This window comes from Microtus pennsylvanicus, chromosome 2 (assembly GCF_037038515.1).
Source record: "Microtus pennsylvanicus isolate mMicPen1 chromosome 2, mMicPen1.hap1, whole genome shotgun sequence".
Lineage (NCBI taxonomy): Eukaryota > Metazoa > Chordata > Mammalia > Rodentia > Cricetidae > Microtus > Microtus pennsylvanicus.
The window spans coordinates 105,590,778-105,733,499 of record NC_134580.1 but is presented as its reverse complement, the minus strand read 5'-3'; the positions used below and the strand labels follow the sequence as shown (position 1 = coordinate 105,733,499).

General features: G+C 47.7%; 4 protein-coding genes and 1 pseudogene across 4 annotated transcripts in view; 3 read left to right on the top strand and 2 right to left on the bottom strand.

Annotated features, from left to right (window-relative positions):
* The window catches only part of LOC142843945 (MAL-like protein), a 26,318-nt gene extending 21,264 nt beyond the window's left edge, over positions 1-5,054 (top strand). The window contains exons 2-4 of the mRNA XM_075962098.1: positions 1-141; positions 1,321-1,443; positions 3,426-5,054. The exon at positions 1-141 is cut by the window's left edge and continues 27 nt beyond it. Coding sequence (XP_075818213.1) covers positions 1-141; positions 1,321-1,443; positions 3,426-3,488 — 327 coding nt within the window. The 3' untranslated portion in view covers positions 3,489-5,054. The remainder of the gene's footprint in view (positions 142-1,320; positions 1,444-3,425) is intronic.
* A 38,586-nt stretch (positions 5,055-43,640) lies between these two features.
* Positions 43,641-68,387, top strand: Mal (mal, T cell differentiation protein (MAL blood group)). Its single transcript, XM_075962097.1, has 4 exons — positions 43,641-43,996; positions 60,942-61,109; positions 62,533-62,658; positions 66,554-68,387. The coding sequence occupies exons 1-4, from the start codon at positions 43,904-43,906 to the stop codon at positions 66,626-66,628; spliced, it is 462 nt and encodes a 153-aa protein (XP_075818212.1). The 5' UTR covers positions 43,641-43,903; the 3' UTR covers positions 66,629-68,387.
* Positions 68,388-91,449: 23,062 nt separating this feature from the next.
* Mrps5 (mitochondrial ribosomal protein S5) lies at positions 91,450-109,403 on the bottom strand. The gene is made up of 12 exons (XM_075962096.1): positions 109,095-109,403; positions 105,032-105,115; positions 104,084-104,221; positions 101,437-101,562; positions 100,081-100,314; positions 99,151-99,185; positions 97,623-97,713; positions 95,096-95,142; positions 94,297-94,354; positions 93,980-94,042; positions 92,827-92,963; positions 91,450-91,828 (listed from the first exon to the last, which is right to left on the bottom strand). Exons 1-12 carry the CDS (start codon positions 109,150-109,152, stop codon positions 91,604-91,606), a joined length of 1,296 nt encoding a protein of 431 aa, XP_075818211.1. The 5' UTR covers positions 109,153-109,403; the 3' UTR covers positions 91,450-91,603.
* On the bottom strand, positions 102,907-103,809 carry LOC142843941 (small ribosomal subunit protein eS6-like; annotated as a pseudogene).
* Positions 109,404-112,636: 3,233 nt separating the features above from the next.
* On the top strand, positions 112,637-137,631 carry Znf2 (zinc finger protein 2). Its single transcript, XM_075962687.1, has 11 exons — positions 112,637-112,717; positions 113,602-113,723; positions 114,250-114,320; positions 114,709-114,835; positions 117,744-117,866; positions 118,348-119,504; positions 122,556-122,872; positions 125,442-125,523; positions 131,602-131,728; positions 134,421-134,543; positions 135,025-137,631. Exons 3-11 carry the CDS (start codon positions 114,288-114,290, stop codon positions 136,014-136,016), a joined length of 3,081 nt encoding a protein of 1,026 aa, XP_075818802.1. The 5' UTR covers positions 112,637-112,717; positions 113,602-113,723; positions 114,250-114,287; the 3' UTR covers positions 136,017-137,631.
* The last annotated feature ends 5,091 nt before the right edge of the window (positions 137,632-142,722 follow it).

Genomic DNA, 142,722 nt, shown 5'->3' with positions numbered 1-142,722 from the left:
GTGGCTGCCACGCATGTATCGAGACCCTTGCTGCATGGATGGGTGCTGTACGTGTCACTCACCTCGTTCCTCATCTCCCTGATGTTCCTGTTGTCCTACCTGTTGGGGTTTTACAAGCGATTTGCGTCCTGGAGAGTCCTGGTAAGAACCAGGGGACAGCACCTCTTGGGCTGGTGTCCTGAGTGCTAAAGGACAATGTGCTTCTCCGGGCGGGGGAGGCAGAGTGAAAGGCCTGAGATGAGAAGACCCCACTGGGATGAGATCCCTAGGAAACCAAGGCTGCTGATTTTAGTGTGTTGATTACTAATCCAAAGTGAATACGTATTTGTACATCTTTCCTTGTATTTCCCTCCGCTGCTCTCCTTGTTAGGATTGTACACACCTTCCCGAAGTTAAAAATAGTACCTGGAGAGAGAGCTCAGCAGTAAAGAGTACTTGTTGCTCTTGCAGAGGACCCAGGTTTAGCTCCCAGCACCCACATGGAGGCTCACAACCATCTGTAACTCTAGGTCTAGGGAGATCTGACACCCTTTTTCTGAACTCCATGGACACTGTATGCATGTGGTGCACAGAAATATGTATAGGCAGATACATATGTAGACAAAACACTCATACACTTCAACTAAAAGGCAGCATATACCTAGAGTCTCCCAGTAACTCAGAAAGCCTAGGCAGGAGGCTGTATTGAACCTAGGTGTTCAAGGCTAGTCTGGGCAACACAAAAAGGTCCTGTTTCTTAAAAATAATTCTGGGCTGGGAGATGACTTGGTGGGTAAAGTGTAAGCATGAGGACCTGCGTTTGAATCTCTACAAAGCCCTGTGCAGTGGGGCACATCTGTTGCCCTGATGCTCCCACGGTGAGATGTGCACTGGGGACAGAATTTCTGACATGGCATGTGTGACCTACACTTCCTTAGAGGTTGCAAAATGCAGATTAACCAAGGTGCATTCCCTCAAGAGCTAGTGAGCATTTTAGTTGCTGCAGGACATTCCTGTTGTGTTGACAGCATAGCATAGGGCATCAAAACTAAAATCAGGGGCTAAGGAGATAGCTCAGGCAAAGGCCTGCTGCCAAGCCTGGCAACCTGTGTTCAATCCCTGGAACTCACATGGTGGAAGGAGAGCACCAACTCCTATAAGTTATCCTCTGCCCTCCCAACACACACACATACACACACACTGGGAGGGGGGAGGAACTTGGCAAAGAAAGGGCAGTAGGGATTGGGTTTACTTTTCTCTCCCCTTCTTCCCTGCTGTGTAGAAAAAGGGAAGGTGTTCACTTGAACAACATCGACCCCTGCCTCTGCTCTGCATTTCCAGGACAGTCTGTACCATGGAACCACAGGCATCCTGTACATGAGTGCTGCCGTCCTGCAAGCACACGCCACTATCATGTCTGAACACTATAGCATAAATGAGTACTACATCAACACTGCAGCTTCGGTGAGTAGCGGCGCAGCTACTAGGCAGCGGCATAGACGTGCACACATGGAGGGCATTTATTACGTGCAGTTCAGCGCTGTCCTGCATGTTTTGGACAACTGTGTCAAACTGCAGGAGCCTGGCGGAGGGGGAAGTGCATGTGTGCGCATGCACCCAAACTTCAGGGACCCCCTCTTGTCTTGCATTTGTCCCACTCAGCCTTGCTCCCCACAGTCTTCAGAGTTTTATTCTTTCCCCCCAAACAAACGGAACCACATTTCTCTTTTCTTACTGACATCTGCTGAGAGGTCCAGCGGCCTTGCTTGAGTCTGAGTTGCTGGGCACCGTCAGCTATTCTTAGTCCTTTGTTTCAATGACAGAAGTCCACAGAAATGGCATTGCTAAGTAATGGAAGCCAAGGCAAGGTGGGCACAGTAAATTGTGGAAAAAGCCTGATGCCCAGGTGGTGGCACCCAAGAGGCGGGCTTCTGAGCCCACCTGTCTCTTTCTCTACTATGAAATGATACCCTCTTGTGACAGAAAGTCAACTCCACTTTGAGTGTGAGAAGACATGACCCATGTCACCCTTCGGCTTCCACAGGCTCCCACGCCATGCCAGAGGCCAAGGCTGCACTGGGGGGGGGCACTGTCTCCAGAGTAAGAACAGGGTACCAAACTAACGCTGTGGGCCTCTGGGAAGGCCACAGCATTTCCCAGCTGCCTTCCAGCCTCCCTGATCCCTTTCCTCTTTGTCCAGGCTCTTGGATTTCATTAAACTCATAGTCCCATACTCTCCCTGTCTTACCCCATCTGCCTATTGTAGAGGACCTGCTCTACCCAGCATCCCCTTTGCTCTCTCTTCCCATACTCTCCCTGTCTTATCCCCATCTGACTATTGTAGAGGACCTGCTCTACCCAGCATCCCCTTTGCTCTCTCCGCCCATACTCTCCCTACCTTATCCCCATCTGACTATTGTAGAGAACCTTCTCACCTGGCTTCTTGCTGAAAAATGCAGCCTCCATGAGGCAGACATTATTTATTTACTCATTTTCATATTTGTGACAGTGTCTCACCTGTGTAGCCAGGCTGGCCTCAAACTTGTCATTCTCTTGACTTAGTCACCTGGGTGCAGCATTAAAGGCATGTGTCACCACGTATGTCTTAGGGCAAGAACTTTTTCATGTCTTGCTCACTTGGTAGCAATAGATATTCTTGAAGCAGGCGATTCAAAGCCATTTGTTGTTGGATGGATGGATGGATGGATGGATGGATGGATGGATGGATGGGTGAGTGGGTTGGTGGGTGGATGGATGGACAATGAGTCTGGAGTGGCCTCCACCTAAGGAAAGCCACTGTGTCATTTTAAGCTCAATTTCAGGCATGGTCATGTTTCTCTGCTGGAACAGAACAGAGAAGGCAGAGTAGACAGGAGATGAACTGAGGACCTGAGAAGTCCTAGTGAGGGATGATGGAGGCCGACACAAAGGAGGTTGGGTTGTACCAAGAGCCAGTCAGATAGCAGACTGTGAGGCTGGCTTTGGCCATAACAGTTAGATGGAAGGAGTGAGAGGGAGCTCAGTTTTCTCACTGGTAGCTGGAGAGGATGGAGGTCTTTAGGCTGACTGAACCTAGTGGCTTTAGGAGAGTAGAGTGAATCACTAAGAGCTTGAGGAGAACCCGAGACAGTTGCAGGCAGGTGTTCCGAGCGGAGTTCAGGGCCAGTGAGCATCGCTGTGGGAGCGGCATGAGCACAGAGGCTCGGGGAGACACAGGTCCCGGGGAAGGGAGGGAGGTACGGACAGGTGAAGATGCCCAGGTTGCAGCTGGAGGAGGTTCCGGGGTAGAACAGATGGAAAATGCAGGCCCTAGCAATATGCAAAGAGGGATCCCAGAGGATGGAGTGGCTGCCCAGTGTTCACTCCTCTCAGCTGTGCAGGGAACACAATGCCGGGTGGGGGTGGGCCCTGTGCTGGCCTCTCTAATGCTCCCTGTCTTTCTCCAGTTCTTCGCCTTCCTCACCACCCTGCTCTATATTCTGCATGCCTTCAGCATCTATTACCACTGAAGGGCCAAGGAACCAAAGCCAGTGAGACTCACTTTTTGGAAGCCGTGTGCGACTGTCCCCAAAGCAGGTCTTGCCATTTGCCATCTGGGTGATAAACACAAGTCCAGCAAACCACCCACCAGACCGTCTTTCTGGAATGTGTGCGGAGGCCCACTTCGGCATTTTTCTCTCTGGACATTCTTACTCCTCACGGTGACTATGAGGAAACTGTTCCACCACCAATGATGACTGGCCCCTACCCTGAAAATCCACCCCGCCCTCCACCCTTCGCCTTGAAGATGACTGCCTCTTGAAGTTACTTACCGTGAATTCAGCTCTTCTAGAAAAACAACTTTGAACCCCTCACCAGTCAAAATACCAGCTCTGCCATCACTCCTGTTTAGGATCTCTTGTCTCGGCAATGGTGCTCCCCACGATAGGTTTAGGAATAGTCAATCTTAGTTCCTAAGATCAGCAAGGCTCCATGAAGGCCTGTAGGTCTAACATAGCACCCTTGTGCAGACCTCCCTTGTAGCTACTGCTGCTACCCTGGAGCGGCTGTCCCCCTCTGCCTTCTTCCTCCCGTCCCACCCCTGCTTCCTCCGCATTAAAGATCCAAAGAAAATGTACATAAAACCAACTCAGAGGGTGTATTTATGGAAGAAACAAGTGGTTGGGCCTGGGGAGTCAGAATGGGAATGGCATAGCCAGTTAATGCCTAAACCAGGTCCTTCAGAAACTTCTGGGCTCAGTGTACCTGCACGGAGCTTCAAAGACCAACCTAAGGACCAGAAGTTTCCTCATCCTTCAGGAAAGACTTCAGAGAAGGAGATGGGAACATGGCAACCATGGATTTACCTTCCAGCTCCTCCTGGGAACAGCAGGAAGAAGCAGTTGCTGTACTGGAGCGGGGGCTGTGAAAGGACCCATTTGGAGGTCTGTGCTCACTTCCACGTACCCCCAGCTCTTCCTGGAGACCCTCTGAGTGGGGCCAGTCTGCAGGATTCATCATGGAAGGGCGTCTGTGTTTGGGGGCCATTTTTCTAAGAACACACCTTGTGAGAAGAAAAAGTATGAGGTCAAGTGAAAACCCCAGAATCCGCGGGGCTCCCTGTCGCGTCATCACGTGGGAGGGTCTCTCAGCCCCTTGCCAAAGGCTCCTGCATGGCTGGGTTTCCTCACCCAACAGGCCAACAGGACACAGCCCCATGACTGCCTAAATAAATAATAACCAACAGGGAATTAACTGAATCTAACTTTTCTCCATTTGGGTGTGTTGGGAGGGGGTGGGGTGCAACCTGGCTTCACTATTGTTTACCAATCACTTACATTGCCCTGATTTCTTGAAAAGTCAACACTTCTCTCTTGTTTTGTAGCCTGGCAGCTGTCTGTGATGTTCACTATTGAATATTTACTGAATGGCAGTGTACAAATAAAAGATGTTTGTATACTGGGAAGTATGGAGTCTTTCACCTTTATATGACATTGCTGGAAGCTGGCCCAGCCATCTTTTTTTTTTTTTTAAGTCCTCCGCACAGTGTCATCAAAACCACCCCTGGGTAGTAAAGAATTACAAAATAAAAAAAACCACCCCTGAGGTTGTTTTAATCCTTCATAGCTAAGTCCCTGTCATGGTGTTCTGTTGCTGCGAAGAGACATCATGACTAAGGGAACTTATAAAAGGAAGCATCTAATCGGGGGCTTGCTTACAGTTTCAGAGGGTGAGCCCATGGTCACCCTGGCAGAGAGTGTGGTGGGAGCAGGCACTGTGCTAAAGAAGTAGCTGAGAATTCACATCTCATCTGCAAGTTGCAGAGAGAGAGAGAGAGAGAGAGACAGAGACAGAGAGACAGAAAGACAGAGAGAGAGAGAGACACAGAGAGAGAGACAGAGAAAGAGAGAGAGAGAGAAAGTACCTGAGCCTGACAGGGGCCTTTGAAACCCTCAAGCCCACTGCTAGAAGCACACCTCTTCCAATAAAGTCACACACCTAATCCCTACCTAGCTGTTTCACTGAGGACCAAGCTTTCAAATACATGAGCCTATGGGGCTCATTCTTATTCAGACCACCACAGTTCCCAAGGGCAGAAACACAGCCATTCTGTCTTACTTGTCAGGAAAGGGAGATTCTGTCTCCAGGGCTCTGGGTTGTGGTGTCACCATCACTGGGGAGCAATTAGACACAGTTGGTATCCCACCAGCCAGAGCTGGGTTTTTGTGGGGCTCCCTGCCTCATCTCCCACTCTTTCTTCTCTCCCCCTATAGCACAAGTCTTATTCAACTCTCTAGACACACCCACCCTGCTCACAGCACATGCTCTACCCTGGCCTGGCTACCCTTAGCTTACCCGCAGCTGCTGCAGCATTGACTCCTCTCTGCTCAGTCTGGAGTCTCCCCAAACCCCTGGAGGGAAGTCCTAAGGCCCTCAGACACCTCAGAGGGCCTCACCTCCTGGAGATCAAAGGGTGGCAGGATTTGTTGCACCCCTTCCTTTCCCGCTTGGCTTCCTAGGGTTACACACTCAGGCCCCATCTCGCAGTCAGCTTTGGAGGAAATGTAGAATAACTCCCTGACACTGTCCCCAAGAGAATCTCATGGGTTTCCTGAGCCTTAGGGACATAGGGTTTTGTTAAGTCACACCCAGGTACCCTGTACTGAGTAAGTAATAGAGCCACGGGCTCTATTCTGGGAAAGAACATACATTCTTTTTAAAAGGCAGGGACGGAGGAAACAAAATGTTAAAATCTGAAAAGAAAGTCTAATCTCTGGGGCTAGCAGTGGAACTAGAAGGTGACTGAGCTGTTAGGGTGTTGCTCCCCATCCCCCAGTCTGACACTGACCATCCACTGGGAATCTGAGGCAAAGCACATCTCAGGACAGACTGGGCCCTGCACATGGAGGGCCACATGCGGGCTCTTCTTCAATGGGAATCACTGTGAACATCACCAACTTCTCCCCAGAGTGCACAGCTCAGGAACCAAGGTGTGCATTAGAGTCTTGTTTAGTCACCCCTGGCCTTCCTGGAGCATCAGTGTGGCCCAGTTCCTCTACTTCTCTGTGCCTCTATCTCTTCAGTCTCTGACGCACCTGCCCACCGCTTCCCAGTAGTAGTTCACAAAGGGGAAGGAAGCACCTTGGGAAAGACAGTTGAATCCTGTTCCGTTCGGAGCAGTTTTGTGTACCTGCGCAGATGACTGAACACACAGAAACCTTGCTGTGTCTTGCCCAACTCACACTACACCCCTGCAGCCTAGCTTGCCTCCTGTTAGCCACAACCTGAAGCTCCACTGAGAAGCTGCCATCTCTCTTCTTCCTGCACCGTGGACATTGAAGCTACCCCAGTGCCCCAGCTGGCCCTGGCTAGCTGATTATAAAGAAATCAGGCCTGCTGAGGAAGCTGGGCCCTTCCCACCTCCCAACCCAGACCCCTGTTCTGGGAGCATCACATAGCAGGGCTCGTACAAACATACTGCATGATGGTAGCTCCATGTGGGCCCGTGGAGGGACCTGCCTAAAGCGTGTTTCCCAACCTGTTGGTCTCGGCCCCCCACTGGGGTCACATATCAGATATTTATATCACAATTCACTCATAACAGAAAAATTACAGTTATGAAGTAGCAGCAAAATAATTTTATGGTTGAGGGGTCACCGTAACATGAAAAACTGTATTAAAGGGTTGCAGCATCAGAAAGGTTGAGAACCTCTGGTCTAAATGATGACTCCAAGAACAGACAAATTCAAGAGGCAGGTAGTTGGGGGAGCCCCATGTCAAGACAACCGTCTGTAGCATGAATTCTTTTTATTTTTTTAAATTTATTTATTTATTAAAGATTTCTGTCTCTTCCCCACCACCGCCTCCCATTTCCCTCCCCCTCCCCGAATTAAGTCCCCCCCCACTCAGCCCGAAAAGCAATCAGGGTTCCCTGTCCTGTGGGAAGTCCAAGGAACCCCACCTCCATCCAGGTCTAGCAAGTTGAGCATCCAAACTGCCTAGGCTCCCACAAAGCCAGTGCGTGCAGTAGGATCAGAAACCCATTGCCATTGTTCTTGAGTTCTCAGTAGTCCTCATTGTCCGCTATGTTCAGAGAGTCCGGTTTTATCCCAGGCTTTTCCAGACCCAGGCCAGCTGGCCTTGGTGAGTTCCCGATAGAACATCCCCATTGTCTCAGTGTGTGGGTGCACCCCTTGCGGTCCTGAGTTCCTTGCTCATGCTCTCTCTCCTTCTGCTCCTGATTTGGACCTTGAGATTTATGTCCGGTGCTCCAATGGTCTTAATAAACAAAACCCTGAGTCAAATGTTAGGGGGCGAAAGCTAAAGGATTGGAGAAGCAGTGCGGCCAGCCACCAAAGAGACCTTTTACCTCTACCAATGCTCAGTGCGAAGGGGCGATCCTGTCCTCAGACTGACTGCCGGGACAATCCTCAGACTGCCTCTGAGCTCCTGTCTCCTTCTGCTTTGTATTCTTCTCTCTACCCAGCCACATCACTCCTGTCTCCACCTCCCTAATGATGGGATTAAAGACATGTTATCCCAAGTGCTGTGGGATCACCTTTGTATAAATTCTGTTTCTCTTTGAGACAGATTCAATCTTGTGTAGCCCAGGGTGGCCTTGAAGTATCAGAGATCCCTCTGCCTCTGGCGTGTGCAACCCACCACCCCGGCCTCTAGTTCTGCTCTGTGATCTTCAGGCAAGCTTTATTTGTTAGAACACAAAATCTCACTACAAGTGTCCTCTTAAGGAGCGCAGATGAGGCTGGACCGTGGTGGCTCACACCGTTAATACCAATACTCGGAAGGCAGGGGAAGGCAGATCTCTATGAGTTCAAGGCCAGCCTGGTCTACAAGAGCTAGCTCCAGGACAGGTTCCAAAACTACAGCGAAACCCTGTTTCCAAAAACCAAAACCAAACAAATAAAAAAAACTCGGAAGAGAGACACAAAGAAGCTGTGGGGAGCTTGAGACGGGAACTGGATGGAGTCCTGCAGTCAAAACTCCAGCAATGCCTGGAACACACAGAGGTTGGAAATGGCAAAGGGCGGGTTCTCCTGCAAGCCTGTCAGGGGAAATACAGTCCTGACAGCAGATCTGTGGCCTCTACATGATGAAAGAACCCTACCAGGTTCGTGGTAATTTGTAACAGTAGCCACAGGCACAGAAAGAATCAACTCTACTGTCTACAGCTGCTCCCAAATGTCCTGACTTTCATCGTCCCCTCTGTTTCTTCACTCTGTTTACAGTGGAGCAAAGGAACCCTCACATAGCCAACCCTCCTTTCACCTCCTCTCCCCTCCTCTCCTCTTTTCCCCTCCCTCCCTCTCCTTCTCCCTTCCCTGACCCACTCCCTCCAGGCACATTACAGTACTCTGATGAGTGGGTTGCAGTTAAAGGATGATTTATCTAGAGATTATTAATAGGAATTTAATGGGAATTCTTGAGCTGAAAATTTTAACTAAAGCGAACGATTCCCTAGAATAATTCAACAGAAATGAGTAAAAAGAAAAAAATAAGCAAAGCAATTAGCTGTATCAATTGAGAGTATTCAATCTGATTAATGGTTTGTTACCTCATATCTTGCTTCTTGGGTGGCTACATGGCATCTACCTGACTCTGCCTACTCTCTATATCTCTGTTCAGATTTCCTGCCTGGCTTTAGTCTGCTAAGCCATCAGCCAAAACCGCTTTATTCATCAACCAATAAAAGCAACACATATACAGAAGGACATCCTATATACATCACCACATTGACACACTTTACCTCCTAATAGTGCCATTTCCTATGGCCAAACATTCAAACACATCAGTCTATGGGGCCACGCCTATTCAAACCACTGCACCATTTAATACTACATTTTATGGGGTTTGCTTATTTTTGTAAGGACTCCTCAATAGAGACCTTGTCCTCCCTGTAACCCCCAGAACCACCCATGTACTTACTGTTGGTGTTTCGTGACGCACACAACCACTATGGGCTCTGGAAGCATCCGGGGTGTGTGTGTGTGTGTATGTGTGTGTATGTGTGTGTGTGTGTGTATGTGTGTGTATGTGTGTGTGTGTATGTGTGTGTGTGTATGTGTGTGTGTATGTGTGTGTGTATGTGTGTGTGTATGTGTGTGTGTGTATGTGTGTGTGTGTATGTGTGTGTGTATGTGTGTGTGTGTATGTGTGTGTGTATGTGTGTGTGTGTGTGTGTGTGTGTGTATGTGTGTGTGTGTATGTGTGTGTATGTGTGTGTATGTGTGTGTGTGTGTGTGTATGTGTGTGTGTGTATGTGTGTGTGTGTGTGTTGCATATGCAAATCTGCACCACATGAAAAGGCTGTCTGACTCGGCGGGTGTGAGAGGGTAAAACGAGTCAGAGACTCTTCCTGCAGACCATCATGCTTTGTCTGCCTAGTAAGTCGGGGCCAAGGAGCCTTCCACAGCTGCTCCCAACTCCTTTATTTACAACCATAAGGAACATGCTTGGCATCCACAGTAAGTTCCCTCCCAGCCTTGAGAACAAACAGAGTCTCTCTCGGGTGCCTGAAGAGGATGCTGAGTTCTCTGCAAGTTCAAGAGAACTTTAATGTAAAACAGTGATCGTATAGCACAGAACAACGTATTGTAGACTTGGAAGTGGCTGGTACAGATTTTATTTGTGTTTTCAGAGATGGGGTAACCAGTCAGTGATGAAGTGGAGGAGACATGTAAACACCCTGGGAAATGCTCATGACCCAGGGTGGAACTCTAGCCATCAAGTGTACTGAGAACCACAGGCAAGGGGAGATCAGTCATCTAAATTAGATGTATTCTGGTCAGAGACAGAATTGTGTTTTTCTACAGTGACGGGAAGGCAGGAAGAGCCTCAGAAAGTCACATTTGCATACATGGACCAGCCTAAGGTCAGAAGCTCAGTGGGTGAAGAGTCAGGACATCCTCCTGAACTGGGGTAATCTTCACTGGGATGAAGAGTTCTTCATCGAGTCGGGACATCCTCCTGAACTGGGGTAATCTTCACTGAGGTGAAGATTCCTTCATCGAGTCTGGACATCCTCCTGAACTGGGGTAATCTTCACTGGGGTGCAGATTTCCTCATCGAGTCAGGACATCCTCCTGAACTGGGGTAATCTTCACTGGGGTACAGATTTCCTCATTGAGTTGGGACATCCTCCTGAACTGGGGTAAACTTCACTGGAGTTCAGATTTCCTCATCGAGTCGGGACATCCTCCTGAGCTGGGGTAATCTTCACTGGAGTTCAGATTTCCTCATCGAGTCGGGACATCCTCCTGAACTGGAGTGCAGATTTCCTCATCAAGTCAGGACATCCTCCTGAACTGGGCTTAGCACACCTGTAATCAAGCATTGGGCTTTCACCTGCAAAGCCAAACACAACTGGTCACAATTTCCTGTGTACTCTGAAGTGGCAATTAAAAAAATACCAATCTACCCAAGTGACGGCCCTCCCCCCAAACCCTGCAGCATCAGTATCTTTTTCTCCCAGAATCCATCCCCTCAGTAGTTTGCAGTCCTGGCTGCTCACATGCGTTGTTCCTCAGAGCCCCCTGTCTGCACAAGCTGGGACAACTTGAACAGTGTGCCTTAGGAGGATTGCTGGCAGCAGCCAAACACATCAGCTTGAATTCTTGAGGCTCTCCAAGGGAAGGCCCATCTCTCCTCTCTTCCGCCGCCTACAGTAGTTTCCCTCTTCAGCCTTCTCTTTAGAGACCCAGGTGACATCTGCTCTGCATCCCTCCCTGGCTCACTCGGCACTGGGCTGTGGGTCCTTTACGTTCTGCACTCAGAGATCTTTCCTCAGAGTTCCGAGGGATGATGCTGCCCACACTGTCCAACATGTTCCTCACCCTTCAGCATGACTGCTGACTCTACAGAGTCTAGCACTTTGTGTGGGTACATACCAAGCCTTTACTTATTTCCAGTTCTACCACTAAAGAGGTGTTCAGAACGCACTTTCTAGCCCAGGCTGCCTTCAAATTTGTGGAAAGCCTCCAACTTCAGAGTCCCAAGGGCTGGGTTTACAGGCCTGAGCCACCATTCCTGCTAGAAGGAAATACTTACTACATTAAAGCGATTGGTTCAACTCCAGGGACTCTGAAAAGTGGCAAAAGACTAAGTCACCACACTCAAGGTGACCATGTCCTACTGTCCGGTCTTCCTTCTGTGGAAGGATTGACACAGAATCACACACAGCCTGGGTGCCTTTTCTGAGAGTCACAGGAGGCCAACGGGGAAGAAATAGTCTCAGTGGGTGAAATTTTGCATTCCTTCCCCAATGTCATGCACAGCACCCCACAATGTTTTGTCCCTCAATGCTGGCTCTGCTGAACTCTAGAAAATTGAAGCAGAGATTATGGGGCACAACCACATGGTGAAGGCCTTCTCCCGTGGTGGATAAGTGGGAAAATACCTGAGCCAACGAGACCACATCTCCCCAAAAGAAATCATTTGGCAGCCCTGGGAGAGAAATGCGAAGTCACCAAGGATTAGCCTCAGCTTCAGGTTAGGAGCAGCTCCCCATCCTGATAGCACCAGAAAGGGGACATGTGAAGTCTCTTCTCTAGCCACAACTGAGTGGGAGCTGCCACAGTAGACTGGAGTGTCAGCTTGAGGGGACAAAGAGTCATTTCTGGGTGTGACCTCGAGGGGTTTCTAAGGAAACAGGTGCCTATGCACAGACTGAGTGGGCAAGGTCTATTCTCAATATGGTGGACACCCTTCACCCAGTGGGAGCCTAACAGGAAGGAAAGGCCCGTAAAGGGGAGCTCTTCCTGTCTCTGTCCTGGAACTGGTGCACACTTTCTATGCCCTCCGGCATCAGAACTCCAGGTCTCCTGACCTTTGGACTCCAGGATGTGGGTTCTCAGACCTCAGACTGAGTTGCACAGTCAGTGTTCTCGAGTCTCCATCTTGCAGAACAAAGGCTGTTGCTGGGCCCTGCTCAATCTTTAGACTCCTCTAGACCAATCGCCCTGATAGCTATGAGAGGGACACAAGGCCTCCAGGAAACCCAGCTCTTAACAAATGACCACACCTTCCAGTGAGCTAAATGGTGTATGAGCTCAAAAGCCCCGGGAGTTCTATGTAGGGTTGGATCAGTAACTGAAGAGAGAGCAGCTGGAGAAACTGAGAAAGTCAGGGAGGTCAGAAATGGAGAGACTCTAGACAGAAGGCAAACGTTAACAAAGCTCTTGGTAGGAGCGTCTAGGGAACGCTCCCCAGAACACAGAGAAGGTCAGAGAGAACAGTGGAGTAACTGGAGGACCTCCGAGCCCAGACCTCCGTCCCTTCTTCCTTTCACGTATTTGAAGAAGAATTTTCCACAAAAGCTGACTACTTGTTTTTAATGACTGCTACTTGAAAGTCAATTTCTGCTCTCACTAATTTAATCTAGTAAGATTTCCTTATTATTTCAACCCATGGCTATTTTCTTGATCGCCAGTTGTTAAGTAAAAAAGATCAATGCTTTTAGATAAATTGAGTTATTCCCTCCCATACACAGTATTTGCACCTGACTAATCAGTTCCTTCAAGATTTGGGGCACTTCCAGGGCCAGCACAGTTCCGCAGCCTGCCTCTCATTTCTCTCGCTTGGTCTGATCCACATGGCGGCATTAGGCTCTCAAAGCTGCTTCTTCAAAAAGCCAACTTGTTATCAGTGTTTCAAATCTCCACAGAAGTCTTAAAAGTTGAGGATCTGAAAATTGACTTGGCTTAACATAAGCTAAAGGTCATATTTTTCGAGAACATAAGACAGCAGGATGTAGAACAGTACTGCACAAGGCTCTGTAGCCAGAGTGAGTACTCAATGGAGGCAAAAGATATGAGAACATCAGCAAGCAGATACACACTTCCTGTGTCGCTCAGTGCGCCGGGTTGCAGGAACCTGTCCACCAGGGCTGACTTACCTTGCTGTTGTGTCCCACAGTCTGTGACACCTGTGTGGCTGACCCAGAAGTGGTGGGGATTATAGCTATAAAAGGCTTTTCCAAAACACAAAGCAGGGTTGACTGAGCTGCTGGTGTCTGGGTCCCAGGCGGGAGCTTGTGTGGTTGGCACAAATGACACAGGACTACATTTTCACACAGCTTTTCTGGGTGAGGAGCCAGGGGGGACTTACCTGACCTTGTGTGTCTGAGCCAGAGGTCCCAGGGACGCACCACACAGATCTTCCACGTGGCCAGCTAGTGGTGGCTTAGCTGCCGTGTTGTCTGTGTAGCAGGTTTCAGCCTGGGTGGCTGACACTAACGCGGTAGGGGCATCTTCCAGAGGCTGGGCGGGTGTGTTGTCGGTGTGACGGGTTTCATCCTGTACGATTAATCCCCATGCTGCAGGGATCTCCTCAAGAGGAGTTATCGGGGGCCAGGGGCCCAGGTGGGTGCCTGGGATCTATGTTCCCAGAACTCTCTGGAAAGTTACTGTCAGTTTTTCCAGCTCTTTTCTCAGCAAATTCCTCCATGTTTTTTCCTACAGAGAGAGAAACACTTAGGGTAACATCTCAGAAGGAAAAGCACAGAGGTGGCCAACATGTCATCCTATTTGGGTCTTATTTCCCAACCCAGTAGTCTTGCTTTCCCTGATACTCCTAAAGCCATGGAGGATAGCCACACCCACCCCCTACTGAGCTGCCTTCAGAGACAACTAAAGCCCGGGTCTACTTGGTACCCTGCTGCATTTTATTCTTTGTATGTTTTTCTGTGTGCACGTATGTCTGTGTATGTGTGTTTACTTATGTGTATGTATATGAATATTCATACATGAGAGGGTGTATTGCAATGTGTATACATGTGTGTCGAGCTTAGAAGCCCATTTCTGGGGTCAGTCTTAGAATGAGGTCCATTTTATCTCTTTCCGGGGAGACAAGGTTTCTGGAACTCACACATTTGGTCATCTGACTGGCCTACAAGTCCCAGGGGTCAACCTGCCTCTCACTCCCCAGATCTGGGATAACAAGCAGGTACCACCATCCTGGCTTTTGATACTGTTCTTTTTATACGGATTTAAAGGCTAGAACTCAAGTCCTTTTGTTTGCCAAGCAAACAGTTAATGGACTGGATTACCTCTCCAACCCTGCCCTGTATTCTTTACCAAAACCTTGACACACTTTTTCTGTCCTCCATTACTTGACACCTATGGGTGTCATCCTGCGTCTATGCCAATATGGTTGTTCTGGATCCCAAACGGGCTAAATGACAAGTTCAAGTCCAGAATAATTACACCTGCTGTCTCAGGGGCGCTGGTGAACTTGAACTGAGAAATGAAACCACCAAAACTTTTCTGATGATTGCATCAACTCAGGGACCTTTAAAATACCAGGTCATAAACTCCTTTCCGTCACCTAGGTACCTAAGAAATGGACAGCTCCGAGCTGCTTAGCCCTCTTGCTGACTGTCAACACCAGCGTGTGAAGCGGCCCAGAGGACCCCAGAGGACGCAGCAACACAACAGCCTGTGGGTGCCTGCTGTGCGTGTTCCTCCCAGCACGGGAGCCCTGCAGAGCCCTGGCTGCTCGCCACAAGCTTCAACTAACTCTTCCAGACTTGACTCAATGGGGACTGCCAGAAAGATCAAATATCACAAACAAACAGCTTTAAGTAGAACCACATGTCAATCAAACTTCCCAGTCATGAGCTCAGGAATGTCAGGTTCTGGTGAGGATTTTCATGGCGGTAAGGCTTCTTGCTCTGGCTATCGCAGAAAACAAGAGATTTCTGCCCCTCTTGGACTAGCAGGCTAAATCTGGTTATGCCTCTACTTCACCATTGCTAGTCTATCTTTTTTTAAGTCACTGACTTTTGCCCCTCTGGTAAACTAGCACATTAAAACCACAGAGTATTGCTACCACCCCAGGACACAGCCTGAGAAATAAAGTCACTGCCCCGATTTCTGTGCCATTATTGCTGGCTCTGTAGGAAGTGTACATTGTAACCGCTGGCGTGTTTTGTCCAAGCGTCCAGAATGAGTAGCTCAGCTCTAGGAAATGGCTGTGTTCTTTAAACTCTGCCATTTGAAACGAAATTCACTTGAGGGAGAGAGAATTGAGCCGGGAGTGGCAGCAACATCTCACACACTGTCTCAGCCTGACCCTGTCATCCCCTCTGGACTGCACTGCAGAGACAGCCCCAGCGCTTCTCCTCCACTGCTGCTCAGAATCTCTGTGGCTCACATCCCAGACGTTTCTGATGCCTGAAGCTTTTAGATGGGCCATAGTGACACTGAAGACCCACCTTCAAGGTGCGTTTCCCCCTTAGGGGTGACATAGAGGGCTCATAGAGATGGTCCTTGGACAGTTTTCCAATGAAGAGGTTGATGAAAGAAACGAAAATGATTAGGCTTCACAGAGAACGTCTACATCTCCCTGAGATGCTGTAATTGTGGTCCCTGCATGAAGATGCTGGAAATAAGAGGCGTGCCCTGAAAAGCCTTGCTCCCCTTCTCCATTCCCAGAGAGAAAGGCCTGTGCCCTAGTCCACAACCAATCACATGACAGCAAACACCACATCTGAGAGGACAGCAAGCAGGACACACTGTGGTGCGCACCTGTCTTCCCAGCACTCAGGAAGCCGACGATGGCATTGAGGAAACAGACCGTACTTCCAACCTTTAGAAAAAGAAACTAGGGACACTGGTCTCTTTCGCCACTCTCAGATCACAATATGGATCCTACTGTTTCTTCAGTACAGGACAATACTGCTCCTCAGAGAATTTTATGTCTGAGACACTGATGGCTCTCAGAGCAAGGGGAGGAGTGATTCACCTTGTAGGTAGAAACCGGGGATCTGTTGTCCTCCGACAACACTGTCCGTCCCAGAAACAAGCATCCACTACTATAGTCAAAAACCCTGAAAGGAGTACATGTTCAAAAACTCAATGTGACCCACCATGACATGAGTGTAACTGTCTGTGGTAGAACGCACGAGGAACTGATAAATGTGCGTACCTTTGGGGGGTAAGAATAGATGGATTTCCTGTTTAGCCAAATATGCTCTTTTGTCTTCTCGATTCTATCAAATGTGGGTGTCATCCCTTCAAAATACAACAATGCAAATAACCAAAGGCTAAGATGGCTCATGATCACAATCTCAAAAGAAGTCTTTAAGCTGCAGAGTGCTGCTAAATGGGAAATTAAAGGAACCTGTGCAGGATAGGAGCTCTGAAGCAGTGCTTGCAAGACCTGGGATGCGCCACTGCAAACTCAAGAATACGAGCTGGCCACTGAGCCCTGAGCTTGCTCCCTCCTCTGGAGAACAGGAAGGTGGTGTCCTACTCAGTAGACACAGCTCTGCAGAGACCGACGAGATCATGCCGGGGAAATCCCTGCAGTCACACGCAGCTCTTTAGGACCTAGTATACTAACGATGAGGCCAGACATGACTGACAAGACCTTTGCCATCACTCTCTTCCTCGACCACACTGCTCTTGTCACTGTGGATTTAGGGGCTGTTCTCAGGTGAGTCCTGGAAGCTTCTGTTTATGCTGCCTACCTGAAAAATGATGAAGCACTCAGGAAAAGGTCTAACTGTGGGGGGCCATGCAGAGCGCATGATCCACAGGCATCTGGTGGGTTGCATGGTTATAGCAAGGTTAAAAAGAAAACCCCCTTTCCCTTATCACATAATCTGCTACCAAATGAGTGGAGGCGAGGAACTCGGGCTCTGCTAGAGACTACCAATAACTGAGTTGCCAACTGCTTTAGTAGAGAAAGAAATAACAGTAAAAACTCTCATCAACACACAACACATCCTACTTAGCTATCAACCCTTCTAACATCTGGGCCATGTGGGCACAGGCAGTGGCATTGCCGCCTTCGGTCCTCGTGACTTTGAATGAAAGGACAAGCCCTGTGTAGGAGCTGCCAGGAAACACGATTAATCCCAATGACATCGTAAAGTTCCCTACTTCTAACAACTGAAAGAAGAACAAAGATGCGTGGGGTGCCAGTCACAGGAAGCAGTAGCTTCAGGCATCTTGTGTGAGGTGTTTGCCATTCAAGGTGAAACCCTCTTCTACGTGGTCTTCTTTGCAGTTGGTCAATGCCCTGGAGATGATGTTGTTTCCCGGGAGCAACAAGATGGAAAGTCAAGGTTGAATTGGATTGTATATCCAAGCTAGCTTGGAACCAGTACCACTATTGTGGCAGGAGAATCGTGTCTCGATGATCAAGTGTGTGGACCAGCTCCTTTTGCAACAGAGAAAACAAAGTACATCAAAACAGGGCCCCGTCATCCCAACAGTCCGGCACACGCTGTGTGCACGTCACAAGCCTCTACCCTATGAAGAAATTAGATAAAATACTATATGCTTTGATCCATATCAAATACATTCTCTTCAATATCAAGAAAACCTAAACCAGCTGGGGAGTGATGGCTCATCCTTTTTAAGCTCAGCACTTGGGAGGCAGAGGAGGGAGGATCTCTGAGAGTTCAAGGCCAGCCTGGTCTACAGAGTGAGTTCCAAGACAGGCTCCAAACCTACAGAGAAACCCTGTCATGAAAAAAAAAAGAAAAAGAAAAGAGAGAGAGAGAGAGAGAGAGGTGATGGGAGGGAGAGAGGGAGGAAGGAAGGAAGGAAGGGAGGGAGGGAGGGAGGGAAGGAAGGAAATCCAAAACCATGGTGCTAGGATTGGCAGGCTCTAAAACCAGCCTTTGCCCCGCAATTCAGTGTTACAAACAATGTAGCAATAATCACCATTCAAGTCAGCCATTCTCTGTTATTAGGGAGGCTTCCTGGAGCACTGTGAGATTTGGAGGCTCTTCTAGTCCATTATTTCTGAGCCCCTACTTCCATTTACCCCATGCCTGTACCCAGTGCACCTCCGTGAGGATTGCTAGGCTGTTTCTTTTGTTTTAACCTAAAAATTAAGTGATAGTTTCTGTGATTTTTTTTTCAGACTTGAGCAAAAGTTAAAGGGGATCATGTTGGATAAATACTCCTGTGTTCACTATTTGATACGGTTCCTACCACTCATCATCAGAGCAAGGTATTCACAGCTCAAGAACACCCATCCACTCCACTAACTGAGCAAAGTTGAATAACGAGGCGATAGTTACCTCAGCTGGACAGAGGGGCTTCACTTTACACCCATTGCATTCCCAACTCCAATCACTGAACAGCCTTCCTGGGGAGTGGCAACTGCAAGAAGAAAAAGTTAGATGACATCCAGACGATGGATGAGAGCTGCCCAAGCCCTGCAGGACGGAGAGCTGGGAAGGCAGACCCTGTAGCACAGGCAGGCCCCCCTTTTTCTGAGCTCTTATATTAGGGAGATCATCTCAGTGTTTCTTAGACGTGTTCATTAACACAGTCATTTAGCCAAGGCATGTGATCTCGCATGTTCTAATAGATAAAAGGAATGTCAGTGCCTATTGGCAGAGGAGAGACCTCGGGGAACAACGGAAGTCTGTCTGGGAACATTTCAGTTCGTCTGACTGGAGAGCTCACGGCAGATTTCAAAGATGGAAGGATAGGACCACAGAGCAGGTACAGGTGACTGAGTACACCTTAGATGGTCCAAGTCTTTTCTTGTACATCTCTTGTTTCTCCTTGAATTCTCTCTTCCTTGGGATGGGTTGTAGCAGGTCTGAGGACTTACATCTCTCCTCTGCCCTCACTTGTCATTGTGACTGCAAGTTTTTCTTCTCCCGGACACCGTGGCAATTCTTCTGACCATACTTTGCTTCTTTCTGCTCCAGGGGCTGAGCAGACATCCCTCTACTTTGATCTCACATACAAGGAAAACATTAAGTACTTTCGCCTCTCCTTTCTTTTTCTTTTCTTTTCTTTTTCTTTTCTTTTCTTTTCTTTTTTTTTTTTTTGAGACAGGGCTTCACTCTGTAGCCCAGTCTGAACTGTAACTCACTACACAGCCCAAGCAACCATCAAACCTATGGCCAATCTTCCTACCTCAGCCTCTCAAGCGCTAGGATCAGAGGTGTGAGCCACCATGCTCACAGCTGCTTTCTTCTTTCCAATGTGAGTGAAACCGGTGTGGCAGTTGCAGTGGTTTAGCGGCCCCAGCAAACAGTCAGTAGAGAATCTTGGGCCTCGAGCATTCTCTGCCTTGCTTGGAGTTCAAAGGTGTCAAACTGGAGGAGGAGATAGGACAGGAAGCCAGTAGGGAAGCATAGGGGTATGTAGGTTCAGGGGAAAGAGATTCTTGAAGCGCTCAGGTTTTGTTGTTGCTGTTTTCTGTGAGATGTGTGTCAACACTTCTGAGGTGCTAGAGCTTGAAGCCTGGGCCTGGTGCTCATTAGGCAAGTGTTTGTTTTGTATTTTCAAAACTGATGATTCAGTGTTTTCTGAAACATGCCCAGAAACTGCTATGAATTCTGCACAGTGAAGAGAAAAATCTTAAAAGTTTTCTCATTTTATTCTATGTTTCAATTCTTATGTCACTCATGTCTATAGACCACAGGTAATTCTTTTTGGTAGAAATAGAGAATATTTTATTGAGAAAGAGAAAGGTACTCCAAGATTAGGATTCATATTTAGCTGTCTACCAAGGTGATAACAAATAATGTTTAGTTTTATTTTTTTAAATATATTAAATAGTTTTTTGATTGCTTAATTAGGAGTTTAAAAAAAGTTCAAACATAACCAACTTTGAGGAAACAGTACTATGTCAGACCATGTGATCAACTTTAATCGGAAACTGCCAATTATATTTCTTTACTTTTTAATTTTTAAATTTTATTATTTTAATGTGAGTATTTTGTCTGCATGCCACATATGTACAGTGCCCTCAGAGGTCAGAAGTGGATGTCAGACCTCCTAGAACTGAAGTTACTTGTGGGTGCTGGGAACTGAACCTGGGTCTTTCTGGAAGAGCAGGCACTGCTTTCAATGGCTGAGCCATCTCTCCTGTCCCCTTTATTTCTTTTCTTAAAAACACCAACAATCAATCCTGTTATCTATGTCCCTAAATGCTTTTTCTGGGGAGCTGGAGCCAGTTAACAAGCCTGAGCTGTTGGCCGATCATTTGTAAGTAATCTTAAGTCTCCATGTTGGTTATTTGGGAGTTGGTGGTCAGGACAGGAAAACTCCACGTACAGGACATGGATTCCATTCCTGAGACACAGCCACACTCTCAAGAGAAAAGGAGCTCAGTTGTCTGTCAACTTACAATGAGGCGGTATTCCCTAATAAACCCATTCTGGCTAAGAACACGGCATGTAGAAAATGTACTTCTGTAAATCTAACATCCCAGGTTAACAGAGCCACCCTGCAACGTGCTCAGAGCACTTACACCAGCCTGCTACACCGCACAATCTACAGAATCCTCCAACGTAAACCCTGCTTTACAGTGAACCATTGAGCATCTCCTGGAACTTATTTATACTGTGCCCTGAAGGGTCCTGGCTGTTCAGTACCCTGCACGGTAGAGTGTTGGCTGTTCACCCCAACAATGCCATGGCTGACTGTCTCACATTGTTCCATATGTTACTGTCGCAAAAGATTTTTTAAATTTAAGTATGATTTCTGATTTCTACTGAATGCATGTTACTTTCCGCCGTCGTGAAGTTAATGAGTGTGATCATAAGTCAAGCCATGCTGTGCCCAGAGCCATCTATACAGGGAATGACTCTAAAGGCCAGTCACTGAGGGCCTGGAATATTGGGGGTCACAGAAGAAAGGGAGGAGAGTGGAACGGACTCTTTCTGCCTCTCTCTAGCCCTTCCAGCTTGAACAAACCATGATACAGTTACAAGGCTTGATTTTCTGTCTCTAAACTGGATGCATCATCTTTGTGTCAAGATGCTGAATTGAGATGTATGGTGAAAAGATGCACGTCAAAGTGAACCCCACAGAGATGTAGGTACCGAAGGGGATGGCTATACAAAAGTGCTTGGCCAGGCGGTGGCACAGGCCTTTAATCCCAGCTCTCGGGAGGCAGAGGCAGGCAGATCTCTGTGAGTTCGAGGCCAACCTGGTCTACAGAGCTAGTTCCAGGACAGGCTCCAAAGCTACAGAGAAACCCTGTCTCAAAAAACAAAAACAAAACAAAAACGAAAAGGTGCTTATAGGGTAAAACATAGTTTCCCCAGGATGTAGTTATGTTAAGGTGGGTATGGAGGACTGGACTCTATACCCTCCTCTTAAATCCACAGATGGAAGCCTCAACTCCCAGTGTGACTATATTTGGAAACAGAGGTTAAGGAAGTAAGTAATGCTTAATGAGGCCATAAAAGTGGGGCCTGATTCAGTAGGTGCCCTTACAAGAGAAAGAAGGGGCGCCCAGAACGACATGAAGACCCCTCAAGAAGGCAACGGTCTGCAAGTAGAAAGTAGAAAGCCCTATTTTGTCCTTGTGACGGTCAGCCTTTACTGTCAGCTCCACCAGCTTCAGAAGCACCTAGGAAGCACACCTCTGGCTACTTAAGTAAGAGTTCTTCCAGAGAGAGTTAACCGAATGTGGGTGGGACTGTCTCATGGGCTGGGGGACCCCCTAAATAAAAATGAGCAGAGCAGAAGCATTCTCTCTCTGCTTCCCGACGGTGAATTCGATGTGACCAGCAACCTCATGCACCTGCTGCGTGCCTTCCCTGCCATGATGAACGGAGTCCCTAAAACCTGTGAGACAAAATAAACCCTTTCTTCCTTGACTGGCTCCTGTCGAGGATTTCACCACAGCAATGAGAAAAACAGCCACTACCATCTCCGATGCTCAGCCTCCATGTGTCTCCCCGATGTGGTGTTTGGCTGTGTGCAAACAAAAAAGTGGGGTGTCACCACAATGTCCCTGTCAGGTATTGGCAGAATCATGTCTGTGGGAGGTTTGAAAGCCTAATGGAAGAGGCAGTTGTGGTGGTGCACGCTTGTGACCTCAGCACGACGAAGGTGGAGGGAGGAGGGTCCAGAATCCAAGGTCATTCTCAAATACACCGTGAATTCAAGGTCAACCTAGGCTAGAGGAGACGCCCCCCTGCCACACACAAAAGGATAGGAAGAAAAGAGAGCCTATAAACTAATAGCATTACTAATTTGCTGTTGTGGAATATTATTTTAAGATATGTTGCATCTTTTTATGCTGTGGAATATTTGTTTAAGGATGCAAAGATGTGTTGCATTTGTTTAACTCTGTAAAGCTGTGTCACTTTGCCTGCCTAAAAAGCCTGATTAGTCTAATAAAGAGCTGAATTACCAATAGCGAGGCAGGAGAAAGGATAGGCAGGGCTACCAGGTAGAGAGAATAAACAGGAGGAGAAATCTGGGAAGGGAAACTGGGGAACAAGAAAAGGAGGAGAGGATGGTGTGAGGACCCAGCCACCCAGCTACACAGCCCAGCCACAGAATAAGAAGTAAAGAAAGTAAAATCCCAGAGACAAAAGGGAGATGGGATAATTTAAGAAAAGCTGTCTAGAAATAAGCTAAGCTAAGGCCGGGCATAAGCCTCTGTGTATATATTTGGGAGCTGGATGGCAGGCCCCCAAAGAGCAAAAGAGTAAGAGGCACCAAAAAAATCCACCTTGAATCATTGAAGCAGGCAAAAACCCCACAGGGGGATGCCCCTACAGCCATGCTCAGGTTTTAAGACTCTTCTGAAGTTTGACATAATTCAGTAGCCCCAGGGGAGCAAGAAAAGCAGGTCCTTAGAGTTCAGGTCAGTTACTGGACATTTCCACTAGGTGGCGGGCAGGCTCCACTAGGACACTGAAAAGCACGGTCTGTTCCAGGCACTACCCAGTTCGTCAGAGCTGGAAAGCTGGGTACCCCGCCAGAGCTCAGGGGATCTTGCCAGCCAACGCCACCTCTGACACAGGAGCTCACCCAGAAGTGATTCCCTCCCTTGACACTTTGCCTCCTGCCTCACATATAGGGAAACTGAGGTCAGGGAAAGTTTTGGCAAAGGTGGCAGGTTGGATCAGGGCTGAAGGAAGGGAGATGGGTGTCACATGGAGTGCCCCGCCCCTTGTCACTGTGGGCTGATGGTAGCTAAAGCCCTACCATAGGGAAATGGCCAGCTCCACATGGAAGCCTGTGGCTTCAGGCAGAGGTCCCTTCCAGATCACTTACGCTCTTTTGCGCTCAGTCTCCCCCACAAGGGGTATGAAATCTGGACTCAGGTCCTTAAACAGGACAGAAGGGCATGCTGGGGGTTCCAGGGAAAGCTGAGCAATGAGTAGGGGTGAGTATGAAGTAAGAACCACAGATAAACACGTATAGTTAAAACCCAACCTGTTCCCTCAATTAGCCCAGGTTTCCAGAAACTTCCAGGGGCATCCTGGCCTGCCTCAGCTCCACTCCCTAGCTCTGCAGTGCCCCTGCCTCAGCTCCACTCCCTAGCTCTGCAGTGCCCCACACAGACGTGTTAATACGTACAGCTGTGTTACATGGTCCCACCCATGGCAGAAATTGTGCCCCTGAATCTGAGGAGGGGCCACCACAAGGCACACTGTCGTCACAGGCCATGTCTCAGGAATGGAATCCATGTCCTGTATGCGGAGTTTTCCTGTCCTGACCACCTACTCCCAAATAACCAACATGGAGACTTAAGATAAATGATCAGCCGATAGCTCAGGCTTATTGAGTGGCTCTTACACCTTAACCCATTTTATTAATCTATGTGCTGCCCCGAGGCTCGTGGTTTTTACCTCTATCCCGTTTTGTGTGTCTGACTCATTCTCTGGCTGTTTGGCGACTACTCTGACTCCATCCTTCTTCATCCCTGCATCCTCCTAGTCTGGTTTTCCCACCTAACCTCCTCCTGCCTAGCCATAGGCCAGTGAGTTCTTTATTAGCCAATGAGAGTAATCCATTGCTCATCCTAAGAGGACCAGCAGATAGTGAGGGGAGGTGACCAGAGCCTCTTGGAGGATCGAGTACTCCTCAAGATCTTGCACACGTTGACTTCTTTAAGAGTTAAAAGCTGCCCTTCTGAATGTTTTATTGCTATTAAAATTGAACCCAGTGCATATGGCAGGTGTTTGCTATGTAGCTGAGCTGCACTTCAGCCCCGCCTCTCTCAGTTAGGGAATGACTATGGGAGCTGTCATACCTTGGAAGGAACTAATAAGCCCCCGTCTGAGCCCTTTCTCCCCTGGCATTGGGATCTCTACTTGGGAAATCCGGGTAGTGCAAAGTGGCACTCCCAGTGTCTCCCAGGGAGAAAGTGAAAAGGGATTCTGGATGAAGGGCTTCCGCCATCCCAATGTCCTGCTGACCCAATGATCTCAAGGGCCCTCGGGATCCTGCCTGATGACCTGGGCTTGGGTCAGGCCCAGCTTGGCCAGCCGTGGGGAAAGGCTCAAGACGTCATCTTTCCTTCACTGTAAGACCCACACCTTTGCACAGAGCTTGGAAGGCCTTGGTGTGGGAGGCTGCTTCAGTGTGAGATAGTTCAACAGCTGAACCTGAGACTCATCTCAGACACTAGACAGACAGCTTCCCGGCACTTGCTCTGTACGAGGCTGGGCCCTTGAGCCTGAATACCAGAATGAAGAAGAAATGACCTCTGCCCTTGAAGAGATTGCAGATACCAGATAAGACAGGTCAGGAGGTGATGCTAGGAAGAGGGCCAGCAAGGTTGTGTGAGGGTGAAATCCGGATGCCACCATGGGCTAGCCTAAACTGAGTCCCATCTTCATCTTAGCTCGCTCTCCTCATTTGTTCACTGGGCTGGTTTGCTTTGAGCTAGCGGTCTAACGGCTGAGAATATGGCATTTCCTGGTGCCAGGGAAACTCCCAGGAATCCACAAAGATGACCTCAGCTAAGACTCCTAGCAGTAGTGGAGAGGGTTCCTGAACTGGTCATTTCCTTAATCAGATTGGTGACTTCCCTAATTGTCATCATAGAACCTTTATCCAGTAACTGATGGAAGCAGATGCAGAGATCCACAGCTCCGGGAGAGCAGTTGAAATGAGAGAGGAGGGGTTATATGTGTGGAAGGTGGGGAATCAAGATCACGATGGGGAAACCCACAGAGACAGCTGACCTGAGCCTGTGGGAGCTCATGGACTCCTGACCAACAGCTAGGGAGCCTGCATGGGACTGACCTCGGCACATGGGTGACAGTTGTGCAGCTTGGTCTGTTTTGTGGGGCCCCTAGCAGTGGGACCAGGATCTGTCCCTGGAGCATGAGTTGGCTTCCTGGAACCTATTCCCTATGGTGAGGCACCTTGCTCAGCCTTGATGCATGGGAAGGGAGCTTGCTCCTGCCTCAATGTGATATTGCCAGATTTGTTGACTCCCATGGGAGGCTTTATCCTTTCTGAGGAGCAGATGGGAGGTAGAAAGAGGTGGGGAAGGGAACAGAAAGAGAGAGGGGAGGGGAAGTTGTAGTTGGTGTGTAAAATAAATTCTAAAAATGTAATAAAAATGAATAAATTGAAGAAAATACAGAGTTTCTCAGAAGAGCCTAGGGTTGCAGGGTGGAAAGTTTTTGTCAGGGACGATCTGTGGCGTCATAACATGGAATTCTACTGTGAAGCAACTGGACATTTCTTTCACGTCATAAATTTACAAATCAGGAAAAGTCACATTTCTGTAATCGGAGGTTTCTCTTTCACCTGCCAGTTCCCAAATAGCCACTCACAAAAGCTTGACCAATAGCTCAGGCTTATTATTAACTAGTTCTTACGGTAAAGTTAATCCATATTTCTTATTTATGTTTTGCTACATGGTTTGTGACTTGTTACCTTATATTTTACATGTCTTGTTTCCTCGGCAGCTGGTTGGCATCTCCCAGACTCTGTCCTTCTCCTGTTATCTCTGCTTGGATTTCCTGCCTGTCTCTCTCCTGCCTTGCCATAGGCCAAAGCAGCTTTATTTCTCAACCAATGAGAACAGCACATATTCATGACGTACAGAAAGACCATCCCACAGCACATTTATTTTGGGCAATGGCAACCTGTCAAGCATGTGTATAAGCAAACCTGGCTGGGCAAGTGTGCACACAGCCAGGTGGGTACACACTGGGTGTCTGGGGTGCTGCTAGGTCCAGCCTAGAACAGTCCCCTGCGGTCTGTACTTTTGATAAGGCTCAGAAACACAGGACAGCTGGGACTACTAATATTGGCCAGTGAGAAATGGAGCTAATAACACCCGTGCTGATTTGAAAGCGAATGACTCCCATAGACTCATATATTTGAATGCTTAGTCACCAAGGAGTGGAACTCTTTGAGGATTAGAATGTGTGACCTTGTTGGAATGAGGTGTGTTCCTGCGGTGGGGTGGGCTTGGAGGTTTCAAAAGCACAAGCCAGGCCCATTCTCTCTCTCTCTCTCTCTCTCTCTCTCTCTCTCTCTCTCTCTGCCTACTGCCTGTGGATCAGAATCTAAAGCTGTCAGCTATAGCTCTAGTGCCACGCTTGCCATGCCTGCCACCATGCTCCCTGCCGACTCTAAACCTCTGAAACTATAGGCAAGCCCCTAATTCAGTGCTTTCCTTTATAAGAGTTGCCGTGGTCATGGCGTCTCTTCACAGCAATCGAACAGCATGTCAGAGGAAAGCAGGTACGGTCGTCACTTTCTGATGCTGAGACGAAATAGCTAACAAGACCCACTTAAGGTTGGATTTGCGTTGACTCACAGGGTATGGCCCTCTGGCTGGGTGGCTGGAGCCCGAGGCAGCTCATTGTATTCAGTTAGAAAGCAGGGATAGGTGCCAAATCTCAGCTTGCTTTCCCCTCTTTATTCAGTCCAGGACCCCAATCTACGGAATGATGTCGCCTCAGTTAGGACAGGTCTGCCCATCTCAGTTAACCCAGTCTAGGAACTCTCTCACAGGCAGGCCCAGGGATTTGTCTCCTGGATGACTGTAGCCACCTTCAGGTTGGCAATCACCATTAGCCTTCATGGCGGGGGGTGGGGGGGTGGGTGTGTGAGGATCACCCTGAATAGGTTTGCAAAGCTCTGGATTTCCCAGGGAGCCCCTCACCCCCTACTCCTCAAACTCACAAAACAGGTGGAGCCTTGACTCAAGGTCATTTCTAAGCCTGAGTCAGGCCAAAGTATCCTGCAACCTCATGAATTATTCATTAGACTAAAGCCTGCTTACTTAACCCACAGTCATGGCTTAACCTAAGCACTTGGTTTTGTTGCAGAGGAGAATTGAAATCATGTTCGTGGAGTAGGCGTGCACTAGAGTGTGAATGGTATACTTGGATCTTTTTATTGATTTTTATTGAGCTCTACATTTTTCTCTGCTCCCCTCCCCTTCAACCCTCTCCCAAGATCCCCATGTTCCCAGTTTTATCTGGACATCTTTTCCTTTGTCCAGTGGCTCCAGGGAGCCAACTCCATGGAGGCCAAAGACCCTGTCCTAGGCAATTATTGCCCTTCTAATATGAAGACTAGATGAGAAAATGTGAATCAAGAGCTCAGCACAGGCTGGGCATGGTGGCACACACCTATAATCCCAGTACTCGAGAGGCTGAAGCGGAATTGCGTATTGTAAACCAACCTGAGCTGCATCGCAAGACTCTGTCTCAAACAAAAGCAAAACAACAAAAAGGAGGCACACAGGGAAGGTCCTTGTATCTTCCCTACCTTGGACACACCGTGAATTGTGTTGTGGACGTTATAGTGTTCTGCACACTGGGTTGGGTGGGGGTGACTATATGGAGAACAGTGGAGAAGTTCTTTATATTATCTATCTATTTAATGAGGATAAAATCAAAAATTACAAGAGAGGCATCAAATGAAAAAAAAATAACATCAAGCAGTCTTTTTCAAAACTTAATGAGAAACTTAGATTTGCTTCTGTGCTCATACTGCTTCAAGTAAGCTTGTTTGCTTGAACTGACTATAATCACGGACTGAGGCTGCCAGGACATTTCTTGTGGGCATCACCCACAAGGACTGGCAGGTAGCTGGCCTTGATGGTGCACACCTGTAATCCCAGCATTTGGGAGGCTGAGCAAGGGGGATTGCAAGTTTAGAGAGAGGAAGGGAGGGAGGGAGGGAAAAAGAAAGAGAGGGAGAGAGGAGGGAAGGGAGGGAAGAAGAGAGAGTTACTAAGGGCTGGGGAGATGGCTCTGCAGTTAATATGCTCTTGCACAGGATCCAGGTTCACTTTCCAGCACCCACACTGGGCGTCTTATAATGGCCTGTAACTCCAGCCCCAGGGGATCTAATTTCTTTTTCTGGCCTATTAGGGAGACATATATTCACAAAGAAACACATAAATAACAATAAAAAGTAAATCTAAAAATAACTCAGGGAAAGATAGATTAAAAGAAATCTGTTGATGTTGGGGACAGCAAAGTGCCCCCTGCCAATCGCAGGGTTATGTACAAGATCGGAAATGTTTGGGAATCAGTAATTTTTAAAGGCAAAGTCTCACACAGCCCCAGCTGGTCTTGACCTTACACAGCAGTTGTGGCTGACCTTGAATGATTGACACCCACCTCCATTTCCCTGGTTCTGGGATTACAGGCCTGCACCACCACGTTCAGTCTTGGCAGGTGCTGAAGACCTAATGGCTCATACAAGCTAGGTGGGCATTAAAATGTTGCACCAACTGTCATAGTTAGCTTCAGCTGTCAAATTTACACAGCCTAGAATCATCTCGGGATGTCAACAGAGGGATTGCCCGGGTCAGGTTAGCCTGTGGCCATGCCAGGGAGAGAGCATCTTGATTGGTGATTGAGGCGGGAGGGCCCAGCTCACGAGGCAGGTGGGCCTACTGTTTAAGAATGTTAGCCGAGTGTGAGCCAGCATGAGAGCCAATAGGGGCCCCCTCCATGGTTTCTGCTCCCTGAACTCCTGACCTTTCTCAGTGATGGACCTGTACCTGGAATTGTGGGATGAAAGAAGCAGCTTCTTTCCTGCACTCGCTGCTTTTGGTCCTGGTGTTTGTTTATAACAAGAGAAAAGCAATCTGGGACACCCACTCAGACAAATCCCTAGTCTCAGAGTTTGGAACTGTAGGCGGGTGTGACGGCTGAGAGTGACTGTCAGCTGAGCAGCGTTTAGAATCACCCAGGAAACAAACCACTGAGAGTGTCCGCATGTAAGGGCTTTGCCGGGGACTGCTGGAGGAGAGGGGGAAACCCACCCTGCTTGTGAGCAGTGTCATTCCATGTCCTGGGGTCCAGGACTGAACACAAAGAAAAGGGCAAGCTGAGCCTCAGCCTTCACTTCTCTCTGCTTGCTGACTGAGGACGCCGTGTGAACAGCCACCTCACACTCCTGCCCTTGGGCCTTCCCCACCAGGATGGAAGAAACTCAAACCAAAATCAACTCATCTTTCCATAAGCTGCTTGTGTCGGGTGTTTGGCCACAGCAACAGGGAAGGTGCTGTTGTGTTGGAGACCTGGGGACAGACCATCATACAAGCCTGGGGCTGTCTGTCTTGGGCCATCTACCTACAGGGATAGCATAGTCCCAATCCATGGCAAAAACAAATGCTGAGCCAACAGAGTTGGCTGAGTTAGAGCATGTAACAGAACCCAAAGAGAGGGGAGGTTTTCATAATTCTTTGCCTCTTGGCCCAAGGAAGAGTGTGTCCCCTGGAAAATGCTTCTGTCAGCCCACAGGAGGTCAGAGACCTCTGTAATATGTTGAAACGCAGAGTCATCTGAGAATTTTGGCTCAAATCTGAATTCTTCCAGCCCTGTGTTCATTCCTTAGCTGACCCTAAGACCATAAAAGCCTGCTAGCATTCTAGAAAGTCCCGTGCAGGATTTTGGGTAGAGAGGAGCTTGGGAATTGCATCCCAAGTGCGATGAGAGAAGGAAGTAAAAAGATGGAAGTCCAGGCAATAAATAAAGGGAGACTCAGAATTCTCTCTGCAGAGGTTGCAGGCCATGGGGCGAAGACCTTAACAAAATTCCCCCAAATTCCTGAGAGACTACATCAGAGCTAAGAGGCTAGGATGAAGTTCACACTAGGTCATTGTTATCTCTAAGAAAGAAAAAAGTTGAGCCTAAAGAATTTCAGGTAATTTTCTTTCCAAACTGTTATACCTCAAACTGCCATCAGGAGGCCACAGCTCCCCTTTGTTCAAGGCAGTACTAGGGCCTCAACGTGTTCTACAAGAAAACCTAACGGCCCAAGTGGCTCCTGTGCATCTGCACACAGGGCTCAGATCTTCTGCACCATCCATGTTTGCTGCTGTACTATTCATGGCTGCAAGAGAGTGGAACGAGCCGCAATGTCCTTCGACGGAAGGATGGATGATGAAAATCAGTCATATATAAAAACCAACTTTACTCGGCAGTCAAGAAAAACGGAACTACAAAATTTGCAGGAAAGTGGTTGGAACTGGAAAGAACTAGATTGCCAGGTGACCCTCAAATGGACAAGCCCTTGGTTCTCTCTCCTATGCGAAGCCTGACTTTCAATGTGTGTACGCATGTAATAGGAGATGGAAGAGTAGGTGTGGACCATGTGAATGGTTAGGAGACTGCGAGAGGCGAATGATGGGTGCTGGGGGGAGGCAAAGGTCCCATGTGACAGAGAGGAGAAAGGGGGCTACTGATACATGGGAGGCGTGGAAAGGCAGGGAGGATGGGAAGAAGTGGGAGAAGAAACGATATAACAAATTTTGTTTGAAAGTGCAGCAATGAAACCTATCTCTTTGTAAGCTAATGAGCAAGTTTTTAACCAAAAAAATAAAACCAAGTGTTTTCCCTCTGTGTTTGGGACTTCAATAGATTTGATTCTTGAGATGCACCCTGCAGGGATTTCTGCTCTTGAGGAGCTGGGTTTCCCATGTGACAGACACATCTCCAGGGAAAGCCTCTAGAGAAGCCTCTGAGGGTGGCTCTCATCTGCCCACTAGATACGGCTATAGAAGCAGAGCTAGGATTATAGCTACACAGTTTTGAGACCCTGAAAATGGACTCTGAGTCTTCCTCCCTCTTCTTTTTCTTTGTAGTGTGGGGGATTGAACCCATGGCCTCATGAATGCTGGGCAAGCACTCTCTCACTAAGCTATACCACTACGCTCCTTTATGAGACATGGTCTTGCTACGTTTCCCAGGAAGGCCTTGAACCCATGATCCTTTTGCTTAGTCCCCTGAGCATCTGGGATTATAGGATCGAGCTACCAACTGCCAGCTTGCTGGCATCTTGACCCTGGATATACCCTCCATATATGGTCCTGCCTGACAGCTTGCTTTCATTTGGAACTTAAAGTAACAAAGGATTCTAGCTGGGCAGTGATGGCACATGCACGCCTTTAATCCCAGTACTCAGGAAGCAGAGGCAGGCGGATCTCTGTGAGTTCGAGGCCAGACTAGTCTACAAGAGCTAGTTCCAGAACAGGCTCCAAAGCTACAGAGAAACCCTGTCTTGAAAAACTGAAAAACCAAAAAGGGGTGGGGGGCTCTGCCTCTTGTCTCAACGGATGCTTTACACTTTACAAAACAATTGGCACTGTGAGAAGGATGGTGTGGTCGTGTCAACTGACTTGCACGATGCCATCAGGGACTGCTCTTGGCTCCTAACTGGGTCCAGACCGCTGTGAAGGAGCTGGAGAAAGAGTCCAGCAAGACCATGTGGTATAGTGGTGTAGCTTAGTGATAGAGTGCTTGCCTAATATTCATGAGGCCATGGGTTCAATTCCCCACACTGCAAAGAAAAAGAAGAGGGAGGACGACGCAGCCCATTTTCAGGGTCTCAAAACTGTGTAGCTATAATCCTAGCTCTGCTTCCATAGCCATATCTGGTGGGCAGATGAGAGCCACCCTCAGAGGCTTCTCTAGAGGCTTTCCCTAGGAATATGTCTGTCACTGAGTTTGTTTGCCAGCTGCTGGCTTGGTCAATGATTTCTGAGTCTTTCCTCATACACATTTCACCAGCATGGGACTATCCAAAGTGAGCAGCACTGATTGGTTAAACCTAAGACCATTGCGGGGTTGGGCACCTCAGGCCCATTCTCAAGGCTGTAGTAATAGGAGCAGCGGGGCTGCGTCCCCAACACCCCAGCCGCCTGCTCAGCTAGCTTTTGCCCCAAAATAACAACACACAAACTGTATTCATTTAATCACTGCTTGGCACATTTCTATCTAGGCTAATTCTCACATATTAATTTAGCCCATTTCTAATCATCTGTGTAGCGCCCCTAGGTGCGCTTACCGGGAAGATTCCAGCCTCTGTCCATCCTGGGTCGGAGCTTCATAGTGTGCGTCTGCCTGGGAGCTGGGAGCATCGCGTCTCTCTCTGAGGTGTCTGCTCCCGAGAGGAGAGCTGTCGAGTCTGAGCTCACTTCCTCTTCCTCCCAGCGTTCTGTTCTGTATACTCCACCTACCTATGTCCTAACCAATAAAATGGGCCAAGGCAGTTCCTTTATTAGCCAATGACCTTCCTCCATCACAAGGCGCTTTCTGAGCCAGGCAGGTATTCAGGTATGCTTCTAAGGTCGTGCTTCTGCGACTACCTGGAGCAGAACCCTGGGTGCTCCTTCCAGGGCTCTCCCCAGAAGAAGACATTGTTATCCTGGAGGGCAACAAAATGGTACCTGATCCTCTTGTCCTTGTTGTTATGCATGGGAGCTGGCAGCCTGCTGTGACCTTCCTTTCTGTTCCCAGGCATGGCGTGACTGTCCTGCAGAGAACAGAACAAGTACTTCCATTAGTCAGAAGGAGAAAGAACAGAAATGGCTTCAGGCCCGGGGGTACCTCCTAAAATGAGCTGGGGAGCAGGTGTGTGGGAGAGGCCAGGATGTTCTGTAACAGAGGCTTTGTCCATGCAGGGGGTATATTTCTCCCCTGAGATAAAGAGCACAAACTACATAAGGGCAATATGAGCCCCAGGGTGCTATAAGCCCTGTTAATGCCAACATCATTGTCCACATCTTTATTTTTTATATGTGTATGTGTGTATATACATGGTATGTAGGTGTGGAATGTATGTGTGCACGCATGTGTATAAGTATGCGCCCAAGTATGCACATACAGAGGCCCAAAAATTCAACCCCCGGTGTCTTTTTCTATTGTTCTCTCAGCCTCATTTTTTTGAGACAGGGTCTCTCACTGAATGTGGAACTCACCATTTCAGGTAGACTGGCTGGCAAGGAAACCCCTAGGAGTCACATGTCTCTGCCCGCCCCCAACATTAGGGTTACTGTGCACGCTGCCACTTTGACAGGAGTGCTTGGGACACACACTTCCTCAGCAAGCACTTTACCCCCTGACCCATGTCCCCACAGCCTGAAGTTTACTTGTGCCAGGCACAAAGGGTACTCAACACATTTAATCTTGTTAACCCACAAATGGCATATGGGAGAGGAATTACTGTCAGATAAAGAAGCTGAGACATCAAGTAATTTGTGTAAGTAGTACCGTGAATTAATAACCATCAGAGACTTGAGTTCACCTAGTAGCCTGAGGGGGCTTGAGGGTCTCTATGAATATCTGTTTTGAACTCATCATGGTGCAGAGAAAGGGCAGTAGCTCTGAGAAAACACAGGGATGGTCTGCTTGGTGCCTAAAAAGACAATTACTGCTTGTGGGGAGAAAGTCTAAGACAAGAGGCTCATAACCATGTACGGCCTAAAGGAATCCAAGAAACCAAAGAGCAAGGTGTGCTTGCCTGGTGGGGCCTCTGGGACCTAGGAGTGCCTGCCTCCAGCTCCACCCCACCTCAGGTTTACAGCCAGTTCTGTTAACCATGTCTCCTGTGCCACAGAGGTCAGGACTGTGGGGGATGGGAAAAAGATATTATCTCTACAGCAAGGTCTGCTTCTCACATCCACCCAGTCCTGCAGCAGGCAAGAACTCTCGTGCAAGATGAAGGGACCACCAAGGTCAGCAGGCTGCAACTGGGAAATGCCTTCCTCTGAATGTTATAACTGAGAGAGAGAGGAACAGACAGACAAGCAGAGATAGGAAATACACATGGGGGCTGCAGAGATGGCAAGGGCAGGTACCTGTTTTCACGAAGGAGCTGAGTTCTAGTCCCGGTATCTTGGGCAAGCTGCTCACAATCACCTGCACCCATAGCTCCAGAGGACAGGACCCGCTCTTCTAGTCTCCTTGGCCACCTGCATTCAAGTCACTCATTTGTCTTCTTTCTTTCTTTTGTTTTTTTGAAAGAAAGTCTTTCTCTGTAGGCTAGGTTGGCCTTGAACTCTTGATTCTCCTGCCTCAGTCTCCCAAATGCTGGGACTGTACCAGGTTCAGCTCAATATAATGGATTATGCTTTATGTTGAGGTGTACAACTAAATTCTTCTTTTCACTTCCCAAAGATGTACTCCTGGGGCCCGTCAGATAAAGCTGTTTACAGGCAAGCCTAAAGACCTGAGTTCGATTCCCAGGACCCACGTGGTAGAAAGAGAGAAACAACTACAAACACACAAGTGAGGGGGGGATACACATGCACAGGCATACACATGCATGAACACACAGTAAATAAAAATGTAACATTCTTCTTTGGCAGGGAGTAGGAGGGACTCGTGAGCTCCCACCCCTAACCGAAGACGGTTTTCTTTAAGCATATGGCTGGGTCTTGGTAGACCAGACACTGTCCAGTGGGTGATCCCATGCCTCAGAGTATCTGAGCAGCACACATGGGAGTTAATAGGTTGTTTTAAAGAGCAAAAAGCTGAAAGGGGCAGGAAGTGGAGACGAATCTGAAGGGAATTAGGTAGGGGAGTTGTGGGTAAACATGACCAAAATATATTGTATAAAATCCTAAAACAAGTATTTTCAAAAATTTTCAAGATTTGCTTCTTTTGAAAAAAGGCTTTCCTATATCCCACTGAACTGCCTCAAGGATGCTCACTGCCTTCTTCCATTTTCAGCATGGTGGTCCCAGTCTGGGCACAGACTTCCTATATCTCGTGACTGTTCTATATTGATAGATTGGACCCACGGTCTACATAAGAAGCAAATGATTGTGTAGGATGAGGGGGGCAGGAGAAGGGGGAGCTGATATGTCTCAGGGAACCTGGTAAGGCCAGGATCCTAGACTCTGTTTGGCTTTGTTTTTTGAGGAGTTTTGGGAGAGGTGGTTATTTGGGAAGGTGCTGGGTTCTAGGGTGTTGATAGAGGAGGGAACGGGTCTAAGTCACCCCTGTGACACACTAACCAGGTCTTCACGCAGGCAAGCTCCCCAGACAAGTTGGGCTGGTCAGCTGAAGGGCTACTGCCACCTTCCTGGGCTGGGTTTGTTTCTTACACACCCCTAAGGAGCAGCACCTCGCTCTGGGAGCCTTCCCTACCATCCAGGTAGGGCGGTGGCGAGGTCCTTCCCTTCCTTTCAGGGATCAGCTACTCTGAATCATAGGCCAACACCCTGGGGCAGACAAAAACTGTTCCTTCCTCTTAGTCAGCCCTACACAGGACCAAGCATACAACATTTTGTGTCAAAGGTGGTAGGTTCAGGGATCTAACAGAGCTCAGCTGTGAGCCTGGGCATTCCCTGGGCTTGCCCCAAAGCTGGGGATTTTCTCCCTACTTGCCCTTCTGTCAGGGTTCCCTGGTTTTGAGTAAGCGCCCATTTCTGAAACCTTGGGCTAGGTCCCCAGTCAAGCATCCACATTCCATGCTCTCTGCAGCAGGCTGCCAGCTTGGCTTGCCTGAGGCTTCACTGTGCTTTCTGATCTCAGGGCGTTCCTGGGACCTCTACTGGAACCATCTGTTTCTCCATCCCTTCCATGCTTCTTTTTCTTTTTTCTTTTCCTTCTTCCTTTACCCCCTCATTCCCATTCCTTCTTTCCTTTACTTAAGAAAAAGCCTCAGATAGGCCAAATTGACCTCAAACTCAATATGTCTGTGAATGATATAGGATGACCTTGAACTCCTGATCCTCCAGCCTCTGCCTTCAGAGTGCTGGGATTAAAGGCATGTGTTATTGTACTTAGTTTATACAGTGTTGGGGATTGAACCCAGGCTTTTGTGCACGCTAGCTAAGCATCCTCCTGAGTTGCTGAGCTACATCCAGTGTGGGGTGCGGGGGTCCTGGGAAATGAACTCAGGACTTCGTGCATGCTAGCCAAATGCCCGACCACCTGAGCTACATCTCCAGCACCCCCACTACCCTCCCAGTGTCTTTAGTTCTATTCCAAGTACCTCAGCATTGACCAGCCATTTCAGGGGCTGAAGAAGCACTGACACTCAACCCCTCTCTGCTCCCTCAGAGGAGCCCACATTGGCCTTGGTAAGGACCTCAAAACTTACCCATATGGAAGGCGTAACATGTGACCTCACCATCGTCACCACCCCATTTCCCACAGGCACCTCCCTACCCAACCTGGCTCTCTGGGTTACGATAGCCTGAATATGGCACTTGAGGAATTTGAGGCTGTTAGAATGGGCACATCACTCCATGGGTTTAAAAGGTCAGAGAAGTACTTGCATTCACCTCTGCATGAGCTAAAGAAAACAATCTATAGAAATAAGAATAGTTGCTCCCATTTGAAAGAATCAGGGGATGTTGGTCAAATGCTCTTTTTCTATTTCTCTAAGTGAAGATCTGTTTCTTTCTCACAGGGAAGCTAAGAAGAATCCACGGCTGGGGAGTGTCCTCTGCCCGTCAGTGGCAGGATATCCAGAGGGTTCTCCTTTCTTCCCAGTCCTTCATGAAGGAATCAGTCCCTGTGTGTGCCCCACTACCCCAAACCCTGGGATGGAGTAGCAGTTGGAGGTAGCCTCAAGCAGAAATGTGAGTTTGAGAAAAAAATAAAATCCAAGGTCATTCCAGATGAACCTGCTAAATTTTAACATTTACCCAGAAAGAGTCTCAAACTCGGAGAACGTGCTAAGCCACAAAAGTGATCTGAGGGCTGTGGCAAATGTTCCCTCAGCAAAAGGGGCCCCGACACCAAGAAGATCAAGCTCAGCCCGTCCAGCCCCAGACCTGCTTTGGCCTGCATTCCTAGGACCAACAGGCCCAGACTTGGTGTGAGACTCTTGAGGTGCTGACCAACTTTGGCTGCCCAGCAGAGAGGATGGGCTGAGGGGATGGGCTCTGTCTAGGCGAGGAGGAAGTGAAGCCGCTTCTCTTGCGGCTGAATAGATAGTGGAGATGCTCATGCACGCATCTGACCTCTCCTCCCAGCCCTGGTGCTTTCCTGCTCTGCCCTAAAGTCTCCTGCTGCCAACAGGATTAAAGTCTTTCTACCTCCACATTCTCTAGGTACCACGCCCTGTCCTTTCTCCTTCTCCAGGGCTCACCCGATTCAGTAAGTCCTCACGGGCTCACCCCCTCTGGCAGCATCCGTTTTCCAGAACTTAGGGCTTCTCCCTGATCCGTGAAGCCTGGGATTCCGGTGGCTGGATGTGTTCTGCCTACTCCCTCCCAATGTCACCCCATCTCCTCTCATGAGCTTTGTGCCCTGTAATATAAGGTATGGCACTGTTCCATCCACAAGAGATGGCCAGAGGCCTATGGCATTTGGCTCCCATGTGAAGAAGGAGGTCTTTCCCCTATTTGGTAAGCTATCGCCTACCAACTAAAGGGTACTTCCTTCCTAGGCCCTGCTAGGCCCTGCTAATGGATACTCTTGGGGCTCCCTGCTCTCTGAACCCCACACTAAATACTTCTACACTGTGTGTGTCTGACTGATAACTTGTCCTGCACCCTATAAAGAACTTAAAAAGGCATAGGTCTACCTTGTTCCATGGACTCTCATTGGGCAGCATCAATAGATTTTGAACTGAAGAGATATTGAGGGTGGGGCCAGTATTAGTTTGTTCTTCTACCTTCAGGGAAGGCCCAGAGATTCCTTCACAGAGTATTCAAAAACAAGGCTCTCCCTGTGCAGGCTACCCTCAACTCAACCTTATGTTTGAAGGACTGGTTGGGGTGCTACCTGTGCCATCTGCTATGATCTGAGTGCTTATCCCCCCCTCCCTTCATGTACATGTTGAAGCTTAATCCCCAATTTGATAGTAACAGGAGGTGAGGCCCGAACTAATTCGGACACCACCCTTCATGGTTTACTCTATAGTGACCAGGAAGTGCTCTGTGCTGACCCAACCCAAAGAAGGACGCAGTCGGGTATCTGTCAGCTTGCATGGCAGGGTATCTATCAGCTTGTATGGCATGTCCCTTTTGAATGCTCTTCTTCAAGAGAGCAGGGACTTTTCTCCACTCACTCTCCACCCTCCCTGCTGATTCTGAGTCACCCAGACAACGCCAGCCGCTGCCTTAGGAGCCTGCTCATGGTCTCCTCGGTGTTGGAGGACCATCTCTCTCTGGCGCTAGAAAAACATGGGTACAGAAGAAGATAGACAAAGGAAAAACGCCAACGCCAACTGTGCTGAAGCCCTTTGTCCTTGGGGGCTGTAGAGCATTCAGCACCCCCCGAATCCCTCCAAGGAAAACCTTCTAAGAACCAGCCACCACTTCCAGTCTTCAAATTGTGGATCTAGTGCAGCAGCCATAGTCACAGAGCCTTCCAGATGCAAGAAGCCAAGTGTCCCACCGTGTAGTCTGGGCATCTTATCACACTCTCTGAGCCTTGGTGCTAGGGTGATGCCAAACAAAATGGCTCTGGATATCATGAAACATCATCTCGGCTAAGTGTCTACTGACCACAGCGTTTCGTAATATCAGCTCCCCTAACCTGCAAAGCTCAGGTCGTTGTGATAGCCTTCATGCTATGCAGGGACACCTGTAGCTGTGAGCAACTGGTGAGAAATAAAATCCCTTGGAGTGAGGGCCTACCCAAGGTAGCTATCTACTCTCAGGCCAGCAAACAGCTTCTCTCTCCATAGTGGGCATGTTGACCTACCAACTTCCATGAGCTCCTAGATGGAAAATAAAAGGTCCATAGCCCCATTGATGAGCTGGGATGCCTCAGGGAACAAGTGCCCAGGGTCATGTCTGAGATAACCAAGACTGAATTTGGGAGGCCGGGATGGTCTTTGGGGAGTATTGATGAGGTCTTAATCAAGTACCTAAAACTCTACAGGCGAGTGAGTATCAGTCAGATCCACAGCTACCACTCAGCGTGGAAGCAAACAGCTAGCTGCCTAACCTTCTAAGCCTATGACGCCATCAGTAAACTGGAACTTACCTTTCTCGAAACCCCGAAACCAAACTGTAGCTGCTATTGTTTGTTGGTAGTTTCTGCTGCCCGGATATTTCCCTGAACATGGCCCTCTCCCCAAACCTGTTTTCTCCTGACCTCTACACAAGCAGGAGGTGACCTCCTTCTGACTCATGCTACATAACCATCTAACGTCTCGGTTTCTGCTTTGGAGAATTCTGTCCTAGGCCACGACGTAGTTAGACAAAAGCCCCAAACCACTCTAGATATGAGATGCTTGTTGTGCCGCTCAGAAGGCTTGAGGGTACTGCAGCCAATTGTTGATTAGAGCTAATTTTCCGTATCTTTCCAGAACCCTAGCAATGGCCCTGGGTTTTTATAAATAGGAAGTACCTGGATCATCAGCAAGTAGCCAAGTGCAGCCTAGAAAACCTCTGCTCTGGTGAATACAAGTCCAGCCTCGCTCGGGGAACTGGGCACCCGTACCCCCTCTCATGCTCACCTCCTTCACACTGTAACCTCATTGTCTTCCTCCTCACGGTTATCACCAGGGACTCTAAGTTTTCAGACTACAGGACGGGTTATTCAGCACAGATCTTGAAGGGTCCAAGGATAAGAATATAAAAATGCAGATTCCAAAAATAAGAATGTAGAAATAAAGAAATGGAAAGTTGTAAGCCTAAGAGAATGAGAGCAGACTGTCAACAGCTTTCTCAGCAGCTTGAGGATTAACTATTAACAGTGGGTTACTCCACTTTACAACCCATAGCTCTATTTACAAGGCCAAAGCATCTTTCTGCAAACTGAGAGCTAGCCTACGGATATGAGCTGAGTCAACTGTACGGATATGAGCTGAGTCAACTTTTAGGAGATGGATATATGACCTCTGGGTCATGCATTATCCCTGCTATGTGAAACTGGCAGCATCGAAGAGGAGAGCACAGGGCTCCAGTAAACACCACCTAAAAATACCAGGGAAGAGAATAGATTAAGTGCAAACACTAATTTAACTGAAAAACTCCCTTAATGGAGATTGTAAAGTAAGGCAATCTGCATCTGAGTTTTACCTTGAGATTGTAAAAATTCCTTTGTTCAGACCTAATGCTTGGTGCCCCTACTATAAAAAGGTGGGTTCAGAAACCGGCCTTGGCCACAAGCTTAACAAAATCCATCTCTGGCTGTGGTCTCAGCTAACTGATAAGCTTTTTGTGCCCCATGGAGATTTTATTTATTTATTTATTTATTTATTTATTTATTTATTTATTTATTTATTTATTTTACCTTTTCCTAGATTCTGGTTTCTGGAATAAAGTTTGCTTCTGGTTTATTAGACTTTGGTGGTCTGTTCCGATCTTTACACGACCCCCTCCCCCAACCCAACAGATCTAATTTGTGATCTCTTTCCTTTTTGTATTCTTAGCTTTAACACATAGCAAGCACACACCTCCATCTCATCCCCCCCCCCCCGTTTCCAACTTTTCATGTCATTTCAGAGGACAGTGTTGAGGAATGTCTCCACATGCCTTTTTCATGTAATTCTCCCATCCAAGAACTAACCAGGCCCGACTCTGCTTAGCTTCTGCCATCAGACAATAAATATGGGGCACATTCAGGGTGATATGGCTATAGACAACTTCTTGTAATTTCTCCCTTACATGGGTCAGTTCTTTCTGGGTACAGACAGCTCAGCTTCAGTCCGACAGCCTCACTCACAGTACAACAAAGCAACTTCTACAGGTCCCTTACAATCCCATTCCCTGTTCATCACTTTCAGAAACTGAAATCTACTCTTGGGTTCCATACTCCATTCTCGGCATGTCCCTGTTTTCCTTTGGTGGACCACATTCATGAAGGAGGCACACCACACCATAAGAGAAAGGAAGATGGCCCCAACTGACGTTCCCTCTGAGAAGACAACTCAGCCCCAGCTGTAAGTCTTACCACCTTAGCGAGGACCCTGCCACTCAGAGCTTAGGGAGGGATTCCAATTACGCAGCTATGGGGAAAACACTATCTATGCAAGTGTGGGACATTTTGGTGATATGGAACTTTTGGGGTTACTCACTCACTCTCCCCACTGGTTCACCAAATTATCCTTGTGCGGGATTGTTATGCTGTCTGTTATTGGTACCCTATCTGGCGTGAGTAAAAGTTCGTGTCTTCCCTAGGAAAGGTGAGTGGTTCTCACACTTGCCCACAGTGGTTCGACGGCAGCGCAGGAATCAAGGTCTTGCACGAAGGACCTGCTGCACTCTGCCTTCTGCTCGATCAGTGCTGTCCTCACGTCCTTTCCTGCACTTCTGTACCCCCGTCTGTCTTCCCTGGCCAGCCAGGGCTCTGCAATCTTGGGATTCTCCAAGCTCTGTAAGATCTCTGATCTGCCCCAATCCTGGCCAAGTCCCAACAGGATAGCATAGAAACTCTAGATAAAGATGAAATCATCTTTTTCTTATATTATTTTTCTAAACTGCCTTTTTCCTGCCCATGACTAGACAGCGTTTTCACACAGCTGGGGAGGAACAAATTCAAAAAGACATTCTCGAATTCCTGGTTTCCAAAAGAGCCCTCTAAGCCTTGCAAACGTAAAATGAGCATTTCAAAGTGAAGACTTCCCTTTCCACACTGCCAGCGGGCTTTCTATTCAAATGAGCCATTCTAGTGCTTACTCTGTGAGTGGGCTCAGACAGAACTGAGGCTTCGGGCTTACTTGTTTTCAATTATTGGGCCACTGTTGGGCTAAAGGTTTGGGCAGGCTGCTCTAGGGAAAGTGGATCTGGGAAGAGTCTGGTCTGGACGTCAAGAATCAGCAAAAGGCATCAAGTGAGAAGAGAGGTCACCAAGATGGAGGCAATTTTTTTTTACCTTGGCCAAGACGATCTCCTCCTAATCCTCCCTCTGGACTCTTTCAGAGAACTTCCCCTTTATCCTACAGGAGACAGAGTTGGAACTGCTGAGTCTTCCTAAGCATACCAAGACTTTCCCCCTAGATCATTAGCTCAAGTGTGAAGAACTTAGCAACAAAGGTTTGAAATAAACCAAACCAGAGGCCCTCAATGCCAGGGTGCAGTCAACAGCGCCTTTGTGGGTATTTATGGTCAGGACACACCCCTTAGAAATTGCCAACCAGCTTCAACTGGATTTGCTAGTGGGCCATCTTATAGCCAGGTGGTGGCTTTCTTTGGCCAGCTTGCTTGGGCTTGTCTCCACTATAATCTCCTTAGGAGAAAGAGACATTCTCTCAGGAGCCAGTGGGACTAAAAGGTTGCCCAGATGGAAGACATAGTCCCCTATTGTCAGGTGTCCTGACAGTTTCCCAGCCCATCATGTCTAGAGGTCTTGACCTGGGGTCCTGAGGACCTGGGGACTTGGTAGAGGCACTCACTCACAAGTCACCAAAGCTGACCGTCTGGAGAGGCTCACACTAGAGCAGAAGATCTTCCTACTCCAGTCCTTTCCCATAAGCAGTTGCTCTGATCTGCTGATTGATGGGCATAGTCTTGCTTTTGAAAAATACAGCCAGAAATGTACTTCTTGTAGGATTTGAATGGGAAAAGGGCTGTGTGAAGAGAAAGTGGGATGGATCTCACACACACACACGACCCTGCACAGAAGTGGCAACTGGGGGTGAAGCTGGGACTTGGAGGGTGTCAAGTTCAGAATCTGAGCTGGAGGTTAAGAGGTCGTTAAATGTAACTCGAAGGCAAGTACTAGTGTGATAGAAATGGCGGCTAACAAGGTATGATACTTGCTTAAAAATAAAGGCAAAAATAAAACGTAAAATTGTGGTACAGGAGGAGGAAACCCCACAAACAACTTGGCAGTCAAAAGAATCAAAGGACACAGAATGGGGGAGGTCTACCCCATCCCTCGATTGCGGGCATCTCCCCTGGCCATGTCTGTACCATGGATGCAACCGCAACTTGTTCCCTCACCAACACGGTCAGCCAGCCCCCAGGCTCAATCCCCAAGAGCTACCCCCTTTCCTCCTCTGGCAAGTAGATCTCCTGCCAAGTCTCCCAGTTGCCCCTACAACCCCCAGCCTTCAGCTGAGATCGAAACTGGGAATGTGCCCTCCGAAACTGGACGTGAAGGTTGCACACATTAATGCACCCAGGGAAGACTGGAGACCCAATTGGAGTTAAAGAGATGGGGTGCCTAATGGGTTGGGGGTTCGGATGGGTTATTGATGGATAGTGATCACCTGCCTGAAGTGCGACACAAGGAAGTGCCGCCCCAAAGCCTCTCCACCCGCTCCCTGCAGGCAGGTGGCACCGGGGTTTTACAGTGGAGTCCAGACACCCACTCCAGCCCCGCAGATCCTCAGAGAGCACCCCGTTGGGTTTCAGGGCGGTGCCCGCCGCTATTCAGCCCTGTCCCCTGAAGCAGTGGACCTGGGCGGGGCGGGTGGCCGGAGCTCCGCCCTCCTCTGACCCAGGCGCTTCAGTTCTTAACCCGCGCGCGAGGGTGCCGCGGCCACTGGGCTCTGCGGAGCGAGCGGGTGGTCAGCAGTGAGCCGGAGGTGCGCGTGTCCCGTCCCAAGGCCGACGCCAGCTCGCAGGCATGGCCCCGGCAGCGGCTTCGGGTGGCAGCTCCCTGCCCAGTGGCTTCTCGGTCTTCGTCACCTTCCCTGACTTGCTCTTCATCTTTGAGTTTGTGAGTGGTAGCGCTCCCTGCGCTGGGAAAGGGATGGGGTGGATTATGCTGCTTGCTCCCTCGAGGGCTCGGCCACACTAGCAGCACCGAGGGGGTCAAACCAGTTCCTTTCTCAAATAGCGGATCGATCTGCAGGCAGGTGCAAAGAAACTTCTTCCCTGAGCTCTGGTCCTATGAGAGTGCAGCTTCCTTACAAGGTGCCCAGCTTTTTCCACCCTGAGTCTAAGTAAACAAAGGTAACCAAAGACTCCCTCCGTGCGGTAGACAGAGAGATTTGGAACAGACAGACTCTTTCAGCCTTTTGAAGTTTTTGGGAAGAGTTTGTTTCTGCGGCAAACTTGATCAAGGAGTAAGAAAAATAGTAGCCGGCATTTGCCTGGCTGCAGTCCTTGTGCCCTGTGTGAGGGCAGGGAGGAGAGAGGCGAATTCTGTGGCTTCCCTTGACTGACCTTGAGCTGACTCTGCACCTAGGCTGGGTTCTTCTAGCTTCACATTCTAGAACAACCCCCCGCCCCCCCCCCAGTAGCTTGGAGAAAGTTTCCTAGTGTGGACTTCTGGTTTACAAGGCTTCAGACCTCCTTTGGTTTCAAGTCTCCAGGGGCTTCTAGCTCTTACCTGGGCAGGAGGGTGTTTGTTTACTCTGTGGATGTGAAGACAGCGTCTTCTGTGCTCCCACCACCACACAGAATCCTTTGTGTGGAACATTGACTTGGAAAAGAAAATGTAGAAGGTGATTTTAACAACGGGATCCCGGCTTCTAACAGCATGATTGGGAAGGGAGGATGTGGCTGCCAAAGACATTAATAGGTTCCCTCAACCAGGAGTGTCACTGAATTGAGATTAGTGTTGAGTTGACCCAAACCTGGGTGTTTCTGAAGTGACTTCACACCCCAGGCGTATACCACGGCCAAGGTTATGCAGTAACGTGTGTAAGTCTCCCTGCACAACACCGAGCCAAGCTCCACAACTTACAAATAGGAAGGAGCACCTAGGTAGGCCCAAGGTCATCCAGGGCTTTGGCAAGCCTTCCAGCTTCCTTGAGTTCCTCCTATGTTCAGGGTTGCCAGACAAGCCCTGGAACAAGGCCAACTGGATGTATTTGACACAGGAACCTGGTCATACGGGAAAGAGCCCCCTGGGTGTCCTGGGAGTGCCTGTCTGGTCTGTCATCTCTTAGCCTATGTTTGCCCAATGTTGGGACCTGGGAATAAATAACGGATGAGTCTTGGGAATTCTACAAAGAGGAACCACAGAGACCTGACAAGAGAGTGTGTCTCAACCTGAGAGATGAAGGGGCAGGGAGGGTTTTAAGCAAAAATATCATAGCCTTTAGTAACTGCTGTTGGAGAACGGCATGCCAAGAATCTTTAGAGAAGACAGCAGTGGGGCTTTATTGTTCTTTGCAGACTCCGGTTGTAGCCTCCTCTCTCTCTCTCTCTCTCTCTCTCTCTCTCTCTCTCTCTCTCTCTTTCATATATGCACGCGCGCGCGCATACACACACACACACACACACACACACGGTGGGGGGGGGCGCTTTGGTAGTGGCGGGTCCACAAGAGCACACTCTGCTTGTTAATTACTCCGTATGACAGAAAGACTGGTCTGAGGGTAGCAACAGCCCAGCCAGGCAGGATAAGCAAAGCCACAGAGAGGACCGGAGGACCCAACATCCTTGTAAAGAGAGTGGTGAGCATGGAAAATCTCAGCACTGCTTGTTTGGTGAAAATGCACCCCCACTGATGTGCGCTCCCTTCCTCTGTGTGGCAGCAGGGATTGCCAGAGATCCCCCTTGACCAGAATCCTCCTCTTTTGCTTGTCTCTTCCATCTTAGCCATCGCTCTGTGTCTGCCCACCCTTCCACGCCTGTCACTGTCTCGAGAAACCTTCGGTGTCTCACTTGCTATCGCTGAATCTTTCTTCCTCTATAGATGAGGGCTGGGGTGCCCTGGGAGAGAAGGAAGACAGCAGACACCATCCCTTACGTGCTCCCAAGCACAGACCGTACACATGAAGCAAGGTGTCTTGATGGAGGGCTGGAAAACTAAAAGGCTGGAAGAGGCACTGACCATGTCAGTGGTGTTTTCTTCAACTGTAGGATACTCTAAGTCAACACCCACAACACGATGATAAAATGGGCAATGGCTTGGACCGACATTTCTCCATTCTGTATGATTCCATGTACATAAAGTACCCACAGATTGTAAAACCATGGGAGACCGAATGCAGACTGGTGATTTGTCCGAGACTAAAGGGAACAGGGATTGGAGAGCAACCTCAGTGGGTGTGGGGTTTCCTTTTCGGCTGGTGAAATGTTTTTTAATTAGATAGAGGCGGTGGTTGTAGAATACCATGAATGTGCAGAACGCCACTGACCTTATCCGTTTTAGATGTTTGTGATACATGATTTTCTTTTTTTTTTCTTTTTTCTTTTTCTTTTTTTTTTTTTTGATTCCATACAATCTTGACTCTGACTGTTCTGGAATTCTCTCTGTAGACCAGGCTGGCCTCGAAATTCATAGAGATCCCTGCCCCTGCCTCCCGAGTTCTGGGATTACAGGTGTGCACCACCACCCACGCAGCTCACCTCAGTTTTTAAAAAGCAAAGATATCAGGAAATTTTCAAATCGAATAGAAAGGTATACATAACACTTTATCAAGCATCCGTATAATGACTGCCCATCTTTCTCAGTTCTTTTCTCTTACTCACTTCTTGGTTTTAAGGCTCCACAACGATCTGCTATGTTGTCTCTCCGCCCCTTGTGCTCTCTCCATTCTCCATCCTCAGGAAAAGCCAAGGCTGAAAATGTTCATCACTCCAGTGCTCTTCAGACTCCATCGTGTGTACGACTATAAGCACAGTGCTGTTTTATGGTTTTACACTTGTGACAATCGTATCACACTGGGTGTGCCCTTCTGCAGTCCCAGCATGCTCTGAGATTTGTACCTGTTGCTGTTTTTCTTTAATCCATTCTTCCATTGTTGGATATTCTGGCTGCTTCCAGTTTGTTACTTTTAGCTGCTGCGGATGACATTGGCAGGAACGTACTTGGAAGTCTTGCTGGGAATTTCTCCCCGAATGCGTGGGAATTTTGCTGAAGGGTCACGGGGCATGGACGTCTCCGTTTCTCATTTGTCACCACCATGCTGTCCCAGAGGGTCATTCTAATTGACACATCCCACCAGTAGATTTCCCAGGAAACTCATCAGACACTGACACCCACTCAGCTGTCTTCCAGGATCCTGCCACACTAAGAGGACCCCTGCAATGTGTACACATGTTTCAGGCGAAGCCTGGACCCCCCCTCTACTCTCACCAAGGGTGAAAGTCTCCATTGTTCCCCGTCCTTGTCACTCTTGGTAGCATCAGCCTTTGTGGCATTCTGCTCATCCTGTGGGCGTAAAATGCCTGATTATTCTTCAGTTCTGAAGCTCAAGCAGATGGTGACGCGGGGTTCGGTTTCCCATGCCTAAACTCTCGATAACCTGGGAGACGCAGATGTTCAGGGCCTATGGGCTGGATATGCCCCACTCCCCAGACAAGGGAGGACAGAAAAGGATTGTGACTCCCAGTGAGGCTGGCATACCCTGCCTCAGTGCCCCTACCCTGGAACTCTGTAAGATCCTCCAGGGTAGTAAAAAGCAGGCCCAGTTCAGCAGGGGATCACATCTTTCTGGGAATCCCTAGAGCACAGGCAGTGAGGAGAGAGATGCAACCCCATCTAGGCCCAGGGGTGAAGTGTCCAATAATCCTCCCTTCAACTCCTCAACCTAGGACATTGCTTCTGGTCACATCTGCAGAAAAGTCTCTGTCCAGTAAGGGACTTTTCCTTTTGTAGCCCATATCTGTTTTTTTCCTCTTTCTCTCTTCCTTCTCCCTTTCTCTCTTCCTCCTGGTCCTCTCCCTCCTCCTTCCCTCCCTTCTAAGCCAGATGCGTCATGACACTCAGGCCACCATTCCTGAGGGGAAAAACGTCAACACAAATGTTTTCGATACGTAGACATGCCAGGCCTTATAGTGACAATTTCTTCTACAAAGTGCTGGGAGAGAACCCCACCACTGCTGCCCTTATAAAACGGTGACAGACATGCCAGAAATACCATCAGCACCCCATAATCCCCTCACCAAGTGATAGGTTGACATCATGAATGGCTGTAAGTTGATGGACAAACTTCCAAAGAAGAGCATGCTCAGAGCCTGGTGTGACGGTTCATTCATACCTGTGATCTTATCAGTCAGGACATGAATTAGGAGCCAGTCTGGGCTACAGAGTAATACTATGTCTTTTTTAAAAGGGTACTAGGAGTTCCAGTGGTGGCTGTTTATAACCCTGTGCACCTCAGAAGTGTGGAGAAGGAAGCAGGGTCAGTCCCTGATGACAATCGGTACTTGGAGGGGGTGGGGGGTGGAGGCAGGATGACGAGCTACCTGGAACTGGTTTTCCATATTGACTCCTTCACTGAACTAAACCTGTTAATTATTAAAATGATGGCTTTTCTGCGTCTCAGGGAAAAAAGGGAACTTTTTATTGTCTGAAAGTGACTAGGCAGGTCATAGTTTTTCACATGGGTGAGAAACAGCCAGCCCAACACAGAGCCTTGACGGGATGATAAGCAGTTTTCTAGCTGCGTCAGGAAGACAGCCTGCCAGAGCACAGAGGATGTAGGATCACAGACACTGAATCTGCAGGTCCAGGTAGAAACTGAGCCTCAGAGAGGGAGCCTCTTGCCCAGGTTGCCGGGTCCACAGGGCTCTGGGGACATTTCCCACATTCTCTCAGGAGAACGGTTGTCTTACACCTAAGGTGTTCAGGGGTGGGTAGTTCTGCCCACTTGGCAGCTCTGGGAAGGCTTGGGTCCCCTCATCCCCATCAGGGACTGAAGAGATAGCTCAGAGTCACTGGGTAGCTGGTGGCGACACCACCCACCACCACTACACAGAAATATACTCTGTGGGTTCTTAGTCCCTATGTCCAAGAATGATAAACCCTACACAGACCGCTGATTCAGTGGGTGTGGCCATATGTAATCCGGCTCAGTCACCCTTCCAGACCTTCTTATGGGTGGATAGAATAATGGACATTTGTCAGTGAGTGGCAGGGTGGGGTTCTCGGGTGTCTTGAGGTTCTCAGAGGTTCATGGCATGGACACTCTCCAAAAACAATTCCCCGATGTCCCTAGAGAGTGGAACTAGCTGTACTTGATCAGCACCTAACAAAGGAGCTGGGGCTGCTTCAGACTGTGTGGTGGTGTTTGCCCTGGTCATGGGGGTCCTCTCTGAGCTGTTGAGAGGGGAGCACTTCCAAATTCTGCCCCCAGCATTCGACTCCCCTCCTTTCTTTTAAAGACCCAATTATGGAGGTCTAGGGAGAGATGTTCTTGGCTGTGAGAAGTGACTTTTCCAGTTTTTCAAGGGCCAGTGGCCTGCTTTGATCAGGAGTCCATAACTAGGAGCCGGGCGGGGTCATCAAGCTGGGCCATCACGAGGGAGCCACAGTGTGTAAACCTTGTCTTGGGGCAAAGACACCTTCCCTGCCTGAGAGCCTCCATGAAATGAAATGCCAGTTGGGGAGAGAAAGGTCTGCTCTCAGCTGGCTGTTTGGACCTGTCCCTACTGGACGAGCGGAGAGAGCCTGGTGCTGCTCACCAGAGAATGCCCACACTTTGCTTTGGCAGCAGGACTCATCATTGAGAGAAAGGGCTGGGATGGGCACCGGCCAGGGGCCAGGGTCCTGAGCTAGACAGAGCCAGAGGTTGACTCTTGGTCAATTAAACACTTTCTGGCAGGAGTCTGTGGTTAAGATTGCCCCAGCACAGCCACGGATCACATTATCTGTCCCTGGGTCTGTCATGATCTGAGACCCGCAATCACCAATCTAGGGGAGGTGCTGGTAGACTACCCCAGTAGCTGTCTCTTATGGGGTCAGTGATTTCGAAGTCAGTGGCAAAGGCGCCCTCATTCCTGACGCAAAGCACCATGGGGGCATGTGTCCAACCCCTTCCTGTGGGTTTAGATTAATCCCAAGAGTGAGAAGCATACAGCATTTCCCTGACAGTCTCGAAACTATAAAGCTTGGGTTCTTTTGCATGCTGGTCTTTCTGCGTGCTGGTAGGCAGGCTTAGTTCCCCGTTAGCTTCTGGCTGGGCTCCAGCACTGGCATTTCCCAGGGTCATTAATCCACTCCCACCTCATAGCCTCAGGCTCTGTGTGATTACTACCTCACAAGTGGGTAGTTTTCTACTCTTATCTGGGCAAAACAACCCCAGAGTGGATCACAGGGACACGCCAAGGTCCTTGGGCCTGTGGAATGACAGGAAAGCCTTGTTATGAGTTGTGACAGATCAATACACTTGCACAGAGGAGAGGACCACAGCCAAGAGTAGGGCAGGAAGCAGGACAGATCCCTGGGAAAGTCTTGGCTCAACTTCCAAGGAGGCCCCCGAAGGCCAAGGCACAGGTTTCAGGGAGTGGGCACTTCAGAGAAGGGCCAAAGACGACATCTTCTACCCAACAGAGAGGACAGGGTGGATCAGGCTTGTGCCCATAAAAGAAGGCATGCTGTCCCTGGATGCTGGTCCTTCCTTTGTTCTACGCTCTTAAATATGGACCTTGTTATTCTTTTCTGGGTAGGAACAGGGTTATTGCCACCCATTGTCTCAGTGTTGGGAGGAGCAGGCATGAGTTGCCTCCCAGGCCATCTCGTCTGCCACTCCCTTCCTGTCAAGAGCCTAACCCAGTTGAGAGTCAATAAGGACCAAGTGACTACTCCCCTCTCCCTTGATACTAATAGCCCCATGGCCATGTCCAAAGCCAATTCCAGCAACGGGGTTGATTTCATAGTAAATTTAGGGAGAATCTGGCTAAATACCAGGCTTACCTTTGCTGTTGTAATAAAGCACCCCAACCAGAAGGAACGTAGTGAAGAAAGAGGCTTCTTCCAGATCTCAGTCCCAGTCACGTTTCATCACTGTGGGAAACTCCAAGCAGGAACTTCAAATTCTCTTGTCTGCTTATATGCACAGCCAAGAGCAGAGAGAAACGGACGCACACATACTCGCTTGCCTGCTTATGCTCAGACTCAAATACCCGCCGCCTAGGGTACGGTGCTGCCCGTAGTGGGCTAGGTCTCTCTCACATAGGTTAACTTAGTTAAAACAACCCCCACAGACATGCTCACAGGCCAACGCGATTCCCCCTTGACACTTTCTTCCCAGGTGACGCTGGGTTGTGTCAGGTTGAAAAAGCTAACCTTTTATTGCAGCATCCTTAGGCAAGTTTAATGTTGTCTAAAGACCACAGCGTGTACTTCCACAAACTAAGACAGTCATGGCATCGCCAGGCTGTAAAATCTTATAGAACTACTCATGTGCATGCCTGTCGTTGACCGCATGTCACTGTGCACTGCAGAATGTATACACATATTTTTTAAAATAACATGATTTAATTAAAACTCAATAGCTGTTTGGAACAGTTAGTGCTAACTGGCTAATAATTCAACCCCTGCTCTGAGATCAGCTGGTTACCCTGTGCCCATAGAGGACAGCCGTGGAGGGGTCTAGCCAACCTTCACCATCTTCTCTGTTTTAAGACCTGGCAGGGAGGGACGACGCTTGAGGATGGGCGGGGCTGTGAAGAACACTGATGGGCGTCCCAGTTGCCGTGTCCTGCGTGGGTGCTTTCAGTGGCTCCTTTTCCATCAGGATTCAACAGCGAAGCAGCAACTCCCTCCAGCCTGCTTGATGGGGCAGCTAAGGGGAAGTGGGTGTGGTGGCAGGCAACACTCTCCTTCCCTTTGTCCTGGAGACTGGGTGCTGGCCCAGCTGCTCTTGGCGCCGCTCAGTCAGCCTTTGCCAGATCGGGTGGGGAGAGCTTCTTTGGGGATACTAGGCATGATAGGAATTGCTGTATCACCCTCCAGGCATAGAAACCGATTACCAGTGATAATGGGGTTAACCCTTTCCAAGTGCGTGACATATACAGACTGTGTGGAAGGGTGCAGGTACAGGGAAGGGCACACGGAAGTGTGCCTTCACATCCCTAAACTTCGGTCCTGTCCTGCAGGGGTGTGGGAGACAAGATGTGCATAAGACTAGAAAGCCAGTTCTTGGGTGTTAGGTCTTCTGAAACCAGCCCCAGTGTTCAATGGGTCGGGGGTGTGAAAATGTTCCCCTCTCAGGAGCGGCCCTTGGGTCTTATCTGTCTCCCTCACCTGGAAGCCCGCCCTAATAGCACGCTTTCCTGGCATCAGCTCACATTCTGCAGGCCTCTGTTTGTGGCTTGTCTGGAGACTGTGCTCAAAGCCTGGGCACTCCACAAAACTTTCTGGAAGTAGGGTTTGCTCTCAGCATGGCTGGTGGAAAGGAGTCTGTGGCTCCTCCTACAGGCTAACATTTACAGATCACAAGACCATCTTGACTTTGTAAGGGCAGGTGAAAGGAGAAGATGATGGTGGCTCCCAAGTCCCAAGAGTGCCCCCAGGAAGTGTGCTGGGACTCCAATGGGTGTTTGTGTGCTCACTGAGTTACTAACCTACTTGATGGCCGTCAACACCTTTTGTTTTCAGTGTTAAAGTCACTCCTTTCTGGTCTAGTGTTCCCACGGATTTTTGCCATTTACAGGTGGCTTGTCTGGTACTTTTTACAGAAACTCTTTGCTTCTGTTTATCTCTTTGGGCACACCCAGTGGGTATAGGTGTGGTACAAAATTTTCCATCCAAATGAGACCGACCATGCATGTGGAATTCGCCTGCACTGACCAGTCAGAGGGGAACTTCTATTCATTCAAGGACTGGCAGCTCAGCTCTGGCTGGAGAGGAGGCTGTGAGTTAAATAAGCCACATCTCCCTTTGCAGGTAGAATGGGACAGAGGCCCTACCCTGGCACTGGAGTGTGGAGGGACCACAGACCAGGAAGGGACTTTTCCCACCCTCCACCCACCCTGCTGATATCATCTGAGGTCCTGAATTCAGCCAGTCAGACCCTTCAGAGGAGGTGAAAGGCCTCTGTCACTCACTGTCTAACCTCCTAAGGAGGGCCAATGGCACAATGAACCTGCTGGTGAAGGGGCCAAAAGAAAAGTCACTAGGATAGGTAAACTGAGGCAGGCCTTTCTCCTAACACACCCAGTGCTCTCCCAAACAGACCCAGATGCCAGACTCCCAGTAAGCCTGATCCACCACACAGGGACCCTTCTGATCCCTCCTCTGCACCCTGCCCCAGGGCTGCTGTGCAAAGTACTGGCCTCTCCCTTCCTGTGCCAAGCCTTTGAGGCTTCCCTGTAATCACCTCCTGCTCTCACCAGCTGCCTGAGTCTGCACTGGAAGATGTGGAGCTGTTCTCATGGGAGACAGGGCTGCAAGAGGGAGGGTGGGATGGTGTCCGTACTCACACGCATGTCACACACGTGCATGCGTGTGTGCGTGTGTGTGAGTGCGAGCGCTCGTGCATGTGTGCGTGCTCATTGCTAGGAGTTCAGATCAGGACCTTTCTCATGCTAGGCGAGCACACTGCTGCATCCCCATCCCCTGGTGTGTGTCTTTGACTAGGCCTGGCTCCCTCGGTGTGCCTGCCACAGTACTGACATGGTCACTCCTGGTGCCTGTTCATCGCATGAGTGAGCAATGGGGACAGCGAAGGAAGGCCACCTTCTGACTCATTAGGAGCTGAGTTTCTTCTGACCCAGGAGGTGAAGCTGCCGTTAACTTGGAGAACTTTCCTGGGTTTGCTTCTACTCTCTCGGCCTCACCTCTCAGAACAAGAAAGGGGTCTGCGGCTTCATCCAAACTTACTTTTCAAAGGCAAAGCCAAGGAATCCAGGGAAGGCTGCAGTATTTAGTGGCCAAAGTTATTGCCCTGACCCCTATCCCTCTCTCCAATTCATTCTCCCCATACCTGATCTTCTGTGTCCTCTTGACCATCTAGCCCTGTGGTGCCATCTCTCTCTCTCCTTGGAGGTAGCTCTACATAAGAACACATGCTATGCAACTGTGGGTACACAAACACACATACATGAACTTAGATGGACATATGTAAGTCATAGATACACTTCTATACTTGCACATACATATATGCACACAGAGGACAAGAATGTCTCCTGTCCTCTGACTTACAGAATGATTCTTTTAGCCAGTTAGTTTATTCCTAGATAGGAAAGCCTTCTGGAGCACACAGCAATTACACTGTTCAAGTCATCACCATAAATAAAATCCTGATGTGTTGGTTAAGGTTACTATTGCTGTGATGAAATGCCATAGAAAGGTTTGTTTGACTTATATGTGCCAAGTCATAGTCCATTGAGGGAAGCCAAGACCGGGCAGGAGCCCAGAGACAGGAACTGATGTAGAGGCTATGGAGGAGTGCTGCTTACTGGCTTGCTCCTCATGGCTTATAGCACCCAAGACAACCAGCCCAGGCGTGTCCTCATGTACAAGGGGCTGGGCTTCCCCCATCAATCACTAATTTAAAAAAAATGTCCTATAGGCTTGCCTGCCTACAGCCAGATCTATGGAGGCATTTTTTCAGCTGGGGTTCCCTCCTGTCAGGTGACTCTAGCTTGTGTCAAGTTGACATAAAACTTGCCAATACACCCAGTGTTGACATAACTCTTGGCTACTAAAGGAGCGCATGCACACGGCCAGCAGGAGTTGGGGCTGCCGTTCCTGGTGGCCTCGGGACAGTACTCATGGGTATGGAGCCTGGCAGCCCTCCCAGAAGCCTGGGGTGTGCCAACTGGCACCTCTCAGCTGATGAGGCAACTGGTTGATTTCTCCTAGGGAATAAAGGGAAGCCTAGAGCTTGGTGCACAGCCTAAGTTCTGTGGCTCATTTCCTTTGCTTCCCAAGAAGTCAAAACACAAACTCATGGTCACATTTACCCATAAGAGAGCTGTTAGGAGCCCTATGCCTGACTCAGGGGGGTTGCATGTGGGTGGCATACTCTTTGGTTCCTGTCTTGGCATGTTCCCCTGGCAGACTTTCTGCTGTGGTAATTCTGAGAACATATAATAGTACTTCAGGGGAACAACCGGAGGATTTGAATAAATCCTCGGCATTGACCTTAGTCATCCAACCCCTGCAATGGACGAACTGGGACCAAGCGCTTTTTCAGCTCCATAATGATAGAAACTCCAGATGAATCTCAAGAATGTTCTGGAGAATTCCACTCTCCTCTTACAAGTGAGCTCATTGTTAGAAAGACAGCCTTCACATCTACATACCCACAACGTTTTCTTAGGCAGACACATTTTATACAACTTTCAGTTGGAGGGACACCATGGTATTTTTTTTAATGCTTATATGATCACAAAAAAAAAAAAAACACAAGATCTCAAGAATCACAGACCAGCCTAAAACTACTACATAACTGAGGGTGACCTTGAACTCCTGATCCTACTCACAGTGCCACCAGGCATAGTCCATGATGTACTGGAGATGGAACCCAAGGCATCATACACTCTAGGCAAGCACTCTATCAGCTGAGCTACACTCCCAGTTCTTGAGGTGACCTCTGGCTCCAGTAAGCCCAGACTATAATCCCAGCATGAAGCCAGCCTGGTCTACATATCAAGACCGTATCGCAAAACAAGACAAAACAAATCATAATTGATTAATTCATTATCTCCAGCTCCCATTAAGTTTGCAAGTGAGCAGTTACATTCACTGAAATTACAACCTTCTGAACTTTTATGTGGTCACAGATGAAACCACTTTATTCCATGACAGGAGGCGGTTGTCACCATCTCATAGACAAAGGAACAGAAAGGCTAAGTAACTTACCCAGGGGTAACTTACCAGATGACCCAGCTGGTATGTGGCAGATCCAATCCAAACTCAGGAACTCTGACCTAAAATCTGTACCCTTGCCTCCTTTGGTCTGCTTCCCATAGGTGACTCATAAGACCGAGCAGGAAGCCAGTGAGATGGCATGAAGTCTAAAGTTCTTACCACCTAAGTCTAACCACTTGAGTTCAATCTCCAGAACCCATGATGAAAGAAGAGAACCAGCTCTTAAAAGTTGTCCTTTGACCACTGAATGCACAATCACACACACACACACTAGCAATAAAGAAAAATAAAACAGTGGGGATCTTCTTGGGGTTCAGATGAAAGCTCCCCAAGAGGCTATCTATCTCCTGAGGAGACCATTTTCACAAAGATCATTCGGTTGAGTAAACTATAGATGTAACCCTTTTTAAACCTTTGGAAGCATTTTGTTGCATTCTGAACATAATCCCTACAGCTCTTCTCAGCACCCAACACTAGGCAGTTCCCAGCCCAACATCCCCTTGCTAAGCACAGCCCTCCACTCACAATCTGTTAAACTATGTTCTGGGGCTTGGCAGACATCCAGGGATGAGCTGGTCTCATGCACAAAGCAAAACAGGGACAGAAGCATGGAGACAGAAGAAGGAAGTTCCCAGTGATATTTTGCATCAAGAGACCAGACAGGACCAAGCGTAGAGTTCTTGTTGGGTCTGCTGGAAAGCCTGCAGGAACCTGGAAACAGGGATGACTCCTCTTCTGCTCTCTCAGGAACATGCAGAATAATATCTGAAACCTTGTGTTATGAAAGCGTGTTTCCAGGCTTTGGCAAAGAGCCTGGGTCCTCTGTTTCCTGTCCCGCCATTCTGTGTCTCTCCAGTTGATTCTGTCCCTGGGCCTGCGCCTAGATGTTGTTTGGTTTTGTAAAGGTGTCCCAGCTAATTTGATAGCTAGTCAGGTCTGAGGACCCTAGAGCATCAGTCCAGGTTCTACCCCCACTTTCCAGTTTTGAGTGCTGGGACCCAGAGGGATTGGTTAATCCGGATAGCTCCCTGGTCAGCAATTTAGAGAGCCTTACTTGAGACCACTGTTGGCAGCTACTGTGTCTCTGCTATGATGGAATATAGAGGTGGTAATGGGAGAGCCTGGCTTTAACATGAGTAGACCCCGGGGCCACACCCCCACCGAGTTGTATTAATGGTTTTTTTTAAACTAATCTCCTCTGTGTGTCCAAAGACTGAAGACAAAAGATACCTAGAGTTTTCATTATGAAGGAAAATGCTTTTGAACCCTCACCTACCCCCTTGCTCTTGACAAATATTTGGCCAGCGGGGTCCTGAAGTCAGGCCTGAGAGGAGTGCTCCCTGCCCAGGAGTGACTGACTTATCTCTGGGGTGTGGGTGCCCGTGCTTGCTCTCTCTGTTTGCCCTCTGTACAGCCTGAAGGTGGAGTGGGGTGTAAACAGGCTTGGCCCCCGTGATTCATACTGAATATCAGGTCTCCATGGCTCACCCTTCCTCCAGCCCAGCTTCTGCCGTCCCTTCCTCTCACATGGTGCCCGGCTTCCCCACCCTCTGGGGCTGAAAAGCATGGCAGCGTCCCTCCCTGTGGCATTCCCTGGCCTTCCACCAGAGCAGCACACCCTGGCCCCATGTCTGCCTTGACCAGCTGGTCCACCTTTCCCTCTGAGGCACCTCTGAAGCCATCCTGCAGGCCAGCTACCTCACCTCCTCAGAGCCAGCTTTTAGGCTTCATTTAGGCCAGAAAGAGTAGCCTAAGCTATGTCCAGTTCAGATGCAGGTTGTTTTCCCCCCAAAATATTTGCATTGTAGTTTTTGAGACATTGTCTCACTCCGTAGTTCAGTCTGGCTTCAAACTCCTAAGCCTTCCTCAGCTTCCGGAGTGCTGGGGCTACAGGTATCCACCACCATGCCTGGAGTTTCCAAACATTTTTAAATCTGCAATTGGTCAAATCCATGGATGTGGAGGCCTTCACACACCACAGCTGCTGCAGCTGTCAACCAGGAGCTTCTGCGCCATAACTGATGCGAGCAAAGGGCTGCTCCCCAACGCAGAAAGGAAACTATCTGGAAATACACTCTCCTTGGCTCTGTTCCTCTCATGTTCCCCTCATCCTCCTTGTCTTTTCAAGGGGGCTGTGAGCCTTTTTGTCACCTCCTCATACTCCCTCTGACCCTACTCAGCTACCAGCACAGCACAGATTCCTCCCCACCCCCATCCTGGCTCCATCCCAGAACCATACAGCCCTGCATTCCATTCCCCAATCCCCACACTGTTAACAGTAAGCCAGGCAGTGAGGGGTACAGGGAAGACCTATTGCCAGACAGGAGGACAAGTGCCAGGGTTTATAAGGATGTCTTCAAAGTTACCCGCCCCCAATCTGAGGCGTAACACAAACAGGAGACTGATGGAGGGCTGTCCCTAGGTGTCTCATAAATCCTGATGGTGTTTGGTAAGCTCACAGATGCGCACCATCATCACCACAGCCATCATCACTCATCCTAGGAGCCAGCGGCTCTCTGACTTTGACACCTCACAAGGGACAGGTGGGGACTGCGGTAGCACAGGTGTTTGCTAGGGTCCTCCAGGAAGCGCAGTGTTCACCTTGAAGTCATTATGCTAAGTATGAACATGGACGGCTAATGGTCATAGAGTTTTGAGTTTATGAAGTGATCTGAATTTGGCTTTGAGAATGTAGTTTGGGGGCTGGAGAGATGGCTCAGCGGTTAAGAGCATTGCCTGCTCTTCCGAAGGTCCTGAGTTCAATTCCCAGCAACCACATGGTGGCTCACAACCATCTGTAATGGGGACTGATGCCCTCTTCTGGCCTGCAGGCATATACACAATACAGAATATTGTATACATAATAAATAAATAAATATTTTTTTAAAAAAAAGAGAATGTAGTTTGTATTTACAAATCTATTAAACATGAAGCATGAGTCTTCAGTGCATGAATCACTCTGTGTGTGTGTGTGTGTGTGTGTGTGTGTGTGTGTGTGTGTGTGTGTGTGTGGTGTGTGTATCTTGGGCAGATTAATGAAAGGCACTCACTCAAACAGCCTGATTCAGTCAGACATGCACTAGAAGTTAAGAGCTAGCTCAGTGCTAGCATCTAGCCTTGGCAAACCCTGTGCTATTTTACTCTGACTTGCCTGTTGCCCCACCTTTGACTCCTGATCACCCCATGGGGAGAACAGAATTGAAAGAGGTTATATAAGATGCATAAACTACAACCTGTATTCCTGAAGACCAGGAACTGAAAGCCATCTCAAAGTCTTCCATTTGCAGGTGACAATGGGCTAGCTTAACTTACGCATTTTACAGCTTGTTTGTGCTGAAAGTAATGATGTAGGCACAGTGACTAAAGCAGTCATTGCCTAGCCCACCTTTGCTGACTGTGCGCGGAGGGAATCCTGAAATGCCTTGATCCACTCAGCCCTTTGGGTAGAGGGTAGCTGGGTGGAAGATGGGGCAGATGGTTTCCCCTGGCAACCTTTCACGAGAACCAGCTTCTGTGATCAAGGCAGACTTCATTCCCACAACCTCATGATCAGACAAACTGCCTTTTACCTCTGGCCAGATGTCTTTTGTTGGGGCCACAGGCTGCAGAGTTATACAGAATTCCCTTGCAGCACGCAGACAAGCCGCCTGACTTAGACTGACCCTGGACGACTATGCAGAGACCAGACCCCAGAGCAAGGGCACATGCTGATGCTTGTCTCTGACTGGATAAACAGACCCAATGGACTTCTGCATTTCTCCGTGCCTATCCTCATACCTCTTAAAAGCAGGTGCTATTCAACCCACAGCACAAAGGAGTGTCACCTGCCCTCAGCCCCAGCCATTCAGGAGGAAGTGCCCTGCCCTCCCACACTGCTTTCCAGACTTTTCCAGATTGTAGAGCCATCTCCCTTGGTACCAGTCCTGTCCTCATCTAGAGTGGGTACATGAAGCTTGGATGGAAGAAAGTCAGAGAGAACCAGAGAAAATCTCAGTGAGGCCTGTGAGGCTGGATCATCCAGGGGACTTCTGGAACCTCTTTTGTTCCCCTCTGAGAAAGGGAACTCTCCAACCCTGGGGGCATCCATGTATCTCTGGCTTCTCTCACACCTGTGTCCGCCATCTGAGAAAACCAGGCTAACCTGTGACCTCTCCATTTCTAGTTCAACTAGTCAGAAAAGTTCCTACACTTGGGGATCTAAAAATAAAAATGTCAGGGCTGGAGAGATGGCTCAGTGGTTAAGAGCATCGCCTGCTCTTCCAAAGGTCATGAGTTCAATTCCCAGCAACCACATGGTGGCTCACAACCATCTGTAATGAGGTCTGGTGCCCTCTTCTGGCCTGTAGACATACACACAGACAGAATATTGTATACATAATAAATAAATAAATAAATATTTAAAAAAAATAAATAAAAATGTCAATATCATAATGCAGCTAGTATGTTCACCCATTAATAACCTAAAAACATCTCTTAGTAGTTACAGTCTCTTTTTTCTGTGGCTAGGGATCGAATCCAGGGCCTTGCAGCGGCTAGACAAATGACCTCTACCACTTAGCTACATCTCCAACCCTTGATCTTCTGATACAGGGTCTCATGGTGTAGTTTAGGCTGGCCAAAAACTTACTGTTAGCCAGGGCTGGCCTTGTGCTTGCTAGTCTCCTCCCTCTACCTCTCCAGCGCCGGCCTTGGAGACCTGTACTGTCTGTCACTCCCGGATGGTTGCTTACTGTTTTATAACATAAAAGATATTCCAATAGCAAAGCCATTGAGAAGAATAGACACTCAGAAGAAAGGGTAGCCATTCTAATGCTAATACTAAATAATGTGAGTTCTTCCATTGGTGAGTTCCTTTGCTTTCCCGTGCCTCAGTTATCCCATTCCTCACCCATAGCTCTATTTACTGGAGTTAACCAAGTTAATATTTGTCAAGGTGCTTAAGACAATGCCCAGGTGTATTACAATGTTTATTAAATAAAAAAATGAAAACTGTACTTAAGAAATGAAACAAAGTAAGCCAGAGGCAATGGCAACGCTGAGATTGGAGCCCTAGCTTGCAGCTTTGGAAGATAAAAGAGATATTTTTGCCACCCTCTTTGTCCCCTTTCTGGGTATCTGTAGCCCCAGTGTTCCTGCTCCAATACTCTCTGTCTCCTCCCTGCAGGTCTTTGGAGGCCTGGTGTGGATCCTGATCGCCTCCTCCCTGGTGCCCATTCCCCTCATCCAGGGCTGGGTGATGTTCGTGTCTGTATTCTGCTTCGTGGCCACTACTTCCCTGATGGTCATGTATGTATTTGGTACTCACAGCGGCGAGACTTCCTGGATCACACTGGTGAGTGATGGCCCAGGGAATTTGTGCCGGGGGAGGGAGGTGGTGCTGGACCCTCATCTCTGGAAGACTACTTTTCCAACCCTGAGTGAGGCTTCCCTGGAAACATTTTCCAGCACAACCCAAAGCTGAGCTGTCCTGACCTCGGTTTAGACTCTTCCTAGCAGTAACCGCCTCCTGCACTGAGGAAGTCGGAAAAGAGAGCAGGATCCATGTGTTTGCTGCAGATTCTCATGGGGCGCTCTGATTTCTTATCTGCGATTGCCTTTTCACACATAGCAGGCAGCCCGTCCCCACCCACCCACAGGCACCTGATAGCTGTCAGCTACTCCCACCATCCAGGGGGCTGTCACCTCCCTGGGGAGCAGAGTCCTAGAGCCTGGGCCTAAGCTGATGGCTCCCTAGTGACCAGACTGTGCTTTCTGCCTGCCTCCCTGGCGACCACCATCTAAGCATGCCTTCTAGATGACTCGGGTGCCAAGATGGCCTGTGTTCTTTCTTTTGTACTAAGTTCTGCTTTGAGGAGCTGGAAACAGGCCTCAGATAAATATAAGGGGGACTTGCTTGTTATTAATTAAATGAGGGTTCAGGCCACTTGGCTAGATCTCTGCTTCTCCACAGCCTTTCTACTTGAACTTTTGAAATCACTTCAACCACACTGAACTTTGTTTTAGTTCCTTTTCGCTTTGAAATATTCCAGGAGCCAAGGTAAATAACTAAGACCAACGCAACAAAATGGGAACAAGGGAAATGGCCCAGGCTTCTCTTTCCCCAGACTGGACAAAGAGCCCACATGCCAGCCAGGACTTTAACCATGTGTGGTTGATCCTGGGGTCCAGAACCAGTTTCTATCGTTACCCTGTATTTGTTATGTTTCTTGTTGCTATATCTCACAGTTTGTGGGTACAGTCATCTTGATGGGGAAGGGTTAGCTGCAGAAGTGAGGTGCTAATCACATTGGTCAGTAATCAGAGAGCAGGAGGGCGACTGCTTGTGTGTGGCCAGCTTTCTCTTCCGTATTCAGCCTGGGACCCCAGCATATGGGATGGTACCGCTCGTATTCAGGGTGAGTCATCCATGCTCAGTTCAGCCTCTGTGGAAACACCCTCCACAACACACCCGGAGGTGTCTCAGAGAAGATTCTAATCTTGTGTCAAATTAATAATAAGAGTAACCAGCATACACCCCAGACTCCCTCAGGGTCAACAGCATCTTCTTCCACTAAAAGACTCACTGTGGGACCTGCCCAAGGAAAAGAAGCTCAGTTCAGTAGCCGTCAAATCCTGAGAGAAGCTGGTGGACTATGGTGTGGCTCGAAGGGAGTCTGGAACAAAGACAAAAGCGGGGAATTCAAGGTCTATGCCTTCGTGTCTGGAGTGGAGAGTCTCTTTCCTCTCATCTCTGACATAGTCCTTCTCACCCTCAGGATGCAGCCTACCACTGTGTGGCGGCCCTGTTTTACCTCAGCGCCTCAGTTCTGGAAGCCCTGGCCACCATCACAATGTACGATGGTTTCACCTACAAGCAGTACCATGAAAACATCTCAGCAGTGGTAAGTTCCCTGCAACCCTGCGCCCGCAGTGCCCAAAACAAGCGGCTCTCCCTGCCTGCTGCAGACGCTTTAGGTGGAGGGCGACCCAGCCCACGCCTCTCTTGAATGAAGTCGAACCTGCCCCTCATTTGTGAAGCAGGGAAGCCCCTACGAAGGGCAGAGACGGGCCACGACTCCCTTAGTTGTTTTCTCAGGGCTGCATGGCCCAAGGTTCAGTAGGCACAGGGGCTCCTGATAGACTGGCTGTGTATGGGCAGATATGATCGCATTTGACCCTCACAATAATCCTAGGGGGGCCAGTGTCATTGTCACGCCCATCTCACAGAGGGAGAGGCAGCCTGGACTCTTTCCCAAGATTGGCAAGTGTCAGAGTCGGGGTCTTGGCCACCGTGTGTGCTTTCAGTACCAGTTTCAGGCTGTGAGTCTGGTCACTTGGGTCTCGTGACCTCCTCGAGTGTTGTCCACAGAGGCATAGAGTCAACACAAGGAACACTGAGGCCAGGGTGGGTTTCTTTTTCATCAGCTAGATCCTGACAAGGAGTAAGAGATTGCATCGTTTTAGAAAGATGTTTTGTTTTGAGGAAGATGTTTTTCTGAGTGGTACCCTTGGAGGAATGTATTGGGTGCTTTTACTCAGAGTCCTTAATATACAACTTATTTCTAACTATGGGTGGCATTAAAAAATGAGTTAGAAATAGTGCTTCTCAGGTCTCTAGAAACTGACTTGTGATTCATGCAAACTCCAAAGTGGAATGAGCTAACAAGATGCCTGAACCTGTCATTTGCTGGAAAATGGAAAGGAGGCTGAACACAGTCTACAGGGATGTGTTGGACAGAATGGTTCTTCCTGAATCTGGAGGGGGTGGGGGGGTTCTCAGAGCATCATTCTTAGAGGATACCATCCCACCCAAGAGAAACTGCATGCTCCCCTTAAGCGGCTTTCATGAACCTGGCCACCTCAATGTCCCCGTCACTACCCTCTCTAGCTGTCGTACACCACAGAACACTTTCCAACATGGAGTCCAAACAGCAGCATAGCCAGGCAGCATTGTGCCTTCTTCCCTGAGGTTGGTGATCCATCCTCTCTGCCTTGGTCTATAATCATTGCTTCACTTGCCTGTCGGAGGAGCGCCTCACCCCTTCCTAACCTGCAAGCCTTCTGAGTTCACTGACATCAAGGCATTTGATAACAACTCCCCTAAAATTCTTCAGGGCAAGAGTAGAGTGATGTAGACTAGATGTGGCTGGAGTCCGTCCATGACGGAAAAACCTAGGTGGGCTGAATTAAAATCCCTGCCCACTGAACAAGTTGAAAGCTGCCTGTCTTTTGCACCTCACCTTCCCCACTTCTCTCTCTGACTTTAAAGCAGCGTTCATCCAGACAAGTGCACAGGTTCAGGCAGGTGTATCAGTGAATTATTAGAAGATGAATCTTCCCATAATTAAGAAATAGGATGCATGGGGCTAGAGAGAGGGCTCAGCAGTTGAGAAAGAGTACCGCTCTTACAGAGGTCCATCCTCAGCATGCACATCTGGTGTGTCACAGCCGCCTATGACCCAGGGCCTGGAGGATCCAGCACTGGCTTCTGGCTCTCATGGGCACTCACTCACAAGCACATACCCACCTCCAGAAACACAGATACTTTGTTTTTAATAAAATGTGCTTTAAAGAACTGGGATACAGGCCTTGAGGTGTGTGTCAGCGTAGACCATTTGTCTGGAATGTGCAAGGCCTTAGAGTCCATCTCCAGCACTACTAGTGTGAGTGTGTGTGTGTGTGTGTGTGTGTGTGTGTGTGTGTGAGAGAGAGAGAGAGAGAGAGAGAGAGAGAGAGAGAGAGAGACTCACTGACCTTATCACCATCTCCTCTGTTACTAGCCTATTTCCAGCACTCAGTTCAGTTTTGCCTGCCACTTGAAGTGGAATTGTGCAAGGTCCAGTCTTTTATGCCTAACTTCTCTCTCCCAACCTCATGTGTGTGAAAGTCACCGTGGGGTTGGGTGTAGATGCAGAGTGCTTATTACGTTATTGTGTCGTATTCCATGGTACACCTTTCACGACAAAGCTCCACTCCAAAGCAGATTCTGTCCCCATGGTTTTTGTTTGTTTGTTTGTTTGTTTTTGATTTTTCGAGATAGGGTTTCTCCGTAGCTTTTTGGTTCCTGTCCTGGAACTAGCTCTTGTAGACCAGGCTGGCCTCGAACTCACAGAGATCCGCCTGCCTCTGCCTCTCAAGTGCTGGGATTAAAGGCGTGCACCACCACCGCCCGGCCCCATGTTTTCTTATTGGACATGATAGACATGCACATGCCTGGCCATTTTGTGCCAGAATCAAAACTCAGGATGTTCTCCTTTGGTGGGTGCACTTGGCTAGATAATAAGGTGTCGTGGGAACCAAATTCAAAGTAGAGCTACTTCCGTTCACAGTTCACAGTATCCTCTGGATTGGTACCCGGGGAGGAGGCACCATTCTTCTTCAGGAATTAACAGCTGATCTCGGAGCCTCCCTCACACCAGCCTGTATCCCCTCTCTGGTCCTAATTAGGACCCGTTTTGGCTCAGTGTCTTCACTGGAAAACTTTCTGGGATTAACAGATGTGAATACAGGAGAACTAGAGATTTTCTCGACATAGATCTCACTATGATGGGCAATCATGGCAGAAGTCCACAGAGAAGGGTTTCTGAAGGTCCAAATGTGTTTCAGCACGTCCCGTACTCTAAATATCCACCGTGTGCCATTCCTTAATCTCATTTTCAGACCAAGTCTTCACTCACCGCCCCTTCCAGAACTTCTGAAGTGCTTCTGCCAAGGGTTCTCCTTGGGCCTGATGTCCCACCTGAGGGGGACAGGTGACTTGGGTAGTTAGGAGTTCCCAGATAAGTTCGCAGATATTTGTCACTAGCTAACTACACATCGCCTCCGGCCAGTGAGGGTGGAGCGTTCACCCATGCTTGAGCGCCGAGGCTGCTGTTTATGAGCATTTCCAAGACTCACGGAAGCGTGGCCACCCTGAATGTTGTGCCTGAGCTGGAAACTTTTGACCCCTTCCCCAAGGTCACAAAACCAGGTGCAAATATTGGATTTGCAGGTAGGTGAGCCTTTAGGGAGGTCAGCCACCCAGAATATGGGAGCACACGGAACCCAGGTAGGCACAAGTCACAGGTGACAGTCCAAGGCCTATGTTCCCACTGCCAATGTGACAGGCTGAATCGCTTCAACAACTCCTCACATGTGCCACTTCCTGTTGATAGAAGCTAGGTGCCCCGCCCTGTCTTGCCCCGCCACTGCCACCACCACCACCAAGCACACACACTCACAGACACATGCGCCTTGCTCTCCGCTTACCATGAAGCCTGGTTTCCCCAATTGTACCTGGGAAATGAAGAATTCAGGATTAAGATGAAGGGTCCGAAAGATGGAAAGACGCCCCAGGAGTTAAGAGAAGCTGCTTGTGTAATTGTGAGGTCCAGAGTTCAGATCCCAGGACCCATATTCCAAGCTGGGTATCCTTCAAATGCTGCAAAACTCTGGCATTGAGTGGACCGCTAGCTCTCTGTAGCTGGCCTGAAAACTGCAATCTCCAGGTTCACAGAGAGACCCTGCCTCAAAGGTAAAAGGTGGAGAATCTTACAGTGGAGAACACCTGACATCCTCCTATGGCCTACATATGTACCACGCACACATGTGTACACACACAAACATACACAGTCACACACAAACACACATTTTTAATTAAAGATCTGCAATCCCCGCACTCAGGAAGCAGAGGCAGGCAGTTAGAGCCAGGTGACAGCCCTCACAGCCCTAAGTCCGTCCATAGTTGTCTCCCCCCCTCCCCCACGCCACGCCACTGACCTCGCACTAATGACCTTCCCTCTGTCCCTCTGGTTTCAGGTGTTTGCCTACGTGGTCACTCTGCTCTATGTGATCCATGCCGTGTTTTCCTTAATCAGATGGAAGTCTTCATAGGACAGCAGATCGGGAGCTGGAAACCCAGATGTCATTCACTGATCGTCCCAACTCCCCCATTAACTTCCTAGAGCCCAGACACCATGGTGGAGAAAAGAAAACAAGCCAAAAAAAAAACAAACAAAACAAAAACAAAAGGAAGCCATGTTCTGTTTCTCTTGGGTGTCATGTTTACCTTCTGTCAAGGGTTTAGGGCTTGCTATGTTTAACCTCCAACTGAGGGAGGAAGGAGCTGTCTTGCCAGGGCCCTTTCTGCCCTGGACAGGGACAGTGGGTGGGAACTGGGAACCTTGATCTGAAGAAATGACGATTTTCCCCTTGACCCTTGGAGCATGTCTTAAGAATTGCCTCCTGGAATTTTCCACAGGCTCTGGAGAGCATTTGTCTCCAGGCACATCTTAGGCTTTGTGCATAGTCTGAGTGTCGCAGGGATGGAAATTCTCTGTTGAGACCCAACAGAGGTCTCCAGATGCTCACGGTGGAAGATGAGACCCTTCGAAATACTCCATTAAACGCCTTTCTATCTCATGCTTCAAGAGTACAGGGGTGACAGGGGTTGTTTTTTATTCTCTGGAATCAGGGACACCTTCCAGTCAACTTTTTCCTACAGAATCCTTTGACTTCACCTGTGTCTCCAGGGACACAGGTGCATTCTAGTCTAGCATGACTCGCTGAGGGTCACACAGTGTCTGCCCAGATAGTGGTTCCCTTGTAGGGAGATCCCAGGAGCTCCACCTTTTTCTTTGAAGACACGGTAGTCTGCTCAATTAGAATTTTCTCAAGCCCTGAGAAAACTAGCTACAGGCATTTCTTCCCTCTCTTTGTAAAGCCGGTCTAAAATGCTCCATCCGGGTATCTGGTCTCTTGATGTGTTCGGGCATGTCTTCAGACCACTCCCTGGGGGAAGAAAGGGACCAGACTGCAGAGTGAAGGGATAGATAATGACCATCGGTGGCCGCCATATTCCAGGTTTAGGACACTGGACCTAAAAGGAGGAAGTATTTATCATTAGGAAGGACTGGAAAAATCTGGAAAGTCAGGTTCCCCACTAGATCTCACCTTGACCCCATTGTGACAGTGTAGAGATGGAGCCCCAGATACAGGGCTCTCCTGCCAGTCTCCAGGAGAGCCAATATTCTAGCCTCAATCAGAAGGTATAACTAGCTAACGTCTTGTTCTCCAACAAAGTAGGAGATGAGCGCTACAATTAAATTGGATTTAGGAATGTTTCTACCTTGGTTGTGATGATGGAACCCAGGGCCTGTGCATGCTGGGTAAACACTCTACTGATAAGTCACACCCTCCGCCTCAAATTGGGTCTTAATGGCACATCCAGGAGGACTTTTGTTATCCCAGCATCACTGGTACCCAAATCTGCCATTTGCCTACTTAACACAGCCAAAATTTCATAGTAAACCACAAGTAAAAGACTAGGTTGGGGATTTGTTTTTAAAATTTTAAATACAAACTAAGAGATGATATGAAGTTCATTGAAATGTTTAACAAAATCTGAAGCTGTGTTGACTGGGGAAGTCTTATATTTTCAACAAAACTGTACTGTAACATTATACTAACCAGCAGCTCAACATGAATGAGGATCACGTTTTCACAGGAGGGTGGAAAGGAGAAAGGGTGCAAAGGAGAAAGGAGGAAGGAAGGGAGAAAGGGGGGAAGAAGGAAGGAAGGGCAACTAAGATGGATTTCCCAAGAGTTTCTCAATGTTTCAGATTTTTAATCATTAAAAGAAACTTTCATACAATCGTTCTCTCTCTCTCTTTTTATTGGAAATTGTTGTAACCATAGAAACCTGGATTAAAGAACTTGAGGATGGTTCTAACATAATTCATGCTTTCTATCCTGGGCCTGTAAATCTTTGCAGTTTCTTTTCTTAATCTTTTATTTATTCTTTGACAGTTTCACACATGTATACAATGTATCTTCATCACATCCACCCCCAACTCCTCCCTTCCACTCTGAACACATGCCCCGCCCACCTTCATGCCCCTGCCCTCTTAGCACACTGAATCCGGTTCATGCTGCCTGGTGGAATGCTGACTGATCTTGGTGGCTGGCTCTTGTTCAGGTCTTAGCTGTAGTGAGTTCGTGAGCGCTAAACTCATCCTCTGCCTCTAAGAGCTTTTCTGTCATCTTCCGTTCCCTGAGCCTTGGGGTGGGGGTGTTGACAGAGATGTCCCATTTAGGGCTAAGCATTCAACAGTTACTTATTCTTGGCACTTCGACCAGCTGAGAGTTCCTGCATTAACATGACCCCTACTTCTGAAATTTACAAGTTTCTTTCCCATTGGAATCACAATGCCATGTTGGAACCCTGAAGAAACAGGGTGAGCATGTTTACACCTCCCCCAGATCCACTCCCCCACCGCTTACTCTAACCTGCTCTCTGCCTTCTCCTCTCTCCTCCCAGGGCCCAGGGTTTGCAGGTGTGAGGGTCTGCTGAGAGCAACCATACCTCCTGGGCTCTGCCCTTCGGGGAATCCACCATACCCAAGAGGAGCAGTGTGGAGAAGCTACTGGGAAGAGCCAACCAGATGCTAGCTACACCAACAGCCAAGCTCCCGTGTGTGGCTCCATTCTCTTTTCAAATGAAGGCTGTCTAGCCGACTAAGACTCACTACTACACGGCACACAACACATTTGTTCTGGGATCTTGGATAAGAGGAAACCTCTTTTGAGGCAACACCTTAGTGTTATCCTAACCAAGGGCAAGAAAACATTCTTGCTTGGCCTTAGGTCAGGTATTAAGAACACCCCAGTTCTCACCTGAATAGCCAGCCATCTTGCTGGTCATCTTTTGAACTATTACCTGGAGACAGGCAGCCCTGAAAGCACCTTTCATATATACAGTCTCCTGTTACCCTCCTGGTAGCCACAGGTGATGGCCTCTATGTTATTCCATAGGTGAGGACCCTGAGACCCACACAGTGGTGGCACAAGAATCTGTACTAGTCCTGCTGGTCCTGGGTCCCTAGCTTGACTCCTCTCCTAGGCCACAAGACACCAAAGACCTGTGTCCCCCCCCCTTTTTTTTTTGGTTTTTCAAGACAGGCTTTCTCTGTGATGCAGCCCTAGCTGTCCTGGAACTCACTCTGTAAACCAAGTTGGCCTCGAACTCACAGAGATCTGCCTGCCTCTGCCTCCCGAGTGCTGGGATCAAAGGCGTGTGCCACCACCACCCACACAAAGCCCTGTCCTTATGCAGGAAAGTGACAGTGAGACCTTCTCATGACCAGGATGGTGGTGAGCAGAGGACTGTAGTGGGGGATGAAGTTGGACGTTAGGGACAATGCCAGACACCAGTTGGGCCCAAAACAAGGGACATGAATGGACATAACTGATGGACTCAATCAGCTCAAGAAAAGTTGGTTACTGTGAGCTGCTGCTACACCACCCCAGTGCCAGCTTGGGTGTCTCCAGGGTCCACAGTCCGTGGACGCTGCAAAGGAGATGAAGAACTGGGAAGTCTTAAAGCTGAAACCCCGGGGCTGTGGCTGTAAGTCAGCTGGTAGAGTGCTTGCCTAGCCTGCTTGAAGCCCTGAGCTCGTCCCTTCATCAGCACCACGTAAACGATGGGTTGTGGCACACTCCTGCGAGCCTAGCACCAGAGATAGGCAGGACGTCCGAGGTTCATAGTCATCCTTGGTGACAGAGCGAGTTTAAGGCCAGCCTGGGATACTTGAGGCCCTGTCGCTAACGGAAAAAACAAAACAAAAACAAAAAAGCTAATTGGATGAGGGACATGGATTTGTGGGTAAAAGCTCTTGCTAAAACAGCCTGGCAACCTGGAACACATGTAAAAAAGGCAGAAGCAGTGGTCCACGTCTGCAATCCCGCCACACCTATGGCAGGATGGGAGGAAGAGGAGGAGGAGACAGGAGCAGAGGGCCAGCAAGACTGGAGTTTACGGTGCAGCAGCAGAAACAGCAAGGAACTCTGCCTCAGCAAGGGGGAAGGCAAGAAGCATCTTCCACATGTGTGTGCTTGCATGTGCACATCTCTCTCTCTCTCTCTCTCTCTCTCTCTCTCTCTCTCTCTCTCACACACACACACACACACACACACACACACACACACAAACAAGTAAATTTTAAAAACATTTCATCATCACAAAGAACAAACAGAGTCTCCTCCATGGTCCTAAGGAAAGATTAAGAAGCAGCCAACTGGCAGAAGAGACCAAGCCAGAGTCCCCACTGGGATATCCACCAAGTGTGGGCCCAGCTGAAAGAGGGGCCACTGCTCTCCACCTCACGCGAGGGGCCATGGAACAGCTGGGCTGAGGGCTCACTGCTCAGGCCTCCTCCTTCCCGGTCAGCTCCCATGAGCTCACAGGAACATTCAGTGTTTGGCAGATGCCAAAAGGATCCACAAAAATGACTGCATACTTGAGCAGGGCCCAGCTCTGGGCAGCTGCAGCCAGCTCATCTTCATGCAGCCTGTTGCCAGCGTCTCGGGAAGTGACAGAGAGGAGTCCCTGTGGTGGCCGTGTCCAAACTGGCAAGGACTTCTGGAAATTTGGGGAAGTTGTGTGGAACCCTCTGGCATGGGCTGGACCTGACAGTGAGGCTGTGAGTTAATACACTCCCTCCTCTCTTGCCTTCTGTAGCCCCGGAGACAACTCCATGGGGCTGGCAACTAGGAATGGCCAGTATGGGAGAGGGTGGGCACGGGGCCAGGCCCTTAGCAAAAGTCAACATGTGCCACATCTATCCAGGACGCTGGCACTCTTGCCTGTGACTTCTCTGTCTTTGTTTCTCTTTCTGATGATCCCCCAGGAAGGGCAGTGTGTGTGGGAGGGGCTTTATCACATACAGTCCTTTTCCCCTGGAGGCCAGCCTCTGACATCACATTCTGCACACAGTAGGTCCAATCAGACAAGCCTGTGAGAGACCACTTCCTAGGAGCTGAGCCCGGTAAAGGCATCTGCGTGGGCACCCCTCAGGAATCGGCCTGGTTTTGCACAGCAGCCCCAACAGAGGATTGAAGTTTTCCCTGCACGGGCCTTAAAGAGACAGCAAAGGGTTCGCACTGCCAGACGTGGGCTGGAGCAAGCACGCCTTTGGGGCTCCACAAGGGCCTTTTGTTCCCAGAATCAATTGGGGCCACTATGGGGTCACAATGGAGGCCTTTCAAAGAGACAAAGCGCCTCTGGCCAGGCTAAGTGTCCCTGCACACGTGGGCATCTGCCCAGAACATTAAAAAAATCACAATTTGAGAAAACAGATTTAAAGTGTACAATCTAGTGGCCTTTGTTCTGTGTCTGCCATGTGCATTGGCCTTTGTTCCGTGTCTACCACATGCAGTGATGGCGGACAAGAGCTGGGGTGCTGGGGGCGACACCAGGGCTCCCAGCTGGGACCTCTCGCCTTTGTCTTAGGTAATTGGGTACATGCACAGTGCCAGGCTCGCTGGAGGACCCAAAGAGGTCTGTCTGTGCACTGATGCCAAATGAGAAGAACCACACCTGCTTGGGAGATGCCAAGGATGCTGGGAGCCTCTCGCATCTTTACTTGATCTTGATTGCACAGGCCAGCCTGTGCCCTTTCTGGTGCTGTTACTGGACCAGGACAGTCAACTGTATAAGGGAAAAGGTTTGCCTTGGCTCACCACGTCCAAGGTTTCAGTGCCCGGTGATCTGTCGGCCTGCCTCTTTGGCAGGGTCCGTGTTGGCATAGCACATGATGGGCAGAGCCCATTATAGAACAGTTTTCCCACGGGCATAGCCCTCAGGGCCTTCTGTCCATTTGGCTCTACCTCTGGAAGCCTCCACTATGTCCCCAAACACAAGAGGATGGTGACCAAACCTTCAACATGTGGCTTTTGAGAGACAGTCAAGATTCACATCACTGGGATAAGAACTCTGAGGTATGGAGAGATAAAACGATGTGTCTGTGGTTTGTCATACCAACGTCTCATCCCAAAAGGGTCCCCGCCTTTCTGGAAACTGGGACCCTAGATATGTCATGCTTATGACAGGTTTCGCTGATGCCAAAGGCTCTAAGTGGCACATGAGTAACGGCAAGCACACAGGAACCCAGCCCGTCTATAGGTGAGTCTCAGATGAGGGACACTTGATTCCTCTCTTGGTCATGGAGAGAAGTCTCACAAGCTTCCAGGGATCTGAATGCTCTCAGGAAAAGGTAAAGTTTGGCTCTACGGAGAAGCAGATCTTGTAGGCTGCCCGCTGGGCCAGGGTGGTAATGCCAGGCAAGAGGTTGAGTGGAATTTGTGAACTGGCAGCCGGTAAAAGGGTGTGGCTGACCACCTGGGTTCCTGAACTGGCCCAAGAGAGTGACCTCCCTCTCAGCTTCATTCCCTGACTGCAGAGTTAGAATGTTAACTGACCTATAAGGTGGATTTGAGAGCTTGGTTCAGTCAAGACCCAAGACCAAGGAAAGCTCCGTATGTACTTGATGGAAAATATGAAGAGGAAGATCTGGAACATTCCTGAAGTTTTTAGCTGGACATATGACAGTTATTTGCCTTGTTAGCCATGTTCTTGATATACTGTCATAAATTTGGATGATGACTATTGCCCTCCCCCCCAGAAAATAACATCATTTACTATAGCTTCACTTCAAAAAACCAACCCAGTCTTCTGCTCCTACCAAAACCCTTTGGCCACCTAGGGAACTGTGCCAAGAGAGCCTCAGGGTGTCGAGGTCACTGGGACAGACCTAAGCCGCCCTCAAGTTCCCAACAGGAGAGAACAGGCTTGAATAGCTAGACTCACCAGGGAATAGCATCAGTGAGAGCCAAGGAACCTGTAGATGGAGACCTCCAAGGCACTGTGAGAACCAGAGACTTGTTCAGCTCTCTCCCCACCAGGCCCTGGCGTTCAGACCACCCTGCTCTCCTCTCTGAAGCTGCCTCACACTGAAGTGAAGTGGGCAGCAGCTGTCAGCACTCACGACAAGACCCACAGAGCAAGGTGGGAGAAGTACCCAGGAGACTCACTGGAGGTGACTTCAGTGTCCACTAGCCACAGAGAATCCGGCCTCTGTAGCCTTAGATTTCTGGGAGTCTTAATTGGTGACTTCTTTCTTTCTTTCTTTCTTTCTTTCTTTCTTTCTTTCTTTCTTTCTTTCTTTTAGTGTTTGGTTGGTTGTTTTTGACTCTTACTCAGAGGCTCAGGCTGGCCTTCAGCTCTTTAGCCATCCTCCCACCTCAACCTGGTAAATTTGAGTCACCATTCCCTGTTCTGTTGACAGTCACGGGGATCACACACAGGACATCCATCCACAGTGGCTGAGTGTAAAACTACACCGGCTCCCTTCCGCGCTCTACTCGCTCCGCGCTATGGGAACTCGGCTGAAAATTTAAAAACATACAAACACAGACAGAGACAGATAGGCAGACAGATGGGGCTATGGGGACATTCTTGAGACAAGAATGCCCACTTTATTGTGCTCAGGGGCAGTTTATATAGGGCTCTGGCCACGCCCCAGCTCTCGGGATCTTTCAGCTGCAGCCTCACCAGAACCCACTCCCCTGCCATCAGGGTCTCATGCTCAGAGCAGCTGCAGGCTGGTCAGCGCAGAGAAAAACAAGATGTTCACAAGAAATTCAGGGTCTGGTGGTCCACAGTCCCCAACGGCTGGGGTAAGAGACACATGCCAGGTACACTAAGCCATGAATGATGATGGTGTTGACGAGAGGCTCAGCTTCTGCCTGCCAAGCTCATGTGCCACTTCCTCCAAGCACTGACCTCACACCTGTCCTGCTCCTGGGTCTCTGGATCCCCAGATTCTTATCCTCCACTTACTACTGCAAGTCACCCTGCCCTGGATCATGTCCCCTGACCCGACCGCCTCTTGGCAGGTGACTTATTTGGCTGCTCATCATCTCCAATAGGGCAGAATAGGTCTGGAAGGGCTGAGGGATCTACCAGGTCCAAGGACTGGTTGTGGCAGATGGAAGAAGTGAATTAACTCGAGGGCCATTCCTGTGACTCACTCCTATGCAGAAGGAGCCTGTGGGGAGGGTACAGGTGGACAGACAGCATATTTTCACATCGAAAATTAGGGTTGGGGCCTCCGGTCTCAGCCAGTGCCCCACCTGGGACAAATAACGACAGGAATGCACCCTGAGACAGCACGCTCAGCCAAGCTAGCCATGGCCTGATGCTGTGATATGACCTGTCCCGCCCTTTACCGACTTCTCTGAGCTGAGCAGAATGTTCTGGGCCCTGGTGCTTGCAGGCCAAGTGTGCCAGCTCTGAGGGGGTGAGGGGGTTACCTCCCACAGGGTACTCTCCCACGCTCTGGCCCAATTTTTTCTGTAACAAAAGGGGGAAGGTGCTGGCCTCTCTTGACTACAAGGTGTGGGGAGAGGGAACCTGGATAGGCAGAGAAAGCTGGCCCTTGGTCAGTTCAGATCCTTCCTGCCCTTGGCTGTATGAGGTCTCCTCGTGTGTTAATGGGGAGGTTCCCACAGCATTCTCCATAAGGTGGGGGTTAAGAGTGTTGTCACCGGTGATGAACCTACTAAAATACTGCTGGCTTCAGTATTCACATGAAGAGGCAGGTACACTGGGCCTGAATACCCCCTAGCAAACACCCCTGCCAAGGGCCAGAGATTTGTCCCAGAACAACGCACACAGGCAGAAGAGTCACACAGATTAAAGGATACTCGGTGTCTCTAACTCTTCACTCTGGGCCCCAGGCCAGACTGCAACCAGGGCTTAGCTGCTCTCGTTCCTTTGATGGTTTAAGACTGTAGTGCTCCCAAGAACTCTTACGTTTTAGCTGGAGACCTTGAAATTTTGCAAGAAACTCTCTCATCATGCTGCTTGGGATGATAGAGTGGGCATTTGGGGATTTCTATAGTTCAGGGATTTCCATTGTTCATACTTTTCTTTTTTTGTGTATATGGGTGTTTTGCTTGCCTGCATGCATGTCTGTGTATCAAATGGTGCCTGCAGAAGTCAGAAGAGGGCTTTGGCTTCTCTTGAGACTAGAGTTACAGACCACTGCAAGCCACCATCTGGGTGCTTGGATCAAATCCAGGTCCTACAGTAGAAAAGCCAGTGCTCTTAACCACTGAGCCATCTCTCCAACCCCAGTTCATTTCTTTCCACTACATTCCCCCAGTATCCCATTGTCTACATATGTCTTAGATGATCTGATTATCTCTCAATGGATAAAAGTTAGTTCACTTTGACCACTCCAAAGAAAGCTTCTAGCAACAATCAGGTAAGAATCTTCTGTCCAAAGGAAGGTGTTTTCTTTCTGCTTAAATAAGTACCTAGCTGTTGATCGCCGAGTCATGTGCTAGCAAATATTTAGATTCATAGGAAACCATCAAAATGGCTCCCACCAGAAATGTATGAGCATTCCAGTTTCTCCACATCCTCACCAACACTTTCTGTTGTCAATATTTTCTAGTGATATCCTATTGAGATTTTAGCAAGTATTTCTCAGTGAGTGATAATGCTAGAAGATTTTTCATTGCTATTATTGACCTTTTGTGTATATGTGTGTGTGCATATGTGTCCATGTATGTAAAGATGTACATGTATATTTGGTGTGCATGTGTGCTCATATATGCTCATGTGTATGCAGCACATCCCAGATGTTGTCCTTCAAGTTACATTTTACAGGGTCTATCACTGGCTTGAAAGTTGACAAGTAGGCAAAGCTGATTGACCAGCAAGCCCCAGGGATCTGCCTGTCTCTGTCTTCCCAGTATCATGATTATATCCACATATCACTATGCTCATTTCTGAGTTTTTAAATGTGGGTTCTGGGGACCGAGCTCAGGTCCTCATGCTCCCAAGGCAGGCACTTTACTGAGCTGACTCTAAGCTCTAGTGACCATTTTTATAGCTTTTTAAAAATGAAGTATGTCTTCAAATCTGGTGCATATTTTCTATTTGGAGATGGTGATTGATATAGATAGAGATAGAGTAGATAGATAGATAGATAGATAGATAGATAGATAGATAGATAGATAGATAATTGATGGGTTGATGGATGATAGGAGTCAGATAGTATATATTTAGTTACCATTACTCAGAGTTATATCCTATGAAGTGACTGAGTACTGAACTGTTGCTCTTAGGGTAAATACAGGATTTGTTTCCTATGAACACTTTTGTTGGCTGATAAACACATAAATTTGTTTAAGTACATTATTAAACTATTTAATAACTCTTATTGCTTTGGACAAGGTTCTTTACAGGAACAGAACCAAGCGAGCGCACACACTTCAGAACTTAGTAAGATAGCTTTAAAATAGCAATGGTAACCAAATCACACTAGACAGGCTGAGAACTTAATAGTTCCTCCGTCCTTGAAATTGGTGCCTCAACAGTCAGAGTAATCCTGGAACAGCTGTCTCCCAGCGGCCGCTCAGTCTACAAGGTGAGGTTCCTCAGTAGTCCCACAGTCTGGTGCTGAAATCCCAGCAGGTTCCAGGAGAACCCTTGCTCCCTAGTCTGTGGTGAAAGTTTGGGAACACTGATTCTGCTCTCAGTGAAGGAATCAGTGGCAGCAGCCACAACAGGGCAAATGAACTCAGTGGCAAGAGGGAGGCCAGGCCAGCAGAAGGCAGATAAACTGTCCTCTGAAATACCCCTCTTTACCTGTACTGTTGCCAAGGGGAACTAACCAGGGTGGGCCTCCCACACTAATCTAGGTAATCAGAACACCTCTTCAGGTGATTCTAATCTGTGGTGAGTTGACTTTAAAACCAACCACGATGCTTATTGAGTCATTAATACTGAACTCGTGGTTAACAGCACTTTAAGTTGCTCATGAATGAAGTAATTAATACAGACATCTTTTCCCATAATGCACAGCACAGCTTTCTCTCACTTAGTAATGTTAGGCGGCATTTCCGTGCTGTGCTGGGGGCATTTCAAACATCAAAATCACCAACCAAAAGTACCAGATGCGGAGAAAGGGGTCACTGAAGAGACCACAGGAGAAAATATCCTTATTTGAATTTGAGAGCTACGTCAGGAAAGCAGAGTGCTGCCTTGTGGTAGCTGACCCAGACCACTCAGAATTCTGTCCTTCCACGTGTGTCCACAATTATTATTGGCTTCAGTATTATGAACACATTTCTGTAGCTAGGCGACTTCACAGTACAGATTTGTTAACTAATGAGGCTCATTCATGCTGCGTTTAGGATACCTGACCCAAGGTCAGCATAGGATCCTCGTAAGATACACAGCTCCCACTGATCTAGAATTCACCATGTGCTCAGGCAGGTATCAGGCTCACTTTGCCCTTATTCATCCCTGGCCACCATGTTACCCACTTGCTGTTGCCCTTGCCCCCACCCCGACGATGGTTCCCCTTTGATTTTTATCACGTCTATACAATTACCATCTCTGTTTCTCCTCCTCCCCTTAAGATCTCTTCTTCCTCTCCCATGGTCCCTTTTCTAATCTTATGACATACCCATCACACATTGGAATCTAAATTTTGCATATAAGAGAAACCATACAGCATTTGTCTTTTCCAGTCTGGCTTAGTTCACTTAGCACAATTGTTTCCAGTCTCTTCCACTTTCCTTTACAGGGAAGGACATGGTCAGCAAAGGAAAAAACAGCCTACAGAATGGGAGAGGATCCTTGCCAGTTATACATAAGACGGGCATTAATATTGAGAATATATTTCAAAAACTGCAAATGTTGAAAAACTCTTCCAATTAATAAATGAGCTAACTGACCAGACAGTCAAAAGAAGAAACCTAAATGCATGACAAATGTTTTAAAAAGTCTTCGTTGTCTTTTGCCATCAGAAAATGTAAATGAAAACTGTCTTGAGAATGGGTCTCACCCCAGTCAGGATGGTAATTATCAAGAAAACAAACAATAATGAATTCTGGTGAGGATGTGGGGGAAAGAGAAGTTATCTACTGCTGAAGGGAATGGGGATCAGGTGCAACCACTAAAGAAATCACTGCAGACAACATTCATGCCATTAGATTTGAGTTAATGAGTTATTTGAGCCAGTTTGGTTAGGTCACTTGCTGTAATGTCCTGTGCCGACTCAGGAATGCCAGCCAGAAGACTGTGGAAGCCCAAAAAATGTGGGCCCATTGGCCGTGAATTAGGACCATGAGCCTAAATAAACCTCTTTTCTTTATATTATATCCAGTATATGGTACCATGTGATGGGGAAAAAAAGGGAAAATTGTCCAGTTCATTCTATGATTCTAAAGCCAGGCAAGTGATACCACAAGGCACAAAAAGTAATCACCACCCTTATAGACACCTACATTCTCCCATGAGCCAAAAATAAAATTACCAGGTGTGTGCCTGTGTGCATGTGTGTGTGTGTGTGTGTGTGTGTGTGTGTGTGCATGTGTGTGTGCTATAGCATTCCTGGAGTATACTGGAAGGACTATAAATAATACACTACAGGGATACTTTCACATTCATGGTTGTAGCTGTACTATTTGTAGGTGGAGGCTGCTTGTTCATTTCCCTGCTGCCCAGACCTGAATAATCACCCATAAACTATATTAATTATGACATTGTTTGGCTAATAGCTTAGGCTTCTTATTGGCTAGTTCTTACATCTTCAATTAATGAATTTCTATTAATATATTTATCGCCATGATGTTGTGGCTTACCAGAAAGGTTCTGAGTAGTCTTTTTCCTTCAGCAGCTATATGGCATCTCCTTAACTCCACCAACTCTCTCTATATATCTTTTCCAGCCTGGCTATATTCTGCCCTGCCATAGGCCAAAGCAGCTTCTTTATAAACCAATGTTAATAAAACACTCATAGCATACAGAGGGGAATCCCACATCATCTATGATAGAGTATTTTCCCTAATTTGCCAAATGCAAATGAACTAAATATTTTAATTATAATTCTTGCTTGATCAGAAAAACACTGCAGATATGTAAAAACAAGACAATAACAAACCAGGTCCAAGTTGGGGGAAAAAAAAACCTCTAAACAGTTGCTTGAAAATATGCTTAGATGTTGAAGAAAAAAGAAATGAACATAGTCAGAGAGAAAAATCAATAAATTAAAAATGACAAAGTAAAAACTTTAAAGAAAAAAATAAGTAATATAAAAAGTAATAAGCCACGTAAGGATGGAAAATACACAGGGCATCTGGATCCTGTATGTTGCTTTGTTGTCTTTGAATTTTTTGAGTGCTGCTGAGCAAAGGGCAAACACTGCTGAAAGACATTGGATTGTAGAAAAAACTGCTAAATTGAAGTAGCCTATATATTTTAAGGATGTATTAAATTCAGAGCGGAAGTCAGGAAATGTATTGCATTGGAAGAGAGGTTATGCCTTTATTTCCACAGGAAACAAAAGTCTATGGATTCCTTCAAAACTAATAAAGACCGAGACCTCCTGAAAATCTCGGCTGCAGACATAAAAAGATAAACCAAGAAAAACCACAAGACAGGTGCCATAAATGCTAATCCTTCTACTGTGGGAACAGCTCTGAGACTGGATGAGGCATGATAAATCTCATTGGCTACAGAGTCTTCATGACTTTTTAATATGTGCCATCCTTTCATATGACATGGATGGAGATTTATATTACAGTTTTGTAGAGAGCTGTGTGAAGCCACACCTGATGGCGATGTAAAGAGCTGCATGGAGCCCCACCTGATGGTGCTGGCTCCCACCCTCCGCAATCCCGAAGGCGAGTACTCTCCAACTTATGCTATTATCATGCAATGATTGTCAGCTGCTTGCATATGTGTGAACCTATGGGCAGTGCCCACCTGGCAATCCAGGGCTGGCGGCCCGTGCCTTTTTAAGGGCTGGGAGAGGTTTGCCCAGGGGGAGAAAGGGGGAGAGAGAGAGAGAGAGAGAGAGAGAGAGAGAGAGAGAGAGAGAGACTAGGTCCTGAATAAACTGCCTAGTAAGAAGAGCTCCGGTGTTGCCTCATCCTTGCGGGTCGAGGTGGCCGTGACACAGTTTGGTTATGCAGTTCAAACTTTAAAAGTTGACAGATGCCTTTTACCTGTTCGAATAAAACAGAGAATCATCTTTAACTGATTTGTACACACTGCACATTCCATAATTGTGTTAGTGCAGATATGTATGTTACCTTTAAAATTTTTTTATGTTTTCAGAAAAAAAAGGACCAGACATCAGTGAAGACAAGAAGCCAAGGTGATCCAGCCTCTCAGAAGGTCTCTGTTGCAGTTTCCTCAGAAATCAGCATCTAGGACAACTTTGAGGTGGCTGCCTGAGATGGTTCAGCCTTGTAGACTACTCCAGTCAGGACTTCAAATAAGCTCTGTACTTTCTCACCACACTGAGCCTGGACAGTAGCTAGCTCTCCTAGGACTGGACAATTATCTCAATTTTCTCAGAGTCCCTAAAGATGCTGTCACCCCAGACAGCAGAAAGTAAATTTAAGAACATGACACCCATATTCCCAAGAGATGGGGTGGGTGGTTTTTGGTCATTTGGTGGATTATGGATGTTTGTCATTATTTAGGGGGGTTGGTAGCAAGTTGTTACTGGCCATGGTCAAAGAAAGAAAACTAAGTAAAGGGAGGTTAGATTCAGAAATCTCTTTTTGAAAAGAAAATAGGGAAATATAAGAATGATAGGATAAAAGGGTATCTTATTGAATCTATTTTTAAACTAAAAAAACTATTATTATCAAATATTTTACATTGGTATGGATTTTTGTACATTGATATAAATTTAAGATTACTTTGGTTAGAACATACTATATATATTTCTATTCTTGTTTAAAGTATTTATGTAAATTGATATAAATTTAAGGTTATTTTTGCTATATTATATACACGCTTCTACTCTTGTTTAAGTTCATTTGACAATATAATGTAAACTAGTCCTTGAAAGTTATTATTACAAACTATTTAAGATAATTAAGAAATGCAGGTAAGTAGTTAGTCATCTAACAATCAAATTTATGGCCATGTTAGGTATGTTTTAAATGTGAAATAGAGACATATTTTAGATAGTTAGATGCTCTTCATACACTTCAGTGACCTACAGAATATGGCATGGCATTCAAGATGCTTTAATAACAGGCTTTCCATGACAGTGAGACACATATGTTGCTGGCAGCACCAATTTACTTCAAAAAAGAATATCCTCCATATGGAGTTTGTGGTCATTTGTTGGAAAGATAGCCAGTGGGCAAGAAACTGCCTTTGTCTCTACTGTTGACTGTATGCTGTCCAAATTGGGCAAACAGGACACAAAAGGAGGCAACTGCCAAACTTCGCCAAGACAAGGTAGGACAGTCCTTAAAAATGCCTGCTTCACAGAAAAGTCTGTCAGATATTCTAAGCCTGTTGGCCAAAGATGAATGTCCCAACTTTGTAGAGGAACCTTGGGTGACTGTCCAGTCAACAGGTGTCTCTGTCATTTCTATAGTTTTAGAAGTTATTTGCTCTGTACTTGTGGAGACCTGAAATTATGAGCCTGTTTCCACATTGGCCAAAGGTCAGAGAGTTGGAACTTACCTCTAGTTCCTTCAAGGTTATTGTGCCTCTACCTCAAACAAAGTTCCCACCTAGATATTGGTCAGAGTTCTGCTCTCTTAAGGTTATTGTCAACAGGTGTGGCTAATTGCCACCACATGGTTTGCTGGGAATTGAACTTACAACCTGTGGAAGAGCAGCCAGTGCTCTTAACCACGGCACCATCTCTCTAGCTCCTGGAATCTGTACTTTTAATAAGGCTGTAGAAGTTTCTTATAAAGCTCAAGTTTGGGGACACCAATGCAAAAGGTCCTGGAAGATCCTGGCCTCAAACTTTCTGTGTTAAAATAGAGGGTTCCTGGAGAGTCTCAGAGACGTCCTGAGTACACGGGCCTCTGGTGACTGATCTAGTGTTAGCTCCAGTCATGAAGCAGGAGTGCATGCGCCCCAGTGCACATCTTCTGGACCATTCCTCACTAGGGAATTAGGGAGGGGGGACTACAGACTTCAAAGCCTGTGGCCTTTACACTGAGGGTCCTTGAAACTGGCTCTGAGCCCCGTACCACCATCTTGTTCCAGTGCCCATAAACATTGTAAACCTAGTTTCCAAATATCTGCAAATATATCTGTGATGCCCACATTCAAAGCATTACTGAAGTGAGAGCAACATTTAGATTTTGATTTCCTCTGTCATCAGTCACTAGAAGTGCATCTATTACCAGTATGTGTCACTGGTAGAGGGCCAATTGTTTTACCAAAAATTAAAAAAAAATTGGGATAAGATTTCATGCAGTCCAGGCTGACCTTAAACATACTATGTAGCCACGGATGGTCTTAAACGCCTTATCCTTCACCCAGGTTCTGGGATACGGGCATATACTACCATGCCTGGTTTCATATGGTGCTGAGGATTGAACCCAGAGTTTTATGAGTGCTAGGAAATACTCAACTGACTGAGCCACATCACCAGTCATGTCTAACAGGTATCGTCAGATATCTTCACATGTGGACAGGCTGGGAATTCCTGGAGTGACAGACTTCCTGGAGCAGGCAGTGGCTAGTGGCTCCTGCCTGACCTCTGGGCAGGCAGTCACCCCATTCCTCCCACCCCACTCTGGTGACCAGCTGCCTTGGGTGCTCTCCAGAATTTGTGTCATCTCAGAGAAGAGGACACAGTGAGCCTTTGGACCACAGAACAGCTTGGGGTAGGGATGAGAGTACCAGAGCTACCATCTTTAGTGAGGTCCTCACCACTACCTGGCACTGCAGGCTGGCCTCCATTCTAGAAGAGTCCTCAGCATGTCCAACATGAAGTAGAAGCATCTAGACGCCAATGGCCCTAAAGGTTCTAGTCAAAATGGTCAGTCCAAGTCCCTCATGGCTGCCAACTGAGAGAACAGACTTTGCCCCAAGCCCTAACCACATAGAGACCTTGAGAACACACCAGACCTGGGGTAGAGTTGGGGGGGAAAGACTGCATTTTTGCATTTTTCTGAGCTACCTTCTCAAGAACACTTCAGAGGCCCATTTTTTTTTCTGTCCTCTGAGAGCCAACAGAATACTCTGAACTTGACGTTTGCCTTCTCTGAAGATCTACTGTTCTCTGAAGTTTTATGTGGTAGCAAGAACAAGCAGCAATTCCTCGGTGTTCACTTCAACAGGAGGAAGGGAGGGACCTAGTAGAATCTGTCAGGTCCAGAGGAAACTCCCATTTCCCCACATTCTGGCTGTTACACAAAAGCCAACCTTCCTCAGGAACTTGTGAAGCTGGTTCCCCTCTACCTAAAGGAGCCATTTCCCTTATCACCGGCAGAAGGGACAAATGGCTACTTTTGCTGCCTATTAGCACACCAAAGCACATGCTGGCCTCTGGGACCCCTTAGTATCACAAAAACGCACCTGTTAGACATTTCAGAGCTCCTGCTAGCATCCTGGCTCTTAACTCCTCATCTACCCTCAACTTCTCCAGATCATGGGCTTCCTTCCCCCTAGCTACGCATTCTCCTCATGACCCTGCTATTTCAGCTGCTTATCTCTTTGTCTTCAACTCTTCCTCTCCTCCTGACTTCTGTCTCCCTCTCTCTATCTCTGCTTTGCTCTGCTCTGCTTCTCTCCTGGCCATGTTCCGTCTACTAGTTTCTTTCTGTGCCCTGGACTCTTTGAGAAGCGTCTAGCTCTTATCCCCCTAACGACAACCTTCCCCTTAACCTCACCTTTGAGTGTTTGTATCATTCGTTCATACAGAACCCAGAGTGGAAGCAGTTTCTGGCCCTGGAGTAGGCAACCAGCTTAAGGTCTGGAACTGCAATTGAGAGCTGCCGGGAATGCTTTGGCTGAGGGAACATCCTACTAACCCTGGCAACACAAAGTAAAGGCTACTCATAGGTCTAGGTCACAGCAGTTCTAGGGTTAGGTGAGTGAGGACAGCTGCAGGCCTGAGCGGAAGTCTTGATCTCCAGTAGTTTAGGTTGGGGTTAGGACAGTGCCACAGAATTCCTGCTGGGTCTGGTCAGCAATTTGGAAGAGAATGAAACTGGAAGACATAAACGTTACCCCAACCTTTCTAGTATATCTGTACTATTATTTTTAAAGATTTATTTTTAATGTGTGGGGGGGGGTTAGTGCAGGTGCTCATGAAGGCCAGAGGCTGCAGATCCTCCTAGAAACTGGAGTTATGGGCATTTGTGAGTCATCCAATCTGGTTGGGAACCCAACAGGGGTCTTCCAGAAGAACAGTCTGTGTCATTTTTCCAGCCCACCCACACTATTCTTAACTAGAGGACTTTCTAGATTATATTTCCTAGGTGCTGCAGGAATAAGATAAAAATAGCGCAGCCCTGCTGTGGGGACACTGGTGGACACACCCCAAAAAGGGTGGCAGACTTTCAAGGAGTCCTCAGTGCTGTAACAGCGACACCATGCTTTGAGTCCGTTAATCATTCCATCTATCTTTTAGCTTTACAGATAGGTAAACTGAGGGCCCGGAAGAAGCAAGAGCACCTGGGACACATGGTCCTTTATTTTTTATTATGTATTCATTGACTACATGTATGCAGAGTTTTGACTCCCCGTCACTGGGGACGGGGAGCCAGGTTTGCTTTGTACCTTTCAATCAATCACAGGTCTCTCTGTATTTGAGAACTTTCCGGAGCTTTGATGCCACCCAGCTCTGTTGCCCACTTTGTACCTGGACGTAAATGTGAAGTTCATAGGTTTACTGCTTCCCACTGTGTTTGAAAATCAGTCACCACAGAGTTCTGGCCTTGGCCACCCACGGTGTGTTGGGCTGTCCAAGAACAGCCCTCCCTCTCCATCCTCTGCAGACTCCAGGTCGCCACCCAGGTCGCCAGGTCTCAGGCCCTGACAGAAAGAACTTCCCGGTGCCTGGTGGGCTGGAACCCCGCGGTGGTGTCAGCTGGGGACACAGCCAGCGATTTGTTTGCTAGGCCCCATTTCGGAACCGGCCTAGTTCCACGTGGGCTGAGGACTTTAGGTTCCTCACAGAGCACCCTCCACCGCTACCACCACCGCTGTCCGGTTCAATGCTCATTATACAGTTACTTCCACAGCCTTCAGGCTCGCTCAAGGCTCACAGAACCACACCGTCCTGGGGCCAGGCCCCAGAGCTACCCGCTCTGTCCTGCAAGGCCAGCCTGGGAGAAGTCGCTTGGGGCAGAAGCCTGATGGATCCTGTGCGGAGGAGGAGCCCTCCTGGACAGCAATGCTACAGCTTCCTGCGAGTGAAACGAGCAGCCCAGCACAGCTCAGGAGCCATTAGCAGCCCAAATCGGAGTGCACCTGCCCGACTCCTGCCGGGTGTCACTTTCCAGCAGTGACGCGGGGCGGGGGGTGGAGGGGGTGATGGGGGAGTAGGAAGGGAGCAGCTCAGGCCTGGAGCCCCACTTTGCTGAGCACCCCCTAGCGGCGCTCCTCTGTAGTTCTTGCAGTCATTCCGCAGCACTGTCCCATGACAATTCTGGTCTTTTCCCACCGCCAGGGGCTGCAGAGCCGCTCAGAACTAGTCAGGCAAGTCCCCAGTCACAGAGGAGTGTAGTGTGACCACACACACACACACACACACACACACACACACACACACACACACACCCGCACTCAAGACCCTAAGAAAAAACTATTCCTTCCTTTTCCCGAAAATTCAGTAAGCTTCCCCTGTAAGCGCCTCTCTCCCACCCTATACCCCACAGGAGGGAAGGGAAAAAAGCCCCAGATGAAGGAATTTGCTGGCCTTCTTGGGCATACTGGCCTCAGGAGCTGGCTCTGGGGGCCAGGTGCTCAGGCAGCCTCTAACCAGCTGTAACCCTGAGCAAATTCTTTTAATCTAGGAATCTCAGTACTCAAGAATTTTTAGTTTACATACCCAAGTGGACTGTCTAACACTTGTTGCATAATAAATGCCAGCCTTTTGAAAACCATTGTAAAAACATTGTAACTTACACTGAAACCCCCCCCCCACACACACACAAGCAATATCTGTGGCCCAAATGAGGATCCCATTCAACATCAAAGTAATAACCAATCTCTGAGGGGGGGGATTGGATTTCATGCTAAGAAAAGGGCTGAGTGCCTCTGCACTGGCTGCCTGCCACACAGCAGCCAATGTCACCCAGATGCTCCCCAATAATCCCAGACTGAGGCACCTTCTGCCTCTGCCAGGCTCTCCACTCTCATCCCAGTCAGTTCTGGAAGTTTTATAAAAACAGTGGGGTTTTTTGTTGTTGTTGCTGTTTGGTTTTTTTTTGTTTTGTTTTTTCTGTTGAGATGCTGGTGCCTCACAAGCCAGAGCCACGAGGAGCCCCTGACTCAGAAAGCTCCACTCCCTGTCCTGTCAGACAGACCCGGTTCACCCAGCTTCCTCTCACCTGTGCCGCCCAGGCAGAAAGCATGGGCTTCCCGTATCACACTTGTATCACTAATCACTCTTAGAAAGCTAAGCTGGGTGGAGGACGCTTGACTAAGGCCACGCCTGCAGGGGGATGGACTCTGAAGCCATCCCACAGCCGCGACTTCAGTCTGGGCCTGAAGTCCTGTCTGATGGTGCACATCTTTAATCCCAGCACTCAGAGGCAGAGACAGGCAAGGATCTTTGTGAGTTTTAGGCCAGCCTTGTCCACACAGCAAGTCCCAGGCCAGACAGGTCACATAATGAGACTCTGTCTCAAATAAATAATATAATCAAATAAATAAACCTGTTTGACCCTGGTGATTGGCGGCTGGAGGATGCCAGAAACACAAGCACACCTCATGAAGAAAACACATGTGATTCTCTCACAACAGCATTTGCTAAGGCAAAGTAGAAGTTGAAATGGAATTGGCAGGGCTGGAGAGATTGCTCAGTGGTTAAGAGCACTGACTCTCTTCTTAGAGGACTGGGGTTCAATTCCCAGCACCTATATGGCAGCTTACAACTGTCTGTAACTCCAGGATCCGGCACCCTCACACAGATATACATACAGGCTAAAACACCAATAAAGTAATTTTAAAAAAAAGAAAGAAATAGAATTGGCATCCAGCATCTGAAAGAACAATTCCCCTATAGTGGACAGGCTCTTCTAACTACGCTTGCCAGTGGCAGGGCACAGAAACGTGGGTAAAAGTTCAAAAGGGAACTGAACTATTTGAGGAACTCTCTGCCCTCTGGTGGCTGTAACTAACTTAAAAAAAAAACAAATGGAGTGTAAATAACAGGGGGAAGAGAGCCCCATCCCATCACAGTGATGACCCTACCTGGCTAGGGTCCCCAACATCTGTCTGAGCTCAACAGTCCAGGGATGGGCATCCAGGTGCTAAGGCAATCAGACCGTACTGTAATTCACAACCACAAATGCCCAGCTTGCGGCCATATTGGATTAGACCCACCCTACCAAAGGCAGCGTCTACTCCGGGTGAATGAAGGTCAACTGGCACAGAACCCACGCAAAAACTCCCACCCAACACAGCAGGCGGCATTTAACACCCACAAACCCTGCACTTCTCAGCCATTTCCCATGCACCACAGAGAGGAGGAGGAGAGAGAAGGCTCTCTCGTTGAGGACATTCTCAGGTTTGGGCTGGCCTTCTCTTTTGCCTTTGCTTTGACAGCTCTCAATGGTCCCATATTACATTCCACATGCACATGCCAGGGATCCGCCGGGCTCTAGTAACAGGGCCCACTGCCTCTTTCCTGACTCCCACCGGGGGTGGGGAGCAGTTGCCAGCTATTCTTTTCAGAGGAAACCTAAAGATTTCAGAGTCTGGCTCCCAGAGAAGATGCTCCCGTGACATGCACTCCTGACCACACCCGCAGGAAACATGCCAGAGCAGGGGAAACTCTACTCTTGCTAGATGCTGCTCTGCTTCTTCAAGGCTGCTCCTGCCGCTTCAGCTACAAGCAGGAACGGAGGCTCCAGACTCTGCAGACTGGCTCCACAAGGGATTGCTCTAACCTGGCATGCCACGACCCCCAAGAGCTTAGAACTGTAACATTTACTGACAGTCTCTCCCTGCACCCTGTGTTACCTGAGGGTGAAGCTGCCACACCGGAAACGTGTCCCAACCGGCATCCTGTGACCCTAGAGGATCTCAGAATATCTGTCTACCCTTGCATTTAGATTGTTACTCCTGTCTGCCCTCTCTCCATCCTTGGAGAGAGGGAAGTTAGGAGCCCAAGATAAGAACCCTTCAGCGCATGCTCAAAGCACACCCTTTCCTTTTGCAGACACTGGAACCATTGCCACATCACTGTGACATCTACCATCGTCAACATCGCTTCATACCCCTCAGGAACACCCTCTTTCCTCCCTAAACACCACTAACCAGATCTCTACAGCAGTTTACACTTCCAGGAACTTTATATGGCTTGCACATCTCGTTTGGGAGAAACCTGGCTTCTCTTACTCAAGACAATTATTCTGCTAAGCATCACTCTTCAGTTCCCTTCGTTGATAAGTCATCAACTGTCTGGACAGGTCACAGTGGCCTGGGGGTCCGTTCTCCAGGCTTTGATTTCTCTTACATGTAGGGTTCCTAAGTCCCTTGCCTCGCACATTCTGGGAAAGCAGAAGGGAGCTGATGGGTCGCTGGAGGCTGTGCTGACAAGCCAGACGTCAAACTCCAGGGAACTAGTCACAGGGCCCCCACCTCCAGCAGGTTCACCATGCTTCCGATGGGAGAAGGGAAAGGCGCTCTTTGAGATACAGCTTGCTCAGTGACAAGGCCTAACTCTCAAGACAAACTTTTATTTCTCTTTTCATTTTAATACCAAGTCACTGGGAACAATTAAATGTCAAAACAATTTTTACCCAATGTCAATACAGTTGTCAGTGCTTTGGAAAAATGACATTTTAAAAAATTATTCTTATTTTATTTTTTTCATATTTATTTATTATGTATGCAGTGTTTTGCCTGTATATCTGCCTGCAGGCCAGAAGAGGGCACCAGATCTCAACATGGGTGGTTGTCAGCTACCATGTGGTTACTGTGAATTGAACTCAGGACCTCTGGAAGAGCAGTCACTGCTCTTAACAGCTAAGCTATCTCTCCAGCTGGAAAAATGACATTTTTAAAAAATGAGCAAATCAGGTTTAAGGAAATAACACATAGATTAATAAAAGAGAGGTCAATAAATCTCATTGCTTTTTCAGGGCAATAATAAAATAATAAATTGCAAAAATAATTCAAGGTCTGGGGTCACAGCTCAACAGGAGAGTATAAACTTCTTTCAAGTTCCACACACCAGTCCCAATTTTCTTGTGGATTCTATTTTTTAAAAAAGTAGATGTTCTCAATGTATCTTATTTAAAGGTATTTCTTTCATAATAATTAGCTTCTATCTGTAGCCTTGAATAATGTAACTTCAGAAAAAATTTCCTTTGGGGGCACATATGTATATGCAGGGGACTGAACCCAGGGCCTTGAACATGCTAGGTGAAGAGAAACTACTGTGGTACACTAATCTACTGTTGGTTTATCAGACCCTGTGGCCCAGGGGAAGGGGAATACTCCAGTACCTACGGGGTAGAACCAAGAAGTGCCCAGCAACAGGCTCACCAGAAGACTGAGGTATAGCCACAGGACCACAGAAAACTTCCCACCCTCCACATCTCACCCCTCGGCTCCTTGCCCAGGACATCACCTCCAGCTCCCAGCAACAGGGGACAAGTTACACCGAAAGCAAAGGCACCGGCTGACCAAAGCAGGGCTGAGACACAGCAGGGAAGATGTCAGTCACCAGCCCAGAAATGCCTAACACAACTAAGATTACTCTGCTATGGGAAAATAACATCAAAGAACAGATGGCAATGTAAACAGAAAGAACCACGCTGGGAGGAAACGGCGGGAACACACCGGGGCGTCCTTCAGTGGCAGAACACTCGCCTAGCTGGTTCACGATCCTGGGCTCTATCTCTGGTACCACAGGGGAAAGAGAAAGAAGTATGATACTAAGTGGGGCAACACTTAGCAGGAAGATCAGGCCAGCTCTGGCCACATGGAGAGAGTCAAGAGGCCAACCTGGAGTACGTGAGATCCCGTGTCTCAGTTACTGAACAAACAAACAAACCATTTAATTGTGGGACTGGTTAGTTTCCAAGGGTGAGTTCATTATCTCCATGGTGGGAAGCATGGCATTCAACAGGCCGGCATGGGGCTGAAAGCTTACATCCTAACCCACAGGCATCAGAGATAAAGGCGGGGCCTGGTGTGGGTTCTTGAAACCTCAAAGCCCACCCTAGTGACACACCTCTTCCAACAAGGTCACACTTCCTAATCCTTCCCAAATAGTTCCACTAAGGAGACTAAGCACTCAAACATATGAGCCTATGGGGACTATTCTCATTATAACCATTGCACCCTGTCTCAGAATATGAATGAACAAACAAACCAAAACACCCAAAATGCTGCAAGAGAAACAGAGAGCATCTTTAAATGGGCTTATTGCTGGACCAAACATGGAGGACACATCAAAAGAAACTTACAAAGCAGGAAAGAGGAGGGAAGGATGACTCTAAGAACTATAAAACAAGAAAAAAGGGTGTAAGAAAACTAATGGGATCCTTGAGGTGGCAACATTTTCTCCCAGTTACTATTGGACATCAAAGGTCCAGAAAGTTCAGAGATCACCAAGCAGAAATAGCATCCAAAGACCCCCCACAGCCAGGCACATCACAGTGAAACTAGAGACCAAAGATTGAGGGGAAGTCCTCAAAGAAAACCTTCACTTTTGGATGACTCGGTATATAATCACCTATAATTATCACAGCAATGACCGCTGTGCACATTACTACTGCCTGGGTCTTCTGGCTGTCTCCCATCTCACTCACACTTACTAGTTTAAATGAATGAGTTGCTCCTGGTATTTGCCCATAACAGTCTCATCACACTGACTGCTATATACCATTTGCTCAATAAATAAAATCTACAATTATTTATTTGAAAACAAAGAAGGTAGGACTTTCCTTTAAAAAAAAAAAAAGAAGAAGAAGAAAAGGCAGCCCATCAGGGGTAGGATAGAGTCTGTTCAGGCGCTGGCCAGCCCCGGGCACTGCTGGACAGGCTGGGGACCTTCAGGTGGCAGACCTCTTTAGCCCAGACCACACTGAGCGCTTCATTCCCTGCATGGCCTTTACTTCTTGCCAGTCCAGTTTGGTGTCAGGGACCTCAGGCTCGGGCTCTGGCTCCTTACTCAAGGCCCCCTGTGGGGAGGCCACCACAATAGGCAGAGGGCCACACTCCTCCCGGAACTCCACCACGTGGAGACCCTTCTTATCAGCCAGAAGTTGGTGGGTTTCCTGAAAAAGAGCAAGTGGAGAATGAATTAGGTCTGTGAAGAACACTTGTCACTTAGAGGATCAGGGCGTCTGTCACCAGAGGGAAGTGAGCATGGAGATCCTCGACAGCTTGGGGAAGCAGCTATGTCACTTGGGTAATGGGTGTGGCTAGACTGGGACGATGCGTCCACAAAGATTTACCTCAGCCCACAACCCACACCAAACTCAGATGGAGGAAGAACTGTCGACCAAGGTCACAGGGCTCCTAAGAGAGCCTCAAAGTCACAAATCTTCCCCTCCATAGGGATGAGCCAGACCCCACTAGACAGCAACTCGGGGTTCCCACCTCAGGCGACATGTCACACTGCTTCCATGGCTACATCAGACAGTCAATCCACTGAAGTAACTTTTAAACAAACGCCTTATTGATGTCTTCAAGTTTAAGCCTCAGTGTTTTAGAAACTCAGTAATTACATTGTTCTATCATTAAAACATGCTTGGTCTAGCTCCTTCAGTATATGAAATGCCAAAATAAAAAAGCAAGTCCAGATGGGCATTGGTGGCATATGCTTTTAATACCAGGCAGAGGTAGTGAGTTCTGTGAGTTCAAGGCTAGCCTGGTCTATAGAGTTCCAGGACAGCCAGGGCCACACAGAAACCCTGCCTTGAAAAACAAAACAAAACAAAACACCCCAAAAAAACAAAAAACAAACAAAAAGGAGAAAGAAAATCCATTTGCTAGTTTATTCCTATTTGTTGGACTTGGTGAAGCACCCAGGGCCCCTCCATTCAGGAGAGCCCAGTCTTCATGTTACCCAAAGCGTTTACAGTGACCTGAGCTGTTGGAACTACGGCCACTAATAAGCAAGGTTCTATATCCTGGAGGTGAGAGCCCTGAGCTGTCTAACTGGGCCTGGCACCTGGCCTAGGCTCCACGTGGAGATGGACTGAGGAGGAACCACAACGGCACAGTCTGGAACACAAACCAGTGCTTCTTTCTGCCTTTCCACCCAGGTTACCTGGCGAGCAAGCCCATGGAAGAGGCCCCGGGTGAGGTTGAGCATGTTCTTAGACCCCGTGACCCTCGCATACATGTCCTTGATGCCAATGAGGCGGCAGATGGTGATAATGGCTCTGTGGCAGCGGAGGCCATAACCTGGAAAAAGATCAACCAACAACTCTGTCATTCACTCTGTTGGCGTTCATATGGCGCTACCTTTATATTTAGGGAATAAATGTGTCGAAACCAACAACCACCACCCCCAAAGGCAATGCAAGCCACAAACAGAAGCCATGTGATTTAAAGTTTTCTCATAGATGAATTTCAAGTTGTTTTAATACACATAATGCACAATGCATTTTGGCAATGTATTTCTTTAAAGAAACAGGTCCAAATATTACCATTTCAAAATGTACTGCATACAATACTAAGTGAGAAACTTCACATCACATTCCTTTTTCATAGAAAATGTGGTGTGTTTTTTATTTGAGTATCTCCACAGCCACAGATCAACTACACAATCACCTCCTGGCCGATAGCCATTCTGTGGAACAAACGGGTCTGACCCTTGTCCAGGTCTAAACAGGTATTTGGGTGATTAATAAAGCCGAGGAGAAGACAAGTTCTGATGCATTGACACACTGGTGTGAGGGTTGTGTTTGTTTGTGTGTGTGGGTGATGTTGTTTCATACCACAGCTTTAGAAGAATTGTAGTTGAAGCCTTGATATAAAATTTGAACTTCTCAGCCCCAAAGTTTTGAGATTTCTATAACTGGGGTCTGATGAGACCATTTGTCACTGTAGAATCACAGGTGAAATGAGAAAGAATGTGTCAGAATCCACACCCGCAGAGCGTGGGGAATGACTATCACAGCCCCAGGCAAACACTGCCCACTTCTCTGAGAAGCAGGAAGAGCCATTTCTGTATGCCCGGTGCTTCAGTAGGGAGCCCTCACAGAAGATGGACACTCAGTGTGGAGTGGAGCTGCAGACATATTCACTATGTTATCCCGGCTGGCTATGTGTCAACTTGACACAAGCTGGAGTCAGCAGATAGGAGGGACCTCAGCTGAGAATGCCTCCATCAATCAGGAAAGGTGAACAAAAGAGCAGAGGCCAGGGCTGCCGTGGTTTCTCTACTTTATCTTCAACCAACGGTGAGAGTTTGTTACCTCTGGGTTGTTTCTTCATACTGATCTGCGTCCTTTTAAATCTTAGGGAAATATCATGGAATACTGGAGGAAAAAGCACAGACACAAGAAGGGTTGGATGAGGGGCTTGAACAGCTCTGCAGCATCACCAAGCAAGCATCCTGCCCTGACCAGCAGTACACAGTGCCAGGGATGGGCACATGCTGGTCTCTGGGTTAGATCCGTTCCCACATTCATGCAATTGTAAGGATAGGACGATAGAGAAACACAACAGTATCTTGTCACACACAGTTGGTAGCATACATTGCTGCAGACATCGGAAGAAATGCCCCACTCACTTGTATGGCCTTCATACAGTTCTATATAATGCAAATAATGAATTGCTCTGTTCTTTGCCTAAAAAAGAAGGACAATGTTTGTTAAATATTTTGTTGTCTAGATGAGCATGGTGTCACATACCTTTAATCCCAGCATGTAGGAGGCAGAATCAGACAGATCTCTGTGAGTTCAAGGCCAGCCTCATCTACACAGTGAGTTCCAGGACAGCCAGGGTTATTTAGAGAGACTCTGTTTTTGTTGTTGCTGTTGGCTCACTCTTTGAGTCAGGGCTTTGCTATGTACCCCAGGCTGGCCTCAAATTCTAAATCCTCCTGTCTTAGCCTCCCATGTGCTGAGGTTACAGAGGTATACCACCATGTCTGGCTTCTTATTGGAACTCAAAACTACCTTTTATAAAAATATTTTATTACAAACATTTCCACCTATACAAAAATTTTAGTATTTAAGAAAAGCAAAAGGCCAAAGCTCCACAAGCACAATCTCACTGTTCCACTCAGGAACCTTCCTGAGCTGCTCTGAGCAGCCTATTGGTAACAAGCCCCCAAGGCAGGCTCATCACGGACAGCAACCACAGGTCTGTAAGAGGTATGTGAGAAACGGCTTCTATTGAGATAAGCAACCTTTGACAGTGAGAAAGTTCTAGAACAAATTATTATTTTCTTATAGTTTCCACATAGTTCCTTATCTCTTCCTTCTATGAAAAAAGGAAAGCAGCTGATACTCTGGAGGCAGAGGTAGAAGGGCCAGAGCTGCAGTCACACAGACCTTGCTGCAAACAGAGAGAGAGAGAGCACTTACCTTTCTGAAAGCATCTGCCCGGTCAGCGGCTTTCCCAATAGCAAAACCTTTCAAAGGAAAAGCAAGATGTGGAAACAGTTCGTAGACAACTTGCTTTCCACCACATCCCCAGTGTTGGCTCCTACAGCGTTTCCAAATCCTTCATCTTCCCACCACCCGCAGAAAAAGCACAGGGCTTTGCCTGTCTGATTTGGACATTTTAGTTTTGAGTACACTCATGAAGTTCAACATTAAATTACTGCATTGCCTTTAATAAATCTTTATTGAAGTGAAGTGGCCTTGGGTTATTCATTTATTTACTTATTTTGCTTTTTTGAGACAGGGTTTCTCTGTGTAGCCCTGGCTATCCTAGAACTCACTCTGTGGACAAGGCTAGTCTCGAACTCAGAGAGCTGCCTGCCTCTGCCTCTGCCTCTCAAGTGCTGGGCGGCTCTGGGCTATTTATTTATATGTACATGAGTATAAGTCTGTGTACTACATGTATGCAGGAGTCCAAGGAGATGAAAAGAGGAGTCAGAACCCCTGGAACTAGAATTATCGATGGTTGGGAGTTGCCATGTGGGTAGTCTTCTGAAAGAGCAGCAAGTGCTCTTAACTCCTGAGCTATCTGCCCAGCCTCTTCACTCAGGTTTTAAAATTAAGGATGTTCTAAGTGAATAGGCAAATGGTTTTGAACACCTTTGGAAACAGATTAAAGAAAGCAGCATCAGGAGTCAGGCATGCTACCGCTGTGTCATGGGATAGTTATGATGGAGGAAGGACAGAGATGAGGGCAAGGAAAGAGATATTTTGATTGAGGGAGCCATTATGGGGCTAGCAAGAAACCTGGAACTAGAGAAATTCCCAGGAATCCATAAGGATGACCCCAGCTAAGATCCTAAGCAATAGAGGAGAGGGCACCTGAACTGGCTTTACCCTGTAGTCAGACTGATGACTATCTTGAATGTCACCACAGAACCTTCATCAGCAACTGATGGAAACAGAGGCATAGACCAGGAGTGGAGCACTGGGCTGAGCTCCCAAAGTCCAGTTGAAGAGTGGGAGGGGTGAGAATATGAGCAAAGAGCTCAAGACCATGATGGAGACACCCACTGAAACAGTTTACCTAAGCCAATGGGAGCTCACCAACTCCAGCCTGGCAGCAAGGGAACCAGCATAGGCCCAAACTAGACCCTCTGAAGGTGGGTGACAATTGTATGGCTGAGGCAGACTGCGGGGCCACTGGCAGTGGAACGAATTTATCCCTACTGCTTGTACTAACTTTTTGGGAACCCATTCTCTTTGTTTGGATACCTTACTCAGCCTAGACATAGTAGGGAGGGCCTTGGACCTTCCCCAAAGCAATGTGCCTCACCCTCTCTGAGGAGTGGATGGGGAGTGTGGTGGTGGTGGGGAGGTGGAAGGAATGGGAGGAGGGGAGAGAGTGAAAACTGGGATTGGTATGTAAAATGAAAAGATAGTTTGTTTTCTTTTTTAAAAAGTAAAATAAGGAAGAGTCGTCTTTAAAAAATAAAGTTAGTGGTGGAAAGCACTGCTGCAGAGTGACAAGTGCTTTCACTGGGGCAGTCAGGCAGAATCTGGGTTTAAGTTAGCCGGAGACAAGATCAGCCGTCCTTCACCCTGTGATTATCCTAAGTAAGGTTTTCAGAGACTCTGGGGAAGCCCCTGGCATCTACTGCCACTGCCAATTATTAAATACGAAGATTTATTTTGTAAGTCATACAAAGGGAAAGATCATCTATAAGACATGAGACACGCAAAACACCTGAGACCTGGGACAAAGAAACGTGAATTCTAACTTTCAGAAAAATGAAACAAAGAAGACCATGGATATCCCAGAGGAAAACATGACTGGACTTATTTATTATCTTCAAACAGAGACTCTTTAAGCAAAGCAAAAACTGGAAGTGATCTAAGTGACAGATTTGCTATACAAAAGCTTACAAAGTCTCTGGATTTAACACTGTGCAGAAATGAATTAAAACTAAGTCAAAACATCGGAAAGACAACGGGCTGATGTGCCTTCAACTTATAAAAATCTTATGCTAATCAGTGAGGAAAACCACCACCACCCTAAAAAATTAGGCCAAAGACATGAACTGATAAAGTTCAAAAAGAAAATGGCATGGTCAATAAACATCTAAATTTTGCCCACACACCTTATGAAAGATATACAAATAAAAACTAAGAGATATAATGCACACATGCTGTCAATCACAGACGCGAGATCATATGGGGGCAGGGGTATGATGAGAGGCCATCTGGCGGTTCTTCTTACCACAAAAGAAATCTCCCTGCAAGCAGTCCCCATGCCTACGCTAGCAAAGATATAACAAGCTACACTTACTGGGTTTTGTTACACAGTGAAAATTTGGGTCTGTGAGCCCAAACCACTAAAAGGTTTAACCGGTAGGAAGATCAGAGGAGCAACGTGGACTCTCAGGCCTCGCCCAACTTCTACCGCTGCCACACACACACACACACACACACACACACACACACACACGTGCAACACCACCCAACTCACCTGCGGCCCCATTTCCATTCCCCACAGCAACCAGCACACGGACCGACTTCTTTCTTCCCTCTTTTGCTGTCATATTGAAAACATTTCTCACCTAAAAGATAAAATGTCTCCTCAATATTACCTTGGGAAAAGTCTGAAGGAGACGAGCCGTGCGGCCAGCCTGGCCCACTCACACTGGGCACTGCATCTTCCAGTGCTGCGAGACAGACAGACTTTCTCCAAACAAAGGCTCACAGAGCTACCTGCCCCCCACCATCTCCTCAGGGAGAGAACGGAAGTAAGACTTTCTCTTCCTGTCTCACAGATTTAATGGAAGATTCAACTAAGATATTAAAAGGAATCTGAAACTTTCACAACTCAAAACGGCCTACCTTAGTGAATGAGCCACAGGAAAGAAAAACAGTCAGGATTAAGCCAGAATGGCTCAGCAGTGAGTATCAGAGAGAGCCCAGACAGAGATGCTCACCTACACACAGTGAAATAATCCCATAGGACTAGGCTGCTGGACAGTTATGGGTTAGGCTTAATGGGAAGCAGAAAATTGGAAATGCCTGCTTATGGTGAACTCCATGCTATGGTGGTTGGTCTGTTTGGTCTGACCTGGTTCATTCAAAGGCCACGAACTATGAGACCGCTGTCTACACCACTTACAGGGCAGCTGAACTATGAGACCGCTGTCTACACCACTTACAGGGCAGCTGAACTATGAGACCGCTGTCTACACCACTTACAGGGCAGCTGAACTATGAGACCGCTGTCTACACCACTTACAGGGCAGCTGAACTATGAGACCGCTGTCTACACCACTTACAGGGCAGCTGAACTATGAGACCGCTGTCTACACCACTTACAGGGCAGCTACACCTGAGCGCATGGCGCCCCTTTACCACAGAGTGGCATTAAAGGAAAAGGGAGGTTGCGCCTACTCTGTGGATAATCAACATAATAGACATTAGCTTTCAAAATCTATAATCTTGGACAACAGAAATTCCGATGGACTTCCTTTACACCGTGCTCTGACTGGCGAAGACGGTATGCGCATTCTCAGGGCAGCTCCAGGGCAGTGACTGCCTCCCAAGCTAATGAGCTAAGGTGTGGCACCAGACCAATGACGAGGTTCATCTCAGAACGCTTCTCAGAACGCTCCGGGAGTGAGTGAAGTTCATTTCATTAGGGATTCAGTTTCAAGCGCTGGGAAGAGCTCACTGCCCAGCCTTCTCCCAGTGACTCTGCTCCCCTCACCTGTGCCTCTGCTACTGAGCACTGGATACAGCTAGTCTTCAACTCAGTGATAAACTGCTAACCCTTCTTGAGCTTTGGGATGGAGGGAAGTACACATAAGCTCTGAGTCTACTACTGAACCACCACGAAGTCACCTTGTCACGAGATTGCCTCACCCAGACGTCCAGATCAGCCTGTGTCTGAGACTCCACCACCGAAAGCTTTCCCCCAGCCCCTTCTGTCCCAGGCCCACTCCACATCCCAACTCTCCAGAGGCAAGGTAGGGTACTTAAGTCCATGTGCCTACCTCGAGAACCCTGGTGTCAAAGTCTTCGTATGTTTCTACAGAAGAAAGAAAGAGTATATAGATAAAGGACTCTGTAGTATTAATGCAGGGAAGTATTTTGGTACCATCACAGATATTTTTCTTTGGTGGGGGTATTAATCAACACAGGATGCTTAGGGAAGCATCCTACCACACAGCTATAAAAAGTCTCAGGTCCTCAGGTATCTCCCTCAAGGCCACATCCCGGTCCCATTCTCAACAGACGGCCCTGTCTCTGAATTCATGAGCTTGGATCACCCTCTGCCAATCCACAGGGCTCTGCCTCATCAGCTCTAAGGCCCTCGTCAGCTCCAGACTTTTGATCACCATTTGCATTAAGACACCAAAGCCATCACTTTCCACACTCCCTTCCCTGAATCAGTGCAGCTCGCTGGCCACACCTGACTACTGGGCATGGCTGGACTGGTCAAGGCACAGCACCTAGCCACTCAACACCTGTGGCCTCCAGTCCTACCAAGGCCTCCTGGTCACGCGGTGCTCTGACACTTTACTTGTCATACTGTCTTTAGCTTTCTAAAATAATCCTTCATTTGTTGACAATTTTACATGTGTGTAATGTACTCTGATTAGAATCACCCTCGTCCTCCTCTCTTCTCCCCGCCCACTCACCCTGAGACCCTTCTTCCCACACATCTCTCCCCAATTTTCATGTCTTTTGTTTTCCTTTTTTAAATAAACCATTGAGTTTAATAGGGTTACTGAACAAGCTTAACTTATGATGAGAATTTCTAGCCACGCTCTTGGCCATGTTCCCTATGATATAGTTTGGATAAATGTGGTAAGTTACTCAAGGATGCTCAAACCCTTCTCAAGAAAAAGCAAAAACCTCAACAGGCAAGGAAAATAAAAAACACACTGTCACCAAGGTGAGTAAGGTGGGAACGTGGCTACCTCCATTGGGTCCCGGGTCTGGGGGGCCAATACTGACACCTCCCCATGTGTTTCCACTCCATCCGCGCTCCCGTTTAACTTTGACCTTCCTCCTCCGTTCCCACTCTTCTCTCTGTTGGGTCATGTCGGCCTCCACCTTCTCCTGTTCTTCTCTGCTTCTCTGGCTAATGGTCTGGACTACTCCACTCTTCATAAGAGGGACATTCAGACCAGGCCACAGGAAACCAGAACGTCCTGAAGATTTAAAAATGTTCATAAATAAGAGTTCGAAGGCTCATTTTTCCAGTATCAAAATAGCAGGCACGGTATAAAGAGATAACCCAGAGCTGGTAGCGCTCAAGTAGCAGGGCTGGTCAGCAGGCCACTTTGTGCTATCAAAATTGTACATGTATGTAACTAAACCATTGCAATCCATACTACGCAGAGAAAGATTCTCGTATCAGGACAAGGCACATGCAGGCCTGGACAAGCACAGCCACTGAAACATTATTGCAAAAGCAAAACCTTCACAAGCAAAGTGTTCAGGCCAAATGGCACAATTGGTGTGGGATATTCTGCATGAAATCCAAAGAACAAAAGTCACTTTCTAAGGTCTGATGTGGTCTGCTCCAAAACCTATTACTGATCAGAACAAGCCAATTTCAAGACAGCACATCCTGGTTTCCTTTCCTACTATGAGAAAATCCTCTGACGAAAGCGACTTAGAAGAGGGGTTAACTCCCAGTTCCAGGTCCCCATCCATCACTGCAGACAGTCAAGGAGGCAGCTAGTCTCATCCAGTCGCACCAAGAGCAGACAGAGAGAAGGAATGCACATACACTTGCCAGTACTCGCTCGGCTCATTTTCTCTTTTTTGGTAAGTCCAAGACCCGAACCCCCTGCTTTTAGACTGGGTCTTCCACACCAACTGACAGAATCAAGACAGCACCCCTACAAACATGCCAACATGCCCACAGGTCAACTTGACCTAGATAACCCTCACTGAGACTCTTCCCAGAGTATACCAAGGTGACAATTAACTCACCACCACACTGCACACAACATATAGCATAATTAAATTATCTTTAGAAAGTTTAGAAAGGCGTTTATATAAAAGCATTAAAAATACTAAAGGAAATTTAACAAAATGAGACGGGGGAGGCAACAGGACTACAGACAACTGAAAGGGGATGTCCAATGTTCTCTACAATCCTTGCTTTTCATTTTTTAACTGACAAGATATACGTGTGACCAGCACATCAGCTGGGAGCTCTGGCACATGCCTATAGTCCTAGTTCCAGGGAGGCTAAGGCAGGAGTTTGAGGCTAGCCTGGGATACACAAAACAGGAGATCAGAAGCTTTAAATGTAAGTTTACCTTCCCCGATGATCTGGCCCCTGTTCAAATCCTTTTTCCTCTTCCTCTTTGTCCTTTTGCCTCTTCCTTTTCTTGCTCCGGCGCCAGTCTCTGCTAAGGCACCCTTCCAGAGTTCATCTGCGGTCACTGCAATGAGACAGGATTTGCTGTTTTAAATGTGCATTTTCAAGCAATGATCTGTGGCCTCCTGTTAAATGAAAAAGGCCAGAAGAAGTCACTTCACGTACACCCTTGCAGTGACACTAGAAGGACAAGGCCACTCTTTGGGTACCACACAGTTACGTTTGGAAAGCCCAAGAGGAGACATTGCTATTATTCTCACAAAAGACAGAGACACTTGAGCCCCTTACCAGCAGGCTTGTTTGCCTGATGCTTGGTCAGCTACGACTTGGGCTGCTTCCCTGTTCTCTTGCCCCCACAACGATCACTGGAGTCATCAATAACGATTCTTCTTCCTAGTTTCATCTCCACTGCTGATAAACCACTCTGACCAAGAGCAGGTTAGGAGAGGGGCATGGCTGTGCGGCTCACAGGGACGGAAGCAAGAACTTGAACCAGAAACCATGGAGGAATGCTGCTGGCCAGCTGGCTAGCTGGCGGGCTTGCGTTCAGTTTGCTTTCTGACATAGTCCAGGACTACCTACCTAGGGCTGGTGCCTCCCATTGGGCTGGGCCCTTACATCAGTTAACAATCAAGACAGTTCCCCACAGACATGCCCACAGGCCCATCTGACTTTGAGGCTTTCCTCTTTCCTCCCAGTTGACCTGGGCTGTGTCAAATTGACAAGTAACACTAACTAGGACACTTTCTTACACACAGGAATCTACACCCCAGTTAGGTGGTTTGTTCTACTCTTCTGCCAACGCCCAGCATCCGCTTCTTTCAAACTGCACACAAAAGGTCAGATATTCCAGTTTTCATAGCTAATCCCCATGCATGTGTTTGTACTTGACTATTTTAAGTTTTTTAATACATGCACACTCTAGCACTGCTGATTTATTTCTATTAGTCAATTTCTAGAGTCCCAATATCTGTTTCTATCCTGCATCTAATCAATACTTTGTACTCGTAAATGCCTAAATTCTTTAGGTTCATCCTTACTGCATTTTATTGGTATTTAAATTTCACCTTTCCAAGTTCACCAACTATTTTGTAACTAGATTTTATTTGATTATGAACTTAAATAATAAAAATTGAAGCCCGGGCTGGGAAGCTGGCTCAGTAGGTGAAGTGCTTGCCTTGCAAGCAGGAGGATGTGAATCTGAGCCCAGAATCCACATAAAAACAGCCAGCCACAGTAGCATGTGCTTGTGATCCCAGCATTGGAGAGCAGACAAGGTAGCTTCCTGGGGCCTGCTGGCCAGCCTAGCCTTCTAGGTGAGTTCCAGTGATATCACAAATAGGAGCACTATCCATAAAATAATGTTATTAAAAATTACTTTTCTCTGATTCATCTCTCTCCTCAGCTAAAGACACAACTAAAAGGAGCCAAAGAGTTGGGTTTTGTTGTTGCTGTTGTATTGGGACTAAAAGTCTGATCACTTACTTGTTACTCATTTTGACAGGACTCAGAAGTAGAAGCTCTCAGTGAGGACAGCCTACATCTTCCGACACTCTGTCTGGGGCATTTTTCTTTGGCTCCCTTCATTCTCTTGGTCAAAGGTTTAGCATATTTCGCAGCCTCCTCCTCATTTTTCTTTGTGTGCTATCTCTTCAGAGCAGCATGTTGGTGTTTGCGTTGCAGGACATGTAGAGTAACAAGACGTTCAATCTTGGGAGCTTTGGCCCTGGACTTCTTACCTTCGTAAGCCTTCTGACAACATACTGGGAACTCCTTTCATTTCCTGTGAGCTCTTCTGAGTCCCAACTGCCAGGGCAGAGGCGTCTCTGTCAGTCCAGGAATACCCTTCTCTCCTTTCTTAACAATAACCAAGCTGAGATCACTCAAATTGGCATTCATATGTCCTCAAACACACTTGCACTTCCTCTCTCCAGCTCTCCTTGGTCTATAACAAGAATGTCCCTTGCTCAATGCAGGCACACTCTGCAATGGGTCAAGGCACCTTGCTTCATGGGAAAACCTTCTTTGTCGTTCCCACCACTGATTCGGACCACATAACTCTTCCACTCTTCGCCCAGAGCATCGGCAGCTACTTGTGTTGCTGGAAGCTTCTCAGAGAAAGCACGAAACTTGGCAGTCATCATCCGCTTCAGTGGGTTCTGACAGCCATTAGTTAGGAAGGAGACAGCCAGCTTCATCTCGACATAGTCGACCGCCTAGGAGGTGCCACAAAAAAGAGCACCAACGCATTGTCCCCCTTGACATGGCTCTAAATCAGCAGGGTGTTTGGCTATGATCCAATACTTTTAGACCTCAGGTGCCCCAAATGAAGGACCTTACATCTGCTAGACCAATGTTCTACTGCTGAGCTGCATCCCTAGCCTTCAAAGTAAGTTTGTTATCAATTGGACCACTGATAAGATGTAGGTAATTCTAGTGGACACACCAAGGAATGCTTTTATTTTAAAAGGACATTATAAAGTAGTCACTAAAATGTTTATTTGTTTATGAGAGAAGGAAAATGAAGGCACAAACGCCTTCTATTTTCTGGTTCCACAAAAGGAGAAGCCTATTATTCTACGTACGTTTGGTGAAGAAGCTGTAGGGCCTGCTCTGCTGGCCCGTCCAGGTGATGGGAGAGGAAACACAGCACTGTGTCTGCAGCGCATGGCTCAAGCTGGCCAGACAGTGGTTGGTTTCTGTTCCCCTGGGTGACAAAGCGCCTACAGGCAGATAGAACACAACTGTGGTTAGATCCACGGTTGCAGAGAAACACTGCCAGCTCCAAATAATCATACTCAGAATAATAGCTCATCAAGACTAAAACTGCCAAGAGGGCTCAGCAGTCAAAGGCACCTGCTGCCAGGCTGACAACCTGAATTTGTCCCCAGGGACACAATTGGCAGAAGGAGAGAACCAACTCCTACAAATTGTCCTCTGAGTTCCACACACACAGTAGAATGAGAGTGTCCAAATGCACGCACGCACACACACAATTTCTAAAAGTGTTCAAATCACTAAAATTTTGCAAGTCATGTTTTGGGGCTGGAGAAATGGCTTCACAGTTAAGAGCACGCTCTACTCTGGAAAAGAACCCCGGTTGGTTCCTAACACCCATTTCTCATGCCTCCCAACCACCTATGACTCTTCCTCCATGGGAGCTGACGCTCCTCCACACAGCGGGTGTGGCAGTTCTCTGCAGTATCCAATGCAGAGCCTACTGCGGGGAAACAGTGTCTCAGCCGTGTGCAGCCAGGGAGTGGGCAATGATCTGCAAATGTCCCACAGAGCAAACCACCAGAACATGCGGAGTATCCTGTTTTGTGTGTCTGTGAATGTACCGCACACACCCCAGAGGCCACACAAGAAACGGCAACTGCAGTTGCCTCTGGGGACAAAAGCTGAAGCGTGCAAAACTAGACAGGAAAGCTTCGGTTACACCCCTAAACGGCCACCCTCACCCAAAACCCCCGTCACAAAACTACTCCACAGTCAATAAGCCTTACAAGAACAGAGCTAAGGTAGACTCTTACCGTGACTGAGCGCGGTCTTCGCTGCCAGAACGGAAGCTGCTGCTGGGAAGGTGTTTAGAGAGAGCTGCCTCAACAGGAAGTGACCTGTAAATGCGGGTGCAGGGTAAATTTGTTTAAAGATACTTTTCTACATGAAAAGGAACATTTTAAGCAGTAATGCCTATAGAATATTAACACCTACAGAATGAAAGGACAAAGACAAAGCGTAAGCCATCTCCTGACTCCATGACCACTTGCCAAGTAGCTGACATGGCACCTCATCTTCACCCTTCACCCTCGAACCCACCCAGTTTCAGAGTCTTACAAAATCTCCTTGAGTGTCATGCCACCTGTCACCTGCCCTGTGCTCTCCTTGCTGGTCCTTCTTTGCTAAGGCCTCCTCGTCACTTGGCCACAGGATAACCTGTCTCCTACCAGGCTTCCCTAAATCTCTAACTCGGCATCTTCCCAGTGTATCAGACCTAGGCAGTCACAGCCCCGACACAGTCTTCCTTGGCTCCCTCCTGCTCTAAAGAACAAAGCAAAAATCCTGAGCACAAGCTGCAGCAATGGCTTATGCTTATGATCCCGGGACTCAAGGGAGAGGGGAGGATCTGGTCAGCTTTGGCTCCATCACAAGTTCAAGACCAGCTTAGGCTACATGAGACCCTGTGTCAAAAAACTGAGTAAACCAATCCCTCGGCACACCCTGCAGGCTGGCCACAGGGCCCAGGCGTCCACTGCAGTCCCACACTGCCCTTCTCCTACGCCCTCCCTTTGGCATCGCAGGATCTGCACTTCGGAACAGACCCTGTTCTGACAGTCTTACTTCTCCAGGCTCACGGTCACACAGTAAACAGTAAATTCCTCAAAATAGAAAACTCCTAGCCGGGCGGTGGTGGCACACGCCTTTAATCCCAGCACTCGGGAGGCAGAGGCAGGCAGATCTCTGTGAGTTCGAGACCAGCCTGGTCTACAAGAGCTAGTTCCAGGATAGGCTCCAAAACCACAGAGAAACCCTGTCTCGAAAAACAAAACAAAAAAAAAAAAAAAAACCACAAAAATAGAAAAAATAGAAAACTCCTTTCAGGTATGAGGGAGAGGCTCCTGCCCTCTGGTGCCCACCAACTTTCTACTTAGTCTGGTGTTCTAGAATAGACTCTGACAGCGTTGGTGAGAAAACTGATGTATGGAGACATTGGGATAGTAACACCCCAATAAAGTTGAAGCTATACTTCATATTATAGATAGCAACTAACCCAAAATTGGCCAAAGGATTAAAGGTAATAGTCAAAACTAAAAATCTTAAAAGAAAACACAGGGGTAAATGTTCAAAACCTTGGGTTTGGTAATGGTTTCTTAGATATAACACTGAAAGCACACACTACCACAAAGGGGAGGGAAAAACCCCAGACAAATGAGACCATCAAAATTCCAAACTGGTGTGCTGTTTTTCACGGCTAGGAACAGCTCAGTAGTAGGGCACTTGTCTAGCAGGCATGAGGACCTGAGTTTTCAAAATCAAAAACTTGTGTTTCAAAGAATACTATCTGTCAGGTATAGAGGTACAAACCTATGATTCCAGCATTTGAGAAGCAGAGGCAGGAAAAGACGTGAGTCTCAGGCTAGACCACATTCATAATGAGATCTTTGGGAGGGGAGTCTTAAAATTAATATGAAAATAAGATTTAAAAAATGTATCTTAATGGGGCGGTGGTGGCGCACACCTTTAATCCCAGCATTCAGGAGGCAGAGGCAAGTGGATCTTTAAATTCAAGGTCAGCTTCGTCTCCAAAGTTCCAGAACAGTCAGGGCTATACAGAGAAATCCTGTCACACACACACACAAAAAAAAAAAAAGTTTCTTCATGGACCATATCTTTTATCCAGTCTGGAAGCAGAGAGGGACTGACCTCTGTGAATTCAGTGCTAACCTTGTCTACATAGTGAATTCCAGGCTAGCCAGGACACACAATGAGAGCCTATCTCAAAAACACTTTTTTGCATATTATATATCTGACAAGAGACCTGTATCTAAAAAATACAAAGAAGTCTTTAAATTCAATAATTAAAAAGTAAACCCAACTGAAAAATGGACAAGTGTGCATGCACATGCACACACACACGAGACAAAATATTTGAACAAAAATTTCTTCAAGAACATACACAAATGGTCAATAAGCACACAAAAAAAAGCTCATTGTACACAATTAGCTTGGCTGCCTGAATAGAAGAGATAATAACAAGTGCTGGCAAACAGAAACTGGAACCTTGATGTTGTGGTGGGGCCGTAACACGGTACAGATACATGGTAGTTCCTTAGCTAAACATGGAGCTATCACGTCAACCAGCAATTCCACTTTCGGGAAATATACACGAGAAGATGGATGTGAGCACAGACAAAAGCACAGCTCTCGGGTATTTCAACATCGGTCAGTCCTGACAGCCAAGGATGGAAACAGCTCAAATGTTCATCAACCAATGAATGGAGAGACAAAATGTGGTGTGTTGACACAGCGTATTACCATGTCACAAGCAACATGGTGTGTTGACACAGCGTATTACCATGTCACAAGCAACATGGTGTGTTGACACAGCATGGATAAATCCTGACAACGAGACATTTACGGAAGAAGCCAATCACAGAGACCAGATATGTTTTGGATTGATTTATGAAAAGTGTCCAGAGCAGGCAAGGTATGGACAGATAGTGGTTGCCTATTGTCGAGGGCTACTAGGAGATTGGAGGGGACGGACACAACAGTTGAAAAGTAGTTTTCTGGGAAAAAAAAATCCTTGAAGTGTACACTTCAGATGGGTGAGTTTTATGGTACGGATTTATGTCGATAAAGCTGCTAACCCAAAGAAAGAGATGTTACACAGGGGACATGGAAGACTTGCAGCAAGGCATCATGGGTCCAAAGATTTTTTTTAAAATATTTATTTATTTATTATGTATACAATATTCTGTCTGTATGCCTGAAGGCCAGAAGAGGGCGCCAGACCTCTTTACAGATGGTTGTGAGCCACCATGTGGTTGCTGGGAATTGAACTCATGACCTTTGGAAGAGCAGGCAATGCTCTTAACCACTGGGCCATCTCTCCAGCCCCGGGTCCAAAGATTTAAGTCTTATAATCCGCAAGCAAGTTCTTCTCTGTGTGCTGTAACTTCCTCTTCTATAAAACAAGAATAACGAGGCAGACTCTGAGAGGAAACAACTGTGACTACAGTGTTTAGGAGCTGAGACAGGAGGCTTATAAAGTGGGAGACCATAGTGCGACTTTGTTTCTGAAACAAAAGGGCAGGCGGGGGTGGCGGGGGTATGAGGATACAACGAAATCATTAAGGCATGGTGAGGAGGAAATGGAGGGATAAAATCATAAATAGCTTAAGATCGTTTCTGGCACACGGATGACTGGAAGGCTACAGCCCACTATTCAACAGAGGTTAAAAAGATGGTTTCAAAGCCGGCAAAACAAACGAAGGCTCACGCCACACACCCCCACCAAGTGATTCCAGGTCAAATATTGCAACAAATTCAACTTTCAGGACCTGGACCCTGAGTTTAACCAAAGTGCACACTGTCGAGCATGAAGCCATTCCTACAGACCAACACTATGCTAGAGAACCACACACGACTATGAAGGGCTGCAGGAACACAGTGACAGCCAAAGTACATTCTAGCGAACGGATCGGCCCAGATGCTAAACTGACAGCTAATCTAAGGGACTCAGCAAGAAACAATCGCTTAGTGGTGAGCTCCGCGAGCGGCACTCAGGCTCAAAGCCAGAACTGACATCACCCTCAGCACCATAGGTGATGCTTGCTACTTCTGTTCCTTATCACTGAGTGGGCCGGAGCGGTATCCTGGCTGAAAGCAGAGTGCAGGTTGCTTCCTATAATCTCAAGCCCTGCAACCCAGAGAAGGGGAGAAGGCGCGCAAGGTCACACAGCCTGAACGATCGGAATCAGAGACGAGGATAGGGGGCCAAGCAACTTCTCGCGTCGTTCGACCAGGAACCTCGCACACCCGCGAGAAAGCACCCTGCTCGCACGCCCTCACAGTCTAGGTCCCAGCGCTCACCTGCCGGTAAGCTACACAGTGCAGGGAAACAGCCTGCAACTCGTACGGCCGCCGCCATGCTGGAGCCACGCAGCGACGCTTTCTGGGTCTGGGATCGTCTTCCCCACTGCCTGCCGCAACAGGCTGTGACCGCGCCTCGTCAGACGTTCGTCCTAGGCGCAAAGCGAGGTGCTGATATTCGGGGGTCACCGTTCAGCGCACACGGAGGTCGAGAAATTGTCCACACGGAAGAAAAAGTAAAATTGATTCAGGCTCAGCCACGGACAGCTTCCCATGGGTCCTCGCACTAGGACAGCAGGCAGAGGCGGGTAGAGGGCGGGACTAACTCTGGATTTTTTTTTTTTTTTTTTTTTTTTTTTTTTGGTTTTTCAAGACAGGGTTTCTCTGTGGCTTTGGAGCCTGTCCTGCTGTCCTGGAACTAGCTCTGTAGACCAGGCTGGTCTCGAACTCACAGAGATCCGCCTGCCTCTGCCTCCCGAGTGCTGGGATTAAAGGCGTGCGCCACCGTCGCCCGGCTCTGGATTTTTATAATACTAAGTAATGGCCAAATCTTTGGAAAGCTCTTTCTGCTGAGTCAGGAAACAGTCTAGAAACAGCAGGACAAATCCAGGGAGTGAAGGAGACAAAGTTTAGGAAGTTCGTACATCACTCCAGAAAAGACCTAAAGTTTATTAAACCTTACGTTGCCTTTGATTTCAGCCCCATTTTGTATTCGTGGAAGAGGTTGTTCACACACACAGGGCCAGCCCTAGGCCATGGTTTTTACCTCTCCTGGTCACGGCTTTACACTATCCCTGCTTACCCAAATGAGTCACATATGATGGTCCTGGACTCTTCCTCTGAAAGGTGAGCCTCCGGCAAACTGTTTCTAGCCTGCCCTGGGTACAGTATTTTGCCAAGGCAATAGAGTAATGCAGGCTTTCGTCATTAATGTCTTCAGTTATCCTCCAAGGCTTCTGCCTTTCCTGAGGGGAATGGCTGTCACTCACGTATTGGCCACCTAATGTCTTGGTGATGATTTGAAACACCCAGAGATCCTGGGAGAGTCCAAATGGTGGCTGATTGCTTGTGAGAGTGCCTTGGCTGCTTCTCAGTCATTTTCGGCGTGGCCTAGGAAAAGGCTTCAGTTCCTTCAGTGACGGTATCCATGAAGACCAAGAGGCATTTGAAGATTTGACAGGTGGGGAGCTCAGGAAAATACACCTTCCAAATCTGTCTTAGTGAAGAGGCCATGTCTGTGGGTGGTTACAAAAAGAGATCTTTCTGAAGCACATGGAGCCCCTGGGAACTCAGGAAAAGACTGACAGAGCCCCTTTCCTGAGAATAGGTGATTGTGTGTTTCTCCTAACCTTGTCTGACCGGCGAATCACGGAGCTACTTTACAAGCTCCTATTAAGTACTTGGAGGACATAGTTGGGGTTTTCTGTGTCAGGGGCCATTGTTCTAAAGATGATAGCAGGGACCATTGTCCTAAGGATGTTTGCAGAGAGCCCGACACCCCAACTTTCTTGAGAACTATTTGTTAACGGAACCCGCCCCATATTCCAAACTATCTTGAGAATTATTTGTTATCGGAACCCGCCCCACATTCCAACTGTTTGTTGATGGAATCACAAAAGGAAAGTTTCTGCTTGCACAGAGAACACTAGGTGTCCTGACTGGTGACCTTTGCTACATCGGCAAAGTTCCTTCTTACCCCTACCCCCCACCACAAGCCAAATTCCTTATTCAAGGGCTATATAAGCCACAACCATTACCCTAATAAAGGAAATCTTGACAAGTGAATTTTGCTTGGTCTTCTTTTCTCACTCCCATGATTCATACAGATAGAACCTCTTCAGACCCTGAATAACTGGACCTGCTGGACGGGTCATTTATGTGTGCGGCCATCCTTCAGAATGACAGAGAAATGGTTTGACACTTGCCTTCTCCACTGCCTTAGGGACAGACCGACGCTTACAGAGTATCCATCAGGCTGACAGAGGCAAAAGGAGTCAACAAAAATTAGGCAGCAGGGCTGTAAGCTTGGCAGTCTAGTGACCAACTTATTCCCTCCTTTGACAAATGATTCATCCCTTTGGTGTCCCCTGTAGCAGATATGGAAACACCGGAGAGGTTTCGAATGGGGGGCATGACGGACAAAATCTGCGGTCAATAGTGGATGGAACTTCTCTTCGAGTCCAGTAAATCTCTTTCCTTCCAGAGAGCAGAATGAACATGTAACACCAGGAAGGTACGTATTGCTCAGGAGAAGAAGTTACTTCTTTGACAATTCTATGCTCTACTTAAGAAAGACTTCTATACCAATGACTTGATAGCTAAACAGATCAAATTTTTAGGAAGGAGTGTCCATGGTGGTGTGAGATCAAGGAGTCACTGTCAGTGCCTGGAGAGACTGGGGTCGTCTCGCGCTTCAGGGTGCAGTCATTTGGATAGGTATGATATGGACCATTTGTCACCATCCAATGGTCAAATGAGGACTGTTATTGACCCTGCTTTTCGACCATGTAATTGAAGGAGCCTGTCTGTCGTGGGAAGCCCCAGTGCTGGGGCCTTCTTAAGGCTGTCATACGATGGTTTCTTGGTCCCTTGATTACAAGGGGTATGGATTTGGGACTCATTTCGCTTCTCAGAGATTTGACCTGGCTATTTTATTCAGTGCTGCAGATCATATTCTGCAGTACCCTGCTAGCTCCAGAAAAGCCCTAACATGTCTCTTATTTCAGAGAGGAGGTAAATCCAAATATCCTGGGTCCAAATGAAGATCCAGTAATTGACTTATGCTTCTCAAAGGTTGAGTCTTTCCCTAGAATCTTTGCATCCTTTTTGAGCTACAAAGTTTAAAGTGTTTACAGCCTGTTGTTTGCCTGGTGTCCTCTGAAGCAGTAGAAAGGAGGTCATCCTCATACAGCATTATGGTTACAGAACTGAGTGGAATGCCCCAAGGTGCCACCCAAATCCAGAGACTGACCAAAAGAGTGAGAACTAAGAATTCTTTTTTTTTTTTTCGAGACAGGGTTTCTCTGTGGCTTTGGAGCCTGTCCTGGAACTAGGTCTGTAGACCAGGCTGGTGTCGAACTCACAGAGATCCGCCTGCCTCTGCCTCCCGAGTGCTGGGATTAAAGGCGTGCGCCACCACCGCCCGGCTGAGAACTAAGAATTCTTGAAGGAAAACAGCAACAGGTATGTCGCTGAGCTCATGCATCGATCTGGGATAGTCCACTGAAAGGTGACCAAGAACTGGGAACCCTGACTTTCAGAAAAGACGGGCATGCTGGCAAACCAGAAACCGGATTTATGCTGTTTTAGGGCCCTCCTCCCAGCTGCACTGCTCAAGTCCGCCTTAGAGGGACAGCTGGTCTCCAGGTTTAGGAGCACAAGCACAGGCAGCCAGGTCCCATAGCTTCAGCACCACGGATCTGGAGTGCAAGCTTGGGTAGTTTCGTTTTGTTTCCAACGCGTCATCTTGAGAGCGCCGGCTGTCGAGACTTCTGGGAAATGGAGTCCCTGCGAAGGGGGCGCATTGCTTCGGGGCCCATAGGCAGAAGACCATCACGCAGGCGCACTGCCTTCCCTATCCCAGGCAGTGTGGACTTACCCGGTACCCAGCCTGCTTGCTGAAGGTGAGGATGTGGGTCTAGGGTTTTCAGATGCCTAGCAGACGCAGCTGCGGAGAAAATGGAACCCTAGGGACTCGGGGAAGAATTCGTGGACGTGACCTGGTGTGGCTAGCTTGCTCGTGATTCGTCCCGCCCAGTGTGCTTAGGTTCCTTAGGGCACAAACGCCGCTCCAGGTGTCCTTGTGGGTGTGTCCACTGTGCTTCAGAGTCCTGTACTTTCAAGTTGGAGGTCCCTGTCTGCGCCCTGTCTTCCTCCAGTTCCTTCTTTCCTTAATGGGTGCTTCAGGAATGTAGGTGGTACCGACCCTGAATCTAGGGGTGTCCACTCCACTCTCACCAGCAGCAGTCCTACCTAGGCTTCTTGAGTGCTGAGATTGCAATGAGTACCAGATAAAAACTTAGACTCTGCATTGTGAGAAGGTGAGATGGATTTAGCTAACGTATGCAGAGGAAGTTAGAAGACACAGTAAGTCTCCTGGAAACTCAAGGATTTTAAGTAAAGCTGCAGTGTGTGGTAACTGGAACTCACTTCATCTAGAAACACTGTGAGCACCAGTATTTCACCACTAAAGTGAGCTATATCCATTGTTCTGTCTCCTGGTACCTCTGTTTCCTGGTCCCGGAGGCTACCTCAGTATCTCCTGATATCTTCTTGACTCATCACTTGTATGTTGTCCTGACACTTTAAAATTCTTGTTCACTAAGAAGAATGTCGTCTTTTCATACAAGATCATTTCTGCCAATGTTTTCTCAACTGGATACAAACTTAGACATACTTGGGAAAAGAGAATCTCAATTGAGTTGACATCATCAGACTGGTCTGTGAGCATGTGTGTGTGAGTGTATTCTTTCTCTGTGTCTCTGTCTCTCCTCTCTCTCTCTTCAAGACAGGGTTTCCTCTCTGTAGCCTTGGCTCTCCTGGAACTCACTATGTAACCCAGAGTGGCCTCGAACTCTGCAAACTCACAGAGATCTGCTTGCTGCCGACTCCCAAGTGATGGGATTAAAGGTGTGTGCCACCATCCCCCAGAGTATGGGGCGTTTTCTTCATTATCCATTAGTACTGGAGGACCTAGCCCACTGTGGATGTTGTCATCCCTCGGAAAGTAGATCTGGGCTGAATAAGAAAGTAGCTGGACAAGCCAGTAAGCAGTGTTCTTCTGCGGTCTCTGATTTGGTTTCTGCCTCCTGGTTCCTGCCTAGGTTTCCCTTGGTTATTTGTAAAGTTGTTTATGCTCTAAGGTCATTAATCTTGCTGTGTTTTGACTCCTGGGAACAGAGCTCTGCCCTGAAGATAAGGGTACAACAGACACTGCTGTGCTTTCGATATTCATGGCTTTTGTTTGCTCTAAAACTGGAAGGAGCATAGAGTGCTCTTGGACTTCCTCTTTTTTTTTTTTTTGCTCTTTTGGTGGTGTTGGGAATGAAGGTGGCTACATCTCTCACTGATACATGGAGAGGCCTTGCCACATGGGTCAGTAGACCCAGGACTGGCCCTTCAATACCTTTCTCCTTCCACACCTTTTCCTCACTAGAATCCCGTTCTTCTCTCCCCAGACAACCATAGGAGGGAATGGCTGCTGTGTCTCCACCTACTAGATACCAGGTGAGGTGGACATTTCTATTTCTGAAATACTGTTATTAATTGCCAAAATGTAGGCACTTCTTTCTTTATCCTGAGTGTCTTCCTTTAAGACCTTCTACCCCTAGGCTAATGAAGGACTCCAAGGTAAGATGACCTTTAGCACTTTGAGCCCACGAGCTTCCCAAAAGCTGACAGAGCAGGGCTGCCTGGAGGAGTCCAGCATCAGTGGTTCCGTCCTAACTGTGCCTCTGGCAGCCAGTTGTGGGCTGAGAGTCAGTCCCTGTACGCCAAGGAGTGTTGGGTTAGGCTGGAGTCCATGGTGTGCTATAAAACACCCAGAGCCTGCCCCGGGGGAGGCGAAACAGACCAGGAAGGCAAGGCTTATAAGGGAGTGTGGTTGTGTTTGCAGCCATTGGTGATATTTGAAGATGTGGCCGTGACTTTCACAGATGAAGAATGGAGGCATCTGCTTCCTGTGCAGAGGGCGCTCTACAAGACTGTGATGCTGGAAAACTATGAGAACATCATCTCCCTGGGTAAGGAGTCAGAATTTGTCCCAAACTGTGTGGGTCACAAGGGCAGGGATGGCCACCTCTTTGACCCCCACCTGAGTTCAGAACCACCGGACAGACGAAAGGGCCAAAGGAGGTGGCTTTAGGTGCTTAGCTGGTGACCCCAGCCCTGGAGAGCTGGACTGCCCTGTTGTTAACAGGGCTGGGAAACCACAGGTCTCCTTGTTCAGCAGCTTGCTTCCACCTGACAAGGCAGTCTGCAGGACAGGGCAGAGCACGTGTGTTGTGGGTAGGGATCTGGCTCCCCAGAGGCAGGCAGCAGAAGAGGTAATGTGTCCGGGTCTCCTGGCAATGCCAACTGGTGATGACTCAGTTCCATCAGGTAGACAGGAGCCATCTTGGTGAGAGGAGATAACAGTCACTTCATGGAGAAAGAGGAGGACAAAGAGGTGCCCCTGTGGAAAGGAAAAGGTCATCAGAGATGTGCTTGATTTTGAATGTTTGTCTTTTTGTTTTAAATATTTATTTATTATGTATACAGTATTCTGCCTGCAGGCCAGAAGAGGGCAGCAGACTTCATTACTGATGGTTGTGAACCACCATGTGGTTACTGGGAATTGAACTCAGGACCTTTGGAAGAGCAGGCAATGCTCTTAACCACTGAGCCATCTCTCCAGCCCCCTTGAATGTTTGTCTGAATGACAACCTTAGATACCTATAAAGGCACTTTGTAATCAGACTTATGTGACAAGCGTGTGATGTGCGATATTGCACTCTTGGATTTTTGAGGGACCCCCCCACCAAGCTCCCAAATAAATCACACACAGAGGCTTATTCTTAGTTATGAATGCCCGGCCTTAGCTTGTTTCTTGCCAGCTTTCCTTAACTTAAATTATCCCAACTACTTTCTGCCTCTGGGATTTTTTCTTTTCCTTACTTCTGTGCATCTTACTTTCTGTCTTACTCCATGACTGCCTGGGTGGCTAGCTCCTGATGTCCTCCTCTCCTTGTTCTCTTGCTTCTCCACTTCCTCATTTCTCCTTCTATTTATACACTCTGTCTGCCAGCCCCTTGCCTTGCTATTGACTGTTCAGCTCTTTATTAAGCCATCAGGTGTTTTAGACACACAGCTTCACAGAGTTAAACAAAAGTCACACACCTGAAAATAATCTTCCTCAACAGGGAAAGTAAGAGCTTTTGTTCATGTCAGCTCTTAATGAAGTAAAGCAAAGTCCTTACAGGTAATAAGGAACTCCCAGAAGCTTCCAGAATAAGAGGCCGAGGCCAAGCACGGTGGTTTGTACTTGTAGTCTTGGCCACTCTAGAAGCAGGAGCACACAGATGCAAAAGCCATTAACAGTCACATTCATGTTGCAGGTTTGTATTGAAAAGCCAACATTGGACTGAGGATGGAGCTAAGTGGTAGAGTATTTTCTAGCATCTGTAAGATCTTTAGTTTAATAGATGGACACACACGCACACATCAGCACCTTCTGTATTAGCTTAATCAGGGATATTAATTAGTTAATATCCAAACTGAAAAGATTGTTCAGTTGGCATCAAGGAAGATCCCGAGATTTTGTCAGAGGCTTTGGAGGAGAATAACCCACAGGAAGGGATAGGTGTGCTCACTCTGCCAAAAGAGAACCAGCACACACCGGACTGATGTTTCTCAGGCCCAGGAAGAACAAAGATCCTTACCTCCCCTATCTCCCAAGGCAGAACCTTGTCCACAGGGATGTTAAAGCTCAGGTGTTTCCAAGAGTGGGATCTAATTTTGTTCATTTGCCTATAGATATGAGTGGCTCTAGAAATTGATCCAAAGAATGCAATAGGATTGCCAGTTTATACAGCATACCAGGAGATAGTTCCCATAGTATTGTGTGTTAATAGCAAAACATTAAAAATAGTAAAATGTGCTGGATGGAGGTGGTACATGCCTTTAATCCCAGTACTCAAGAGGTAGAGGCAGGCCAATCCCTGTAAATTCTAGGCTAGCCTGGACTACAGAGAGAGTTCCAGGACAGGCTCCAAAGCTACAAAGAAACCCTGTCTTAAAAAATGAAAAACAACAACAAGAAAAAGGAAAATTTCTGTAGCTAGGATTTACTATATTATTTATCCATATAATGTGCTATCATATAGCCATTAAACCATTGTAGAAAATCTGTGCTAAATAAAATTAATGTTTTATATTTACTGCATGAAATGAACTTCAGAAAAAAAAAGAACTTCAGTTTATAAATCAGTCGTGTTTCATTATCCAGCTTAGTCCTTATAACATTGCATTCCGTTTCCTGTATTTACCTGGGGGATATGCATGTGCAATAGCATGCACGAGAAGGGGGGGACAACTTGAGAGAGCTGGCTCTCTCCTTTAACATGTCAGTTCTAGGGTGTGAACCCAGCTTGGAGGCTTGATTCACCCAATAAGACATCTCCCCAGCCCCTATTATCCAGTCTCTGACAGAATCACATATAAGGTCTCCCAGTATCAACATTAATTAAAGGCAGGAAATACTAGCAGGAGGCGTGAAAGGTGACTCGTTTTCCTACAGTGAGCACAACCGACTTGTTTCCATGTAAACATACTAAGGATGATCAGAAAAATGACAGTGAGTTCCCTCCTTATGCTCTTTCAGTCAGGACGCTCCTTTTTCCTTCTCATTTCGTGAGCCAAAGGCCTCTACCTGCCATTTGTCCGGGATGGAAAGCTTCCCTATGCTGCCTACGAATTGAGGTGGCTTTTGTGGGCTGCTCTGGTGCCTGGTGTTTGCCCTTTCAAGAGCCCCAGTGCTGACCTTCCCCAGAGGTGTCTTTGGTCTGTATTCTGTGTTTCTGAGAGTCTGCACTTAGAGGCCAGGATTGAGTTTGGAGTGGTTCAGCATTGTCATCTCAGCAGCCTCCTGCCTTATGCTTTCTCCCTGAGCAGGGCTTCCTGTTCCTCGACCTGACGTGATTCTTCCATTTCTTCAGTTGAAGACCAGGGCCGAGCCATGGACACAGGGGCTTCATGGATGTGAGGAGAAAGAATGGCCAGACAGTGTCTCTCTAGGTAACCAAGTCTGAACAGAATGGGCAGAGTTTTGTTTGTTTCTGTTCTTGGGTGGACGAATATTAGGGATCATCCTTGTCTCAAAGTCAAGTTGTTCCTATTGCACATCTGTTCTCTGGTTCCCCCTTCTCCACATTAAAGTAGGACTTACCTGCATTCACCAGCTTGTTTCTCAGGATTGTCACCTAGCCTGTGTACACCGCTAATATTTTTATTGGTCTCCCAGGTCTCTGCTCAGCCTACCCTATTGAAGCTATTGGCCCCACTCCCAGAGCCATTCTCCTGTTCTCTGAGAAGTCTGTTTCCACATTCCTTCCCTGCATCCTCCTTTACTCCCCAGCCGTAGGCTCTCCCAGAGTGTAAGCTCTCCGGGAAGTGATGCCCTGTGACCAAGTGTTCCATCTGTCATAGCGCCCCTCTCTTCTGTCATTGTCTCCGAGTCCAGAGAAGAAACTGCATCTGAGTTTTCTCTTTGTTGCAGACTGGGAGCCTAAGCCTGAGATCCTAGATGCTTCAGCAGGAACCCCGAGAGACAGCCATAGAAGGCAAAGTCCTCTGTGCACTAAACTGGAAGTTCAGACACTAGCAGGTGGGTTGGAACCAGCAAAGGAAAGTCCTGCAGTAGAGACTTGCAGGAAACGTCTTTCCTTGAACAGAAGCTTGCAGCGAAGGCCAGCCCCATCCAGGAAAGCCCTCGCTAAACACCAAGACCAGGAATGTAGTGACTGCGGGAAGACCTTCTTTGACCATTCGTCACTCCTCCGTCACCAGAGGACTCACACCGGAGAAAAGCCCTATGTCTGTCCTGAGTGTGGGAAGGCCTTCAGTCAAAGGATCAGTCTCAACAGACATCTGATGTTGCACACAGGGGAGAGCCCCTATGAGTGCAGAGCCTGCGGCAAAGCCTTCTTTGATAGGTCATCCCTCACTGTGCATCAGCGGGTGCACACGGGAGAGAGACCTTTCAAATGCAGCGAGTGTGGCAAAGCCTTCTTTGACAGGTCGTACCTTACTCAACACCAGAGAATCCATACCGGGGAGAGTCCCTATGAATGTCAGCAGTGTGGCAAAGCCTTTAGCCAGAAGAGAATTCTCACTCGGCACCAGCTGATCCACACTGGCAGGAAACCATATAAATGCAGTGAGTGTGGCACCGCCTTCTTTGACAAATCCTCCCTTACTCGCCACCAGAGAATCCATACCGGGGAGAGTCCCTACAAATGTCAGCAGTGTGGCAAAGCCTTTAGCCAGAAGAGCATTCTCACTCGGCACCAGCTGATCCACACTGGAAGGAAACCATATAAATGCAGTGACTGTGGAAGAGCATTCTATGGGGTTTCCTCCCTTAACAGACACCAGAAGGTGCATTCTGGGGAGCCACACCATCAGTGCAACGAGTGTGGCAAAGCTTTCTTCGAACGCTCTTCTCTCACAAAGCACCAGAGGACACACACTAGAGAGAAGCCATATGAGTGCAATGAGTGTGGGAAGGCCTTCGGCCAGAAGTGCCGGCTCACACTACATCAGAGAGTTCACACAGGGGAGAAGAAACCCTTTGAGTGTAGTGTGTGTGGAAAAGAGTTCAGCTTCAAGTCTTCAGTTATTGTGCATCAGAGACGTTATGCCAAACAAGGCACAGACTGACCAAAGGAGAAGCATTAGCTACACAAAGGGCCTTCCATAGGTCTCCATGTCCTCTACAAACCCAGCATTTGCTCCTCCTGTCTACTGTGGCTGCTGTCCTGTCCACCTCTGCTCCACAGGGTCTGAGTAATCAACATACCTAGTGTGGAGTGCAGAAGCTAAAACCCGAATCCAGATTCAAAATCGTGGGCAGAGCTGGCTGTTGCTCCTGCTCCTCGACCCCAGCACTGTAGAAGGTTGCTGGAGAGATTGTCAGCAACAGGGTGTGGCTTAGGAGGGGAGCACAAAGACATAACTCTATGAGAACATAGGCCCGTTGTCACTGCACTGAACTAGATGCAGGCTATTACAGGAGGGGAATGTCACAATTATGGGAAAACACCCTTTTCTCCAGAAGTTTCTATAATTTTAGTCCCTGTGAAGCCTTTTGGCATACAGACCTAGTTGTCTTGTGCCCTAGTATTTAGCCCTCCTGGCAGTAGTAGTAGTGGTAAAACTTACTAAGAGCTTATCCTGGGGCAAATACTCAGCAGAGAATTGTAGCAGGGCAAGATTGACTGATCCTCTAACGAGTCCTCTTGTCTCTCACAGATGAGCACCATGCGGTTTCAAGAGATTAAGGAATATATTCTGGGTGACACAAGATGAAGCCAGGTGTCTTAGTTACTGTTCTATTACTGTGTAGAGTCATGCTGACCAGAGCCCTATAAAAGAATTAATTAATTAGTTAGGGGCTTGCTTCCAGTTCCAGTCAGTCTGTGGCAAGGAGCATGGCAACAGATTGGTAAGCATGGAGCCGGAGCAGTAGCTGAGAGCTTACACCTGATCCACAGGTAGTCTGCCTAGAGATGGGGAGACACACTGGTCTTGGCATGGGCTTTGGAAAATTCAAAGTCCATCCTCAGTAACACACCTCCTCGAACAAAGCCACACTCTGGGCTGCAGAGATGGCCTAGTGGTTAAGAGCATTGGCTGTTCTTCCAGAGGTCATGAGTTTCATTCCTAGCAACCACATGGTGGCTCACAGCCTTCTGTAATGAGATCTGGTGCCCTCTTCTGGTGTGCAGGCATACATGCAAGCAGAACACATTATACATAGTAAATAAATAAATCTTTAAAAAAAGATTTATAAAAACAAAGCCACACTCCTTAATCCTTTCTAAACACTCCACCAAGGGGAAACCAAACATTCAAATACATCTATGAGCTTTGGGCACGATTCATATTCAAATCACCACATTCCAGGCAAGGACATGATCAGCTGGCCCTCGTGCTGAGAAACAGGTCCTTTTCCTTTCTGAATTTCACAGCTGAGCACACTGAAGATTAGCAACACCGTAGACGGCACAAAGTGAAACCAGGTCTTTAGTACAGGTCTTCCTCCACTGTTTTTATTACAGTGTGATCTTAAATTTTGTCTTATAATTTATATACCTGAATTATATTCTCAGCTGGATTGTAAGCACTTGGAGGTGTGATTTCAAAGGTCTCTGAATCTTTTTTTTTTTTTCGAGACAGGGTTTCTCTGTGGCTTTGGAGCCTGTCCTGGAACTAGCTCTGTAGATCAGGCTGGTGTCGAACTCACAGAGATCCGCCTGCCTCTGCCTCCCGAGTGCTGGGATTAAAGGTGTGCGCCACCACCGCCCGGCTAGGTCTCTGAATCTTACTCAGTGCCTTGCAAACACAGATGCTCAATAAATGTTTATCTAAATGAATACCAAGGTCTCTGTTTTCAAACCTCCTTTCTCATGAGTTTCACAGTCCCACCTGTAGCATTCCTGTGCTCCCCAGTCCCAGCTCTTCCTTCTCCATTGCTCAAGAGACACCACAAGCTGTGGTACAGTAACAAAGAGGCCTCCAGACAAAGGCCTGTGTCTCCTCTGAAGTGTAGCAATATGTCCATTCAGTCTGTACCAATTGGGACCCACACATCACCATGAAGGAGGGGAAAGCTGAAAGATATTTCTTTCGTCTAGGTGCCATTCTGACCACTTCTAGAGTCAGAATCCACCCCTGAAGGCTAGGAATACAAGTAGGCACCTTGGTATTTGCATAACACTGGAAGCCATGTTTTGCACATCACTTAGCTTGGTCTTTTCACACGGCCCCTTTCAGCCCATTATTTTGGATGTAAAATAGCTCTCTATTGAATAAAATATCTCTGGATATCTAAAATCTTCCTTAATACACTCCCTCATCACCAAACTTAAGGTCCTGCTTGTTTCAGGGTATTTGATCACACTGTGAAGCTCCAAGACTGTGTTAATAAAATTAACCACACACGACTATGAAGGGCTGGAGAAAAACAGTGACAGCCAAAGTACATTCTAGCGAACGGATTGGCCCAGATGCTACACTGACAGCTAACCTAATGTTCTCACAAGAGACGATCCTTGAGTTTGAGCTCCGTGTGCGGCACTCGGCCTCAAAGCCAGAATTGACATCACCCCCTGTTCCATAGGTGATGCTTGCTACTTCTGTTCCTCCTCACCGAGTGGGCCAGAGCGGTTTTCCTGGTTGAAAGCAAAGTGCAGGTTGTTTCCAATAACTGAAAGACCCTCAGAGTGGTCCTTCCCTCAGGACCCTAACCCAGGGAACAGTCGAGACCACTGGCTGTAATTAGCAAGAGGTTTATTGGGTGGGCACAGTTACCTGTGGGCGGCAAAGTCCTTTCAGAGGACTTGCGCACCTGCAGGCTGGGAGAAGGTCTTTTTATAGGAGAAGGGTAGCAAAAGCAGGCATACAGAAGCAATGCATGGTTACAGGGATCTCATTGGTCAGTTCGAATGAGGCGATGGGTTCATTTAGGGGACAAGTTCCCCGGAGACATGAAGGTCTGATAATAATAACAGACTTGGCCCTATCTAGGGTACATGTAGTTTTTCCCAGAACTGTTCGTTCCCCTCCTAGGCCTGGTATCTGACCACAGATATCCTGTTTGACCACCTAGGAGTACTGACTTTACCTTGAACTTATATTTATTTGTGTGAAGTCTTTGCAAAATGGCATTACAGCAGCTAACCTGGGGTCTTTCATAACCTCAAGCCCTGCGACCCAGAGAACGCAAGGACAAGCATCCTGTCCGACCCAAATGGGAGACTAGGATCGGGGGCCCAGCGACTTCTCGCCTTCCTTGACCAGGAACTTCGCACACCTGCTTGCATGCGCTTACAGTCTGGGTCCCAGCGCTCACTTGCCAATATGCAACACAGTGCTGGGAAACAACCAGCAATTCGTACAGGCGCCGCCATGCTGGAGCAGGAGCAACGACGCTGCCTGAGTCTGGGCCCGCCTTCCCCACTGCCCGCCGCAACAGGCTGTGACCGCGCCTTGTCAGACATTCGTTCTAGGCGCAAAGAGAGGTGTTGAGACTCGAGGATCATCGTTCAGCGCACATGGGGACCGAGAAATTGTCCACACGGAACAAGAGGGAAATTGAGTCAGGTTCAGCAACGGACAGCTTCTCAGGGGTCCTCGCGCTAGGACCCAAGGCAGGAGCATGGAGAGGGCGTGGCTAACTCTATATCTTATTTTACTAAGTAATGGCCAAATCTTTCAGGTCCAATCCAGGATTGGAGAATCTTTGGAAAGCCCATTCTGCTGATCCAGGAAAAAGTCTGGGAACGAATCCAGGGAGTGAAGGAAAGAAAGTTTAGGAAGTTCGTACATCATTCCAGAAAAGACCTAAAGTTTATTAAACTTTACGTTGCCTTTGATTTCAGACTCATTTTGTATTCGTGGTAGAGGTTGTATAAACACAGGGCCAGCCCTAGGCCATGGATTTTACCTCTCCTGGTCACGGCTTTACACTATCCCTGCTTGCCCAAATGAGCCACATATGATGGTCCTGGACTCTTCCTCTGAACAGTGAGCCTCCGGCAAACTGTTTCTAGCCTGCCCTGGGCACAGTATTTTGCCAAAGCAATAGAGTAATGCAGGCTTTCGTCATTAACGTCTTCAGTTATCCTCCAAGGCTTCTGCCTTTCCTGAGGGGAATGGCTGTCACGCACGTATTGGCCACCTAATGTCTTGGTGATGATTTGAAACACCCAGAGATCCTGGGAGAGTCCAAATGGCGGCTGATTGCTTGTGAGAGTGCCTTGGCTGCTTCTCAGGCATTTTCGGCGTGGACTAGGAAAAGGCTTCAGTTCGTTCAGTGATGGTATCCATGAAGACCAAGAGGCATTTGAAGATTTGACAGGTGGGGAGCTCAGGAAAATACACCTTCCAAATCTGTCTTAGTGAAGAGGCCATGTCTGTGGGTGGTTACAAAAAGAGATCTTTCTGAAGCACATGGAGCCCCTGGGAACTCAGGAAAAGACTGACAGAGCCCCTTTCCTGAGAATAGGTGATTGTGTGTTTCTCCTAACCTTGTCTGACCGGCGAATCACGGAGCTACTTTACAAGCTCCTATTAAGTACTTGGAGAACATAGTTGATCTGTGTGTGGCCATCCTTCAGGATGACAGAGGAATCCTTTCACACTTGCCTTCTCCACTGCCTTAGGGACAGACTGACGCTTACAGAGTACCCATCAGGTTGATAGAGGCAAAAGGAGTCAACAAAAATTAGGCAGCAGGGTTGTAAGCTTGGCAGTCTAGTGACCAATTTATTCCCTCCTTTGACAAATGATTCATCCCTTTGGTGTCCCCTGTAGCAGATATGGAAACACTGGAGAGGTTTCGAGTGGGGGGCATGACAGACAAAATCTGCGGTCAATAGTGGATGGAACTTCTCTTCGAGTCCAGTAAATCTCTTTCCTTCCAGAGAGCAGAATGAACATGTAACACCAGGAAGGTGCGTATTTGTTCAGAAGTTACTTCTTTGACAACTCTATGTTGTACTTAAGAAATACTTCTATACTATTGACTTGATAGCTAAAGAGATCAAATTTTTAGGAAGGAGTGTCCATGGTGGTGTGAGATCAAGGAGTCACTGTCAGTGCCTGGAGAGACTGGGGTCGTCTCGCGCTTCAGGGTGCAGTCATTTGGATAGGTATGATATGGACCATTTGTCACCATCCAATAGCCAAACTAGGACTGTTATTGACCCTGCTTTTCGACCATGTAATTGAAGGAGCCTGTCTGTCGTGGGAAGCCCCAGTGCTGGGGCTTTCTTAAGGCTATCATACGATGGTTTCTTGGTCCCTTGATTACAAGGGGTATGGATTTGGGACTCATTTCGCTTCTCAGAGATTTGACCTGGCTATTTCATTCAGTGCTGCAGATCATATTCTGCAGTACCCTGTTAGCTCCAGAAAAGCCCTAACATGTCTCTTAATTCAGAGAGGAAGTAAATCCAAATAATCCTGAGGCCAAATGAAGATCCAGTAATTGACTTATGAGTCTCAAAGGTTGAGTCTTTCCCTAGAATCGTTGCATTCTTTTTGAGCTACAAAGTTTAAAGTGTTTACAGCCTGTTGTTTGCCTGGTGTCCTCTGAAGCAGTAGAAAGGAGGTCATTCTCATACAGCATTATGGTTACAGAACTGAGTGGAATGCCCCAAGGTGCCACCCAAATCCAGAGACTGACCAAAAGAGTGAGAACTAAGAATTCTTGAATAAAAACAGCAACGGGTATGTCGCTGAGCTCATGCATCGATCTGGGATAGTCCACTGAAAGGTGACCAAGAACTGGGAACCCTGACTTTCAGAAAAGACGGGCATGCTGGCAAACCAGATACCGGATTTATGATGTCTTAGGGCCCTCTTCCCAGCTGCACTGCTCAAGTCCGCCTTAGAGGGACAGCTGGTCTCCAGATTTAGGAGCACACACACAGGCAGCCAGGTCCACAGCTTCAGCACCACGGATCTGGAGTGCAAGCTTGGGTAGTTTCGTTTTGTTTCCAACGCGTCATCTTGAGAGCGCCGGCTGTCGAGACTTCTGGGAAATGGAGTCCCTGCGAAGGCGGCGCATAGATTCGGGGCCCATAGGCGGAAGACCGTCACGCAGGCGCACTGCCTTCCCGATCCCAGTCAGTGTGGCCTTACCCGGTACCCAGCGCGCTTACGGAAGGTGAGGACTGTGGGTCTAGGTCATCGAGACGACGAGTGGACGCAGCTGCGGAGAGAAGGGAACCCTAGGGACTTGGGGGAGGATTCGTGGGCGTGACCTGGTGTGGCTAGCTTGCTTGTGATTCGTCCCGCCCAGTGTGCTTAGGTTCCTTAGGGCACAGATGCAGCTCCAGGTTTCCTTGTGGGTATGACTACTGTGTGTCAGAGTCCGGTACTTTCAAGTTGGAGGTCCCTGTCTGCGCCCTGTCTTCCTCCAGTTCCTTCTTTCCGTAATGGGTGCTTCATGAATGTAGGTGGTTACCGACCCTGAATCTAGGGGTGTCCACTCCACTCTCACAGTCCCCCCGATAACGTCTCATGTTGCATCTTTCGTTCCCTATCCCCATCCTGCGCAGGAATGTCCTGGTCCGAGAGTGTTCGTGGAGGAAGTCGGATCTGAGGTGAATTAAACCCCAAGGGAAATGCCAGATGGCTTTAGGCAGATTTGAGATGATTTTAATGAGAGTGCTCTGTCAAGGAGTAGTGGGAAATAAGGGTAAAGGAACTATGCGGAGGCCAGACAAGCACCCCACCAAGCATTGTATTGTGCGTTCTTAAATGAGCTCAACATGAATGAAAATTTGGGGGAACAATTCTTGAGGTAACATTCGGACCATCACAAAGTCGTACTTCCCACCTTAAGACCCATCACCGACAGCCAGCATCTGTCTAGACGCCTGTGTTGAGCAGCTGTCTGTTACACCACTGAAGTTGCTTGCAGTTTACCAGTGATCTTTCCCCTGGGTTTTTCTGTTGTTGTTGTTGTATCACGGCCACCCTCGACCCTCAAGGATGACGCGACCACCAGAGCTCTTCTCACTGCAGTTTATTCCAGGACTTTATTCACTTTCTCTCTCTCTCTTCCTTCCTCTCTCTCTTTTTCCTCTCTCCCTCTCTCCCCCCTCCCTTTCTTCTCTCTCCTCCCTCTCTCTCCTTCTTCTCCTCCCTCTCTTTTTTCTCTCTCCTTCTCTTTCTCTCCTCTCTCTTTGACCTCTCTCCTTCCTTCCTTTCTCTCTCCGGGCAAACCTCTCTCTTTCCCTTAAGTAGGCATGGGCTGCCAACCCTGAACTGCCAGGTGGGCACTGCCCATAGGTTCACGCATATGCAGGCAGCTGGTAATCATTGCGTGATCATAGCATAGGTCAGGCCTTAGCCATCTCAGGAGTTGATTATACATCTCCATCAGGTGTGACACCACGCAGCTCGCTACATTGTTGTTGTTTGATTGATTGATTGTTTACCTTTGTTGCATTTAAGATGAGGTCTTGTTTTGTAGCTTACCCTAGTGATAAGCCTGTAGTCCTCCCGCCTCAGCCCGCCAAGTGCTGGCATTACAGGTGTATGTCGCCATAACTATGTTTTCCATGAAACTTCAGTCATGCATATTAAGCTTCCCAAAATATTGGGATGTGTTACAGGATTTTCTATTTTATTCTAAAGATCTGCTTAACTTTGTGGCTAACTTCCAATGAAAGTAAATTATAATGTAGAATTTAAACCTTCCAGGCAGACATTTTCAAATTCTACCTCAGCCTTTTACAAAGCCTGGATGTCCTACTGTACCTCTCTTCTTGATGTGGAATTAAATTATCTCTATATGAGGGAAGAAGTAAATTATCCTTATTAAAAGCACCTAGCAAGAGTCTCATGAGAGCAAGGGCTCAGCAATACAAGTTAGGGTGATGTTAATGGTGCTCCATTGTATGTCTAGCCTCTAGGCAATAAATTATTTAACCAAGTGTCCTGCTGTAAATGCTTAATAGAGTTCAAATTTTAGTTCCATTTTTATTTATTTATTTTTTTTAAATATTTATTTATTATGTATACAATATTCTGTCTGCATGTATGCCTGCAGGCTAGAAGAGGGCATCAGATCTCATTACAGATGGTTGGGGGCCACCATGTGGTTGCCGGGAATTGAACTCAGGACCTTTGGAAGAGCAGGCAGTGCTCTTAACCACTGAGCCATCTCTCCAGCCCTTTAGTTCCATTTTTTAGAGATTAAATAGGATCATTTGTGTACCGCTTAAGTTGGGAGAGCGATAACCTTGAATAAAGATGATGTTTTGGTGATGATGGTTAATTAAAAGCTTTGTAAGTCTTCTCTCATATTTCTAGAATAAATTCCTAGAGGATACTGGCCAGTCTGAGAGTGTCTGTGTTTGAAAGTCCTTGGGTCACAATGATCTTTCTAACGTGCATATCCAATGAGGACACAACTATGCTTAACACCCCCCCCCCCACAGCTCCTTTTGATGTAGTTTGACCTCTACTGGTTTTTCCAGGCTGATCTTTTCTCCAGCGTTGCTCATGTTCTTATCTAATATCTGTAGTAATCCTTTATGTGATAGGATCTGCCTCTTATTTCTACTCAGGCTTTTCCATGTTTATAATGTTGCTCCTTCTTCACATCACAACTCAGATCCCAGTTGTGCCAAGAGCACTGCAGTGTTTCCCCCTCCATCCTTCCCTGGGCGAGGGGAGCCTCCTCAAAGCCCTGCCAGCCTGCCCTGCATCTCTCTTTTAGGCGCCATCCTGTAGTAAATGTTACTTTGTTTATTTATTCTGTGTATAAAGCTGTTGCCCCTGGAGGTCAGGGAAAGGGTCTTGCAGGGTTTGTGCTTGATGTGGTTGGTACTAAATCAGTGCTGCTAAGGTAAATGCTTGAGTCACAAGGAGCAGTGACATAGTGACTGCAATAATGTGCTCAGTGAGCCACAGATGCACCTTTTCTCCTCCTTCCCTGAAGCGCACGTACTGTCTCTCCACCCACCAGGAGTTCCTTAATTGCTTGCTTCCGCTGTTATTGTTAAACTTTTTTTAGGGGGAACAATTGAGGTGGTGTTTCCTGTGTAGCTTGGACCAGCCTTGAACTCAGTGGTAGTCTTGACTGACCCCGAACTTGCAACAGTCCACCTTAAGTGCGGATCCGTACCAGATACAAACTTAGACTCTGCATTGTGAGAAGGTGAGATGCATTTAGCTAACTTATGCAAAGGGAGTTAGAAGACAATGAGTCTCCTGGAAACTCAAGGATAAGTAAAGCTGCAGTGTGTGGGAACTGGAACTCACTCCATCTAGAAACACTGTGAGCACCAGTGTTTCACCACTAAAGTGAGCTACATCCATTGGTTCTGTCTCCTGGTACCTCTGCTCCCTGGTCCCGGAGGGTACTTCAGTATCTCCTGATATCTTCTTGACTCATCACTTGTATGTTGTCCTGACGCTTTAAATTCACGTTCATTAAGAAGAATGTCGTCTTTTCATACAAGACCATTTCTGCCAAAGTTTTCTCAACTGGATACAAACTTAGACATACTTGGGAAAAGAGAATCTCAATTGAATTCCCACCATCAGCCTGTGAGCATGAGCATGTTTATGTGGGGCTGTATTCTGTTCTCTCTCTCTCTCTCTCTCTCTCTCTGTTTCTTTCTTTCTCTGTCTCTCTTCGAAACAGGGTTTCCTCTCTGTTGCCATTGCTGTCCTGGAACTCACTATGTAGCCCAGGCTGGCCTTGAACTCTGCAAACTCATAGAGATCTGCTTGCCTCAGACTCTCAAGTGATGGGATTAAAGGCATGTGCCATCGCCCAGAGTAAGGGGCATTTTCTTAATTGCCCATTCATACAGGAGGGCCTAGCCTACTGTGGATATTGCCATCCCTGGGACAGTATATCTGGGCTGTATAAGAAAGCAGTCGAGGAAAAGAAAAAAACCCAGGATAGCCAAAACAATCCTGTACAATAAAAGAACTTCTGGAGGCATCACAATCCCTGATTTCAAACTCTACTACAGAGCTACAGTACTGAAAACATCCTGGTATTGGCAGAAGAACAGACAGGAGGACCAATGGAATTGAATAGAGGACTCGGATATTAATCCACACTTCTTCGAACACCTGATTTTTGATAAAGAAGCAAAAAATATCAAATGAAAAAAAGAAAGCATATTTAACAAGTGGTGCTGACATAACTGGATATCAAAATGTAAAAGAATGAAAATAGACCCATATCTATCACTATGCACAAAACTCAAGTCCAAATGGATCAAAGATCTCAACATAAAGCCAGCCACATTGAACCTTATAAAAGAAAACGTGAGAAGTACACTTGAACGCATTGGCACAGGAGACCACTTCCTAAATAGAACCCCAGCAGCACAGACACAGAGAAACAATTAATAAATGGGACCTCCTGAAACTGAAAAGCTTCTGTAAATTAAAGGACATGGTCAACAAGACAAAACGGCAGCCTAGAGAATGGGTAAAGATCTTCACCAACCCCACATCAGACAGAGGTCTGATCTCCAAAATATACAAAGAATTCAAATTGGACACCAAAAGAACACATAATCCAATAAAAAAAAATGGGATACAGACCTAAACAGAGAACCCTCAACAGAGGAATCTAAAATGGCTGAAAGACACTTAAGGAAATTCTCAACTTCCTTAGTCATCAGAGAAATGCAAATCAAAACAACTCTGAGATTCCATCTTACACCTGTAAGAATGGCCAAGATCAAAAACACTGATGACAACTTATGCTGGAGATGTTGTGGGGAAAAGGGAACACTTCTGCATTGCTGGTGGAAATGCAAGCTGGTACAACCCCTTTGGATGTCAGTGTGGTGATTTCTCAGAAAATTAGGAAACAACCTTCCTCAAGACCCAGCTATACCACTTTTGGATATATATCCAAAGGATGCTCAATCATGCCACAAGAACATGTGCTCAACTAAGTTCATAGCAGCTTTGTTTGTCATTGCCAGAACCTGGAAACAACCTAAATGTCCCTCGACTGAAGAATGGATAAGGAAAGTGCGGTACATTTACACAATGGAATACTACACAGCAGAAAAAAATAATGACATCTTGAATTTTGCAGAAAAATGCATGGAGAGAGAAAAGTAACCCAGACACAGAAAGACAGTTATCACATGTACTCACTCATAGGTGGTTTTTAAACATAAAGCAAAGAAAATCATCCTACAAACCAAAATCCCGAGAATTTAGACAACAATGAGGACACTAAGAGAGACTTACATAGATCTAATCTACATGGGAAGTAGAAAGTAGAAAAAGACAAGATCTCCGGAGTAAATTGGGAGCATGGGGACCTTGAGGAAGGGTTGTAGGGGAGAGGGGAGAAGCAGGGAGGGGAGCAAAGAAAAATGTAGAGCTCAATAAATATCAATAATAAAAAAAAGAAAGTAGCTGAGCAAGCCAGTGATGAGTTCTCTTCTACAGTCTCTGATTTGGTGTCTGCCTCCTGGCTCCTGCCTAGGTTTCCCTTGGTCATTTGTAAAGTTGTTTATGGTTTAAGCTCATTAACTCTTACTGTGCTCTAACTCCTGGGAACAGAGCTCTGCCCTGAAGATAACGGCACAACAGATACTGCTGTGCTTTTGATATTCATGGCATGGCTTTTTGCTCTAACTCTGAAAGGAACATAGAGTGTTCTTATGATGGTGTTGGGAATGAAGGTAGCTACGTCTCTCATGATACATAGAGCCTTGCCACGTGGGTCAGAAGACCACAGGACTGGTCTTTCTCATACCTCTCTCCTTCCACACTATTTCCTCACTAGAATCCTGTTCTTCCCTCGCAGGGCACCATAGGAGGGAATGGCTGCTGTGTCTCCACCTACTAGATGCCAGGTGAGGTGGACATTTCTATTTCTGAAATACTGTTATTAATTGCCAAAATGGAGGCACTTCTTTCTTTATCCTGAGTGTCTTCCTTAAAGACCTTCCACCCCTAGGCTAATGAAGGGCTCCAAGGTAAGATGACTTTAGCACTTTGAGCCCATGAGCTTATAAAAGCTGACAGAGCAGGGCTGCCTGGAGGAGTCCAGCATCAGTGGTTCCGTCCTAACTGTGCCTCTGGCAGCCAGTTGTGGGCTGAGAGTCAGTCCCTGGATGCCGAGGAGTGTTGGGTTAGGCTGGAGTCCATGGTGTGCTATAAAACACCCAGAGCCTGCCCCGGGGGAGGCGAAACAGACCAGGAAGGCAAGGCTTATAAGGGAGTGTGGTTGTGTTTGCAGCCTTCTGTGACATTTGAGGATGTGGCCGTGACTTTCACGGATGAAGAGTGGAGGCATCTGCTTCCTGTGCAGAGGGCGCTCTACAAGACTGTGATGCTGGAAAACTATGAGAACATCATCTCCCTGGGTAAGGAGTCAGAACTTGTCCCAAAACGTGTGGGTCACAAGGGCAGGGATGGCCACCTCTTTGACCCCCACCTGAGTTCGGAACCACCTGACAGACGAAAGGGCCAAAGGAGGTGGCTTTAGGTGCTTAGCTGGTGACCCCAGCCCTGGACAGCTGGACTGCCCTGTTGTTAACAGGGCTGGGAAACCACAGGTCTCCTTGTTCAGCAGCTTGCTTCCACCTGACAAGGCAGTCTGCAGGACAGGGCAGAGCACGTGTGTTGTGGGTAGGGATCTGGCTCCCCAGAGGCAGGCAGCAGAAGAGGTAATGTGTCCGGGTCTCTTGGCATGCCAACTGGTGATGACTCAGTTCCATCAGGTAGACAGGAGCCATCTTGGTGAGAGGAGATATCAGTCACTTCATGGAAGACAGAGGAGGACAAAGAAGTGCCCCTGTGGAAAGGAAAAGGTCATCAGAGATGTGCTTGATTTTCAATGTTTGTCTTAATGACAACCTTAGATACCTATAAAGGCACTTTGTAATCAGACTTATGTGACAAGCGTGTGATGTGCGATATTGCACTCTTGGATTTTTGAGGGACCCCCCACCAAGCTCCCAAATAAATCACACACAGAGGCTTATTCTTAGTTATGAATGCCCGGCCTTAGCTTGTTTCTTGCCAGCTTTCCTTAACTTAAATTATCCCAACTACTTTCTGCCTCTGGGATTTTTCCTTTTCCTTACTTCTGTGCATCTTACTTTCCGTCTTACTCCATGACTGCCTGGGTGGCTAGCTCCTGATGTCCTCCTCTCCTTGTTCTCTTGCTTCTCCACTTCCTCATTTCTCCTTCTATTTATACACTCTGTCTGCCAGTCCCTTGCCTTGCTATTGACTGTTCAGCTCTTTATTAAGCCATCAGGTGTTTTAGACACACAGCTTCACAGAGTTAAACAAAAGTCACACACCTGAAAATTATCTTCCCCAACAGGGAAAGTAAGAGCTTTTGTTCATGTCAGCTCTTAATGAAGTAAAGCAAAGTCCTTACAGGTGATAAGGAACTCCCAAAAGCTTCCAGAATAAGAGGCCGAGGCCAAGCACGGTGGTTTGTACTGTAGTCTTGGCCACTCTGGAAGCAGGAGCACACAGATGCAAAAGCCAGTAACAGTCACATTCAAGTTGCAGGTTTGTATTGAAAAGCCAACATTGGACTGAGGATGGAGCTAAGTGGTAGTGTTTCCTAGCATGTGCAAAATTGAGTTTAATACATGGACACACACGCACACATCAGCACCTTCTGGATTAGCTTAATCAGGGATATTAATTAGTTAATATCCAAACTGAAAAGATTGTTCAGTTGGCATCAAGGAAGATCCCGAGATTTTTTCGGGCTTTGGAAGAGAAGAAGCCACAGGAAAGGATGGGCGTGGTCACTCTGCCAAAAGAGAACCAGCACACACCAGACTGATGTTTCTCAGGCCCAGGAAGAACAAAGATCCCTACCTCCCCTCTCTCCCAAGGCAGAACCTTGTCCACAGGGATGTTAGATAGAGCTCCGTGTTTCCAAGAGTGGGATCTAATTTTGTTCATTTGCCTATAGATATGAGTGGCTCTAGAAATTGATCCAAAGAATGTAATAAGGATTGCCAGTTTATACAGCATACCAGGAGATAGTTCCCATAGTATTGTGTGTTAATAGCAAAACATTAAAAATAGTAAAATGTGCTGGATGGTGGTGCCACATACCTTTAATCCCAGCACTGGAACGGAGGAGACGGGTGGAGCTCTGTGAGTTCTAGGCCAGCCTAGACTACAGAGAGAGTTCCAGGGCAGGCTCTAAAGCTACAAAGAAACCCTGTCTTTAAATAAAATAAATAAAGGACAGTCTGTCGGTAGGAATTTACTAAGTTATTTGTCCATATAATGTGCTAGACTATAGCTATTAAAACATTGTAGAAAATCTGTGCTAAATAAAATTAATGGTCTAAATTTACTGCATGAAATGAACTTCAGTTTGCAACTCAGTAGTGTTTCATTATCCAGCTTGGTTCTTATAACATTGCATTCCATTTTTTCTGTATTTACCTGGGGGAGATGCATGTGCAATAGCATGCATGTGTGTGGGGGGGGACAACTTGAGGGAGCTGGCTCTCTCCTTTAACACGTGGGTTTTAGGGCGTGAACCCAGCTTAGCAGGCTTGATTCACCCAGTAAGACATCTCCCCAGTTCCCCACCCCATTATCCAGTCTCTGACAGAATCAAATGTAAGGTCCTCCCAGCATCAAAATTAAGTACACACAAGAAATACTAGCAGTCGGCATGAAAGATTTCCTCCAGTGAGCACAACCGACTTGTTCCCACGAAAGCATTCTACTGAGGAAGAGCAGACAGATGACAGTGAGTTCCCTCCTTATGCTCTTTCAGTCAGGACGCTCCTTTTTCCTTCTCATTTCGTGAGCCAAAGGCCTCTACCTGCCATTTGTCCGGGATGGAAAGCTTCCCTATGCTGCCTACGAATTGAGGTGGCTTTTGTGGGCTGCTCTGGTGCCTGGTGTTTGCCCTTTCAAGAGCCCCAGTGCTGACCTTCCCCAGAGGTGTCTTTGGTCTGTATTCTGTGTTTCTGAGAGTCTACACTTAGAGGCCAAGATTGAGTTTGGAGTGGTTCAGCATTGTCATCTCAGCAGCCTCCTGCCTTATGCTTTCTCCCTGAGCAGGGCTTCCTGTTCCTCGACCTGACGTGATTCTTCCATTTCTTCAGTTGAAGACCAGGGCCGAGCCATGGACACAGGGGCTTCATGGATGTGAGGAGAAAGAATGGCCAGACAGTGTCTCTCTAGGTAACCAAGTCTGAACAGAATGGGCAGAGTTTTGTTTGTTTCTGTTCTTGGGTGGACGAATGTTAGGGATCATCCTTGTCTCAAAGTCAAGTTGTTCCTATTGCACATCTGTTCTCTGGTTCCCCCTTCTCCACATTAAAGTAGGACTTACCTGCATTCACCAGCTTGTTTCTCAGGATTGTCACCTAGCCTGTGTACACCGCTAATATTTTTATTGGTCTCCCAGGTCTCTGCTCAGCCTACCCTATTGAAGCTATTGGCCCCACTCCCAGAGCCATTCTCCTGTTCTCTGAGAAGTCTGTTTCCACATTCCTTCCCTGCATCCTCCTTTACTCCCCAGCCGTAGGCTCTCCCAGAGTGTAAGCTCTCCGGGAAGTGATGCCCTGTGACCAAGTGTTCCATCTGTCGTAGCGCCCCTCTCTTCTGTCATTGTCTCCGAGTCCAGAGAAAAAACTGCATCTGAGTTTTCTCTTTGTTGCAGACTGGGAGCCTAAGCCTGAGATCCTAGATGCTTCAGCAGGAACCCCGAGAGACAGCCATAGAAGGCAAAGTCCTCTGTGCACTAAACTGGAAGTTCAGACACTAGCAGGTGGGTTGGAACCAGCAAAGGAAAGTCCTGCAGTAGAGACTTGCAGGAAACGTCTTTCCTTGAACAGAAGCTTGCAGCGAAGGCCAGCCCCATCCAGGAAAGCCCTCGCTAAACACCAAGACCAGGAATGTAGTGACTGCGGGAAGACCTTCTTTGACCATTCGTCACTCCTCCGTCACCAGAGGACTCACACCGGAGAGAAGCCCTATGTCTGTCCTGAGTGTGGGAAGGCCTTCAGTCACAGGACCAGTCTCAGCAGACATCTGATGTCACACACAGGGGACAGCCCCTATGAGTGCAGCGTCTGTGGCAAAGCCTTCTTTGACAGGTCGTCCCTCACTGTGCATCAGCGGGTGCACACGGGAGAGAAACCTTTCAAATGCAGCGAGTGTGGCAAAGCCTTCTTTGACAGGTCGTCCCTTACTCGCCACCAGAGAATCCATACCGGGGAGAGTCCCTATGAATGTCAGCAGTGTGGCAAAGCCTTTAGCCAGAAGAGCATTCTCACTCGGCACCAGCTGATCCACACTGGCAGGAAACCATATAAATGCAGTGAGTGTGGAAGAGCGTTCTACGGGGTTTCCTCCCTTAACAGACACCAGAAGGCGCATGCCGGGGAGCCACACCATCAGTGCGACCAGTGTGGCAAAGCTTTCTTCGAACGTTCTTCTCTCACAAAGCACCAAAAGATACACACTGGAGAGAAGCCATATGAGTGCAGCGAGTGTGGGAAGGCCTTTAGCCAGAAGTGCCGGCTCACACTACATCAGAGAGTTCACACAGGGGAGAAACCCTTTGAGTGTAGTGTGTGTGGAAAAGAGTTCAGCTTCAAGTCTTCAGTTATTCAGCATCAGAGACGTTATGCCAAACAAGGCACAGACTGACCAAAGGAGAAGCATTAGCTACACAAAGGGCCTTCCATAAGCGTGCTAGGTCTCCATGTCCTCTACAAACCCAGCATTTGCTCCTCCTGTCTACTGTGGCTGCTGTCCTGTCCACCTCTGCTCCACAGGGTCTGAGTAATCAACATACCTAGTGTGGAGTGCAGAAGCTAAAACCCGAATACATTCAAAATCGTGGGCAGAACTTGCTGTAGCTCAGTGCTAGAATAGCGCCTAGTATCCACGAGGCCCTGCTCCTCGACCCCAGCATGGCAGAATGTAGCTGGAGAGACTGTCCGCCACAGGATAAATGTTAGGAGGGGAACCCCAAGACATAACTCTATGAGAACATAGGCCCGTTGTCACTGCACCGAACTAGATGCAGGCTATTACAGGAGGGGAATGTCACAATTATAGGAAAACACCATTTTCTCCAGAAGTTTCTATAGTTTTAGTCCTTGTGAAGCTTTTTGGCCTGCAGACCTAGTTGTCTTTTGCCCTAGCATTTAGCCCTCCTGGCAGTAGTAGTAGTGGTAAAACTTATTAAGAGTTTATCCTGGGGCAAATACTCAGCAGAGAATTGTAGCAGGGCAAGATTGACTGATCCTCTAACGAGTCCTCTTGTTGTCTCTCACAGATGAGCACCATGCGGTTTCAAGAGATTAAGGAATATATTCTGGGTGACACAAGGTGAAGCCAGGTGTCTTAGTTACTGTTCTTTTACTGTGTAGAGTCATGCTGACCAGAGCCCTATAAAAGAATTAATTAATTAGTTAGGGGCTTGCTTCCAGTTCCAGTCAGTCTGTGGCAGGGAGCATGGCAACAGATTGGTAAGCATGGAGCCGGAGCAGTAGCTGAGAGCTTACACCTGATCCACAGGTAGTCTGCCTAGAGATGGGGAGACACAGACAGACACACTGGTCTTGGCATGGGCTTTGGAAAATTCAAAGCCCATCCTCAGTAACACACCTCCTCGAACAAAGCCACACTCTGGGCTGCAGAGATGGCCTAGTGGTTAAGAGCATTGGCTGTTCTTCCAGAGGTCATGAGTTTGATTCCTAGCAACCACATGGTGGCTCACAGCCTTCTGTAATGAGATCTGGTGCCCTCTTCTGGTGTGCAGGCATACATGCAGGCAGAACACATTATACATAGTAAATAAATAAATCTTTAAAAAAAAGATTTATAAAAACAAAGCCACACTCCTTAATCCTTTCTAAACACTCCACCAAGGGGAAACCAAACATTCAAACACACCTATGAGCTTTGGGCACGATTCTCATTCAAATCACCACATTCCAGGCAAGGACATGATCAGCTGGCCCTCGTGCTGAGAAACAGGTTTTTTTCCTTTCTGAATTTCACAGCTGAGCACACTGAAGTTCAGACTGATTAGTAACACCGTAGACGGCACAAGGTGAAACAGGGCTTTAGTACGGGTCTCCCTTCAATGTGTCTACTACAATGTGTTCTTAAATTTTATCTCATAATTTATATACCTAAATTATCTTCTCAGCTGGATTGTAAGCACTTGGAAGTGTGATTTCAAAGGTCTCTGAATCTTACTCAGTGCCTTGCAAACACAGATGCTCAATAAATGTTTATCTAAATGAATACCAAGGTCTCTGTTTTCAAACCTGCTTTCTCAGCGAGTTTCACAGTCCTACCTGTAGCATTCCCGTGCTCCCCAGTCCCAGCTCTTCCTTCTCCATTGCTCAAGAGACGCCACAAGCTGTGATACAGTAACGAAGACGCCTCCAGATAAAGGCCTGTGTCACCTCTGAAGTGCAGCAATCTGTCCATTCAGCCTGTACCACTTGGGACCCACACATCACCATGAAGAAGGAACATTGGCAGGGACTGGTGGGGACAGAGCCTGGGCCTCTGGAAGGTTAAGCGTGCACTCTGCCATAGAGCTACACCCATAGTGCCTCTGAGTTTTTATCTGTTTTAAAGTTCCATTTTAATCCATCTGTGGGTGTTTGGTAGACATACCCATGACGTGTTCTCAAATACAGCTGCCCTCATCCACCAGGATGTGTTCCAAGATGTTCTCGTGAGCACAAAGCCTCATGTAGTACCCTATCTTAGGCACATTATTATTATAACTTTTCTTTAGCATATGTCAATCCTTGATCTTTATCCCTGGATCCATTATCTTTTCTTTTTTAAATTAAGCATATTTAAGTGCAATCTTTTCTCATTTTACATAGCTATCCCCACTTTCACTCCCTTCCTCCCACCCCACCCTCTCACCCCACTACCACATCCACTCCTCAGGAAGAAGGATAAGGCTTCTCATGGGGCAACAACAAAAGACTGACACTTCATTTCCAGGCAAGACCAAGGCCTCCTCCCCATATTTAGACTGAGTAAGGTATCCCTCCAAAGAGAGTGTGCTCCGAGACGCCAGTTCAAGCACTAGGAGTAAATCCCAGTACCACTGCCAGTGGCCCCATAGGCTGTCCAAGCCTCTCAACTGTTCCCCCACATTCAGTGGGCCTAGTTTGGTCTATGCAGGTTCCTCCTATCAGTCCAGAATCAGTGAGCTCTCACTAGCTGAGGTCAGCTATTTCTGTGGGTGTCACCATCATAGTCTTGACCACGTGGCTCATATTATCGTTCCTTCCTCTCTTGGACTGGACTCTGGTAGCTTGGCCCAGTGCTTGGCTGGTGATCTCTGTATCTGCTTCCATCAGTTGCTGGATGAAGGGTCTATGATGACAATTAAGGTGGTCACCAATCTGATTACAGGGGAAGGCCAGTTTAGGCATCTTCTTCACTGTTGCTTAGAGCCTTAGCTGGGGTTCCCCTGTGGATTCCTGGAAATATCCCTAGTGCCAAGTTCAGAGGTTTTTATATAAAAAGGCAATAGTTTAGATATTATTAATCGTTTACATATTTAATGCTTGTCTGAAAGGATTTATGGAATATCTAATAAAATTGTTTAAAAAATACTGCATTTTAAAAAATACATTATAAAATGTATAATGATGCTTTTAAGTGAAAAAGATATTTTAGTACATAGAAAGGGAATAAGAAAGAAATCGAGGGACTGACCATGGCCACAGTCCACACTCACACCCGGAATATCATAAAGAATTCTTTTACTTTGTATAATGAACACTACACGAAATCCTGGTCCCGCTCTTTCCAGATGTGTGACTTCAAATATGTTGCCTTGGTTTTCTAATCCACGAAGTGGATAAGGCTTTGTTGGGCAATTTTGCTGGCTCCAGAAGCACACAGAGCTCAGCAAACTCACATCTATCTTCATAGTTACATTCTCTTCCCTTTTGTGAAACTCAGCTGAGTCAAAAAAGAGTTTTTGGTTTCCTTTTTGCTTGTTTCTGGAGCTGAAGACGAAACATTTTGAAGGCCGTGTGGCTCTTTGGAAACTCCTCTTCCAGTCGGCTCGCTCTGACTCGCTTTGACTTTCTATGCATCGTTCATACATGGGTATGGCGGCTTTGTCATAAAAGGAACAAGTTTTCCATTTCATTTCCCCAGTGTGATGCTTCCTGCAAAGATCACAGTCCAATGCCAACTTATGGTGCAATGTAGAGTTGTTCCCTCCTGTCTGCAGGTCCCAGCCGGCTGACTCCAGGAAGAAACGACCCGGTCCCGGTCTTCCTCAGCGCCGTCACCGCCACGAACTCGCTCAGTGCGTCCTGCCGCTCCGCCGCCATCTTCGCCCCTGGAGCCACCATTGAGTAAAAGTGAGGATTACTTAAGTGCAAGCGCTGGGATACTCTGGCAGTCAATCCAGTAACTATGGTGGCTAAGAGACTAAGGGGAAGTAGTGTATGCATTGTGGATACAGGACAAAGCGATGGTTCATGGTCCTCTCGAGGAGGGGGACACGACAGTTCGTCATTCGTCATGCCGCTCAGATCAACGCACACCTGGGAACACGTGAATCGCTTGTTTCTGGGATTCTTCATTTAATATTTTCAGATGGTATTTGAAATTTCAGAAAGTGAGACCACAGACAGAAGAACACCCACTATGTCTGTACTGGGATATTATCCCCCATTCTTCAATTCCAAAAAAAAGGAGGACCAATGAAATGGCTTCATGGGCAAAGGTGTCTGATGCATGACTTCAATCCCATGCTGACAGGTGGGTGTATGCCCAAGAGAAATAAAAACACATTTATAAAAAGATTTCTGTAAGTGTGTCATTAGCTCGCCATTACAGCAACCCAAACTGGAAATGGCCCAAATGCCCATCACAGCATAATAGAAAACAAATTGCAGTGTGTTCATGCAGTGGGCTGTTAGTCAACAATAAAGGAATGAAACACCTTGCCAATCCAGAGAAAGATCCAGAGCCCGCAGCACAATGCTACATGGCTCCCATCACGGGATCCCTCGAAAGGAGGCAAAAGTGACGGACAATAACAGAAAGTAGGGAGCGCTGCGTCTTAGGGAAAGACTGTCTGGGAAAGACAGTGAGATTTCTGAAGTGCTTCGAAAAGTAATTAAGAAGCCAGGGTACGGCGGGGTCCACCTGCCCTCTTCTCGTTTGGGATGCCGGGGCAGCATTGTGAGTTTGAGACCAGAGGATTCTAAACAGGGGCTCTGATTCAAATAATAATGTAGGAATATCAATAGCCTAGTCGGGGTAACTGGAGCTGCCTGCACACTAATGGGCTCCTGGGGCTCTGCTTTGGTTTCCTGGATTCCAAGTCCTAAGGATTTCCATGTAGTTCTCATAATCGTCACCAGGTGGCAGTGTGTCTCAGTCAATCAAATTCCTGGGGCAGCTCCATGGAGATCCTTGCCTCTCTCTACAGAGCTAAGCCAGGCTGTTGACATTGTCTTATCAGTCACTTTTGAGTAGACCACATTATTCACCCCGACTACCTATTTAATCTACCAGGCTCAGTGGAAAGTGACGTATATGTTTGTCTAGGATGCGTCTGTGACTCTGTTGCCGGAACCCAAGGTCCCTGCTGAGGACTGAACAATAGCAGAATTCAAACACTGCAGTGGCATGACCTTCCTCTTGGTAGGTGACACAGGCGCAGCACAGTACCCTGTGGAAAGGTTCAGAAAAGCAGAGGGGACACCCTCTGCAGCCAAGTACAGCGGCACCTTATGACCTCAGCTCCCCCGGACGCAATGGTAGGAGGATCATAAAATCAAGACCAGCCTGCCCTACAGAAATAGTCCAACGCCAACCTGGGCAATCTACTGAGCCCCTGAATCATTTTTTTAAAACGTTAGAAAGGGTCTGTCCATGTATCTCAGTGGTGGAGTACTTGCCTAGAGTGGCCTTGTGCTCAAGGACTTCGAAAGCATCGATGGCTGCCTGCACAAGGCCGGTCCCCCAACCTTCCATCGTGAATGGGGGAAGGGCTCGTGAAGTCCTCGACTGCTCAGAGGAGCTACAAGGAGTTAATGGTTACTAGGAGACGGGAAGTCATAGTCCTTAGTGGTAAGGTTGTTCTTCTTCAAGTAAATGTCCCCACCAGCCACACTCGTGGAGGCAACAGCAATTAAATGCGGTGGGGCACACACAAGGACAGTAGATTAAGAAGGGAACCTGGAAAGAAGGGAGACAGTTTAGGAGGGAGAAGGAGAAGAGAGGATGATGGAGGGAGGAATAGGATCTAGGTACAGTGTGTGTGGGATTAGAATATTAGTTTAAGCCGGGCGGTTGTGGCGCACGCCTTTAATCCCAGCACTCGGGAGGCAGAGGCAGGCGGATCTCTGTGAGTTCGAGACCAGCCTGGTCTACAAGAGCTAGTTCCAGGACAGGCTCCAAAACCACAGAGAAACCCTGTCTCGAAAAACCACACACAAAAAAAGAATATTAGTTTAAGAAGTGCTATGATTGTTTATGCTGTGGAGTATTTGTTTAAGGATGTAAAGATGTGTTGTGTTCTTTTATGTTGCATTTGTTTAACTCTGTGAAGCTGTGCTGCTTTGCCTGCCTAAAACACCTGATTGGTCTAATAAAGAGTTGAATGGCCAATAACTAGGCAGGAGAGAGAAACAGGTGCGGCTGGCAAGCAGAGAGAATAAATGAGGAGGGTGAGTGAGAAAGGGAGGAGAGGACACCAGGGGCAGCCACACAGCCTCACAGCCTCACAGTCACCCAGCCAGCCAGTCTATATATCTTGCTTTCCATCTTACTCCATGGGTGGCTGTGTGGCTGTGTGACTGTGTGACTGGCTGGCTGTGTGGCTGGGTGACTGGCTGGCTGTGTGATTGGCTGTGTGACTGGCTGGCTGTGTGGCTGGGTGACTGTGTGACTGGCTGGCTGTGTGGCTGGGTGACTGGCTGGCTGTGTGATTGGCTGTGTGATTGGCTGTGTGATTAAGCCAGCCAGAGGAACACAAGACCGGTGCGTGTGTGTGTGTGGGAGGGGGGTCCTTCTGTCTATGTGTTGCTTTTATTGGTTAGTGAATAAAGAACTGCTTTGAGCCTATGGCAGGGAAGAACAGAACTAGGCAGAGAAAGCTAGGCTGTATGCTGGGAGAAAGAGGGCAGAATCAGAGAGACACCATATCTCTGGCCCTGCCAGAGACAGAAGCCAGAACTTTAGCCGGTAAGCCACAGCCACATGGACATACACAGATTAATAGAAATGGGTTCAATTAAGATGTAAGAGTTAGTCAATTAGAGGCTAGAGCTAATGAGTCAAGCAGTGATTTAATTAATACAGTTTTTGTGTGATTATTTCGGGTCTAAGCTAGCCG

Bases quoted from the DNA above. Each gene is read 5' to 3' on its own strand.
- Mal (XM_075962097.1), top strand. From the start codon at position 43,904: ATGGCCCCGGCAGCGGCTTCGGGTGGCAGCTCCCTGCCCAGTGGCTTC. The intron at 43,997-60,941 runs GTGAGTGGTAGC...TCCTCCCTGCAG, and splicing joins TGCTCTTCATCTTTGAGTTT to GTCTTTGGAGGCCTGGTGTG. The intron at 62,659-66,553 runs GTAAGTTCCCTG...CTCTGGTTTCAG, and splicing joins ATGAAAACATCTCAGCAGTG to GTGTTTGCCTACGTGGTCAC.
- Znf2 (XM_075962687.1), top strand. From the start codon at position 114,288: ATGGCTGCTGTGTCTCCACCTACTAGATACCAG. The intron at 122,873-125,441 runs GTGTTGAGACTC...CGGGGCCCATAG, and splicing joins CGTTCTAGGCGCAAAGAGAG to GCGGAAGACCGTCACGCAGG. The intron at 134,544-135,024 runs GTAACCAAGTCT...TCTTTGTTGCAG, and splicing joins GCCAGACAGTGTCTCTCTAG to ACTGGGAGCCTAAGCCTGAG.
- Mrps5 (XM_075962096.1), bottom strand. From the start codon at position 109,152: ATGGCGGCGGCCGTACGAGTTGCAGGCTGTTTCCCTGCACTGTGTAGC. The intron at 97,714-99,150 runs GTAGGCACATGG...TTTATCTTTTAG, and splicing joins TTGACACCAGGGTTCTCGAG to GTGAGAAATGTTTTCAATAT. The intron at 95,143-97,622 runs GTGAGTTGGGTG...TTCCTTTGAAAG, and splicing joins GAATGGAAATGGGGCCGCAG to GTTTTGCTATTGGGAAAGCC.